General features: G+C 40.3%; 9 protein-coding genes across 11 annotated transcripts in view; all 9 read right to left on the bottom strand.

Annotated features, from left to right (window-relative positions):
* Positions 1–2,990: 2,990 nt before the first annotated feature.
* Positions 2,991–15,650, bottom strand: tm7sf2 (transmembrane 7 superfamily member 2). 2 transcript variants are annotated; one of them, XM_068729534.1, is made up of 11 exons: positions 15,570–15,650; positions 14,090–14,172; positions 12,925–13,121; positions 11,860–11,914; positions 11,128–11,322; positions 9,354–9,457; positions 7,253–7,372; positions 6,896–7,064; positions 6,734–6,814; positions 6,439–6,561; positions 2,991–3,596 (listed from the first exon to the last, which is right to left on the bottom strand). In XM_068729534.1, exons 2-11 carry the CDS (start codon positions 14,160–14,162, stop codon positions 3,436–3,438), a joined length of 1,278 nt encoding a protein of 425 aa, XP_068585635.1. In that variant the 5' UTR covers positions 14,163–14,172; positions 15,570–15,650; the 3' UTR covers positions 2,991–3,435. The 2 variants fall into 2 exon arrangements, with proteins under 2 accessions (XP_068585635.1, XP_068585636.1); XM_068729535.1 differs by lacking the exon at positions 15,570–15,650 and adding an exon at positions 15,439–15,534.
* A 2,047-nt stretch (positions 15,651–17,697) lies between these two features.
* vps51 (VPS51 subunit of GARP complex) lies at positions 17,698–23,678 on the bottom strand. The gene is made up of 11 exons (XM_068729530.1): positions 23,256–23,678; positions 22,351–22,480; positions 22,098–22,244; positions 21,785–22,004; positions 20,470–21,385; positions 20,157–20,372; positions 19,832–19,915; positions 19,559–19,693; positions 19,326–19,447; positions 18,744–18,831; positions 17,698–18,654 (listed from the first exon to the last, which is right to left on the bottom strand). The coding sequence occupies exons 1-11, from the start codon at positions 23,445–23,447 to the stop codon at positions 18,394–18,396; spliced, it is 2,511 nt and encodes an 836-aa protein (XP_068585631.1). The 5' UTR covers positions 23,448–23,678; the 3' UTR covers positions 17,698–18,393.
* Positions 23,679–25,137: 1,459 nt separating this feature from the next.
* On the bottom strand, positions 25,138–34,443 carry frmd8 (FERM domain containing 8). Its single transcript, XM_068729498.1, has 11 exons — positions 34,296–34,443; positions 33,178–33,275; positions 32,845–33,012; positions 32,485–32,586; positions 31,426–31,484; positions 31,038–31,204; positions 28,636–28,851; positions 28,414–28,537; positions 28,057–28,206; positions 27,581–27,809; positions 25,138–27,437 (listed from the first exon to the last, which is right to left on the bottom strand). The coding sequence occupies exons 2-11, from the start codon at positions 33,266–33,268 to the stop codon at positions 27,322–27,324; spliced, it is 1,422 nt and encodes a 473-aa protein (XP_068585599.1). The 5' UTR covers positions 33,269–33,275; positions 34,296–34,443; the 3' UTR covers positions 25,138–27,321.
* A 1,646-nt stretch (positions 34,444–36,089) lies between these two features.
* rom1a (retinal outer segment membrane protein 1a) lies at positions 36,090–40,002 on the bottom strand. Its single transcript, XM_068729511.1, has 4 exons — positions 39,853–40,002; positions 37,456–37,886; positions 37,089–37,335; positions 36,090–36,620 (listed from the first exon to the last, which is right to left on the bottom strand). The coding sequence occupies exons 1-4, from the start codon at positions 40,000–40,002 to the stop codon at positions 36,414–36,416; spliced, it is 1,035 nt and encodes a 344-aa protein (XP_068585612.1). The 3' UTR covers positions 36,090–36,413.
* Positions 40,003–41,708: 1,706 nt separating this feature from the next.
* si:dkey-273o13.3 (LIM domain-containing protein A) lies at positions 41,709–50,459 on the bottom strand. The gene is made up of 10 exons (XM_068729407.1): positions 50,438–50,459; positions 46,902–47,148; positions 46,653–46,655; positions 45,360–46,619; positions 44,219–45,254; positions 43,860–43,888; positions 43,406–43,567; positions 42,988–43,054; positions 42,673–42,777; positions 41,709–42,500 (listed from the first exon to the last, which is right to left on the bottom strand). The coding sequence occupies exons 1-10, from the start codon at positions 50,457–50,459 to the stop codon at positions 41,709–41,711; spliced, it is 3,723 nt and encodes a 1,240-aa protein (XP_068585508.1).
* A 2,365-nt stretch (positions 50,460–52,824) lies between these two features.
* On the bottom strand, positions 52,825–56,272 carry zfpl1 (zinc finger protein-like 1). The gene is made up of 8 exons (XM_068729544.1): positions 56,113–56,272; positions 55,298–55,410; positions 55,094–55,205; positions 54,663–54,856; positions 54,461–54,539; positions 54,156–54,347; positions 53,867–53,990; positions 52,825–53,762 (listed from the first exon to the last, which is right to left on the bottom strand). Exons 2-8 carry the CDS (start codon positions 55,397–55,399, stop codon positions 53,576–53,578), a joined length of 990 nt encoding a protein of 329 aa, XP_068585645.1. The 5' UTR covers positions 55,400–55,410; positions 56,113–56,272; the 3' UTR covers positions 52,825–53,575.
* An 11,705-nt stretch (positions 56,273–67,977) lies between these two features.
* On the bottom strand, positions 67,978–108,163 carry flrt1a (fibronectin leucine rich transmembrane protein 1a). Of its 2 annotated transcripts, none has more exons than XM_068729542.1 (3): positions 107,574–108,163; positions 81,887–82,115; positions 67,978–72,215 (listed from the first exon to the last, which is right to left on the bottom strand). In XM_068729542.1, the coding sequence occupies exon 3, from the start codon at positions 72,136–72,138 to the stop codon at positions 70,087–70,089; it is 2,052 nt and encodes a 683-aa protein (XP_068585643.1). In that variant the 5' UTR covers positions 72,139–72,215; positions 81,887–82,115; positions 107,574–108,163; the 3' UTR covers positions 67,978–70,086. The 2 variants fall into 2 exon arrangements, with proteins under 2 accessions (XP_068585643.1, XP_068585644.1); XM_068729543.1 differs by having other exon boundaries at positions 107,570–108,163.
* A 19,158-nt stretch (positions 108,164–127,321) lies between these two features.
* On the bottom strand, positions 127,322–140,020 carry rps6ka4 (ribosomal protein S6 kinase, polypeptide 4). Its single transcript, XM_068729444.1, has 18 exons — positions 139,034–140,020; positions 137,442–137,513; positions 136,937–137,004; positions 136,376–136,526; positions 136,066–136,181; positions 135,725–135,832; positions 135,530–135,610; positions 135,054–135,157; positions 134,614–134,764; positions 134,356–134,517; positions 134,040–134,165; positions 133,112–133,245; positions 132,277–132,370; positions 131,964–132,134; positions 130,591–130,782; positions 130,272–130,431; positions 129,851–130,014; positions 127,322–129,738 (listed from the first exon to the last, which is right to left on the bottom strand). The coding sequence occupies exons 1-18, from the start codon at positions 139,119–139,121 to the stop codon at positions 129,466–129,468; spliced, it is 2,415 nt and encodes an 804-aa protein (XP_068585545.1). The 5' UTR covers positions 139,122–140,020; the 3' UTR covers positions 127,322–129,465.
* Positions 140,021–140,506: 486 nt separating this feature from the next.
* The window catches only part of stip1 (stress-induced phosphoprotein 1), an 8,336-nt gene continuing 4,663 nt past the window's right edge, over positions 140,507–144,179 (bottom strand). The window contains exons 8-14 of the mRNA XM_068729500.1: positions 143,994–144,114; positions 143,752–143,848; positions 143,528–143,652; positions 143,394–143,430; positions 143,159–143,262; positions 142,441–142,616; positions 140,507–142,359 (exon numbers count right to left, since the gene is read on the bottom strand). Coding sequence (XP_068585601.1) covers positions 142,287–142,359; positions 142,441–142,616; positions 143,159–143,262; positions 143,394–143,430; positions 143,528–143,652; positions 143,752–143,848; positions 143,994–144,114 — 733 coding nt within the window. The 3' untranslated portion in view covers positions 140,507–142,286. The remainder of the gene's footprint in view (positions 142,360–142,440; positions 142,617–143,158; positions 143,263–143,393; positions 143,431–143,527; positions 143,653–143,751; positions 143,849–143,993; positions 144,115–144,179) is intronic.

Here is a 144,179-nt window from a genome sequence, read left to right on the forward strand (position 1 = left end):
CAAATCCCATGTATCTGTGGCTGTGCTAGTGTTGATCAATTATGACTTCAGGTAGGACCTGTTGTTGATATATCGTCAAATTCCTAATTCACTTTTAAGGCTAATTTAAGCACAGTTGTAATGGTCCTTTTAATCAGACTTTCAGATCAGATTTTAAGATATAATGGTATGATCAAATCACAGTATATTTTCTATGTTGCTGTTATATCTGTTGTTTCTGCAATGCTCCTTCTGCTCTGAGCAATGATCATGACCGTTTACCCCAATGACGGACTGTAACATTGATCGTAACAGTGATTTAACACTTGAAAGATCTTTACAACTTTCTATGAGTAAAAAAGGTATTATAAGCAAAAAAGTATCAAAGTTAAAGTGTGAAAAATGTCCATGGCCTTGACTAATATGTTATTATGTATTACTTGCTACATAGAGTTAGGTAGTACAGTTGAATGGTTCCTAATCCTTATCTTGAATTATGTTTTGAAACATTGGAGAAGTTTTTTTTTTGTTATTTAAATGAAACCAAGTTAAAGAGGCGAAATCAATCTGTAACCTTCATTGAATTAACCAGAAAAGAGTCAAAACTCAACAATTAAACATTGAATAAAAATGGCTGATAATGAATAACAAAGAGCTATGGACACCACGGTAGGTGCAGCAATCGTTATTAAGCTACATAAATTAAATAACATGACAACTCTTCGAGAATCAACGATAGAATACAATATCTCCAAGCCAAACAGCACATGCTATGTATAAACAACAAACTCCACAGCAACTGCAGCCACAAACACACATATTAAAGAAAACAGAAAAAGAACTGCATTTTTTACACAGCGCATAGTGCACACATGCTCACAATATTACATTGCATAACATTGTTGACTTTGTTGACTTGGAGAGAGTTTCAATCATCACGGTTTGCTGTATCGAAACATTATTTGTATAATGCTTTAAAAAAAAGTACTCACATCAAAGTCTTCCTCTGCCCAGGTTCAACTTTACAGCTGTTCATTCTCAAAGCGTGATAGATCTTTGACCAGTCCACTAAACCTCTCTGTCCCATTAAGACCAGTCCACTAAACCTCACTGTCCCACCATAAGCAGTCCCAGTCTCTCTGACAAATTTTGCTCACAGGTTTTCAAACCTTTTGAGCTGAAAGAGGCTCTGTGGTCACTGTGACAAAGTCTTAACAGTCACTGAATGTAAAAGTTCCTGAGTGAATGCAGTCACCACTGGTAGGTCCACCATGAGCAGTTTAGCATTAGGCAGGATAGTCAGACCCAGCATGCACCTGTTGGGTGTGTTTGATTTGCATCGGTCGGGTGGTGCATTAAACCAATCATTAATTAAGGTAGATACTAAAACTTTTTTTTTCATATTTTTTACCTATGCTGATGTACAATATCTCCAATGCTAAACTCAACACATGATGACATAAATATTTTTTATATTCTATTTTTGTGCTGTTCACAAACTGCTAGCCCAGGTACGACCGTACCCCTCACACCTCATGACACTTCAGTTGTGAGGTCAGAGTGTAACTGGAGTTCTGTTCACCTGCTGCCACAGACACACCAGCAGCTTCTTCTCTAATGCAGCTTATGATATATATCCTTTCTTCTGGTCCATTTCCAGTATTCTTACTAAGTAAAGTAAAATTACTAATATTTAAAAATACACAAAAAACTACTTTGTTTCAGCAACAAGTGTAAATGTAATTGCTTACTTCCACCCCTGAATACAAGTACCTCAAAACTGTACTTAAGTACAATACTTGAGTAAATGTATGTGATTACTCTCTATCACTGTTTTGGATGGTACTATAACAATGAAATACTGGAATGATTTATCATGATTATCTGCCAGGTACCACATACGGTCACATAACATAGAATTATATTCACACTAAAGTTTTGTATGAAACAATTCAACATTCAAATAACTAATCTCATATGAGACTATTAATAATATTACATTATAGCTTGCACTTAACAGAAACAACGTGTTACAAGAGCAAAAAAAAATTATTGAATTGGTGAAAAGAAAAAATACATATATACACATAACCGTAACAATATTATGTATTAATTCAGCATGAAACCAACCACCATGTAGACAAACGCAACATTATACAAACACATTCCTAATTAGCACTAAGTGTATGAAAAACAACAAAAAAATCGCTTGAGTGCTGTGTAGGCAAGGCCAGGGGCTGACTGTACTGTAAATGGGCTTAAAAGGTGAAAATGAAGGATTGCATCAGCAGGGAGCTCCGTCATCTGTATGCACACACCTCGCTGCAATGCTAGAGAAATATCATCTGCAGTGCAAATGTACAGTGATTTATAATCGAACAACCACTTTGATTTTTGATTGCCTGTTAATATAATAGGGTTCTAAATATGTTAAAAAGGGGAAACAGACAAACTCCACTTGTGAACCAAGATAATGGCCATAATAACAGACCATCAAGGAAGCATCTATTCAAAAAAACTTTCCTCAAGGTGACGCACCGCTCCGTTAACAATACGACCACCTGCCACCCACACAGTGAATCAACCTGCTCTGATTCAAAGCTTCAAGGAGCACTGCTTTAATGATGATTGAGGCCATTTACTTGTACTAATGCAGTTCATAACTATTTGTTCCTTCAGAGTAATTTGGAACAGAGCGAATACAAAGCTGAAGCCTGACAGAAAAAGCCCAGAAGCTCTTGGAACGTCTGCTGTTAAGACCTAAATCCTGAAAAGAGAATCCATTTAATGAAGAGGATGGTGACAGGTTGGAAGAGGTTGTTATAAACTTACACAGCAATTAGCTGCCATCTTCACAGACTTGAACAGGTTGATTGTACTCTTCATACAAGCTTTTGAGCTCACCCATCTTAACATATATAACATGTGTTTACCACAATGCACAGAGAGATTCACTGTCCGTCTAATAAGGGCAATTAAGATACATCATCAAGTGTTGTTTGGTGATGTATTTCACTGATACACAAAAAAGGATAATGTAAAAAAAAAACATGGAAATGCATTTTAATTTTCTGGGATTACATTTTCTCATTAAAATAAGATTTTCTTGTTTTTATAAGAAGTTATCAAATTTGTTATGAGAAAAGACTCACAAGGCCATGACTGTTTTCAGATGTACTACAGCTTTAGCCTTTTATGCTGCAATGCTTTAGCTGAACAAGAGAAAAGTGTATGCAGACTGATACCTATAACTGAGTTCTCTGAGGTTTTAAAGTAAAAACTAAATCAATGAATTAGAAATAGTGATCCACTGAACATCATTTTGTGATTGAACCACAGCCTTACCAAATAATGCTGATTGAAATGATGAGATCCCTGCAGATATCCAGTAGCAGCACTGGATCATGTTTTGTGTTTGAACAGTTTTGGTCCCGTTCCACCCATCTGCTTTCCTGTTCAGTAGATATAAGGGAAGATCCTGTAGGGGACACGTCGACAGTAGGTGTCCCAAGCTAGTCCGTATTTGGCCCTACACTGTCTCTCATCACGGGCCTCTCGGTGAATCAGCAAGACAGTGAAATATATGACGTAGAAGTAAGGCAGAAGATGTGAGAATCCTGCAGAAAAGACACAAATGCATAGACGATAAGCAGGAGGAACCACACCATAATGACAAAGAAAACTATAACACATGTATGAATCACACATGAAATTATCATCATAGCAGAGAAACTATTACTATTTACATCATTGTGAATGATGTAAATGACATCAAACAAGCTGTAATCAAGTGTACACCCTCCTCTGCATATAGCTGTACATTATCTTTTCAATCTGCACTATACAAGAGCCCTATAGTGAATACCAGTTTGAATAAACTTATAATGTTTCAGCTGATGTTGATTCGCTTCAATGTAATTTTTTGTATGCTTAGAATGTTTTTCAGGAAAAAAAATGTTTTTGTCTTTCAGTCAGGGTTTGGACGTTCCTCTTTGTCAGTGCAGCTTTCACACGTCTTGAATATACTGCTTTGATTTGTTTTATTTTTTTTTGTGCATAATTTAGCCGTTTGTGACTTTTGCAATGGAAATTAAGGCAGATTCTACAGTACATCTCAATTACAAAGGCAGCTCCACCAGTGAGTCACATAAAGTTTGAATAATGAGCAGAATGTGTCAGCTGGAACAAAAGTCTGACAGACACCATTTTAGGGAGTGAGTTTTCAAGGGAACATAAGGCAGTTTACAGAGGAACAAAGACAACACATTGTTGCTGCCTTTATGGCTTCTGCATCAGTCACAAACGTGGTATAATTATCTAATAAGGACAGGAAGGAAATACGATGCTTTTCTGGTAGCCACCAAAATGTCTTCATAGTACAGAGTATCTGAAACTGAAAGATTGGCAGATTTGTAACTTTGTTCGCCTTACTGTGGACACGTAGTTCCTGATTTAAAGTGGCAATAAAATCAATATTTTCATAGCAACAATGGATCACATTATTACTTGTATATGGAGGTGACAAACTCAAAGATCATTATGACGTGACAGTTCCCCTCAGCTCTACTGAGCTTTTAAGCGTCTTTCAGTTCATTGTTTCCATTTTCCAGCCTGCAGCTTCATTGTTTTGGTTCAATCTCACTGCTCTGATAATGTTGTTTTCAGCCGCATAATGCATCTGTTTTCAGTGAAAAGCTCTAGAAACCCACTGCACACTATTTGCTCAACACCAAACAACAGACAGAGACAGTAAGTGGCTAAGTGTGGAGCATTTAGTATCTGGTTGACGCACTGGATTTTTTAGACAAAGGGGTAACAAAGAAACAAACTATAGCGTTAAAATGCTATATGAACCAAATGGCTGGCCTGAATAACAGACCATTATTGAAGAAGCACCCATTCAAAGATAACTTCAAAGCAACATTATGCATATTAAAATAAGTTTTTCAGTCCCGATGCTATTACTGATACCTGGGCTTTGGCTATCAGACGATACAGAGTAACGATCCGACACCAATATTTTATCAATAAGCTGCATGCCTCACTGTGTGGAAGAGACTGGGATCACTCTTTAATGCTAAAAGCAACATTGTAAAACAAAATGTAACAAATAATTACATTGACATAAATTTATTGAATTTTTTTCTATTATTAAAATAATAAAACTTGGTAAAGAATCACCAAAATAACAGTAATTACAATTAAAGTGTAAACCATTTTAATGCAGCATCAAAATTCCACTATGTAATGTATAAAGTATATACATAGAATTGAATTGAATAAATCTGCCCCATTGTCACCAATATCCAATCCAGCTATTTAAGTCAGTATCGGCACGACATCCAATATTGGTATCTGTGCATATCTAACTGTGCAATAACGTTGTTGTAAAAATCCAAACCTCATACCCTGTTAGCAACGCATGAACTGTACTTTGTAACTGAGCGAACTAATGCAGGGTTGAAAACTGATACTGTCCTGACGTAAGCTGTAGTGATCTGTCTCATGGCTAACAGGAAGACAACGACAGTCTGACAGAAGATTGCAGATCCCGGACAATGTTATTTCTAAAACATTTTGACCATATCGGTGTCATCCCCGTCTGATGGAGCTTTGCAAACCATGTAAATGGGCTGAAAACACTAGCAGTATTTCTGCAAAACAAAAACTATCCATCAGTATTCTTTATTTAGTCTTGTTTGGTGTTCTTTTGGTTATACAAAATATTATCACTCAACTTGTCAGTCGACATGGTTCTTTGGCTTCTGAGGTCACATTTGCCAGTTCAAAACTGTAGGGGCTCCAAATGGCAAAGATACCAATTCTTGCATAATGTTGCTTTAAGATGACACCAGTTTACAAAGGAGAGTGAATATTTGACAGGTTACCACAAACATGGCTTCAAATGAAAGCTACTGTTGCTCCTTATCCACTAGCTGTGAAAAATTAGCAAATGTTTGCTCAAAACTTGAGCTCCTTTTGTTAAATAAGAAAGGTTTTTCAACACAAAGTATAGTATATTGTTTTGTGTATGTTGGATCAGCGCAAGTAGACATTCAGTCCTAAAATAAATAAATAACTTGTACCGAACAAAGATACACATTTAACATTTGAACTCAACATTTAGATTAATCAACACGTCTGACAGTCGCTTCACCAAGTTTTTCTGTATTGTATTGTAAGTTGTTTCTGTTATTTCGTCCACCTTCTGTACAGAACTTATGATCCACACAGAGGTGCGTGTACAATTTAAAAAAACTGTTTTTGGATTGTGTCATTAAAACACCAACTAATCGATTTTTGTTTCTAATGATAAATATTGCTGGATACGATAAACCCTCTCACATGAATCTATTTATGACCTCATCCACATTTTCCTATGATGACTTTCTGTGATTGTGTTACGTCAGAGTGCCTGCGTGCAATACGAGCCTTGCAGAGGCTTTTAAGCTGTCTTACCACATGGCAGGGACCACGCCAGGGCCATGAGGAGGTCACCGAGGTAATTGGGATGACGGACGAGCCCCCACCAGCCAGACACCAGCAGACGTTTCCCTGTTGCTGTGGCGATGGTCTCCAGTCCTGCAAGAGGAGAACGTAGATATTTCTGAGTGCAAAAAGTCACTGACGAGATCAACACCCACTTCACTCTGTTATACACAGCATGGGTTGGGAAACATAATTAGAAATCATATGTGAAAGAGTACAAGTGGGAGTATTTGTCTTGATTAACAGAACAAGAAAAATGACTGACTTGCAACACTTGGATGTGTAGGGTCTCGTCTGAACTGGTTCTTCTGTGAGTTGGATTTTCTGAAAACATAATATCCAATACCTGATGGCAAAGAGACAAACGTTAACGTGGCCATCTTTAACCATGACACACAACATATCACAGCCTGATAAACATTATTACCATTCAGTGCTATTATTGTCGCTGCTCCGAGTGAACTTAGGGCCTGTGGGTGCACAACCAGGAAAGAAGCCTGCAGGCCGTATGTGAAGGGAACCCAGGCCAGGTCCCCAAAGACCAACATGAAGCCAAAACCATCATGCACAATGTCCATGGTTGTCAGAACAGCCTCCTGTTTTAACACAAAAGTGCAGGGGATAAAGTGGAAAAAATCTAATAATAATAGTTACAAAGATCTCTCTGAAGTCATCTTTTGGTGTGCCACTTATTAAAGGTCTGCAAGGACTGAAATGATAATTCATGTATGACATTAGGATCTACAGTACCTAATCTCTATGGCTGACTTTGTTAACCCCTCACCTCATTCCACAGAGCATCTGCAACATACAGCAGCTGGAAACTGTTGACCAGTATCATGGCGAGTGAGGGGGAACCGCGAAGCTCCACCTCCTTCATCAACATGCCAAGGTTTATGACCACCTGAGAGAACAACAGGTGAAGTGAATACTGATTAACATAACTAGTTAGCCAACATTTTTCAGCTGCACTCGCCAAGTATTGGATGACAAATTTATTATGTGTTTAATTGGATCAGAACAACAAAAAGTCACTGTCAGGTGAAACATCTATCAGGTGAAACATCAAACACTCAATAAACAACGCAGCAGAGACTGATGCAATAGAATGACACAAAAACTGCAACCAACGCGGACATTACCGCGGTGGTCACATTCATTCCACAGACAATAGCCATTTACACTCAGTGGCCACTTTATTAGGTACACATTTTCAATGTAATGCAATCCAATACAACAGCACTACCATAAAGTGTCCATCTGTTATGATGTTTACATTGTTGGTTTTTGTGAACTCTGTCATAGAGGTGTTCATTCTATTTATATGTTTTTAACACATTATATTCAGAGCTGTTTCTAATATTCTGCCCCTATCATGTATGTAAATAAGGAGGACATGAACATGTCCAGTACAACAACACCTTTAACTATGACCTCAGTAATTAACATATAATTAAAGTTTTCCAAAAATGTCACCAAAAAACTGAATATTATAAGCTTTGTAAAGGCCGAATTTAAGGCACAGCTGTTGTATTGACTTGTGTTAAGATTGTACAGATAGCCCTACTAAAGTAGCCACTGAGCATATGTTAAAATTAAATTTAAAAAATCTATAAAAATGTGTTACCCTCACGAGGTCAGAGCTTCTTTATGTAAAGTTGACTCATTATTATTCTATAGTATCCAAGACTTGATGGTTGGACAGTTTGTAATGAGAACAAAGTGGTTTTGTGGTTTAGAAGTCAAAATATTGGAATTATCACTCAACTCACTGCTCATCATGATTAGCTCACAAATAATATCAGTTGAGTTGGATCCTTTTTACTTCACTGTATTGTGAAATATTGTTTCACATTTCCTTTGAATAAAGACAAGTTGTTTTCTCTCGCGGCATTTAATGACTTATCTTTATCGGTGCTACTGGAAGGGTCTAATATCACACAAGCCTGGATAATAAATGTAAATGTAATGTGACTTAACATTTAATACTCTATTTATAAAGAGGCATGTCACTCTTAATGGGCTCTACAAGACTATGAACTTGATTTATATAACAAAAAGAATCCCGTAGGTAGCCCTTAAAATGTCATTTTTTTTAGCAATTGTAAGATGTTCAAAGATAAAAGTACATAGTTTAAACATTCAACAGGAAACAAACATCTCCCACACACTGTCTGTAGCCAGTTGGTGGAAGCTTTTTCTGTCCTCTCCTACGCACCTGGCTTTAGAACATTCGCATGTGCAAAGGTTTTACTGTTTATACTGTGAATACAGAGAAAAAATACAAAAAAGAAGGACTCATTACCTCGTCAATTTCCAGTGTGACTCGCTCCTTTTACAGTCTCTACTACTGTCTCTATGTTGTATTATTGGGACTAGTGAAGATAAAGAGAACCTTGCTGTAATCTTAAGAATTGTTTTAGAAATTCTCACTGGAATTTCTATGTTTCGTCTCATGATTATGACACAAAATAATGAAGCCTGCCCTCCAACAAATCTCTCACTGTGTCAGGTCAACAGGGAGAAAGGTTTCTGATTCTGACTGCTAATTATTGTGGGTGGAAGATCAGGAGAGAGCAACATCGCCACCTGTTGGTCTTATTGGGCTCTCTAACAGAGATCCCTTCTCTTTGTATGAGAAGGGCTCAATATAATTTCTCAAAGTCAAAAATTATATGAAGCGAAACTTAATATTAAACAGTTCTTCAGACTTGGTTAGGGGCAGCTTCCCAATTTTCGACCTCAAAATAGGATAAGTATATATAACAATTTGTATACGACAACCTTTGTAACAGAAATGTTCATCAGTGTCTGGATTCAAAACTTTAAAAAAAATGGGTGGATTTGAGAGTGGATTTATTTTTCACCCCTGCAGGTTAACTTACCCAGCCAATCAGACCCGGTCTGAGCTCACAGAAATATTTAAGGTCAAAGTTTCCAATACGGGGGTTTAGCTCCCGTCCGATGAAGAAGTCATACAGGGGATTTCCTAGACAGGGCAGAGGGATGGATGCTACAATTAATCCACAGGAGAACTGGACACATAAAGTAATTAGTACTTTTAGTGTTTACAGGTGCAGTATATACAGTACATAAAAAAGTAAAATCAGACTGTCTTTTCATTAATCTATTAGAAGTCAATGCATTTGTTTGTGTGAGCTTAACTCCCCAAAATCACGTTGTGAAATTCTCAGATGACACCACCATTCTTGGATAATTACACAGAGATCAAGCCATCACTTTACCTTTCTAAAATTTAACAGTTTGTGGTCGACGTATTTATCATCTGGTGTGAATAAACCTGGTTTTATTGTTTGAAACTTTTGTCAGTTATTACCTTTTATTATTTTAAAGAACTGCTGCCTCTCACTCAACTTGTGACTTTAAGCATGTTTATGCATGAGTGTATGCATGTATGATTTATGGTATGTGCATCGTGAAGTTGTTGGCTGTGTGTTGTGTGACGCAGCGGCTCGGAGCACCAGGACAAATTACCATGCAGGACAATTAGAGCATATCTTCAGTCAAAAGCTCTTTAGCTCTATTAGCTTGATTAATCCACTGTCACATTAATGTGCATTTTTCATCACACTATCATATCACAGTAGGAAAAACACAGCTGTAATCAACAACGTAAATTGATGGCTGCATTCCATTTAGATGCGAGAGTTCAAAGGTCCAGATAAAATGTTTGCTGCGAAAAATGTTCAATCCATTGCATCAGTAACTATGGTGATATGAAGTGTCTACCTGCCCGTCTCTGCTTTTACCCAAAAAAAGGAGCATGAATTTCTTACTTTAGGCTGTTTGTAAGCTCACAGAGGAACAGTAATGGTGGACTGAGAGCATCTGTGGTTGAGAACAAAAATCATACAGGTCCACTGAAGCTACTGTGTTTTCCATTTTTCATCTTAAAAAAACAAGAAGAGTGCACAGCCATGCTAGCAGCTCAGTGAGTTTTGTACTTACGTACAGCGGTGTTCTGAGCTAACTGCTAACGTCGTCATTATATTAATGTGCTCACAATGACAATGCAAAAATGGTGATGTTTACCATCATTTGTTTAGGGCGTTATCATTCTGACTTATTTAGCTAATTATCACTAAATACTGTGTACACTGAAGAGAGTTAAGGATACCATTAGTTTTGCAGGGATTTTTACAGATACAAATCTACATATTGTAGCCATTCATCTCTTTAGCCAATGACTTATTTTATTAATTTTTCTCCCGCCTACATTCTGTTAAAATCATACATTCATGTGCCTATTTAACATGTAAACTTAATTAATTTCATGTGAACTGAATCACCATGAGGTTAAAGCGTGGCACTGGAACCAACATGTTGTTGTAGCCTTGCACTTTTTGTCTTTTCAAGCAGAAGCTGAATCGCAATACCGGATGGTCTCAGGTTTCTGCCTTCGGATGCAGCAGAGCACACAGCGTAGCTGGTGTAGCAGGGTCAGCTTACTCAAAAGTGTTCACTTGATGCCTGCAGGCTCCTGAAGAGCTTGGCCGTTAGATAATTACCCACAGGAATACCAACATTATCCACCAAACAATAAAAGAGCCCTGCAAATGCACACTATATCACCAGTAACTATTTTAAAATAGTGTTTTAAGGTGGACGCTTCCTTTAGCGATGAACCTCCACTCTCACCTGTGTTGCCCCCCAAAGCGAGAGCATGAGACAGAACCCAAAAGGAGCGGATGTAGAGGTAGACGGAGAACAGGAATGACATCGCTATTGCACACACTGCTAGAGGCAACAGCAACTCAAACAGATACCCCAGAGGAGCCCCGAGCCCCAGTAATAACATCAGCAACACGCTGCTGACGCATAGGCCATGAAAACCTGAGGGAGAGAAACAAACAAAGCTAAATGCTGTAGCCAGGGAGAAAGAAATAAACAGACTGACACAGGCTGGTCTAAAAAAAAAAAAGTTGGAAGATATGGAACTTTAGATTGTGTAACTTAAGTAAACTTTAGCTCAAGGTCACACCAGCTAGTGTTAAGAGGTTAAAATAATACATAAAGAAACATGACTTTTGGATCCCCCTTGAAATTAAATGCCACAGCAGGTGAATTGTACTACAGCAAAGCATAAAAAATGTAGAAAAAATAAATAAATTGCCCTCAAAACTCAACCATAACTGTGAAATATTAATAGCTATCTTAATATTACTTTATAGTACTACAGTATGATAGACAATAATGTTCAAGAGCATAATTATCCTTCACTACTCACGGTACAAACAAAGCTAGTTGTTGACAATATGACTAACAGATTAAAACTGTGCCTTTAACATATGCATATTACATCCTAAAAATAAATAATCAGAAAAACAAAACATATGATGTGTTTTTTTTAATGATCAGTAATATAAATACCATTTATGGGATACTTGAGGCGCGTTCCATCCCTCAGCACTAATCCTTCAGATACCTGCCGGTAAATACACTCAGTTTGAATATGAACACATACATATTCTGTGTATTCATTAATTATTGGAACAGCGTCACAGGCTCAGTCAAAGCATAAGAATGTTCTCTATGAGGATCAATTAAGTCTTAGAACACAACATTTGGCTTGAAAGTCAACTAATCACAATATTGCAATTCATGTAGCCTATATATTGTGCATATAATATCACAGTCATGCTAAGATTGGGTGATATGGCTGAAATTAATCACAATATTAGTTTGAATATTCATCCCCTATCAGTATATGGAATAGTATGGCATACAGTATATATATATATGCAAGTGTCCCACTTTTAAGCATTACACATAAAAAGCTCTTCAAGTGTGTAAAGACAAAAACTTTAAAGTGGGACTACGTCAACATATCCCTCCTCTAACAAATGAAAAGTTAAAATCATAAACAATTAAATGGACCCTTGCTAAATTATGTTTGCAGCTACCTATGGTGGCCAATGTTAGCTTAATTGAAATCGATGTTGTCTAACTAACATTAGTAAGCAGTTTGTTAACTTTATGCTGATCTCTATTTTTCCAGCTTGTGCTCCTTACTCTATATTTTAGCATGGCACAGATAACCATGAATATGTCTTTAAAAGAATAGTTTTACATTTTACCGCTTTGATGCTTACTCGCTTTCTTGCAGAGTCATGACAATCTATATCAGTCCCACATGTTCGTTAAATATGAGGCCCAGTGATTGCCCTATATGATCATATTCACAATTTCACTGAAAGTTGAGACAATAATTATTTCAATTATTATTATTAATTATCACCTAACCCAACATCATTCCTTTATAAATCAATGTTTATCATTGAGTATAAATAGATTTACTTTAACACAAAACAGGAGTTGTTTCATCAAAGTCATATGCTCTAAAACATTTTTTTGAGCATCTTATTGTGGTGTTCAGCCCTACAGCCGGTTTCAGTTTAAGTTTAACCTAGTGCCAGGCCGATGAACGAGTCATACCTTTCCTAATGGCATCACGTAGAGGAGGGCATGCAGAGCGATCCAGCCCAGCAGAAGCACGAGGGCCATAGGGTCCCATAGCTGGTCAGTGGAGGGAAGGGGAGGGGGCCACTGGAGCACACTGGCATCAGGGGATCGACTCACACCGACCAGGAAGAGCACCGTCAATGGGAGAAAGACGGGTATGCATAAAGCACCTGAGAGAGATTACAGATTAAAGTGAGTTGACAACCTGACTGACATCACTGAGCTGACCTAGACAGACGCAATGCAGCGACATCACTGGGCAAACTCAATAATGGAGCAGAGTGAGACTACGTACTGTACCACATTGATATAGCAAATGTGCGATTTCTTTAAATAATGAATCATGTTGAATAACTGCATAGTAGCAAAACAATTAGTTCAGCTGTCAGCTTGGGTCCAACACAACGCGTGGTTCACTTCCTTACTGTCACACTTGTAGTCTGCAGTGAGCTCAACTATCACGTTCAAAACGTGATTTTACTTTAAAAACAAGTGGAGAGCAAAGTGGATGTGATGCTCAATATAAGAAATGCAGCAGGAGAAGCACCAATAATGTGCTAACACACACACACACACACACACACACACACACACACAAAGAAGATGTGATGTATTTGTTCTCTCCTTTCACATCATGTCTACAATGACTAATCTTACTTGGGTGGTTGTGTTGATTCTTAATTAGAGCTGTATTCAACAGTCAGAGTTCATGTTGCAATCTTTACTGCAGTGAGTTTCGTAATATTTCTATTGTGGCAAAAGTTTTATGATTTTATAAAACAACAAATATCATGACAGCGTCTATATATCAAACACAGTAAATTACTATCAATGCTCTTTTGTATCCCAGCTGTTAACCTCACTGACGTTCAGTTCTTACTTTCTAAAATCTGCAGCGTAATGAAAAATTGTAATTCAGCATTCACAAGAATGAAGAGGAGTGTGAACAAGTGACACACAAGCAACCGAAGTACATGAATAAAATAAAATAATTATTATAGGCTTAGCAGTAACAGTAAGATTGTCTAGACAGTGTGGAGTTCATGGTTATCTAGGGGGCGAAATGTCTTGAAATAAAATGATGGTGGATGTGTTGTGATGGTGCCTGGATGAGGCGGTCAGGTCTGCTGTGACTCACCCAGGGTTCCTCCGAATTCCCTCTCTGTGTCATGTGAGGATCTGTGTTTGAGCGCTTGACTGTTTGGCCTCATTATTGATCTCCTGTGAAAATAATTAAGTAGTTCAGTCAAACTAAAGACATTTGGGGGACAAGCAAATGGTAATTAGATGGCAATGACAATTAGTGCAAATGACAGGAGTAACAGAGACTTCTGATGAAGGTGAACTTTGACTTGCAACAAAAGCTAAACATCCTTGTTCAGAGCAGTATTTACTGAAGTTCTGTACTTAGGAAGATTACTTGGGTATTTCCAATGTATGTAACTATGTACTACTTAACTTCACTACATGTATTAACAGATACAATTACCAGTAACTATGCTAGGATTTACATGAAGTCACCAAACTACCCAACAGGTTATAAATTAGTTCAAAGCAGCATCACTCAACCTGCTGAATTAAAATGCCGCCTACCTTATAACACATCAATAATAATAATAATAATAATAATAATAATAATAATAATATTACATTACATTACATTACAGTCATTTAGCAGACGCTTTTATCCAAAGCGACTTACAATAAGTGCATCAACATTGGTAATCAAAAGAACTACTAGTCACCAGAAGTCATAAGTACATTTCCTTTTCCAAACAAGCATCTAAGAGCATGAAGCAGAGCATAACTCAGAGCCAAAGTACAGTGCAGAAACAAGAAAAACAGTTAGTGCTATAAGTAATACGAATACAATAAGTGCAACAAGCTAGTGTGAATACAATAAGTGCTAAGTGGAAGGCTCAGGGTAGCACTTCCTGAAGAGGTGGGGTAATAATAATAGACTAATATATATTATATTTAACACTATGAAAGGGGCCATTCTGCCACTTGCAGGGGCTCGTACCTTTGATACTTTATTAAGTGCATTTGCTGGTTATACTTAAACACTTCAATTTGAATAGTATTTTTACAAGTGTATTTGTACTTAAAGTTGTATAACCACTGGTGTGAGACAATTATTCCCTCAGACTTTTCACACAGAGGACCTCTGTGAAGAGCCATAATAATGCTGCTTTCAAGGACATTCTATCACACATGGACGACCGGGGCAAAAAAACAAAACAAATAAATAAATAAGGAAATAAGACAATCAACGATGATGTCAGAAAAAAGTATATTAAAATACCCTTTAACTTAAGCAACTTTTCAAATTCTGTTACATAATTTAGATTAGCTGTTATTCTGTATTCTAGTGTTGTAATATTGCGCCTGGAGTCGTACACCACCGAGACAAAGTTCACGTCGGTTCTAGTGTGTCCAAGCAGCTACACTTCTATTATGAAACATGACACGAGAGGCCGTTTTTACCTCAGTTGCTGTCCCACTACCTGCGGATGCTAGAATGATCTGAGAGAAACAATGGCTTTGCAGGAAAATAGAGCGTAATACAAAGAACAAATAGCCGTGTGTCTTGTAACACATCGAATACAGTGTCTTACCGGTGTAATGCATGGAGGTGTAGATGGGACTGAGACGATATTCCAATCAATGCGCCCAATCCAGCAGCCTGCAGATGGAAACGCCCCCGAAACACGTTGAATATCACGAAACGGCCTCTAACCCAATCAGATTCTTCCGTGGTCATCAGAAGAGGGTGGGTAGAAGTGGGTTAGACCAATCAAATGAGCGCCTCAGGTGGCGACAGTGCATGCTAGAGGGAGGAATGGCTGCAGACGTTGTGAAATCTTTGTTTTTTTATATGATATATGAATAGTGACTTATTTGTCTGTCAGGAAAATATATTGGCCAATATCAGGCATTCAAATAATAAATCTTATGTGTGGAATGGTTAATTTTATTCTACAGACCTAACAGAGTGGACAACTTTGAACAAAGTCAGCCGCAGCTCTTCTAACCTATACATGAACAGAACTTTTATAACTAATAATTAAAAAATGTGATTACAATATGATTTCTACAATATAACAGCCATAGCACCGTGTGGCTGGTAGTAGGAATTATATTCTAATTCTGTTTCGTCACTGTATAGCAGGAACTACCACAGAAGCGGTTTTCAGTACTTAACCAGGTGTTGATACAGTTCCACTCAAAATTATTCAACCCCCATTGCAAATTAGGTTTATTGGCAACATTTACAGTCTTTCAGCTGTTTTCAATGAACAACTCAAACAAGGACAATTTAAATAGCTCAACACAACTAATGTTACAAGTGGTTTCTCCAAAATTCAACACAAAATGTCACTTTGTATGACTACTGCAGTATCAAAATTATTCAACCCCTTCATAACAAGCATCTTTAGTACTTAGTAGAGCACCCGTCTGCTGTTATGACCTGATGCAAACGTGATGCAACTAATCAAGGGCCTCATTAGTTGCATCAGGTGTGCTTGAGATAGAATACCTGGACTGGCAGTGACGTTTGATTGCATATTAGAAACATGGGTAAGTCAAGAGAATTGTCCAAAAAGTTAAGAGATCATTGCCTTGCACAAACAAGGACAAGGATACAAAAAGATAGCAAAGGCACTGAATGCTCCTAGAGATACCGTTGGAAACATAGTTCGCAAGTTCAAAGTTAAAGGAACACTGGCTACACTACCTGGACGTGGCAGAAAGAGGAAGCTATCGACAGCTGCCACCAGATTTCTGAGGAGGCAGGTGGCCAAAAACCCTCGAGTGGCTGCAAAAGACCTGCAGCAAGACTTGGTGGCAGCAGGCACTGAGGTTTCAGTTTCCACAGTAAAGCGCATCCTAAACTCTGAAGGTCTCCATGCCAGAACTCCAAGACCTACACCACTATTGACCCACAAGCACAAGAAAGGTCAGCTCTATTATGCTCAAAACCATATTAATAAGCCACAGAAGTTTTGGGATTCTGTTCTGTGGAGCGATGAAACAAAACTGGAACTTTTCAGTCCTATGGATCAGCAGTATGTCTGGAGGATGAATGAAGCATACGCTGAGAAGTAGCACGCAAACCCAAGAATATTAGAGAGCTGGAGGCCATTGCCCATGAGGAATGGGCTAAGATTCCCCAGGAACGCTGTCAGACCTGGTGTTTGGCTATGCATCATGTTTGCATCAGGTCATAACAGCAAGAGGGTGCTCTACTAAGTACTAAAGATGCTTGTCATGAAGGGGTTGAATCATTTTAAGACTGCAGTAGCCATTAAAAGTGGCATTTTGTGTTAAATTAGGAGAAACCACTTGTAGTATTAGTTGTGTTGAGCTATTTAAATTGTCATCGTTTGAGTTGTTCATTGAAAACAGCTAAAAGACTGTAAATGTTGCCAATAAACCTAAGATTTTTCAATGCAAAAGCATTCATCACTGTGCAAGATACACGAAAGTCACTAAACTCTATAGATGTGTAGTTGACATCAAAATGAAGGGTGTGTTCTGAGAAGGGGCACTGGGGGTATGGAGGTAGGAAGTAAGGAAGCACTGCCCCCCCCCCACACACACACACTTTGCGCCCCTGGTCCAATTTGACGCCACGGCTGGTGTGATCATCACAAGATAGTCTCTAGGTTTAAATTTGGAAGAACAGCTATTTTGAATCTCACATTCATACACTTTTATTGTAGACATACACATTTAAACCACTCCTGACGTACTGTTTATTTGTGAAAGACATGCACAGAAAAAAGAGAATCAACTAACCTCAAGGCAAGAGTTACAGTAAATCTGCTGTAGTTACTTTAATGCTAGACATGGATTACATAATCAGATGGCATTCAGATTGCAAATTATTCATCAAAAAACCCAAACAGAAATTAATAATACAGGATAACCCTTCTCTTTAGTCATTCATATTCTGTATTCACATTAAACACATTTCCTTCCAGGAGAACATGTGCTGCAAAGTTCTGCTTTTATCATGGATACTTCATTTCTTTCTATCTTTGTAGATACGGCAGATGAGAGGGGTTTCTTTTCTCATATTCTGTGGTTTGTAAATTACTATTGCAATATTAAACTACTAAAGTACTCATGTGCACTTTGTATGGCAAGTGTCTTGATCTATCTCAAATCCACTGAATCATTTTGAAAAACCAACAGCCCAATGTTTGATTTTCTTTAGTGTTGGAAAATTTCTTGTTATTCTTACAGTAGTTAAAGTGCTATCCCTACGCCATTTTTACAGTATAGTATGAATCAATAAATTGAACATTTAACATTAATTATGTAAGAGAGAGTCTTTAAATTTGGATGCACGATTCCAGTGTATATTGTAATTCTGTCTGTAGTTGTGATCTGGTGTTTGGAGAAGGCAAAGCTGGCTGTGGTGCACTTTGAGCTTTAACCCCGTTCACAGATGACTTCGATCACACTCTGCTCCATCGGGGCAGGATCCAGGCAGCGGTGGGCGGAGCTCCCCACTATCTCATCCAGCAGGAAGTGTACAAGGTTCTCGTCGGAGACGAACCGCCACAGGTACATCTGCAGGTAGTGGCAGTCGACCTGGATCTGCTGCAGCCCGAAACGGCCAAAGGTGCGCAGGCGAACACACTCCAGGAATGTCTTTAAACTGATTTTGATGATTCCCGTTATCACGGAGACCTGCGACAGGGAAGGGCCGTGTGAGTGTGTGGGTGAGAGATGCTTTGCTCCAAAGACTACACTACCGTGTAAAGAAAACCTGCACTCACCTTGTTGAACTCCACCGAGCTGAAGATGTCAATCCTCTCAGAAAACAGCTTGTGTATATTGCTCAGTAGATTAGTATCCATGGGAGCACTGCAGGCAGACAAAAGACAGATCACTCAAGTGAATCCACAATTAGAACAATGACCTCATTCTCGTGATTAAAAACAACTCGAACAATTGTCCCCCCTGCAGTAAAAGTGAAGGACGCAATACAGATTGGCTGTCTGTGTCTTCTTGTATGCCTTCACACACACTATCTTACCAAGCATATAGGGACAGAATAATGCACAATAATTAATGTACATATGTAACTGGTGACAGTGACAAGAGTGAGTAGTGATGTATCTTGGCTTTAGATTTAGGCAAGAACTCTTTTGACATGGCCTAGATTTACATGTTTTCTACCTTTCTGAAATAATTCTTACATACAGGAGAAATTAACAAAGACTCCCAAGTCCAAGACTTCATTCGTTCATGCTTACACAGACAGAGTCTGATAATGTTGTAAATGTATTAGAATGGCGTTATTAAACCAAACAAACCCAAAACCGCGAGAGGACTGCACTTATTTGCAGCCCGTTTACCTCGGAGTGTAGCTGGCAGCGTAGCGGGCTTGCTGCCTCGAGCTGCTGTAGACAGAGAAAGTCCTTTTGCTGGAGTCACTGCTGTGTGCTTTCCTCACACCTTCTTCATACAAAAGACCGACCTATGGTAGAGTAGAGACGGTTCATAAGACAGCCTACGCGAACATGGTGATCAAAGCATAATGAGTGGACTTTAAGCACATAATGCAGATGGCGATATTGTGAGCTGTGACCTGCACGTCAATCGAGGTGGTGTCCTCTACTACTCTCTTCATCACAGCACGGACATTTCGTGGCTCGATGGTGTTCACCCAGTCTCGTGTTTCAACGCTCTTTCGTAACATTTGGGAGATAATCAGGCCCTGAACCTGCAAAAACACACAACAAAATATGCAAATTTGTAAGGACATTTGTAGAATAATTTTCTTGCAAAGATGTCTCTCTTTTCTTTTCCCTCAGTAAAAAAGTTAACTCAGTGAATATTGTAGATGAAAACCTTTACCTACCTTTACATAATGGTTCAACAGTTTCTGTGCCGCCTCCCTGGCTTCTGCACATAAAGTTGTGACGGGTGTCACGGGACTGTGGTGCTGAGGAAGTACAATAAGAAGAAGACCTGGGTTTAGTAAAATAGGCTACCTTTTGGAAGTGAAATAGGTCAAGGAATTTCATATTTTATGGAAAAACTACAAAAAAAATTACATTATAGTCACATCCATCACTGCTGATGCACTAAAATACAACTTTCAAGAAAAGAATGCTGTTAAATAATGTATTTCTACAGTGTAATATGGTCTGAGAGAGCATTCATAAAGGTGACTGGCCATTTACCTGCACAAGGAACTGTTCATCTGTGAGAGTGAGTATGTAGGAGATAGTAGAGGTCTCGTAGTCCAAGCAAAGGCGAGACAGCAGCAACAGAAGGGCCGGAGGAGTTGAACCTCCCTTGTCTCCCGCACTGTCGCAAAATTGCCGAGAAGACTGGCACACAAACTTTATGAAGCTCACCACCAGGCTCTCACGTACACCCTGGCTGCAGAATTCACCCTAAGAGGAGAAGACAGACAGGAACAGCTGTCACTCTCCCTTCGCGGTAGAGTAGAAAACGATTTTCTGGGGCAAATAAACAAGAGAAACTATTCACCTTAAAGTACGGCTTGTTGGAGAATGCAATGTCCTTGGCTGTGAAGAGATGCACAGACGCCAACACTGATTTAATCTGATTGAGGATCGAGGCCGACAGGGAGGAGAGCAGCTCTGGCAGGCTGGTCGGAGCATCTCTGCCGGAGCCCGGTCCCCCTAGAAGAGCTCCGCCTCCGGCCACTGAAGCGCCGGCCATGGAGAGCCGAGGTGTCGCCAGGGCCTGCCGCACGTCCGTCAAGCTGTCCATGTAGAAGCTCTGCAGGGCGGACAGGTACTGTTTGACTCGCTCTGTTGCGGCCCGTATCACAATCTCAGTCCCCTGGTTAGGCACGGCAGAGCCCGGCAGCAGTTTGGTTACAGCCTGAAGTCTGCGGTGGAAGCGGTCGAGTGCGCGGACCAGGAGGGAGTTATCTCCGACCCCTTTCTCCTCTTGAATCCTCCGCTCCACGAGCGAGAAATACCGAGCAGCCAGATCATCCACAAAGGCATTCAACTTACCATTCGCCATCTGGGGAATGTTTTTGGATGCAAGCTCGCCTGTCTGAGCGTGGTTGATAAACAGTTCTTGATAGGATGTTATTACTAAACACAAGCTGCTGACAAATTCATTGCAGCCCCTGTCAATGAATTCCAGGATGTCAGTGTTTGAGGTGGGAGAAGGGAATGCGCTCGTTTTAGGGGTGTTATCAGTCGGAGATCCAGCGGCTGAGGGCGACGCCAACCTGCGTGCAGAAACATCTTTCACGGCTGAGGCGGACGGGTACGGTCTTATCTCTGCTTCCAGACCTTGGAGGTCCGACTCTAGTCGAGACCGCGCATGGCTCAGGAATTTATCACAGAGCTCCTCGGCTGGCTCATCCAACTGTAGCAGCAGCTCCACACACTCGGATAAATCTTTAGCGCTTGACCCACCATCCCTGTAAGACAACAACAAAACGGGTAGAAATGGTTGATCTCCAGGAAATAAATTTATCTTTAAACATTTTGAAATTCAATGTGGAAAAATTATTTTGCACAGGCAAGTACAACATGCAATAATGACAAAACATCTGAAATAGTTTTTTTAAATGTACTTTTTAGTTGTCAATTTGCCACATACAATCTAGCAAATTGCCAATATTAGTTTGAGTGAAATCAGGGCAAAATAATCAAACAGTATAAAAGAAGTTTGAACAAAAGAGGACTTGTCATTTTCTATATATTTATTTCTATGGTTCATCAAATCACATTTCTTGTGAGCAATAAGCGTGACTCTTTAGTGTTATGTTTCCTCAGAGTGGAGTCCATATTGTGAATGCAGGTTTAGAGATTCCCACCTGAACTTCTGTCGTAGCTCCTGTGCCAGTTTATCCATGATGGCGTGACAGTCGTCCTGAATCCCCTTGAAGGAGGGCAGGTGGATGTACTGCTGCAGCACACAGCGGGCACGGCGGTGGGATCTCACCGCCTGAGCGTAGGCCTGCAGCTCCAGACACTTATTTAATCTGGCAGGCAGTTCAAACAGAAACTGCAGCTTCCTTAACAGAGTGTGAACCCCTAGAGTGGAAAATGACAAGACAAAAATATGGAAATAAATCACCTTGAAGTCCCAAAGACAGACACAAAACAAACTCCCAGTTTAGGTCTCACCAGAGAGTTTTGTTATCTGCGCGTGCTGGTCTTGCAGAGTACCACTGATACAAGCACTGAACTCTGTGATTGCCGCCATGTTGGCAGACAAGCCATCCATTTCATCCTCCATCTTTTTGAAATCGTTCTTCATCTTTCTTATGGTGTCTGAAAAAAAACATGCAAAGATGGTTCTGCAATCCACACGTGGACAACGAAACTAAATCCAACAATATTTCACAGTAACTTAACAGTGAGCGAGACGTTGCCTCACCTGTAGCAGATATGAACTTGTTGTAGTTTTCATACACCAGCGTCTGCATGTCACTGTCCAAAGAGCGGATCTGCTTGACCATGCAGGTCTCCTGGTCCATCAACTCCGCAAGAGAGCACTCTCTCCTAAGCTGCAGTTGGAGACAAATCCCACAATGGTCACAATTACACTTAACAACAATATATATAAAATACCAAGAAAGCAGCTTTATTCATAACTGATTTAACCAAAGCAGAATTAAATGATCATCCACCGTCTGTAAATGTGTGTACATTCGATCACTACCATTCAACCACAAGAACACAATGCAGTGTGTGTATAGAACTTCAGTCACAGTGTGTTTACTGGTTATTAGGCGTATTATGTGACGAACACGTCCAGTCCACTTCTCTCTGTGCCGTTTCCATGAGCGGTAAAGTTGAATGAGCACTGCATGCATTGTTTGGTCATGAATTATATGCCCGCTTAGTTTTGTGGTTCTTAATAAAATCACAACTGTCTGCATTTCTACAGGTGTCCATATTCCCTGGCACACTGAAGGAGACTTTGTAGCATGGCATCTCTTTAAACTGACTGCTGGTGATAGTCATATGTATCCCAGACACTCAAATTTCCTTTCATTCAAATATGATCATAATATATGCAAGCAAATGGCATTATGGGTATTGTTTTTCTGAGCAACTATATGATACTAAATGGGGACTCCTCTAGAAAAAGTGGTTTAATTTATATGATAGTTTATTTCATTTAACAACAATATCTAGAAAAGTTACTAGGCCTATAGCATTACATAGAAGCTTCAGCTACCGCTAATATTGACAAAACGTTAATAGCATAAAGTGCTGCAGAGGCTGTTGTGTGAGTTGTGTCACACTGGAAACAGGTCACATGACAGCAGTGGTCACCTTGTTGAGGAAAACTTCGTGGTCAAAATGCGGCCCGTTGATGTCGCAGGGATCCAAGGACTTCGCCTGCTCCGCGGCCTTTCCTTCCTCGTCCATCCCGTAGTAGAGCTTCAGCATGCCATGCACCCTGCGCTTCCTGCCGGACTCCTCCGACTCCGACACCGCCACCGAGCCGTCCGCCTCACCGTCCATACTGTACAATGTACAAACGACTATAAACAAAGATGACGAGGGCGTCCAGCTGGAAGGAGAAAACGAACAACTACTGCCTTAAAACGCTAACTTCTTGCTCCTGAATGACTGATATTCGTGTAGCTTAGCTGTCTGCTCTTAATAAGAGGGCTTTTCCAAATAATTAATTGGAGAATGGCATATTTCTCCTGATACACAAGCAGCTAGCTTGAAAACGTCACTGTTTCCGGGTTTGTAGCCTATCCGGTGTTACGCCGTCAAAGAGTAAGTGTAGTCAAGAGAGTAGCCTATTGACTCACTTATCTTAGGAATGTATTTCTGGTTTGACAGTGCACTAGTGCGCATGTCAACTTTTACACAGCAATCAACTGAATCACGAGAATAAATATATAGGTTTTATTAAATAGATACGGATATTGATGATTTTTTTCTAGATTTTCAGATAATGATTCAATCAAATGTATCGACATAATTTATTGTGTGTGCATGATGTGACACAAAATATAAAATCTATATTTCATTTGCATGAAGATTAAAATATATATATAAACAATGAAACAAAATCCAGCCATATTGAGCCTAATTCTTTCCCCATGAATGAGGGGAATGGGCTGCGTTGTCAATGCTGCCATAAACAAAAGTACATTAATTTAGAAATGGAAGAAGAAAATAATCAACACTGAAAACTGTTGAAACAAGTTCAATTTAGAAGTCTGGTCTTCTCATCAATCATAAATTCCTAATGCTAAATCGTGGCTGTTATAAAACAAAGCCTTATCAGACAAAAAGGCTGAAATGCTTAAGAGGAATCAAGAAAAGAAGAAACAGAAACCATACAAAAATACATCTTTACAGGTTTCGTTTTAAGAGAAAACAATTTTATTTTATTATTAAATCTATTGGTCAAAGATTAAAAATCTAACAAAAGACTATATATTGCATCATGGACAATTAATTAACAGGGGGATAATATCCTCTGATTCACTTTAGGCATTTGTTATTCATTAATTATTTAAAGCCAGTTAAAATACTTTTAGGCGCATGTTAAACCATTTCAGAATTAACAGTGTTACATCACACATCTCTGCACAGTAAACAACCAACAACCAAATTTAACACTAGAATGCTTTACCAAGCCCACCTAGTTGAAATGTTACCGGAGCAAGTTGTTGCTTTCATTGTAAAATAAAGAGAGAAGAGAGGATCTGATCATAAGACATGGCAATGTAAAGGGTTACAGGAGAAAGTCATTGGCTAAAGGGGAAGAAAAGACTCGGTCTCCTTTCATTGACTGGCTCAATATTACCATCTTGATAGGTTGGTGAGTCATCACTATGGGGTTGGAGCAAAAGATCCAGATTGAAAACTCTGAAAATCACCTGGGCAGGTAAAGCACCAAGTTCCCCTTCATTTCAGACAAGGCTACACAACTGAACATTTTGGGTAAGCTTTCTTCAGTGCCTCAAACATAATCAGAGCACGACTTTCTCTCCCCATCAGGCTTACATACACACACAGCAGTTCACAGCACTTACTGCAGAACGGGTCAAAATGTATAGATGTACAAAACATATTGCCTCAATAAAATCACACAAAGTAACAGCTAGTGGTTAGTTAAAGAAGTATGGCTTCAGTACATTTAGGCTGCAAGTATTAAACACTTTTTAACATATTTTCAGAGAAATTAGGCCCACTTTGCATCTGTTTATTTAAAAAAAAATGACAGACATATTTGAATGAAGGCAGACTGACCACTACATTAAGAGAAACCACAATACACTGTTCAACAGCAGCCCAGTGTAGCTATCCAGTTTATCAGCTAGGAAGAATGAAATGAATGGTCTGAAAATGTGGGAAATATATTACAAAACACAAATACTTTTCTCAAACCACCGTAATAACAAAAAACGTCCCGTCATACAGATGCCCACTCAGTACAAACAAAAAGGCACTTGATGCTTCTGCAAAGTGATTGCATGGGAAGATAACGCTTTCAATGGCCCATTTCTTCATTTCATTGTTGTGTATACGGACACCAACGAGTATTTGAAAATGAAATAAAAAATATTCTCTCATAAAAGCAAACAAACAATACAAAAACAGGTTCATAAACAGTGTATTAGTATCAATAGTGCAGTATCACATGAAGTGTAGTCTGATGTGGAATGCCTATTCTACATTGTGACATGCATAGTGTTAAGTTAGCAACAATATATTGGACTGCTGCAGTTAGGTTACAGACGGTAGCTGACGTATAACGAGTCCAAGCGTAGAAAAGTAAAAATATTCGGTTGGTCTGTGTCATATGCACAGAGCACATAGTCTTGTCCAGTGAAGCTATAGCTCAGAAATTGTTGATTTTAAATGTTTCATATAAACTGAAGCAGTTATGTTCCTTAACGGTTGAGAAAAGGGTTCTATTATTAAACTAAATAACCCCCCCGAAAAATGCTGACAACAGTTGTCAACAACACGTTTATACAAAGATAGTGTTCCTCGTCCTTTTTTATATAATGTCAACCATGATTGTGCTTGCAAGGAAAAAATTCAGCAAACCAAAACTTGTAGGCTGCAGTTTGAATTTGTCAAAGTTGTTTACGAGTCAGTCGGTAAAAGTAGTGCTGATAACGGCTTAACTCTTCTTCTTCTCTTCTTCTATAGCTCGTGTTAGAAGTTGCACAAGTATTGTATTGCATCAGTTCTACTTTGCTGATCAAGTCTGACCAAACAAGTTAAAAGTCAAGTCAAGACCTGTGCATGGATGTTACTTTTTATAATTGGAAGTTAAACTTTGGATATGAAATGCTAACCTCTCAGTGGTAGAAATAAGAGCCTGGTATCCTCTATAAATTGCTAGACGAGAGCTTTCAAATCGATTAATCTCACTAATTGTACTGTATGGTTTGGGTGCTTCTTGACTCTAATTTGACTATTTCATTAGTGCAAATAAATTCATCCTCCCCAATGACGACTTGAACCCTCTTTAACAAATGTAAATCACAGCAGAATAATTTTTTTAAAAGTGCGATGTCCCAACTGCACTTTCTATCCACGATAACCAGCTGCAAATATCGTCAAACATTAATTATCTCTTAAAAAGCATGTACTTACAAGAAACTTCCACAACACAGATAACGTGCTCCCATACGGACACTTTCTGATCAGTAACGCCAATCCTTTATCCTATCTACCAGTGCTTTTCTTAAGTGTCTTCACCCTTTGATGAGAACAAGGCACCGGCAGTTTGAAAAAGCAGAATAGCGGGGACCCGCCCTTAAGATCGTCCCCTGAAAGTGTTTGTCATGCTGACGGTAAAGAGTCTGTGGTTACTCTTACAAAATGTTTGTTGTATGGGGATATATTGTTCTTGATATCCACCCCCCCAATAAGAGTACAAAGAGGTAATGAAGCAGTTATATTCTAATGAGGTTGAACATTTTTTTAACAGCTCCAGAGTGCTGCAGAAGGGTAAAACCTGTCATGAGATTATACACTTGGAGTCTATAGATTTTTGTAAGGCTCGTCTCAGACACATGAAGGACGTCCATCATATGGTGCTCAGAGAACGCTCTATTTTCTTTATGTAAGGCCATTTAATGAACAGCCACTTCAGTTGAACCTTGGAAGCATACGGGTTAATAGATCATTTTGTTTTTCACATTACTGTGCTCTCTTAATATACACACACACAGACACACACACACACACACACAACGTCAAAAGATAAATATCGTCACTCACACTTGGATCCCTCGCTTGGTCCTTTGCATGTTCATATATTATCAGTTATGTGTCGAGTCTTTTTCTTTAAATCTCAGTGTACAGTGTTCAGGTTTGGTCTTCGAGAGGCACGGGGCAGAGCTGAGGAGCGAGTTTAACCCTGCTCCAGACTCTCCGTCACCTGCACGGCTGAGTATGCGGGTGCAGAAGATGCCTGTCGGGTGAAGAAGGACGCGGCTCTTTTCGGCTTCAAGCGTTTGATTTCTTTTCCTGGAAGACAACAATGGAAAAATAGTGAAAAACGACTACAATTGAAATTACTACAGGGAGATTGTCTTGGTATAGAAGTAGCTCCCTCTCGAAAGATTATACCGCAAGTAGGTTTGGGCTACAAAAGGTAACCCTAGACTCACCATTGTCCACGTAGCTGATAGTGTTAAGTGAATGGACCCGACTGCACACGACGCTGCTTTGCCTGCGCAGCATCCCGCGTCGTCCTCCGCGTCCGTTCTTGTTGCTGCCGTCCTGTCCTGCAGGCTGCTGAGACAGACTCCCCTCACCGTCCATTTCTGCTGTAGCTCCTCCCTCAGTCGCAGACTTCAGCTCCACACAGAACTCAATGAATCCGCTCATCAGCTCTGCCTGGTTGACAAAAGAAAAAGAAAACGCTGATGAGCCTTTTGACGTATATACATAATTAACGGCTGTGATACTTTTCCATTGACAAAGGGTCAGATTACCAGCCTTGGATTAGGGCCTGGAGGCATTACTGCCTCTAGCATTATATAACATCTCTTCACCATCTGTTGTTGGTGAAAGAGATCTTATGATGTTCAATCTAATCTCATCAGATGATGTTGTGAATTCTAAATGTCAAACATGTTCCTACTTGTTTTGAGTAGATCTTAAGCAACTTGTTGACAGGAGTGCCGTCTTCATCTCCATCGAACTCCAGCCACAGAATGTGCGAGTCCCCCTGCTCCTCGGGGTAGCTGTGGTCCCAGGAAAGCTCGTTGAATTGCAGGCCGAGCAGCACATGCTGCGAGAAAATGTGTTCCAACCGGAGAAATCAGGTTATAGTTCATGAAGAGAAACAAACAACTGCTTTCAACATATCTGCGGTGTGCATGGGGATTATTCAAAAACACGCATGCGTGTGCGTCTGCACGCACACGCACACACACACACAAAGTGAGAAACACGGCATCGTGTTGTTGTTTCACAGCGCTGTCAACCAAAGACTCACCTTCTCTTTGACATCCATCACATAAACTCCCTCCAGGCAGATCCCAACGCTGACAGCTTTGCGTTTGGCCCTTTGGAGAATCCCTTGAACTGGTTTGTCGATCTCCCCAAAGAAGAAAGCGCACCTGTGTGCGTAGTTAAAGCCAATTAAAACCTAATAAATAGGAAGTGATTTGAGGGAAACCAAACAAGAGTATAAATGGCTCATTGCACAAATTGTTACCCGTAGTAAGGCAGCGTGTGACATGTGTTGAGGTACTGGTGTAGAAGCTGTGTGGGCTCAGGAGAGTTCCCAGCGGGTGTGCTGATCTTTCGGTACTCCTCCATTAGGTTCTGCTCCAGGCCCGTCTGACGGCTCGACTTCCCCCTCAGAGTGGAGAGCAAACCTCCACTCCCCATGGCAACATGAGCGGGCAGAAGAGAAGACAGCTTCTTCTTTCTGTGGAAAGCAGATGAAAGAGAGTTTGTATTATGTATTGAGTGCATCTTATCTGTGCAAATCTGGGCTCAAGATTATGGTAAATCCACAATTCATTTTTTTAAAATGCACTGTTTGATCCGTCTTTACGATTAACAGGATGCTGGAACAAACGATTGCGTCAGTGCAGTACTTTCTTTCTCTACCCTACTGTGCCGTTATACATTTCTCCTTCAATCATCGATTTCCTTCACTACCGCAGTTGCTGTGCAACTCAGATTCGGTCCCATTTTTTCCTATCCTGCATTCAAAGATCATTTGTCATAAGTTTCATGATGGCCAGAAAATCAAACGTGTTGGTCTCACAATAAAGTTCTTTACAGCACGAGTGTTGCTGGAATTTTGACCTCATCTTCTCAATTACTACCGCTCACATATCGACATGAAAAATCTCCTTAAGTGGGACAGCTTCTGTTCTTTGGCGTCATAAAAGACGTCAACTGCTGATTACCTAGAGATCGTCTTAAAAAACAAAACAACTCTTGGTCTAAAATATAATCTGTAAATAGTAAATATAATTCAAAGAATGAGCAGTATACGTCAAGATCATCAAGCTGGTAGTTGTGTTTTTCTTCTCAACAATAGTCCAATCACGTCATAATTTGAGGATTTGATTAGACTGTATTGTTAATCATCATGTAATTTATCTGTAGAAGATGAACTCAGTGTCTTCTGTCATTTAAGAGGCTTTACAAAAAAAAAGAAAAAAAAGAAGACACATTTCCATGTCCATCCCGCTCCAATCAAAAATGTCATTTTGTGCATTCTTGTGTTTGGTACTTAACCCAACAAGTAACTGAAAAACACAGCTGTGGCACAATACGAGTGTGAAATATGAAAAAGTCAAAGCCCCCTAAAATACAAAAGAAGCTCAGTTGACCTTTTGTCACAATGCCTGTGGATTTTCATAAAATAACATGTTGTCGCTGATTGTGTTGAAGTACTTAAAGCTGCTTAATCTACCAGCTGCTCTCTAGAATATGTGAGTTGATGGACATGAGTTGGGTTGTGCATTTTACGGCGTCATTTTTTCCACTACATTTTGGCTGAAGCGAAGGCATCCTCTCATGATTTGACAAAGTTGACCACAGGGGCCAGTACACACTTCTTCATTTTCTAAAATGGGCGAACTATTACCGAGTCAACTGTGAACTCCACGAAAAATGTCCATTTAAGCAGAACGTCTGGTAGGATCATGTGTTTAAAGGAATGCTGTGTGTGTCAATTATCTTACTAGAAAATGGCACACATCTGGCTCACGTTCAAGTGAACGTCAGTGCATGTGGTTACATTACAGTTAAACCACTCATGTCTGTCTGTGAAATAGGAAACAAGAGCCAGGATATGGTCACTTTAGCTTAGCATAAAGATTGGAAGCAGAGGGAAACAGCTAGATTTACCCAGCTGGTAACGGACAAGGAAAAAGACTTTAGCAAGATCTTGCTAAAGTCTCGCAAGTTTTACAAAAAAATATTACAGGTAAAAAATGTTTTAGATTGGTCTCAAATATAAAAAAAGAGAAAGGCATTTAAAGAGGAAAAGCTTTTTTATTTTGCTAAGCTGTTGTTATAATGTTTGACTGTGATTGGCACAGCTATTTCAGAGCTCTGAGACCAGTGATGTGACCATCAGAATATATAATAATCCCCACACCCGCTGATGTATATTCACCTTCACCCAGCATGTCACGCTGCTGCACATGGGCTACATGAAGCAAAGAAGGTGTGCATGGAGAGATTCCCACACAGTCCTACCAAACTTGCACTTGACATCATTATTCAAATTTCAACTAAGAAGGTGCAAAATATTAAACAGAGTGCATGGCATGCATTTGGCGAAAACATGACAGCTTCAGCAGCCAGGATCGTAAACATTTTACAAGATCTCGCAAAACTATTGAGAGATCTCACAAAAGGTCTTTTTTTCCCCCAACCGTCACATTGTTTTTCCCCCCTCCAAGTCCCTCCCCGGGCTCTGTATAGACTGGCTCTGACAAAAAACAAACAAACTGCCAAATTTTCCAAAATGTCCAACTACTCCTTTAAGAGAAACTGAAAGGTCAACAACACGCTCATCTATAAAACTCCAAAATACAAAAGCATTTCAAAACCCACATCTGGTCAAACGTTGTATTCTTTCTAACTTACCTTATAGTGGTACTAAACTGTTGCCTGTCAAGGCCAGTTCCCTCATCGAGAGCGAGAGACAAGGCTCCGAGACCCGTCCAGTGCTCGGGGTCGCAGGGGTATCGACCCGTGAGAATGTTGCCCCGGGCCTCCTCGTACAGAAGCCTCAGCACTCCCTCATCATCGATCTGCTCAGGAGTGTCAGGATGACAACAACCATCAGTCATCAGGAAAACTAACTAGAACTACAACTTTTAGACATTAACCAAAAATCTACATTAAAGCCCACTCAGCCTTTTGCTAGTCAACAGGTTTACTAAACTTACCAGTGATGGATTACAATGTCTTAATAATTCACTCATATGTAAGATTATTGAATGTTCTTGCACAGAATTAGGGTTAATAGTACCTGCAGCTCTTTAGATTTAGGATAAAAGACGTTCCGGCGGTACTGGAGACATGGTTCATCTGAGGAAAAAGCAGAGGACAATGATGGATTAGGGTTCAGGCGACCATCTGTATCTTATTTAAGTTTGTTCGTCACTGAGTGATATTGAGCCGCATGCCCAGAGTGGAGGAGTGAGGGTATAGTGTCAAACACTGTGTTAATAATGCTACATCGCCACTTATGTATGAGAGGATGGTAATTTATTTTTAAAAACATACAATTTAACCATTGTACATGAAAAAACATTTCACACTCAGATTTTCCCATTTGTCAGCATATCGTGGACACTGCTACGCTGGTCAGGTTCGCTGAACAACCCTCATCCTAAGCTTCAAAATAACATTTGTATGATGTGAAAGATTTAAGGCTTGAAATGTCAAAAATGTCTACTCTATACTGTATGAATAGATCATGGTGTCTAAACTAATGTGGTAACTGTTTAGTTATATTATTAAGAAATATTCACTAAAATGCAGCAAGTGTAATTTCATCTCTTACTCAGAGTGGTTTCTCTTCTTGTTTTTTGACTTCCTACATGTTCCAGGTTTTATTTTGCTTGTTCAGCCACAGCTGTTTTTTGCTGGCCAACTTCTTCTCTTTTCTTTTATTTATTTCAAGCAAACCTCACAGCAATTTTACCCTGGGCGAGCTACTAAGCACCAACAATTTAGAAGTAAGCTACAAATCCACAGGGAACAGCTGCAGAAAAAGAAAGTGACTGTGCTTGGCATGACTGTGTTTTGCCGAGGGCAGGGAGTGTACTGTACTGTACTGGCATTGGCGATAACTTTGTTACTTTTAAACTGACAATTCCAAGCAGTTAGTAAGAATTCACATTCCTCCCCGACACATTTTGTATGTGGTTTAGTGGTTACAGTTTTATTCTGGTGCAGACTTTAGAGGATGTGGCCTTTTTTGCCAGCTTCTTGTTCAGCTGACTGTCAGCTTACTGCAGAAAACTGACAATAATGCAGTTTCATGATGCATGTGAAGTCAGCAGCACACAGACCAAACTCTCACCTTGTGAGATGTCTTCCTCTGAGGCCTCAGTGAAGCGATACAGCAAGTCCTGCCACTGCCGACACAGTTTGTATGGTTGATGCCTTGCCTTTAACTGCAATTCTGGGGAGCAAGGAGGAGGCAAGTGTAACACAGTGAGATGTGTCCGATATCCTGCTCTGATTCTTGTGCCGCTTGCTATTGTGACTCTGGAGCTGCTAACATCGACGTATCATTTAAAGAGAAAATATGTATGTGTGTAATATGTAACATTTTGTATCCAGACTATGACATATTTTAATAAACACAGAAGCACACATAGCCAGATAGAAAAATTGCAGCACTTATGAGTGTAAAAAGAGTGGTATAAAAAATTGTTACCGAGCAGTGGAGAACAAAGCCAGAAGGCAAAAGCATCCTGTGCAGACTCAGGAATATGGAGAGCCTCGCGAACACTGCGGCCCAACTCCTGCACAGACACGCTGCCAAGCCCTTCTACTGTTAAGTGTACTGCGCTGTCGCCACAGATGTATACAAGCACATCTTGAGCTGTGTGAAAAAAACACAAATAAAACAAAAAAATGAAAATGACAAAGCCAAGTAAGCCAAAGAGAAAGACCACATCAAAATTCCGTTTTGAAAAAGTAATGCATGTTAGTAAACACTAAGGAGTGATTTTATTCTCCATGAGTTACAATATTTGCTGCACCGTACCACGGGAAAGTGTTGCGGAAGAGGCAACACTTCCTCTTTGCGAGTGATCATCCGATGAATCTGGAGGAAAATTGCAGTCGTCTCCATCCATCTCTACTCTGAAACACAATGACCAAACTCAAAAGCAGTCACAATATGTACACAGTAACATAACTGTCATAACAATGAAACTCCACATGTATGGTAGTTTTCAGGTGTGCAGATGTTACTTTAAAGTATGAGGTCCTACTCCTTTCATCCACACGTGTGATGGGACAAGTGTTGCATTTTCTCAACACACAACATCATGATTTCTTTTAAAATCAAAGGTGTGTATGTACAGCTGGCTAACCAGAGTGGCCAGTAAAGGTTGTATATGTGGCGCACATACTGACATTAGTCTCGTATACCTTCGAAGAAAGACCTAGTGAGAGGTGACTTCAGTAAACAGATATTAGCAGTATTAGTGGGTGGATCTTCCTCACTGACATATGCAACCCCATCCAGTCATGGTTTCAATAATCAAGTAATCACGCTAATTTAGACAAGGACTCACACCGCACTTGCGCCACCATGTGGTATTCGACTGGAAAAGACCCAGTACGACCAGAACAGCCTATTCTACTGTTGACCTCACCCTGGTGAACTAACGTTACACTCATCGTACGGCCCCAACCTGTCAATGTTACTAAGCACCGTTTATATGGTATTTAATAGGGCTTCGAGCATTGATATACAATGGCCTAAATACAGAGAGGATGTAAATACAGAGACGAAGCGGTACAATCCCAAGGCCCGTGGTGCAAAGGCTAGCTAGCTAACGTTACCCATGTCCTCTCGTTACATGTTCAAATACACCCAAACAATGTTTTGAACATCCCAGGGATTCAAGCCACTAAATGTATTTATTTGGCTAAAAGGCAACGGAGGCAACCGTGCTAGCAAATGTTACCGGCGTGTTGTCACTAAACATTATTGCGATACTTTTAGATACAGTACGTTTCAGTTATCAGTTGATAACGATATTGTCACTTTGGTAGTTAACGTTAGTTAACTTAGCTCCCTTTAGGTGTTTTGTCCAACAGTCTGACATACTGTATGGCAAGTGAAGGAAAAACATGTCTCTGTTGTCCACCTACCTGCAAGTTTTAATATATTCCCCTCTTCTTGCTGCTTATGCGCTGGCTAGGACAGCTAACTTTGAAAGTACCGTAGCTAAATACATAGGCAAGTCAACGGTTCGCTGTTTACCGCTGGCTACGGCTAGCCAGTTGTCTAAAACTAGCTTTCCGGGCAGCTGCAACAGTTGAAGTGTGTTACCGGAGAACGATTCGCTTCTTCTGAACCGCCCTTTTAATGGGCGTAACAGTCACTCTGCAGGATTGGAAACACCGCGTTTACTGCGATATTCATGAATGAAGTAAACATTAAAATAGCCAAGAGCAAATACTTCAAAGTATTGGTCGGGAGATCATTTAAATGAACACTGACCAAAAGACTGTGTACAGTTTGAACAATTTTACACGGGACAGGTTCAAAAAGGTACGATCCCGTAAATGAGTCGAATAAGGAGTTGACTTAGAGAGTGCGTCGTTGCCCGTCACGCGATCAATACGTCATTGCGTCTGTAACTACGCAGGCATCAGATTATTTTGATTTACCTGTTCTCGCGGTTCTGGGTTGTTACTGATATATTGATTCACAAACAACAGTTGGAAGCCAAAGTTAAATCATGTTTTTATTAGAAACATTTTCAATAAACAGACTCTGCGGAAGTGCTCTCCAGTATACCTTTACTAAACTGCACTGTAATAGGTTACTGTAATAATGTATGGTAGGTCTATTGTTCGAAGTCAATGGACTAGGTGTTGTTGTACCATATAACATGTTTGTTTCCTCAAAAATGACTGAATCACTGAATCAAACTGTTTACTGACCTTCACAAAAGTATTATTTATTTCATGGTTCTGACCTACAACAGGTCTGGCATTGCAACATTAGTGTTATTGTATTGTTATGTCAAGCTATTGGCAGGTTTCTAACTAATAATAATAATATTGGACATCTTGTGGTGAGCCTAATCAGTACGCCTTCAAAACAAGATGGTGCATGAATAACATCAATTGCAGCTACAAACCAGAGACTCAAGATACAATCAAAATTAACAGATTGGATCTTTTGAAATAACAATACATGGGAAGCCTCTGAGATATTGGTGATTCTAGACCTACATATGGTGTACTTGTTTTGAGTCATAGGAGCTCTGCTTATCCCCAGAAAGTCACTAAAGACATATGTTTTTAAAAGGACCTTTAATAAAGCTATAGGTTGATATTAGAAACTGATTTCAGAGATAACTAATATGTTGTCTCAAGGGACACTGTATAATATTTCTCTTTCCTATCAAATGAGCTGCCCAGGGACATGGGTAAAGAACACAAATTTGAAAATATATATTTTTTCAGTATAGTGTAAATGTTTTTTTATAAGCAAAAAAAGCCTTGGCATAGTTCTCTGCTTCTTAATTAAATCCACCTGACGCAGGTGTCTAATTGCAAGGGCAGCAGGTTGAGTATTAACAAATGAGATTAAAAGCTTTATTAAAGGTGTCAGAACAGAGGACACACTTGACGGCTTTCACTGCATTACTGACATTGATTATATCAATCTTCATAATCCTATTCCTTTCACTGGGAGAATTTAGCAATGTGGAGAACCTGTTACAGAGGGTAACATCTGACATTTTAAGTATTTCTATGTCTGCATGCTGTTAGAAAAAAAGAAGCAGTAAGTGAATCCACAACATAAGGCATTTAATAACATCAAACTTTAATAAGACATATTTTATATTATGTCCCATAGTCATGTTACGCAGCAGAGCATAGTGCCTCGTGTCTAGTGGCCTTATTATTAAAATCAAAAAATAAAACTGGGAAATAATTTCTTTTAAATGGAGGGGCATTGACAATTATCTAAAAAAACATGGGTTTACTATAACTTCTGTGGGAATCTTTTGTGATGTTGTACAGTATGTGGTTAGCAGAGGGGGTAGCAGTTCCGCATATGGAATGGGAATGGGAATGAACAGTAATATAGTAAACATTCACTTCACATGTGATGGTGATCAGACAATACAAAATACTATCAATAAGTCTTTGAAATTCATAAAAATTTGTGATCAATATTCTGCTTTCAAATTGAAATGATTAATTATCTCTGTGTAAAAATTATTTACATGTGTGTACATCATTTGTGCTTTAGGGGGCAGCAGGGTTTCTAGGAGTGCCCTCTTCCACCTGGTTTGTAAGCAGGAAGAACTTCATCACAGGTTCGATGTACTCCATGACGGTTTCTTTCACTGATTTCTCCAGCAAATACCCTTCTGTCTCAATCTCTGTGTTCTCATTCCCCGCCACTGCCTCCATGGAGGTCTGTAGGAACCGCAGGCTCACCAGCACAGAGCCCTGGCAGGGAGGAAGGTGGAGAGATGGGGGGGGCAGGTTAGACATAGAAGCAGATTCCATTAGAGAGCATCATCAAGGATCCACATACACTACCAAACGGAGGCGGTGATGGATGGATACTGCATTAATTGTGCACATCAGACCCAAAAAATAAACGAGGAATCAATTGGTGTTAATTATAAATCAAGTCAGGATTCTCGTAAATTAAATTGCATTTAACTTTGCATCTAGCCTGCGTATGCTTAGTGTGTATACAGAATGGTGGGTTGTTGCTGCACATTTTTCTTCATATACTTACGAAGACATGACATAATGTTAGTATGCGGTTTTATAACAAATTGGCAGCAGTACCAGTCCCCAAAACCCCAATGTTACCCCTCGACCCATTCCAAATTAAAAGCTCACTTTAGCTCAAACAACTCTGCCTGAAATTGCTGTAAAACCACCGTGATTCTTCTCAAAGTATACCTGTAAGAGGAAGACTGACAGTACTCCAGCCCCAATGGTGTTCATCAGGCCCATGTAGTAGTTGACCAGGGCCTCTCTGCAGCCTCGGAGGTAGATATTGAGCTCCTCGGTTTGGTATTCATAATTATAATGAGCCGAGTTGTTGGTAAGCTGAGACTGGATGCATGGCCGCGGGGAGGTGGGGTTGCAGCAACTGAACGGGACTCCATCTACCAAGTAACGGCCATCCACGTTGCTCTTGATGCGGCTAAGGAAACAAGTGATACAATATGTTTTTAGATTGCAGATACAGTACAATAATCAGATTGTTGTACATGTCCTCAGGATGGGAAAACCACTCCACTCTATAATATTGTGCACAACTTACTCTTTCACTTCCTTGGAGCTGAAATCAAGATAGCGGTTGCTGATCCACTGGACCTCAAACCAGTCCCTGAAATCATTGTTTCCACAGCACTGAAACTCCATCTGCAGGCGATCGATGTTCTGTTTCTGGAAGCAGCGGCCCGGGGTGTCTGTGTCCTTGTAGAAGCGGATGCCGTTCCTCAGGCCAACTTTCAGGGATGACTCCAGGCTGCCCTTCATCGCATAGCTCATGATGACAGCTAGAAGCATGAGGACAGTGAAGAAGCAGGAAATGGCAAAATAGGGCTTCAGCATGCTCTTCCAGCGAGGAAACCGCCCTGCATCCAGAGCATCCTGGCAGATCTTTGAAGCAAAGTAGTTGATACCCAAAGAGGCCAGACCAACAATCATGAGGGTGTTGGGCACAACATGCACGTCTGAGTTATCCATTACCTGTAAGTGAGTCACACAATAATGTAATCAGTAAAAACTATATTTGTTTGCTGTAAAGAAACATACATCAGGACATACCTTGTTAAAATGATGCATAATATTTCAAGAATCATGTGAACATACGCTGCCTGTAAAAAAAAGTACCTAATAGAAGTAATATGGCTATTTGCCTCAAATTACCAGAAAATTCACCTGGAACTACATGTTGCACATCAACTGCCAAACACCCACAGTTATTAAAAAGCTACTGAAGCTACCGTATATGTTGCTGCTGGTGGGTAAACATCCAGCCCTAGTTGCATTTATAGATGTGTAGGTGTGACTGTCTCTGACTTTACATACTTGAATTTAAATTTAAAGTTCTGTGAGTTTTGACAAAATGCTTGTTGAGACTTCAATCTTTATTTATGAAGAGGAGATCTCCTAAATGTATGTGTAATGATTTTTATCAGCAGCATTACAGTCGGTCACAGTTTAATCAGAGTTTAATGAGCACTGAGCAGCTCACTTCAAGCCGTTGAGGTTCAGCTGTGTTGCTCAAGGACAACTGCAGTAGTTGTCCGTCTCTCGCTTAGTCTAAATTTTGCTGGCAGGATTCACAAGTACATCGTTAAAAAAACATGCAAATAGTGCAAATACATAGCACAAAAGATATGAATTATTTTTCCCTTGTTAAATGTAGTATCATCTAGTACGGTTATACACCATGCCACTATGTATTGAGAGCAAACGTTTTTGCAAAATTAGCATATTTTACTGTTTTTTGCAGAGGATCTTTGCACAACCCACAAGTCTGGAAATTCTCATATAGGAAAATGAGAAGACAAGCGTTGAATAAACTTGCATAGTTAAGCATTTGTGACCGTTTAGGTGTATGGAAGACACTCAAAGTATTGAATAGAATCTGGTGGCTTTTTAACATCTTACACTTCACTGATTTTACTTCAGTGCAAAATGATGGGGTGAAAATCAGTGGGGTAAACCTCAATGCAATATACATTGGGACATGACATGAGAACATTTCTGTGAGCCTCATATATTCTGTAATTTATCGTATGTGTTTGTCATTTTCTTTTTTTTCCCGTTCATAATTCTCACACTTACAATTTTTACAGCCATGCCAACAGAATACTGGCATGACCTCGGCTGCACAAAATTCTCATAATTAAAATAAATAATTTTGGTACTTTATTTAAAAAACACCTGAGATGGCGTGAAGAACAGCTGTAAATGCATAGTTTTGCAAATATGATGATTTTGAGGGTGCAAATTATTGAATTATGCAAACTACTTAAACGTGGAAATAGAATACATTCAAATAAGCTAAAAACTATAGAGGTTTGTTGTCACTGCAAAGTTGTTATGACTGACTTCAGGAGTAGGGATTAGGGTGATTAAGACTGACAAAGCCTGGTTTATTAAAGGATGAGTCAGGATCCAGAGTGGGTCACAGGTGTATTTAGCTCTTCTTGGGCTCTAACAAGGACATTTCTTTGACAGTATCAGATTTGATTTATCCTTTTTCTCCCAAAAAGATTATACCAACAGTTTAAAAGTAAGACAGGCACAGTTGTCATCTGTCAGGTGTGCATGCTGTTATTCATGTAAATCAGTACATTGGTGTGTAACCAACTGTGTCAACTAACAACTTCCACAAACACAAACACTGTCCCTCAATATTTATTGGACAACTTAGTGTTTAGAGGTTTATGTATTATCTGTTGGCAACAAGGCATGTTGTTTTTTTTCTCCCAGTAGTCACACAGTTGGTCTACTCCCTTATAGTATATACTATATATCTATACACTGAGGAACATCATGTCACTCATTTCTGCAATTAAACTATAAGTTACTACACTATTGATTGTTGCAAAGTGTTGAAAACTTACATTATATGTTAAAACAAAATTCATAAACCAAAAAGCTTTGGAATGAAATGAACTAAGCTTCAATAAAACTTGAGTACCTCTGCCCTCCTGCGGAGCTCCGTCTTGAGGATGCAGCCCAGGCTGAAGGTGATAGCCCCGGCGACTGTGGCACACCAGGAGAGGAGCCACAGTCCCTGGGCTAGCTTCACCCTTTTCTGAAAGGGGAACTTCATCTTCATCACCACCATGGTTGCAGCGAGGGAATCCGAGTCTTACCGGGGGAATAGGGGAAGGAGAGCGACGAGGTCACGAGGGCCGATGCTGCGCTTTTTCTGCCAGGAAGAAAGAGAGGTCAGAGAGATGACGATGTCTCAGAGAGCAAACTTTGACTCAAACTTTGGAGCAAAATCCTTGGAAAATAAGGTTTTACAGCTTCACAAGTTGTTTGTTCCCAATGAAACAGATGTTGGTGCATCAAAATTCACCTTATTCGTCTCCCCGAAAAGCCCAGAAAAAGTCCAATTATCTCTACCGACCACTATGTACCATCCAGTGTGCCACACAGTGGATTTGGCACACTGGATTTGGCAAACCTGGATGCTGCGAGCGTCTTAACACTAATGCTTACCTATCCCATTAAATTGGTCTGTGAATCCAGGCCATTGTCTGCTCAGCATCCATCACTCATCACACATGGATGACAAAACAAATTGAACCTGACAGGGTGATGGATATTATGATAAGCCAGTAACTGTGAAACACTTGTCCTCAAATGTACGCATAAACTGGAGTCAATTTAAGATGACAAGAATGAGATATGTATTCAGATAAATAAATTCTGATTTATATTTCATCATAATATCTTATTATATTATTTATTTCCTGTTTGGGTTGTCTGCAGAATTCAAGGATCATTTCAAGCAAAATCTAGACAGCATGATGAGGCTCCTTTTGCCACCCTGACACTGGTTCAGGACTCACTATTTGTGCAGTCCTGAGGCTGAGGCTCACACTTTCTTGCTGAACAGGTAGTGTGTCTAGTCCGTCATCTATGTATATAAATATATATAAATAAATATTTATAAATAAAAAATAATAAATTAAAAAAATATATATATAACATCATTAAAAAAACTTTTTCAAATGACTATATATGTTTTAACAGCTATATAAATGTAGTTGATGTGACTAGACACACCACTCTTTCGAATAATGTCCCTGGTCATTCACCTCAGCTTCCCAGAACTTTTCCTATGTAACTCATTTTAGAAAAATCGCTCACTAGATCTATCTCCCTTTTCAAGGAAAGTTAATCAGAAGTAAAAGAAATGTAGGCAGTTCAATTTATGTTGTTTCTTCATTTGGTTTATTAAATGTTACATGGGCAGAGTTAAATATATTACATTTACACAAGCTTGTGAAATGTGTTCAATGGCAAGTGGCTTCATTAGAGTGAATACATGTTTTGCACAAACACAGAACAATAGTTTTAATATGCACATATTTAAAGCTATTTCATAACTGTATTTATAAGAATACAATAATATGGTAGATGCTAAGACTACATTTTACAACAGGAAAATAGATTAGTAGGAAAACACTGAAAAAAGCTTTTCTTCTCCAATATTTTGTGAAGTTTTTTAGATTGTGCTCAACACTTTTTGTATATAGCATTAAACAATGCACTCAACAATGCATGGCTACCTACACAATAAATACACTAAATATGAATACTTAATAAAGCAAACAGAATAAAATGTAAGAACGAGGCAGGAAATGCCTGTATCTGTATATATAAAACAAAAATAAACATTTACATTTTCCATTAAATTAACAAATCTAGGATGTAGAGGATGTTTCAATGGACATACAAATATAGTCTATGTTTAAATACATTATGCGATTAAAGTAAACTAGAATGTCAGACACAGTGAACAGCGCACTCATGTTTCTGTCACAGCTTTGTTCGCTCCCCTTTCAACACCTCATCTGGAATCCCTCCTGTCCTGCAGTGCACCTCGGCTCTCCCATGCCGCTGTCCTTCACTAGGCTGCGATCCACATATGAATTGACTGAGCATCCGCTCGGCTGACTCCAGGCCGGCCAGGCTGCTATCTGCCTCTGACGTCCTGCTTTCTATCGGCCGGTCGTTGCTTGATCTCCAGTGATGAATGATCTCATTATCTAAATCCTCGATAGCTTCGTGCCCTTGGTGGTGGAGGTCCATCATGGCCTCCGTGCCTCGTAGCTCCTTCTGCATGTGATGGCGAGCCAGGGGGATTTCCTCCAGGCTAGCTGACCGGATCAGGATGGCAGAGCCAAGGTTCGGACTTGTGGTGATCCTGTATGTGCCCTCACCTGTCATGCCGTCAGACAGGTTCTTGTTGTGAATTGTGAACTGGAGATGAGGTACTTGCAGAGGGCATGATGCGTGTCGTCTGACAATCTCCTCACCCCCTGACTCGCTGTCTTTGTCCACGTCCGCTTCCCGGTGTCTCCATACTGGACCTCTGTTTGATCCTGTCAGTATAAATCGTGGGGCCTCATCTCCCTTCTCTGACCAGTCAGATTCCTCCTCCTCTGGAACTGGCCCCAGAGATTGCTCCTGACCGCCGGCTTTGGCCGTTTCGTAATTATTATGGCCGTCCATGAACTGTGCCGGAGGGGGAGGGATGTGAGGAACCCTTTGATTAATGGCACCATCTGACTGAAAATGGAGGTCAGTGTTGTGTAGCACTGATGTAACCTACAGTAAGTAGAGGTTAGAAATTGATCAGTTTATCGATTGAATGACGCAAAGTCAAAGAATAAAGAAAAGGCTTTTGTATGAATAAACAAAAACATACCAAATGCCTTTGAATGCATTTGTGAAGCCACAAAAGTTTGCCTAGACTTTTAGAGGGAAGTAAAGATCTTACACTGAATGTTTCCACACTGTTGGCAAATTTTGCATCAGCGAGCTGCTCCGTCAGTGCTGAAATACGCTGGTTCAGCCTCCCACGTTCTCCTTCCATACTCTGAGCCTGACACAGAAAGTACAGGAAGCACAGTTGTCACAGGTAAACCTTCTGTAAGTGGGGGCATTTACATCAGAATATCCCCTCCCAAGAGTTAACTTTCACTGCTCAGTCAGTCTTAGTAACTCAGTAGGAAAAGGTGTTTCTACAATAATTTTTATGTTTCTGATAATTCAGGCTCACGCACAAGAAACACAGAGATGCTTCCAATCTCACCACTGAATGAAGCTTTTGCTCTAGAAGATTATTAGTCTGTTGTGTGGAGGAGCAGTTTTCGTGTAGTCTGAAATAAGACACAGGCAAAGAGAGAGAAGTTACAATATATTGCAGTATACATGCACATTGTATGAGGTTAAATAAGATCCCTATTAATTGCAGCTATCATCTTAGGTCTGAAACATGAGAAGGATAGTTAAAAACAGAGGTGACACCAGATCAGTGCCGAGCCTTGTTCATATTAGGATTAGACTGGTTACTCTTTCAGATCTCTATTCTTCAGATCTCTTTCTATTTGTGACAAATGACATCTTTCTCCTAAGGAAATATAAAGATGACTTAAATGATATGTGTATAATTATGTATAGTAACAGGACTCTACCAGAAGAACAAAAAGTGTTGTCTGTGCATTTGTTACCTCCTAAACCTCTCCGCGAGGTTGCCAAGCTCAATACGTGTCTTCTGAAGTTCTGCCTCCAAAAGCTTTTGGCTGCTCATGAACTCCTCTCCTAAACACTCCATCCTCACTGCTGTCTTCAGCAAACTGTGATGCAGACCTTCATTCTGCCCCTGTAGGTTCCTATCAGATATAGATACATAACAAAGGAATTCAATTGAGTGAGAAAATGTACAGTACATGAGCATTAGAGGAATTAATTTAATATTTTTTAATCAATTCTTTTGGTTGCTCTCATTACTCTCATTTTACACATTAGGTCTAACATTACACGGGTCAGTGTTTTCTAAGATATTCACATCCAGAATAATCTGTGCATTACCAATTAATCTATGTGCAATATCACAGTCATCGCTGTCACTTGGACTATGACCATTGCCAGTTAACAAACCCAAAATAATTAAATCACACTTACATGATTCTACCAAGTTCATGTGCCTTTTCCTGTATGAAAGAAAACAATATTACTTTGACAAGAAAAATCTGAATATTATCTATGATGCCCAAAGAATGAAGTGAAAAAAATGAATAAAGACCATTACTGGGGAATGTCAATTTGATTAGCAATAGATTGGGCATGATAGCCAATCTATTGTTCTGTAATAACTAATCTAGTGTCCACTGTGACATGCATACTGGTACCCAAATCAATAGGCAAGCAAATGAGTGGAACATTATTACATAACCAGTTAATCAAACGTGTATAACAAGGGCAACTATTGACCTGCCAATAATTACTTTATGAATGGCCTAACTGAAAGAGAAATGCCATACTTTATGTAACAATGAGCCAGTGAAGCTTGTCTGTTCCTCATCATGACTGGAGGGGCTGCTGGTGTTGCTAGGAGACTCCTTCTTCCTGGAGAGAGAGTCCAGCTGACTGACAGCAGAGCGCTCCTTCAGAGGAGCGCTGAGGTCCAGGTCATTGCTGGAGTGAGGCTGGTTGAGATGTGGTTCAGGTTGATCTCCATGGTGATGACTTTTGCTATAATGATCTCCATGGTGATGCTGATGGCCTTGACTGTGGTGGTCTCCATGGTGATGCTGATGGTCTGGACTGTGCTTGTCTCCATGGTGATGCAGGTGAGCTTCGCTGTGGTGGTCTCCATGGTGATGCCGATGAGCTTCGTTGTGCTTGTCTCCATGGTGATGCTGATGGTCTGGACTGTGCTTGTCTCCATGGTGATGCAGGTGAGCTTCGCTGTGGTGGTCTCCATGGTGATGCAGGTGAGCTTCGCTGTGCTTGTCTCCATGGTGATGCTTATGGTCTTGGCTGTGGTGGTCTCCATGGTGATGCTTATGGTCTTGGCTGTGGTGGTCTCCATGGTGATGCTTATGGTCTTGGCTGTGGTGGTCTCCATGGTGATGCTTATGGTCTTGGCTGTCGTGGTCTCCATGGTGATGCTGATAGTTTGGACTGTGGTAGTCTCCATGGTGATGCTTATGGTCTTGGCTGTGGTGGTCTCCATGGTGATGCTTATGGTCTGGACTGTGGTGGTCTCCATGGTGATGCTTATGGTCTTGGGGGTGGTGGTCTCCATGGTGATGTTGATGGTTTGGACTGTGGTGGTCTCCATGGGGACGTGGTGTAGTAGGACCTTCAATGTTTGGGTGGTTGCTGTGGCGGTGGTGACCTGAACTGTGATGGTCTCCATGGTGATGTGTTGGGATGTTGTGGTTGCCATGTTGGTGGTTTTGAGCCTGGCCTTGGTGGTCTCCATGGTGATGGTGAAAAGAAGGTCTATGATGGTTGCCATGGTGTTGATAAAGAGTTGCACTGTGATGATGCTCTTTGTGTTGGTGATTTGGGATGCAATGGTCTCCATGGTGATGGTCTCCATGACGATGGTCTCCATGGTGATGGTCTCCATGGGGATGGTCTCCATGATGATGGTCTCCATGGTGATGGTCTCCATGGGGATGGTCTCCATGATGATGGTCTCCAGAGTGATGGCGATGGTGTGTGTCATCATGGTTTTTGTGGTAAGTGGGGTTATGGTGATCCTTATGATGATGGACAGGACTGTGGGGTTGTCCGTGGTGATGGTGATGACTAGAAGTGTGATGGTCTCCCTGGTGATGGTGGTGGTTGTGCTCATGAGAAAGTGAATGGGAGCGATGCTGGGAAGACAACGAGTGATGTCTCTTCAAAAAGCCAACATCAGTGGAGCTTCTGGGCTTGTGATCCATGCGATGGGGTGAGTCTGTAGAACGGTGACGGTGGTGGAAAGATTGAGAGGGAGAAAGACAAGAAGAGTGTTTGCTGGTATGGGAGTTCTTGCTCGAGCTGGAGGAGTCTGCACTGGCATGACGACTCCTCTGCTGTCTGTGTTTCTCGGTGCTGCTTACTCCTTTACTGGATCTAATAGAGACCTGCCCTGTACTGCAGGATCTTTGAGCATTTGTAACGCCAAGAGTGGAGAGTCTCATTGGGCTGAGAACCTGCCGAGTGATCTCATTAAGGAAGGCAGAGAACTTCATTTTTTCCTTGGTTAAATTCTTCCTGGCTTCACCTTTTCTCCTCTCTAGTTCAATTTTATCTTCATTTCCATGCCTTTCTCTTTCTTTGGGTCTAGTGAGAGCCTCCATTGATTTGGCTTTGCGGACACTTCCATAATTTCCTGAGCCTCTTGTAGACCTCTGTGTGTTCTTCAGGGTGCCATGAGTGGGGCCATTGCGAGAAGACTTGCCCTTCTCCTGTTTGGCAGAGTGCCTGTTTTGATGACCTCTTTTATCTATCAAAGGGGCTGTGTCGTTGTCTCCATCTTCAAAGTACTTGTGTTTCCTGGAAATGTCTGTACAAGACTGTGAATGCCGGGGCTTCTTAAGTGGATGTTTATCCGACCACTTACTGCTGGTCTCAGAGGACAGGCTCGAGGAGGAGGAAGATGTTGAAGAGGAGGAAGAAGAAGAAGAAGAAGAAGAAGAAGAGGAGGAGGGTGTTGATGAAGAAGATGAAGAGGAGGAGGAAGGTGTTGATGGAGAAGAAGAAGAGGAGGAGGAGGATGAAAAGGAACCAGTTGATGAACTCAGGGGAGCTTCTGAACGAGAAACATGCCGATGGATTTGCTTCTGATGGCAATGGTGAGGATGATGGGTCTTGTCATTGTCCCACTGACTTTGATCATCGGGTGGATGATCACTGAAAATCCTGTCCTCCACTGTTGAATGGCTGCTATTTTAGAGAGAAAACATAATTGTTAAAGACACACTGGATGCCAATACAATAGCTAATGATAATGTTAATTATTTTTTTAATAGCAAGTCAAATATATAAATCAAAACTCCTATAATGGATTTAATAAGAAGGAAATACATCTCTGCCACTTTAATCCTTCTAATATGAAAACTAAGCCAAATGAAAAAAATCTGAAGGCTTAAATATCTTATTATACCTAAGCACAGAATCTGTACATGAAGACAGGCAATACACAGTGGAAAAAATGTCCAAACTTACTCATAGCTATCATTGTCATGTGACTTTTGACGATGACGATGGCCTTGGTGATGGTGCTTCATTTGCTGAGATTTTGAGGTAGCGGTCTTTCTCTGCTTGCGGTCTTTTTCTTGATGGTCGCTCATTTCAGTCTTATGACCTTTGACGCCTCTGGTGTCCGGATGAGGATGGAAAGGTGTGAAATAATTCTCCATCAACTGCCGCTGCAGCTGAGAGCCGTCCGCAGAAACTGGCACTATATTGATCCCTGGGCAAATGGTACATAATTCAGTGTGCCGTGACCACTATCTTTCTGTTCTAATACAGAAATAGAAACATGTCAATACTTACATTTTGATTCATACTATTATTGCTGTAAATTAGGTAAAACATGGTGATCACGTAATATATAATATGATCAAACTATCTAACTAATTTCTCACTTGTACCAAAGTATTAAAACCTCCATGGTAACACTTTCTATGAAGACCACATCTATAGTCCATTATGAGGACATTCATAATGAATTATAGTGCATTTATAAGGTTGCATGAGTACTCTCACAAACACACATAATGCTCTCTAATGCACTATATCATGTCATGAAACAGTATAGATGTGACTTATAATGAATTAGATGTGCAAGTGTCTTATGGATTCTTGACTGATGGGTTTACAATACATTATGACTACCTAAACTCACCTATACACACATCATAACTATCATACTACATAACTGTAGTAAGTGATTTATCATAACGTTTCATTGTTGGTGGTAAGAAAAGAGTAAGAGTAAAATAATCTACTGCATCATAAATGATGATTTCTATAATTACTTTGAATAAATCATATAGGTTTTACACCTTAAGGTTCCATTTCTAAAGCAGACCAGTTGTATGTGTAGTTCTATGCATTTCTGGCAACTTACATTATAATCACTTATGATTCAGCATTCTTATAAATGCATGAACCACCAACAATGAAAGGTTATGATAAAGCATGCGTTATTATAGATGCATCAATATTTACTTTACTTTACTCAACACATACAGTGATAACTACCCAAATTATTATAGCATACTATGACTTACTACAGTAAATTGTTGAGGTGTGTATAGGTGTGTATAGGTGGTCATAATGTATTATAAGCCCATCAGTCAACCTCTAGTTGCAGCATCCATAAGACAATTGCACTTATAATTTATTATAAGACACATTTATAACGTTTTATTAATGTTGATCAGATATAACATGGTATTAGAACTGTATTTCTGTGCAGAGTGCAGTCATGACACATTATAAATGCATTATAATTTACAATGAATTTACTATGAATGAACCCACTATAGATGTGGTCGTCATAGAAAGTGTTACCAAAATATTATTTCTTGTGAAAGCTAATTAAGGCAGTGCTACATGCAGTGATAAAGCAAATGTGAAAGGTAATCACATGCAGACTTTTGTGCAAAATGCAGCTCACAAGCAGTGCTATGAAAAATTTAATTCCAAAACAAGTTCTAAGTTTCTAATGCAAGACAAGTCAAGTTCAGTGAGCAGCTACAGAGAGGCTAATTCAGATATTTTACCATGCAGCCAACGTCTGTACTTACGTCCTCAATGAAGCCTCGGGAATGAGATAGGCAGTGGTGCTCATTGAAACACAATAACTCTCTCTCAGTGTAATGACCGTCTAATTGAGCTGGGAGGCACATGTGAAGACCACACACACGGACACATCAATATATAGTTCTGTGCCATCCAATGACAGAGGGGACAGTTGTTGCACGTATAAAGTGAACTGTATCAAACTGCGCCGTATACTGTTCTGTACATGACGGCTTATGCGAGTATTTCAAAGATACCCACATGAATGAGTAAAATGCAGTACTGTACATGTATAGTATAACTCCAAATACAACAATCAGATGATCAACACACACTGTACATTTGTATAAACTATACATGCAAACATTACTGTATTAGCATTCACACTCTTTGTAAAAAAACAAAAAATTCTGTCTCTATTTCATGGCTTTTTAGACAACGGTAACAAGATAAAAGATATCAAAGTGATCCCAAATATTTCATCAAATCCATTTTAGGTTTTTGTTTAATAAACGACTCAAACTGCCAAGCAGAATGTAATAAAACATGATGTTTACAGTTTGGCTTTCCAGAGAATCTGAGCATATCTCAATGAAATTTGAATCTTTTAAATGTCCAGAGCACATAATGATATATGGACATCTTAGACTGGCCTCAAGCATTCATTCCTCAGCTTGTACAGGGGTCCCTTTAGTGTAGTACATCCAAGGCAGCAAAACTCTTCTGTTGAAGTGAGCCCGTATAACCTGAGGCATGACAGTGGGTGGGTGTCAGACGTCACCTCCTCTTGTGTTACTTAAGTTTTAAATATTGACAGAATACTTGTCGGAATATGACAGTGCTTGCTTTGTTCATGTGAAAATATTCTTGGGAAAAAGGCTGAGCTAAGAGCCAAAAAACTTACAACAGTTCACCATAAATATATGTTTTTCCACTTATGATTGTCATCATGAGAACAGAGCAGAGGAACTGTGCTGCCTGCAGTATGCACGTAACTACAGAGTGTCAGGTTATCGATCAGGATGTCCCTATTATGTCAGTGCAATGGGCAGTCTAATAACTCAGAGTTCAGAAACACATTGAACTCCAATAGAGTGACAAAGGCAATTACACATTACAAGGTATGTGAGGTTATATTACACCACTCACGGTTTAAACCGCTTTCTTAATGTCAATAAATGTATCAGACAAGACTAACCACAGCTTTGTGGCGTGTACAAGTGCCAGATGTGTCATCCTCGTTGTAATTCTGCAGAACGTGTTGTCATTGCCACTGGCAGGTTTCCCTGCATCAATGTAACAAGGCTCAGACAGATGCACAGAGAATCAATGGCAAACCTACACTGCTGTGACTGTTTGGCAAACGCAATGGAAAGTTGGATGAGGCGACTAACATTCACACATAAACACGCGACGTATTGACGAGTATGTATAACACAGATGTATACACTTGAAGGGGGTTATGACGAGGATTCCCAAGGACAGCATGTGACAAAGTTACATCATACAGGATGTCCAATAATGATTGCAGCACTCTCCATGCTGAAACATGCACATTACTGACATACTTTCAGTTAAATAACTGAATAACTGTTTAAATAACAGCACACACCTATACCACTGAATAATAGTGAGGAACCTCCATAACGGAAAAACTCAACCTTTCAGAGTGAATTTGAGTTGTAAATTGACTGAAAGAGTGAAGGGTTTAAGGTAGGATACCACTATCATTTTGTTGACATGTGAGGTTCTAAATGCCAGTTGTCCATGTGTCACAAATAATGTTGTATTATATCAACAAGGAAGAAAGCATGAGGGAAAAAAGAGAAAACTTTGAAGATTGTGACAATATACGATGAACAAGTGAATGATTTGTAAAATGTCATAAATATAGTATACATTATTTTTTACTGTAGTGTAAAGAGCATCGGAGTAGCAGAGAGGCCACAGACCTGACCCTGGTCTCTGTCCCATCATTGAGCTCAGTGACTTCCACAGGTCATTACTGTTGAGGTCCTGACCTGGATGAATGGTTTTGACCAAATATTGGTTTCTCTTTGTGATCAAATGTATTGATTTTCAAGATATGCATTAAAAATCAACCATACATTACAATGAATATGTACATACATACACACACACACACACATACATACATATATATATATATATATATATATATATATATATATATATATGAGAGTAGGAGTGTTAGAATTAGTTGTTGTGACACAGAGACTGTTTCATTGACTTGAGATTGTAGTATGTGATTGTTATGTGAGAAACTTGAATAAAAACACAGCCTTACCATTTGTAAGTGTCTGAAGCCAAATAAAGTATTCTGGTTCTTTAAAACAATGTAACCCTCTTCCCCTTTCAATAAATGGTGTGATAAGATGTGACGACTGAAACATGCAGAGGAGCTTAAGGTAAATTCCCTGGGTGAAGACATGGCAGTGTTAGTCATAAAATGGTGAGAGTGTTCACAATAGGCAATAGTAAAGTACAGACGAAGTACATAACTATTACATACAGGGTGCTAGGGTTGCATCCCATTAAGAGCGCCTAGGGCTTTGCCGTAAAAGACTCTTAAGAAGACAATAATTCCGAAATCCTAACGATTAAGCCACGGAGTGAGATAAAAGACCTGAGAGAGGAACCTAATCTTTGCCGGTGGGACAGCCGACGGAGTGACCACCGTGTTAGGTGCGTAAGACTTCCCCGCTTAGACACGGGGCAGGAGCCGCTCGCGCTTCAATATATATATATATATATATATATATATATATATATATATATATATATATATATATATATATATATATATATACACACATATGTACACACACACATACATACACATACAAATAAAAAAATAATAAAGAAATTAGAAAAAAATCAAAGTAATACACACATACAAGCTCTTACTCTGTAACCCACCCCCCAAATTGGCAACACCCACCCCCATTATACATCTCCATACCATACACTAGGGGATATATTATAATGTACTTGATTACATAAATTCTTGAATTTTATTGAAAACTCTAGTCCAGGATGAGATAGTTTTTCCTTTAGCTCCATGAATTCTAGCTACTGAGAGTTCCATATTTACCACATCGTTTTAAATAGCTAACCACTGGGATTTTGTGAGAGTATGTGGAGGACTCCATCGCATTGCCAGCATTTTTTTTGTGGCTGTTAGGCCAGTTAATAAGGTGCGTTATTGTTGCTGTGATAATTTTAGCAGGGACATGTCATTTAGGAGCAGTACAGCCGGAATGCATGGAACTACATAGTTCAGAACATTTGTCAAAAAGGAGCATACCGTTTCCAAAAGAGTTACATCTTTGCAAAACCAAAAGATATGCATAAAAGAACCAGCAAGTCCTTCTGTACAAAGAGTACATATTGGTGATGGAATTATTTTCATTAAGAAACTTTTACACAACAAAAAATATTTACACAATGAGAATTTTGATAAATAATCATCAGTAAAGTGGATATAATGACTGAGAACAGCTAGAGTCTGGTAAATTAAGAAAATTCACTTAGGGGTTATTATGATATCCAAATTCTAAGAAGATATCTAGCCTCATATTAAATTATTTATATATCGCCTAACCATCGAACCATTTCTAATTTCCTGTTTTGATTTTATGTTTCTGTCTAATTCATGTGGGATACAACAATGACATGCACAAATCTTTCAATGAAGTTTGTTGTTTTCACAAAAAATACAATTTTCTTATCTTATTTTCCCCTTTGCGTTCTGAAGTTCACCACTGCCATCGTTTGACAACGTTGGCAATCCGAACTCTTTAAAATATTTCCCAAAACATACATTTTGATGGAGTTTGAACAGCAGGTTGGGCTCACAAAAACAAACATGAACTTGATAAAATGCATCATTATGAAGCTTATCCAACCAGGTGCTGATGCATGCGTGAGTGAGTGTCTACTTGCTGTCTTTCCTCCAGTTCTTTGTTTTTTTAGGTAATTATATATTAACGTTGTTGCTTTAGTGCAAATGTTGCTTTGCAAAGGAGTGCTGCAATTTGCAGTATAGTAAACAGAGAGCCTGGCACTGCATCTATGTGTGGGATCTTCATTATTCATATCAATGGTCTGTGAGCAGCAGATCGATGCTACCACACACCACTATTTTTGTTTGAGCTACTGCACATAATGCACTTATAATGGTTTATGACATAACATTATTCATTCTCATTGAAAATGCAAAACAACTGACGTTTCAGCAATTCTTCACTCTATTCTGCCTATGCACAGCAGTAGGTAAAGGTTTCACGGACTTGGAAAAAACGTTTTAACACTGACATTCTGTAGTATTCCCATTTAATAGACAGAACAAAAAACTTCAGGAAAATGTACATACAGTATGTATCGCAAATCTAAAAGCAATGCACTCAATTTCAGGAGTAATACCCATGACACCCATAAATAGTTACGTATTCATTTTCTGTGGGATATATTTGATTTCAGTTGTGAGGGCCACATCTTCTCTAAAGGAGAAAACATGAAACGGCCGCTCAAATCAAAAGAGCAAGTAGAGTCAGTCTATAAACATGTCAACGTTATCGAACGTTTTGGCTGTGGGTCACATACATTCTGACTTTTCTGTCCACATCAGAAGTGTTTGTTTAGTTTCTACTGAGCTTTAAAAAAAAAAAAAAAAATCAACTTACAAAGACCACTGACAACTTAAGAGTTGAATTTGTGAATATAAATACTACCCCTCTTCAGCAATAACTTTTCAGAGCAATAACAGGATCCTGCTTCTATATGCACCTGGTATTGGTCACTCTTGCCGTTTGCGGGTTGCTTGGATCACAGGAAACTTGTGAATGTTGTGAGATTTTTTTATGGTCTGTGAAGGGCCGTGGCATGTTTCTACTGCGTAGAGATTGCATCCATTCTTAAACAAAAGGTGTCTTGTTCTCTTTTCCACTCAAGTTTGGTAAACGGCTCCCTCTGCTGGGCTAACCACGTATTAGAAAGTCCCATTTCAGCACGTTCTACACAGGCTTATATTGTGTAACAGAAGGTAAAGAAGGAATCAATGCTTGTTATCAGTTTTTCCCCACACGAATGTGGGGGTTAAGAAGAGGATCTAAATTTGGGTCGGAGCCAGCGGAGGCACGTCCAAGTTTAGCCATGATGATTATCAACGTGAAGAACCCCAGAACTCCTACCACGAGGAGCATGAAGACCCGCTGTTTCCAGGACAGAGATGTCCGCTTTCCCCCTGTGCGATTTCTGAAAAGACGACAAAAATGAGGGATCACAGTGACATTTGTATAGTAATTTCTTCATCGTGTAAAGCAGTAACAGAGAGTTCCACAGCAGATCATGATACTAACTTGAGAATTTGAGCAAACCAACTTAACGCTGGCCGTCGTCGGTACTTGTCATCGTCAAAGTCAATCTGTGTGACAGAGCTGTGATCAATGTCCCGCGTGTCGTAGATCTTTCTTGGTGACGATGCTGGAGAGTAACAATGAATTATTAAGATGGAAGGCAACACAGAATGTTAAATGTGCGCAAAAGTGACCTAAAGATCCTTTTTTAACTTTTAGGGCCCTTAAGGAAAGACAAGCATTACTTTAAGAGCAGTAGGAGAGAGATTCAGAGGTCTTTTCATTGCTTTACCTGTGTGTAGTGTAATTGTGTCACGGGTAGCGTCATTAGGGAAGTTGACCGCAGAGTGCTCCTGCATATTTGGGTCCCCATTTTTACGAGGACCTCCGAGGTCTTCCTGTGCCGGAGGTGGGAGAGGATTTGGTGGTGGGTTGAGGCTGGTGTTGTAAGAGTGGCTGGGGTAAATGTTACTTTGTTCTTGTGCTGTGGAAAGTAAAAAAATAAAATAAAAAAAAGAGTTTGATTAAACCATTTAAATGACACTGTGAGCTACAAAACATGTTGCAATTTACTGAAAAGTAAACATTAAGGCTCACCATCAAATGTTGACCAGTCAGTATAATCAGTGACATCATTAGCTGTGGTCTCCTCAAGGACCCCAACGGGCTCTTCAATCTGTCAGTCGAACATGACATTTTATTAATATCTTACAAAAACACAAGGTTCTAAATGTGATTTGTTTTCTGGAAGACTATCTATTGGTTTAGAGATCATAATGTAACAATAACAGGCCCTTACCAGTGGCAGCCCTAAACCTGCTCTAGCCCAGTTAACAGAGGACAGCTGTTCTTTCAGCACATCAGCAATTGGGCTGGCAAGGTTGGAAGGGGGAAACACTGGACTCTGACAGGTGGGGCACTGGTATCCCGCTGGCGCCGTATGGAGGGGCAGCCGAGAGGCCAAGTTATTAAGACAGGACCAGTGAAACACATCTGTGGAAGGAAAAAAAACAGCTTCACGTCACAGCAACAATGGTGGAATGCCATTTTAAAATACAAAATTCCATTCATCTCCATTGTTTATCATTTCTAGACACAAATAACAATAAGTGGAAAAATATGTTTAATGTGATGCTGTTGAAGTTCCTTTAAAAAACAGTGGATTTGCTTAACACAGGCGAGCATGTATTCCCAATAAGTGTATTATAAACAGAAGGATGATAATCTTACCATAGCAGACCAGCCTAACAGTGTCTTGAGCGTTCAATGGACTATTACACAGAGTACAGTTGGGGTTGTAATCGCTGTCCTGGAGCCATTGCAAATATGACTGCACGATACACTGCAGGGCACCAAGTGGAAATACAGAACTGTAATGTGATGTTACAAGTTTTATACAAACATAAATGTCGTGATACTTATTCACTCACTGACCTTGTTGTGGTTGGAGACCAGGCAATGCTCGCACACATTTACACGATGTTCAAAGCAGAATAAATTGGTCACCTTTCTCTTCGGACACTTGCAGAGACCCATAGCCACATTCGCTGCGTTGTGTTAAAACAGAAAGAAATGCAGGTTTGTTATGAATGTAAACAACAAAAATACATCAGACTGAGGATCCTTATTGTCATAATTCTGTACATTACACTCCGTCCTCCTGTTTAGTAGCAAGGAGATTTTGTCTTCATTTACTAGCAAAAGCAAAGTATATTAAACAGTTTCAACTGAAATGATGTATCCTGTGGCTAATGTCTTTAATACAGACGAGAAGCAAAACAATAGAGGCAAACATTGACATGACTTTATCTCTTCCCTGAGTGACAGCCTGACATTTCCCCAGACACTATTGGCTCACATAGGGATATGATAAGATAGGCAATAAAAATCACAACGTAAACATTACACATACATATATACAGTACATACATGCACATACACACACATAACGTCTGTTGGTGTGAATGTGTGAATGTTGTGGTTTTAGCGAAGTTGACATTAGTTATCGTAGCGTAACGTTCCACATTTCAGGAGGTCCAGACTCGTTTTTCTTCTCTAACGTCATGTTTCAACACCGACTAACACGTCTGGTCAGTGCTAGGCAGCTCATTCAAAAAACATTTACCTAAGCTAACATTAGCTGCTACCCTAGCTGGAAGTTATCAGGCGAGGTAACGTTAGCGAGCTAATCTAGCTAGCTGTTCGAGTTGAGGAAGTTCCAACGCATATGATAAATAACAACATGTTACCTGTCACACAGACTTTAATCAAGCCCCGTTCGTTTCAGGTAAAGGTGTACGGCTGTCATTTAAGCTTCCTTGTCAAATTCACGCGGAAGGCGTCTCCAGAAGCTGTCATCAGTAAACTTAAGTGCAGCTAGCTGGTTCCTTCCTCTCTCTGTTTATGTGCCACGTCTCTTCCGCTTCTGTTTCTTCTTCGTGTATTTCTGTAACAAACCAACACCCGCAATCTGCCATCTGCTGACCCGGAGTGCATATTCCTTTTTAAAAATGTTTTTTTCAATTAGGTATTTCTCAGTATGATTGTTATACAACTATAAAATGTAACCCTGTTTGACACACGACACACGGTTTAGTTACATGTACAATGTAGGCACGTTTGTTTATTATCTTCACACACGCCATTTTGTTTTTTTCTTCTTCTCTTGTTGACTGCATGTACTCAATCAGTATGAAAATCACTTCACGTCATACTACACTGGAGGAGGCTCTGCTTTATTTTACATGCACAGCTGCTTTACAGCATCCAAACTGACATACACTGACACTGAATTATATGAATGAAGATAAATTATGTGACCTCGTATATTTTGTGCTCTAGTTTCTCACAGTCTTCTGTGAGATTTATGACTGACAGGTAGCCTGTTTGCGAGGAATTATTAATTATCAACACCATGTGTCCCTCTGCAGATTCTCACAATTATAGTGGACGCTATGATTTATACACATTTAAATGTGCACAAAAAAAGGGTTAAAGTCATTTAAATGTGGAGGAGAGCCATCGATGTGATGAAACTGTCTGTCATATTTTTCAGTTTTTCATTTAATGGAACATTAAAAGAAAAAAAATTTCTTGCTAGACAACCACAAAAAAAGGCTGCTTGTGTTGTTGTTCTCTTGCCTTTTTATACTTGGCAGGTTTGTGTCAGATTGCAGTTAGTGTGTTTAAACACCAGATGGTGTACAAACTGACAGCCAATAAAGTATTGGCTATTACCAAAAGTACACAGAATGTTGGGTTCAACTATTCACCAATCATCACTGTCTGTGTAGATCAAGATATTAACCTTTCATCAGCAGAACAGAGTACAACATGTAGTTATTACAGATACTGTATAAATGATTGGTCATCTCTGTGTATGTGTGGATCTTCTAAACAAATAATCAATGATTGCAGGGGCTTATGATCATAAGCCTGCGCCTTATGTTAATGACTTAATTAAAAGTAATGAAAGACAAGATAAGAACAGATGTTATTAAGATGTTATTAAGGAGCAGTGTAGTTTCTGTTTCTTGCTATTATAGGTAACAGATCAGTTAGACAATTTAATTGCAGCAAAATGTGTCTTCATTTGATCTGATGGTGTTGTCTTAATGAGCACATTTCGAGTTGGTTTGACGGAGAGTGTCTGCCAAATGTCATAAAAGTAAATCAAAATGGACGTAAAAAAATAATAAAGGATTGCAAATGTAGGCAATTACGTGTCATGAAAAAATTAGGCCATCATTGATACATCAACAGTGTTCAGAGTCGTGGCTTTAAAAAGTTGAGACCACGTAAATTCTCAATCCAGCTAAGACAAGCATTTAAAAAAAAAGGATATTAATGACATTTTTGTGTGCTTGACGCTGCCCTTTCATGCATGATGAAGACTTTTTGTCTTTACAGTATGCATGTTGTGTGTGTAAATGGCCATGCATGTATTTGAGAATGAGGGTACTTTTTTTTGTCCCTTCACAGTTCACTGCACATGCAAATTGCCTGTAGGAGGAAGCAATGGAAGTAAAATGGAAAAATGAAAAACCCAAAGAAAAACAGTCACAGTCCCAGAAGTGCAAAGGAAGGAGGCAGAGATGCTCTGTACTGTACATCTTATAAGGTCTAAGGCACTGAATCAAATTATGCTGCATTAAATAAAAAGGTTGTTTGATGAAACATTGAGTGCAAACTCCTTCGTTAAAATGTTTGCATGGCAGTGCGGGAGCAAATCAGTCTCATCCACCCCTTCAACAAGACATTTCTGTAATGGCAACTCTTGAACCAGCATACTTTAACAACTCTGGATTTGTGTGCAAATTATTTAACTTCTTTGAAGAAAAAAATGACTATGAGACTAAATGACTTTGTGCTAATGAGCATGAACTTGTAGTGTCCTCAGTGATGACCAGACACACATATAAATCACTGACAGGGGGTAAGGACACAAGGAAAGGGCATTTGAAAAGCACTGAAGCTATCAGATGGAAGGGAAATCTAAAGACAAATGACAGAGGCACCAGAGGACAAATCAGCCCTGGAGCTGAGGCAGCTGGGTCTGAAGAGACCGAAGAGGGTTGTCGGGTTGGGCGGCGGCGGGGGGGGGCATTGATTGATTGCGTCTGGCAACTATTGATCAGCTATCAGCTCTATCTGTGAAGGAAAGCGTAAAGATTCAGGCATGGCTTGTTGAATCCGTTCCCTGATGTTACTGTGAAAGGGATTGGCCATAACTCAGACGGGTGCTGAAAATCCAAATGGTCCCTGGTGGCTGTTGCCTTCTGGAATTATGACATTTGTATGTGTCATACCTTTTAAATATGTTGCATTTACAAAACTGAAAAAGAAGACCGTAAGAAACATTGTACTACAACCGGCAGTTTCATTCAGTTTAGTTTGTCAGAGTGTGCATTGAGGATTCAGGACTGTCTCAAAAGACAGTGAGAAAAACATTTCTTGTAAATTGTGTCATTTAATGTATACAAATATAAATTTAGATACAAGCTGGCATAGGATTTGCTCAATACTGAGGTTTAAGTTAGATTTGTTTAATCATAAAATAGCAATTGTTTCCAAACCTTTTATTACTGCTGTATATCATGCATAAACACGATGTTGAGGAATGATGATTTGATAAATGATAGCATTGAAAATAAAAGAAAATAAACTGGTCACCGGATATCAGACTTAGCTAGGGTGCTGGAAAAAATGCATCCGCACACTCAAATCTGTTCAAAAATCTTTTATATAAGCGGGCTATCGGTCAGAGACCTTCGTCAAGGCAAGGACATTCAAACATTAAAAGTGCACAGATCATGTTTTTCAATGAATTTTCAAATTCAAAACATAGCGGCACACCATCAGTTTATAGACGACCTTTATGAGACCAGATCAAATCATGGATGTACTAAAAATTATTATAATCCTTCCATTCTTTTTATAGATGGTCATCAAATTCAAGGTGGTCATTTCACAACTTTGTATCTGTGTAGATAGATCTCAAGGTGATGTTAATCACATGTTTTTGTGACAAATTAACACAGTAAACTGTGTACCAATTTCAAGGCTTGGATTTGAGCTTATGCTCATCTATTTCTTAAAACAGAGAATGCAAGAATATTGTGGAGTCACCACATTTGAATGAGCTGAAACCATTTAAATGTCAAAGTAATAAAAAAGTCATTCATTGTTTGGTCCGGGTAAAGTCCTGTTGTGTTAATGTAACATACAAGTGAAAACAATCAGCATTTAACTGAAAAAACCCCACAATCCATCTATTTGGTAGAAATGCGTTTTATTTGTGTCCCATAATCGTCTCGAGTACCTGAAACAATCTAGCGCCCCTCTGGGGTGCCTTGTCTCCAGGATGAAAATGACTGCGTTTACCCCATTTCACAGTGAGCTTGAGCCATGAAATGCTTCTCTCCCTGGTTGCTGTGTATTTGTTTGTGCGTGATTCGTTGTTCCTCTTGTGCGTATGTGCGTGAAAACCGAAAATGAAGCAAAATCAAATCCATGGTCATAACCACATCGTTTAATTTCTAATGTAATGACACTGTGGATACTGTTACTTTATGGGGACGGGGGTTCAGAGGCAAAGCCATCAGGCTTTGCTCTGAATGAAATTGGATTGAGTGATTGATTTATGTATGTCAAGTGAAGGGCAAAGAGACGGACAAAAAGAAACCGCAGAGTGTTTGAGCGGGTCAGGGGAGGCGAGTCGCAGATCTATGGATGAAGCATGGCCCCCTGATGGGGGAAGGACAGCATTGAATCAGACAGAGATAAATGGAGTGTGAGAGACAGAGAGAAAGAAATTCAGACATATGCCTGCTGACCTCAACCCTTTTTCCCCTCCAACTAATCAATACAGGGAAATGTGTGTGTGTGTGTGTGTGTGTGTGTGTGTGTGTGTGTGTGTGTGTGTGTGTAGGTGTAGGTGTGTGTGTGTTGGTGTACGTGCTTGTCTAGATGGAGGGAGGTTCTGTCTGTGTCACCCCCAATAAAGATCAGCAACACGGTGACATTACCTCGGCCCTGTCTGACTCCTCCCTGGCCCTCCAACCTTTGCACATGCCTCTATTTAATTTTGGACCCTGTAATCTTGTAATGGATTGAGAGGTCTGGAGCACTTAGACCGGGCTCGTCACTGAGCTCGCCGAGGGAAGTGGGAGATAAAACATAAAACATCACTGCTGCACAAATGACAAATGCGTCCTCAGGTCGTGCATATAATGCATATGTAAAGAGCGTTTGTGCGTCTGCTTCCCTTGTGTCTCATTTGGCTTAACAAATAGAAAGAGCTGCATTTTTCACACAAAATAATAAAAAGCAAAGAATAAAAAATGAATGATTGAATATTAGGTGCCTTTTGTGTGACTGCCAGACTTTCTCCCACTCACTCGCTTATAAACACACACAGACACATTGGCTGAAAGAGAAAAGACACAGGCGTTTTCAAAAGAATAATTTCTATGAAAGATGCCCAGTGCAAAACATTTGCTCTAAGCAGCACACTTTCCCAGGAGACAATTCTGCAAAGTTTTATATTAATCAGCTAAAATGTGCTATTTTCCACCTAGTATCCACCCCTATCAGCCTTTTTTTTTTTTACTGTAATTGGTTCCTCCTGCTGTTTAAGACTGAAAAAATGTCCATACACATCTTCAATCAATTACGAAGAAGCCCCAGCATGGCTTTATTCAAATCCAAAGTGCATAACTACCAGATCGACCCAATTTTAAATTATACCGTCTTCTTGAAATGACAGACAAAGAGTGAAGATGCCAGTTCTACAGAAAGGTAAACAAACAAAAAAAGAAAGGTCCCCCTGTTCTTTCTTTGAAATCAAGACCTGAGACACCCCAATAGCAGCCCGGATCAGATGAAGCAGTGGCAGCAGTGGAGTTCCATCCGAGAAGACCACATGCAGGCAAAGATAAAGTGCTCTGGCTGAGGGAGTGAAGGTGTTCAGAAGATGAAGGTACCCTCCCCATCCCAGCACTCAGCTGTTATTGGTTCTCTGGATGGCCTACAATCACCGTTTAAGTCTCAAACTTGCCCGCTTTATGAGACAGTAAACTAAATTGATACCCGCTAATGTGAGCTCCACAGTGGGGTTCACCCAACTGTGATTGACAGAAAAGACTGGTGTGACATTTGATCTAGTGAAGGGTATCATCAGCGAATGTCTCACCTCTGTCATCTCGACGGCTATTATGACAACACTAAGAGTTGACAGCCACGTTGGCAACTGAGGCTGTAGACACAGTGATGCTGTGTGCTTAATGCTAACAACAGCATGCCAACATGCTGTGATGTTTACCATCTTGGTTCAGCGTGTTGCCATGCCACAGTCATATTTAGCCAATTAGCACTATATAGCTGAGGCTAATAAGAATGTCATTATTGAAGGTAACCATTCATAATCAAACTGAAAATTTCAGTCAGGGGATCACCAAAGTCAGTGTGATTCATCCTCTGGGGACCATGAAGATCTGGTCTGATGTTTTTGTCCTTGAAAAATTGTTTCAAACAGCAGTTTGAGCCCAGTATAGCAGGTCCCTCATACAATTGTTTCTTATGAGTGAAGGTGAAGAACAGTGGTAGAACCTATTGATCCATGGTTATTACATTGTTTGCTTTGTTGTGTCCCTTCCTGTATGGGGCAGGGGGAGAATGCAGGGCTTTGCAGACTATGATTTGTGAACTCTCTGGTTTGATATAATGTCCAGCAGCTGTCTGAGAGTCAGTGAGCCATCTGTGACTTTCCTCACCCATTGGCTCTATTAGGCCCCGTTTAACCAAGCTTAAATTGCACTTGACCATTCAATGTCAAAGTACAAACATGACATCTGTGATGCTAAAACCCTGTTAATTTGTTTACATACTGTTTGTCTCGAGAAGTATAGCAAGAAAAGGATGGGCGCTGAAACCAAGAGGATACAGTTGTTTTTAGCGCAGTTGACGGCAATGATTTGAACAGTGTTAGAGATATGTTCAGTCTGAGCGGAAGTAGATGAACCACTGAAGTGATGTGTCAGTACCACCTACCTTTGGGTGTTTGATGACAATGGCTTTGTCGACAATATCAGAGCGCCGCTCAAGTCCCAAGTGATTAAATGTGAAAACTCCACGGGATCTGTCGCAGAGAGAAAATAACACTTGATACAAAGATGAGTAGTCACAGTGAATTTGTCATAACATTTTCTCTGACTCATGGCCTGGTAACAGTGAACACTGTGAATTTTCAAAGACAAAACTGTTGAAAAACAGACCTGAGGAAAAAAGTGGGCCAGAAGGGTCAGTGCAAGTTATGAGAGATGTTGCTCACTCCTGGTCCAAATGTGAAACGCTTAAAACAAGCACATTGCAGCTTGCTCTTCATCTTATCAGGCTATTATTCCTTTTGCTGCCTGACAAACACATATTGCCAACATTTTTCAGCAGCCACTTCGTTCATTGTTAAGTTTGAATTGGTCTGGTTGGATAGTTCTTTTGAATAAATGAGCAAATTTGTGTATGGAAATGTGTAAAGCACATTATATACAAAGGTGTATGAGAAGGGGGTATTTACATGTGAGTCTATAATGAGGTTATGGGGGTTAGAATGATGTCAACAGCTGGGATGCTGTGTAAACATCCATCAGAGGGAAGGCAGTTGGGAGACAATAGCAATGGAAATCAATGGTTACTCTACAGTAATCCATGATGCTGCCAGAATTTCCTTTTCAGGAATCCATCGATGTAAATACGAAAGGAACCGGAAACACACGGTACCACTGCATCCTGAGAGAACATAAGAAAATCCATCAATCCATCGATTATCTGTTACCGCTTTTGGTATCCAGAGTCACAAGAGGGCTGAAGCCAATCCTAGCTGATATAGGGTGAAGAAAAGTACACCCTGGACAGACTGCCAGACTATCAAAGGGCTGGCACATACACACAGTCAGCATTCACACCTCACATTAATAACAGTCATTGTTTAACGAGCAAACTCCTCATAGAGGGACCCAAGCCGGCCAGCATGTTCAAAGCCGGAGCTCTCATGCTGTAAGGAGACATTGCTAACCCTTCTTACATACAGTCTATGTGCTAACCACTGCACCAGCGTGCAGGCCCCAACATAAGATAATGATGATGATAAAGCAATACTTACAAAACAACAGGTTGCTGTGTTGAGCATATATTAATGTACAATGATAAACTGAATAAAATATTCATCTTTAAAGGAGCTATACATTGTGAAAATAGCAGCAAACAATTATTTGCTGTGTAAAGATATAGTGGAGTGATGTCTATCTGAGCAGAGCATGAAGTTGCTCTCCATTTTGTCCAAGCTTCTCTTTGCTTTGTTGACATGCATGCTTTTAGTGCATTTTAGTTTATATGAGCGTGCCGCACTGGTTAGCTCAGGGCCGCCACACTGTACTTTGCTCATATGGCGGTTACAGCTAATAATGCCATCCCAACCGACAGCGTCGTTGCGGAAGCATAGCACCCATAACTATTTAGCGCTGCAGCTGAGGCTGATGGGAATGTTAATAGTTTTGCAGGTATTTGGTCATAAAGTATAGAGACAGAGCGCAATTAAGTCCTGCAGCACACCGGAGGGGAAAACCAATTCCTCGCTCTCCATGGACTTTGTGTTGTGTGAAGGTGCCTCCTTGTCACTTTCAAATAAGAGATGAGGCATTAGCAGGAAGAATAGGGAAAACTGTGGGATCCTGTGGGAGAACGTTACCTGTGCAGCAAGCCTTCTCCAAATGTCAGTTTTTGGCAAGCGGTTAACTATACTGTATGTCTGTAAGTTCAGCATTTTGACTTGTTTTATAGTGGAGAATGTGGATCGTGGAGCGTTACATCGGACAGATATGCAGTATTATGTTTGCAAGTGCTTTCGCGGACAACTGTAACTTGCTAACACATAGCTAACATTAGCTATGTAACTTGTCTCATTGTATTATCATTTTAATTATCAACTGTACCCCTGATTGACATGGAGTGCTAAAATAATTCTATGACATGTTAAACTCTAACATTATAGCAAGCTACAGGCATTTCAAAAGCGTCTCAGTCGTTGCATATTGTGGCACCGCTTGTTCTATCCAACAGCTCATTTAACCATATAGCAACAAGACATCCTTTCTACAAAATATGTATTTTTCCCCTCACACACTGGCCACCACCACTTGTCCACATCAGCTGCTCCGGTCCCTGTGAATGTAACAGCAGGTGTTTTGTACAGAAAGACTAAGAGGTTCAAGTAGCCAAGTTGCATGAATTCTGCCAGCATGCACATCAGCTTTCCTTAACAGTATCAGTTTTATTAAGTGACTACTGCAGAGTCTATTCTGAGCCCATCCAGAACAACTGCGTCAGTATCCCCCTGATCTAATTGTAAAACAGCTAGGCTAAATTGGTTTACAAAATGTAATTTTATTCTAGTCTGGAGCACTAACTCAGTAATTTGAGCCACATCATAGTGATTACTACCACTTCAGAATAAATAGCACACTTCATAGAGATGCCGGTTTACCTACAGCAGATATGTGCCGCAACAAATTTGTATTTGATAATCCTCTGCTTCAATTCACTCTTAGAGATAATCTCGCACACCTACACAAACATTGTGTCTCCATTTCTCTTCTAAATTAACTGATTACAAAAAATGTTGCAAGCTAGTAACAAATCAAGAAAACAATACAACATGTCTGCAGGATAAACCCAGACGCTGAGACCTTGGATATAATAGGTGTGGACTGGTATAGTATTACTCAAGGATCATTGTGCAGTAATAAAATATCTAAAGGCAAGCAATCCAGACCGATTAACATAAAAATGAAAGATGTATAACAAAAGATTGGGAGCATTTCAACTGTCTCTTAACTGCTCTCAACATGGCGACGCCTGAGTCGCAGCAGCTCGTAGCAAACGGTGCTAACCCGGACAATAAGAGATAATAAAAAAAATGCCGTAATATGATTTTAAGAAAAGAGTTGCAGCTACTTCTTTGAGGTCCAGGAATGCTCTATGTCTTCTCAAAAGCAATGAGCAATTGTGTTGTGAATGTAGCCAATGCAGTCTCCTCAGGATCATAAAGGCTCAGACAAGGCATTCCTTCCTAAATCCATGTAGTATTATATTATTCTTATCCAAGACAATCAGACTGCCAGCTAATAAACCCTTAACTGTTGAAATCTGGGCGAAACATTCTGAAACCATCTGCGTTAGAAACCAAGCAAACCCATCTGCTGTAAGACTCAACAACTTCCATCGCCAACATCGTCATGATCTCTTTCTCTGCAATATCCCATCTTATGGCCTCATTGCCAATATTGTATTTTTCATTTTTCATTCCCCTCCGCTTCTTTTCATTGCTGCACTATGAGATTTACAGTTGACGGTCTTAAATTGTCCAGGAGTGAGGCAGGAAATAGGTTACTGCCCAACCTTCAGGTCACAGTTATTTGAGTTGTGATCCAGCTGACCATGACAATAGGATACTCTTTAATCTCTGTGAGCACAAAAGGTGTTTCAGAGGGGAAGTGTGCTGTCCAAAACCAGCAGAGACATATGTACTGCTGGCACTGAAGCCCTCTATGATGACCAGAGAGGGCTATCCTTTAGACAAAGGCTGAAATAGGAAAATAATGCTCTTTCTTAACCAACTTAGTTAATGCAATCCCAGTTTACATACTCCGCATTTCCATACTGATTGTTGGCTGTAATGAAACTGATTTCTGATGCAAGCGCCTTCATCTCCAAGGTGGCGTTGCTCTACATAAGGCTGTTCTCAATGTTTTGGACTCACAAGTTTATACTATGAATCAGTTTCTTTTAGTGAGACAAGGTTTCGATTTCTTAAAAGTCATAATACTAATTTAGCACTGAATTCCCATATGATTGTGGGACTTGCAATGGACAGTTAAAAAAACAGGATACAAGTTGATGGCAATAAACCAGAGATACTGTCTATTTTTGTTCTTATATTTTGACTAATCTTGGTGCCTACATTACCCACAATACAACGTGACCACCAAGTGTTTTGGTTGGAGATTTGGGTGTGTAACTTGTGGCAATTTATCAGACTTCACGCAAGGAGTGATACCTGCAGAAACCCACAGGAACTAAAATGCAGCCCATGAATTTGAGATGGTGAGGCCTTTAATGCAAGCACACAGAGGACGTGAGCCAAAACGTAACATAATTGTCATTTTTTTGTGGTATACAAAGAATCTGATGATGTTGAAGACCTTCAACACAATTCAAAAGTATGCAAAGTGTGTGCCACAGATACCTGCAAACTGTAAATGCATTCATATGCTTTTTCATTTCAGCAAATTTTACCTTTACCATACTTGCCCATTGACGTGCTGGAGACGTACAGATGTGATGAAGTCCTTTTCAGATGTTTTGCTTCCTCTTGGCTGTTCATTCAGAGTCTGAGAGATACAAACTTTATATATTTATATCAACCTTGAAATTAATTAAGTTGTGTTGGATTGACTCACAGCTCCTGCATGTTGAGGAAGGGATAATCCAATCTGTTGTCCACCAACAACTTGTATGGGGAATTCAACTGCCTTTACAAACTGTTCACAATGCTTTACAACAGCGGTTACATTGTTGATCCATGGTGATTCTCAATAAATCTCTAGGAATAAGCCCAACACAACATGGCTGTGGGTACACAGTGGCTGCCAATGGATTTCAAATTTCTACACCATTAATGATCACTGTTTACAAGTAAAGGAGTTAAATGTGAGGCGTTGTTTGCAATAATGTAATTGACAGATGCAGTTAATATATTGGGACAGTACCCTCTCACTCCACATTAGTGGGTGTATGCTTTTCTCATTTAAATTCATAACGAGAGATGTTACGAACTAAGAAATGTTAGGATTTGTTTACTGGTTTGCTTCAACACCCTATGAAAGTCTTGTTTTTGCTGACCAGTGGTTTAACTTCTCAAATGTACTCCAGGGTGTGCGGTACACAGTGTTGGGTGTGGTTAAATGTGCAACATAGCACACCTCTGACCAAATCAATGTACTCTTAAATGCCAGCATTGTTTAGCTTTTAATTAACTGATTTTTACTAACTTGTATAGCAAATTAAACAACTTTTTTCTTGACTAAAATAGCAAGTGGCTGTGTCATAGGCGGAAGGAATTCAGAGGTAACAGAAGGGTACCAAGCTGATACACAGGCACAGTCGGTAGAGGCTAATTACTCAATTTCATCTGTTTTGATGAAGTCGTTCATTTAGAGTTGGGCTCATTCAGCCTCGTGGAGCCCCAGGCTGAATGTAAACTTAAAGTCACTGAGGGGAGCAGCCTTTTGACTCTTCTAAGCTCCATCTTATAATCTCAGCTGGTTCCAAGAGTCTGGCCTCAGGCTGCAGTTGGCACTGTTTTATCCTAGAGCTATTCAGAGCCTTCATCAAATGAAAACAATATGTAGGTTTAATTTTTGCACAAAGCCAGCTTCTTGGGATAGAATTTCATCCCCTACCAAAATCTCATCATAAAAATATTCTGCTTCCTCAGGCATGAGGTGAAATGACAGGTTGCGGTAATAACAAGATTATAAAACTTTTTATTGATCCCCTCTGAAGATGAATTTATAAAGCAAAATCCACACATATCTCAGGTTCACATCATTTTTTTTACGCAAAGTTATGGCACCATTACTTTTTATAATTTCACCAGAAAAAATATTTATGTGGCCATGGTTTTATTTATACAAATGATGAGGAAGTACGTGTCTTGAATTGACCCACTGTAAAATAGCAATTACACTATATCAACATTCCCCAAAACAGAATTAGCCAGGTCAGTGAGATGTTTAAGCCAGTGATTTCAGGTGCAAGTTAAAATATACATTCCACTGACATATTGTCTGACACCAATGTAAACCTCCGGCGGACAGAACAGTCAAGGAAGCACAATTGGTTTCCCCTTTGGAAGCAACACAGTGGTAAACAACTGATGGACAATATTAAACCCAAGGGGAGAAGCTGAGTATGACAAACAGATTTATGCATGGGTGAACTCCACTGTGCCAGAGCCATCAATTCTCCATCTTTGTCAGTGCCTGGAGATGTTTCTTTCGCCTCCGTCTCACCGTGGCTGTCATTACATTTATCCCTGTTCCTCTGCTAAGTGCTAATACATTTACATTTTTAGTGCTGCTCAGTAATAAAAGAGGTGGAATGAGTGGAGGCCTTTTACCATTGCTAAAGCAAACATCAATGAACTCATCTCACTGAGAAGTCACCCCACCTTCAAACTACCCCGACAGTCCATCCACCCTCCCACAGCTTGGCCACTGCTCCACAGTGCAGGTCAACAGTGTTGCGGTTTGAATCTCCTCACTTTCACCCACAGTTCTTGCCCTCATTTCGAGGTTCACTCACAAGAGTCTGCCTCACACAGGAAGCTCCACATTAGTAATTTGTCCAGTCTGGATTCTCTGTGAACGCTTTGGACACATGTGGAGGAAGCATTTTGTAACCAAAATGTACCAACTGAAGTCACGGGCTACGCACACAGGCACAAAATAGGAAAAGAGGGGTTGAGGTTGGTCTCTACTGTCTCAGTGGACCGACATGCTAGTCTTTGGGAGGGGTCTAATTTTTCAAATTACATATTATAAACAGCCTCAATCAAGAATCCACTCTGCTTCATTTAAGAAAACATGAACCTGGAGGCAGCCTTCAGGATATTTTCTTCACTTTCCGTATTTTGTTGTTTAGATGAAACAATTCCACTGCCTTCATCAAAGCCGGGTTTCATCAGTATGGGTGAAAATTAAAAAAAGCAATTTTAACAGAGACAAAATCACAAACCATCACATAAGGAAAAAAATAAATAAATAAAAGGAGCTGTGCAGGATTTGATTACTTAACAAACCACGGATAAAAATAGCAAAGCATTTTTCAAACACAGCCCAGTCGGTATCGAAGTAAATTATCTACACGCTTGTGCTGCATCTCATCTGATGCAACACTACAATACTGACCTTAGGTGAATGATCTCGAGAGGTATAACCAAGGCCGACCAGCCATGATAAGATCTTCACCCTGCCAATTACTGAATAAGGTAATAACAAGCCTACTTTAAGACAAGTGGTTATTGGGTCATTTGAAATAGAACAATTCACAGCTTTACAAAGCCCTTTCCTTGGATAGCTGGTAGGGCACATCAATATAATTGAGGCATTCGGAACAATGATTTGATAAGACTACATACTGTGTATGATTGGTGAACAGGGAAAGAGTAACAAAAATGTCATCTCATTAGGTCTTAATCCATTTTGAATTGACTGTTGTGGCTCCTGTGTGTGAAAGAGGAACTCTCAACTTAGCACCTATGCTAAGTTTGACCTTTCTCCTGTGTATACATTCTTTGCTTACATGTCAGACTGAAAGAGCAGAAAAGAAAACATACACAGGCCATTACTAAGATGGGGAAGAAACAGTCAGCTGTGCATTTACACCTGGGGCACTGGTTGCTGCTTCCTGCAGTGAACTGTTCTCACATGGTTGCAGTTCCAGTTAATCACATACAGTACTTCCAGTGCAGTGAACAGCAGATATTTTGGAATGGGAGACCAGAAAAAGAAGGCACAGAGGGGTGCTTCAGAAGTGTCCATGCGAAGGGAAATTGTGCATCTATACAGCTTACCAATAACACTGTGAATAGGATCTGGTACAGTACATCATGTGTAACAGTAGTCTATATCTGGGATTCCTCCTTCTCTATAGCCGCGGTTGGTGCCATGTCCTGCATTGGAAACGTGGTTGTCACCTTTGTACAGGCCAGTGCCATTGGAGGGAAATATGGTATGAATAATGTAATCCTCTCGTAGGGGCTTAGGCTGCATTGGTGGGCAAGCCGCCATAGGCGTCATCTGGAACCCCGGACTACGGATCTCCAAGATGGTAGTGTCCTTCTTGGTGCCTGACTCAATGTAATCATCATAGGTCTTGTTTTTTCGGGAGTTGCTGCGAGTGTAGTGGTCACGAGAGCACAAATGCCCAGTCCTGTGTCCATACCAACAAAAGATGCCAAAAATAAGAGCCAATGATACAATGGCAGTAGCCCCACCAATAATCCCTGCCAGGGGCAGGACTGTCATCTGCTTTGAGTCTTCATCCTCTTCCTCCTCCACAGGGATGAGGTCAGATGTTTCAGCTTTTGCACACACAAGAGCTTCATCAGAGTCAGGATCTCCAGAAATAACCCCTTTGCTTTCAGAACTGGCCGCGAGGGGTACCATGCAGATGATGTAGCTGGAGCGTGGTTGAAGGGAGGTAAGAAGGTACTCTCGACGGTCGCCCCGGACCAAAGTCTCCGTGATTGATCCCATGCCATTCCCAGTGCCCAGTCGGAGCCAGCTTAGCCTGAAAGAGGAGCTTGGCTGGGCCACGCTCCAGGTAACACGGACGCTGTTGTGAGAGAGAGGCTTTACGTTGAGGGCCAGGCTCTTCCCCACACCGCTGCTGCTAAGAGTGTAGTCTAAGCCAGAGTCAGGAAGCCCCAGACCAGGTCGCTTCGAGCGGAGGGTGAAGAGAGAGCCCTGTGGAGGGGTGTGAGTGGTAGAGCTATCGACTCCACCACCGCCCACTCTGTCTCTGGTCCCTGCTGTTCTCACCACCTCACACTCCTCCATCTCGCTGGTCAGGTCTATCAAAGCCATGTCTCGCACCCTGTCAGGCCCATGGCAGGTGAGACCTCTGACAGTGATGGAGTTGCCGCGGGCATGCAGCCAGTCATACAGCCAACGCAGGTTGCAGCCACAGTGCCAAGGATTGCCTCGCACCAGCAGCTGGCCCAGGCTGTCCAGGTCTTTGAACAGTCCCCTCGGCAGAGTGGTCAAGTTGTTTCCTGAAACGTCTAGCCTCAGCAGCCTGCGCATGCCATCCAAGGAACCACGTGGCATATGAGTCAGGGCATTTTCCTGTAGAGCCAGGCGCTGCAGATGGGCGCTGGGCAGATTGACAGGTGGGGTCTGGAGGGAGTTACGGACTAGAGACAACTCGGTTAAGTTGGAAAGGCGGGAGAATGTGTCATCAGCAATGCGCTGGTTTGCCAAAAGGTTCCCATCCAGGACAAGACATCTAAGTGAGGCGAGACCTCGGAAGGCGTGGGTTGGGATAGTGGAGATTCGGTTGTCATCCAGACGGAGTTCTTCCAGTGAGGCAGGCAGTCCTGAGGGGATACTTGACAGGTGGTTGCGTGAAAGAAAAAGTAGGCGCAACCGTGGGTTGTCAGCAAAGGCCTGGTCCTCAATGCTGACAGTGGAAATTGAATTGTCGTCCAAGTGGAGCTTCTCTAGCAAGGGCATCCGAGCCAGCGCATTACGAGGAATAGTGCGTATGTTGTTGTCCTGCAAATGCAGTTCACGGATGGATGGTGGCAGGTGCACAGGAAATTCATCCAGTTCATTATCATACAGGTAGACCACACGGACGGTAAGCTGGCGCTCCAAGGAGGTGGGCAAACCCGGGTTGTTTATCTGGTTGTTTTGAAGGTAGAGAACAGACGCCGAAGGAGGCAGTGAAGGGATGGAGCTTAGACCACGATCATTACAGTAGATAAAGTCCTCATCGCACCTGCATACAGATGGGCATATCATGTCCCCAATGTACCCTTGTATCGTGGCTGTAGCAAACTGAAGCATGCCGGCACGTAGTGTCAAGCAAAGAAACAGCAGAAAAAGTCGGGCCCGCAGCTTAGCCACACCTACAGGTGCCATTATGGTGAACATAAGCACTGTCTTTCTTTTCAAGTTGTCTTGTTAATCCTTAAATCGTTGCAGTGAGCTGGAATCCTGTGACCTCCACCCTGAGAGAGAGAAAGAGAAATTACAGTCAGCACTAAAGCACAAAATAATTAATTATTGGTCAAAGACAACTAAGGTGATTTCAGAAATACTTTCTGTTCATCTTCATACTATACTTTTATTGTCTTATGTCTAAACGATATTAGAGCCTGTGTTCATGCTATAATGAGCAAATCTAAACAGAAGCTACAGAGATATCTTGCAATTTTTGAAAGATTGTTGGGCTGGATCTGTGAGGATTTCTCTTAGCCAAAAAAAACTTGAAAGATAACTGCACAGCAAACCATCGTTATGTTGAATTAGCAACAGTAATCCAACATTACTGACAGCTAGAAGACTAAACTTCAGTGTGTCCTGTACTGAATGTTTAAAGCACAGTGAATATTGAGTCTTCGGAAAAGCAACTCTGTAATTGACAAATCCAATCATACATTTAGAATTAAGCCTTGTGCATAAATGTGAAGTCTTGAGAACATTCTCTGCTTCTGAATTATTTAAGAGATCTTGAGAGGCTCTATAACTCCATTAGTAGTTGCCAGCAGATGGCTGCATTAGCCAGACAGAGCTGAAGATAGTTTTCACAATCAAGATGGAACAACATGTTTGAGCTCAGAGCAATCGTCTTCAAGAGCTAAATTCTCATTGTGCAGTAAAGATGGCACTAAAATTGATAAAAACATCTACGTAAATCACGTCTTCTTAATCTAGTTGTATCGAATAAATAAAGTACAATAAAATGGTAATGGAGATGTTAATGTGCAGCAGAATGCAAATTATTTGGCAACTAATTATCTATCACCACAGTTGAGCTGTACTCAGAACTTGATTGGCATCATGATTTTCATTTGTTATTGATTAAGCGAGATATGTCACAACAGTAAGTACATCATTGACTACAGATATTTGGAATTTGGAGTGACAACTTAAGCCCATCGCAGTCTTCAATAACCAGGGCCATTAGTCAAACCGTTAAGGCCCACACAGCTGCAAACATAGTCGGGCTGTAGTATTGATTTCCTCACAAATCCAAAGTGATCTGCCAGAGCCAGTTGGCTCTCGTGCATATTACAGGATTCCCAGGAAAGTCAGTCAACGTGATAATTAACCAAATGAATGACAACTCTGCTGGGAGTTGACTTTGCTGAATATACATTTGCAAACATTAATCTGTGCTTATTCATTACCAAAATATTGAAAATTATGAGAGCAAACTTTGTTGACACTAGGCTCTTTTTCAAGTATAGTGAATGACTGTTAGAAAAAATAAATAAACCTGACCAAACCCTTGAACAGTTGTTCAGTCGTGGCTGGTAGGGGATCATTTAAAAACAATTACTGTCCATCTATCCTTTGTCAGTTCCAATGTTTTGCAAATTCTTCTTACAAATAGAGGATTGTCTTTGTTCTCCACTGAGAGTTGATGTGAGCATGATTTTATGACCATCTCATTCACCATTAGAATATATTTGATTGGGTCTTAGTGGTCTAACAATCAAACCTATCCAGAAAACTTTAAGCTGCCAGTATGTTTCTTCAGTAGTGCTTGTAGGATGGGGGCTTGAAGGCAGAGTTTGAACTCCTCTCGTTGGTTCTCTCCTATTTCTTTCACTTTTGATTGTACTGTCATCCCCATATATATCATCGGTTCTCTCCACCCTCTCAATGACTGCAGTCTTACCTGCCTTTGGGAACAGCTATTAACAGTTTTGCCTCCAAACATGATCTGACAAACTAGTTATTTTTAGCATAACCCAACCCTTATGCATGTTGGTCATGACCATCGGATACTTCCACGAAAAAAGATGTTCGTAGACTACACCAATCTCTTAATAAAGCCTCTCAAAATATCCAAATTCTGATCACAATAAAACTGACTAGTATGGATGGTGAAAAATTCAGAAAACAATATGTGTTGTTGTTGTTGTTGAAAAAATGAATGTCTGAGGTCAAGGTTGGCTAAATGTAATTTATATTTCGGAGGCAGCAGATTGTGTCGCTTCATTTTACCTCACTGTTTATACACTTCTATACAGACTCCTTGACAACAACACAACGACATATCATATTTAATGTGAAGGTAAAATAAAGAATTTTATGACTAACTTTCTTTTAGTTCAGTTGTCTCCAGTGTAGTATGATAAAACATTCATGACTTAAAATTGTGGGTTCTTTGGGCATTTTGTGCGTCTTTCCCCTGTTCTATCCAGTTATCATCTAGTTGTTAAAATATTTTCATATTTATAACCCTGGCAGGGCAGATTATTACAGAAATCTACATGTAAAATCTGTTCTCCAAGATGTTGGACTATAAATATATTGTATTGTATTGGCTTGGGACTTGGGACTTCAGTATCATAGCTTAAATAGAAAATATATGTGTATATATATATATATATATATATATATATATATATATATATATATATATATAAATAAAGGGCCTTTATTAACAATATAATATCATCATTTGCCACTGCATTATTTCCAAGTTTTAGCTTTACATACTTCTTGTTTGATTTATGACCATCTCAATCAGATAAAACATCTCCCAACTCACTGATCATGAAACTTCATTTTTGTACCTATATCTACTTCAATCCTCTTGACAGTGAAGTGGTGTCAATGCACTCTAGGACCTGAGGACAAAATTATTTCTGAAATTGAAAAAGATGGTGTTGTTTGTACACGTTGTGCAGTTTCATATTGGTCGATTTTTATGACCTAGAAGGCTATACACTGTATTCTGCTGTGAATGTTTACAAGGTTCCGGTGTGTGTACATGTGTGTACAAATGTGTATAACGTGTGTGTGTGTGTGTGTGTGTGTGTGTGTGTGTGTGTGTGTGTGTGTGTGTGTGTGTGTGTGTGTGTGTGTGGGGGGGGGGGGGGGGGGGGCGGTAGTGCTAAAGAATGGATGACTTCTGAATCCCTGGAGCTTCGGCAGTGGGTCTCTTAAATACTGGAGTATTTGGGTCAGCCCTTTAAAAACAACATAGATGTGTGAGATTGTAGCAATGCCGAGTGCCAGAGGGATTAATAGAGCATATTGAGCTGTGATTCTCTGGATTAAGCAGGTACAAAGAATGGCAGACAGTCATTTCAGGATGTTCTACCCTATGGTTGCTCATTCCCCCCCCCCCATATCAGAGAATAATGTAAAAGCATAAAGCACACATCAGTGTTTGTGAATGTTTCTGCTTCGGACGTGCTGTGTATTTGTCTGTCCATGCACAATCAAATTGCAAACATTAACCCATATGGGGACAATCTATAAGGTGGCAGTTTATATTTCAGTCTGTTGAGGGGAGCAAAGAGGGGATGTGGGGTAATGTGTTAGCCAGACAGCCAGCCGCCTCAGGCAGAGTACAGCGCACACACACAAACAACCCCCAATCTAATACTGGACTGGATCGATTTACATACAAATACAGGGAGCCAGTCAGAGTGACAGAAAGCAGCTTTGAGCAAGACCTTTGAATCCCATCTCCCCATTAAGTCCCCCACAGAGGGATAGGACTGGGAAATCTGGAAAACCGGATTTTGGATGACCGAAGGGGCTACTGATGTATCAGAAAATCCACTTTACTGATGGCAGGGAAAAGATAATAGTGGCCAACAGCTTTTCTTACATGCCATGCCCATGGATCGTATTTTAGATTTGCAGATTGGACATGTGGAAAGGATGACGCTAAACACGATGGTTATGGTGATGACAGGAATAAGTCCAGGGATCTGAGACAGATAAAAAAAAAATATGAGAGGCCAGAAAAGCATGGCCTATTCATTTTGTTTAATCATAGAGGTTGTTGGGATTTCTATCTGCGCGTATGTCATATTTCTGGCAATACTCAAGCTAAGAGACCATGTCTTTGCAATAATGTACTATAATCTTCAAGATATTAAAACATGGAGATAAAAAACATGAACTTTAATCCCCAAAAAAGAAACAAACAAGGCACAAATATGCACTGCAGCGTACATAAAAAAAACATGAAATATTTTCCTCTCCACAGATTGCTTCTTTCACGTATGCAAAATCATGATCATCGTTGTCACTTTTATGTAAAAATAAACAGACACTGCAGTCATAACGGCAAATGATGTTCAAGTGTTTTGAATAAAGCCATCTGTATTCATCGCCTCGCGTATCCCATTCAAACCAAATGAGCCCCAGCGTTTGTTGCTCAAAATGAGTTATAGTCGTGAATTATTTGATGTGCCAGTGCATTACAATCCGTTAAAATCTCATATTATCTTCTCTCCTTTGAAAACATGCGAGTGTGCTATGGAGGCAGATTGAATAACATGTTAAAGGCTGAATAAGTAATGGATTCTTACCCCCACACTAACTCAGTTTTTTTCTTGGTTTATGCACCAATTTCCTGGCATGAAGGAGTGATTGGATTTGTACTCAGCAGTTTCTCATCTGAGCTGCTGACACAAAGACCCGGGGTATGTGACATATATAAAGATTTGTGTTTTTCCAGATGAACTAAGTTGTCTCATTTTTGTCACATAGTCTATAATAACACTCGAATGAAAAAGACCTGTATTTTCTGCTGTGTTAGGATTAGGAAAAGAAAAAAAACACTCCATCAAGATCTTAAATTCTTCAATTACATGTACAAACAAACCAAAGATTAAATTCCATTTCTAATAAATTACATATACACGTACAATTGTAGGCCAAATGTTCCAGTACACAAAGCACTTTCAGAGATGTTTGCATCCAATTGCTATATAAATATGAAGAAAAAAAATCACAATACAAATCAATATTGGCCATACAAATTGACAGTTCATATTGTGCCCTCAATACTATACACTCAATATTCATTTGAAAATATGCTGTAGCAAAGTAATAGCGATAGCACTGCAGCAATAGAGTGCTTCACCTAATTCACAGTTGGGGGTGTACGTTCATCTTGGGTGGGGGGGGTTGTTTGCTGGTGCAGCTCACAGGGCCCTGAAGTAAGTTGATATATAGCGCCACAGCACTACAACATGTTTTATCTTTACAGCGCTATAATATGTTCTGTTGTGGCACCAGTCTAATTCCCTGTCCTCTCCACTGCAGCTGCTGCTGCCTCTGAATCATTTCGACTCAGTGTTTCTTCCTCCAGACAGCCACATTACAGGTAAATCCTTTCAGCATTAATAATAATAATAAAAGGGCCGCAGCTCCTTGCAGCAATATGGTCCTGCATTGTGTGCAAAGGTAAGAACAAATCTTGGTGGGGGGGGGGGGGGGGGGGATTATGTTGAAAAGGTATTTACAGAAGTGAACTGGGTAGTTTTGGTTTTGTTGTTAAGTTTTGTTTTTTTTAAACTAAGTCATACAACAAACATTTAGGTTGGCACACCACTTCGGTCCAGACTGAAATATCTCACAATGCTAACCTCCGTTAGGTTGATTTTTTACCAAATTATCTGCAAAACCATCCGCCTCTGTTGTACTTTGTGTTTAGTGCTATTTAGCAAATGTTAGCATGCAAACACAATGCAATAAGATGGTGAACATGGTAAACAGGATACCTGCAAAGCATCAGCATGTTATTATGTAAAATGTATTAATATATAAAAAATATTATCGTTTTATTTCTCCCGTCAGTGCAACTTTCACATCGGCTACTTTCTTCCATTTAATTGCCAATCTTATTATTAGTCTGTTGTACTTTAAATATTTGAATATCTGTTTTTACAGTTTTTCTATGTGTATAGCCTGGAGGGGACTACATTTCATTGTGTAATCATGTATTGTATAATGACAATAAAGCTGAACCTTCAACCTTTAACCCTGAAAATTGCCTTACTAATATCCAATGACATTAATTTTGTCAATCAAGTTTTCCCTGCCTTTGCTAATTAAGGAAAAAAACAACAACTGACATGCCTCTGGACTTTATCTATGAAGCAATTTAAAATAATGGTCTTGATATTTAATGGGAGATTTGCTGTTCTGGCACATTGGTGGATGTTACAGTGAGATAGCACGAGCTTGGCAGAATAGCTGGCAAATAAACTTTAGATGTGTCAGTCTGTGTCAGGGGTCATAATAAAGTATTTGATCAATGCCTCACTGGCTTCGCAAATCAATTACACTGCCTTTAATGTTGCTGGTTTTTCTTGGTGCTGCATAAAATAAAAGGAACCAGTTTACTCTCAAGAAGAGTCTTCTCCGTTTTTGAGAAAACATACTTGATCATTTTAAATGGAACATATAAAAGCAGATTTATCTTCTGGTTTAAGTCAAGGAGTCAGCCTGTGGTTGTCATGCTTCAGCTAGGACTCTGATTGGATTTTTGTATTATTATAATTTGTAAGAAAAAAAAAAGAGGGAGGTTGGTTAGCTTAATTGGTAAAATTTGAATTCAACCCTGACAAGTTGTAACATAAATACAGTGGGAGGCCCAGGCAGTGGAGTTACATGACTAGGCTGTGCTTTCAGGGTGAAAATGAGCCCACATCCGAAAAAAAAAACAGGGGCAAGAAAAAGATAACGTCAATGAAAAAGCTCTCTGTATCCGACACCTTTACAGGGCTGTCAGGTTATGTCTGGCAGCCATACTGGAGGTCCAACAGCTATGAACGACTGAGAGCGCCTGTAAATCGTCTCACCACTGCTGAAATGATGTGAAAAATGTATGTGCCTTTGGGTGTAAACTGATCACTTCACTGCTGCTAACCATCCCTGTCATGTAGTAAACACACCTGACTCACACACATCGACATCAACAGCAGCTGCTAGCTGGGGAAACTTTTCAAGATAAAGAAGAGGACTGTGTCTTTTATCTTTTTATTTGTTTTTAATGTATTCTTCATCCATTTAATATCCTGAAATTATTTGTGGCTGTTAATTTTATTTATTCATTCAAAAATGAAAGTTAACATTCATTTTCCCTGAGAGGAACTCCAATTGGGCTTTTTAGTTCAGGTCAGGTCTGTGTTTTTGTTTCCTGTCTGAATGAAGTGAGGGTCATGTTCACGATTTAAGGAAAGTTAACATGCAAAGCATTTTTTCGATTTGAAGAACCAGACAGTGTTATTGGCTTTGCATTTATGTCCGACTTCAGTTTTTGGCAGGCAGCTGTCACAAAGTTTCCATTGTAATCACAGTGGAACCAATGAAGAAATCTGTTTTTTATTTCAACATTATAATGGTTATGTTTTCCAGGATAGTGAAAATGAAAAAATGACACAGACTTTCAAAGTAAAGCTTGTGATTTATGGTTGTGCTTTATAGAGCAGGAGCAATATATCAGGCGATATTAGTCTATCGCAAATACTGTATACAAGTTAGAGATGGGACGATTAGGATTATATAAGATAAGAATAATAAAAAAATGCATAATCGTGAATCTGCTGCTTTTCAGTGAAACATATAGCAACGCTGCTTCCACTGCCTTGTGTCAAGTATAAATTTGGCTTAACTTCGCAGGTCTCTCTTTCCTGCACTGTGCATATTCCTCCTATCTATTCGTGGATACAGTTGAATTAAATTTGTCCTTGGCCACAAGAACATTTCAAAATACAATTCACATCCTCTCTCAAATCCACCAAAATAGAAAGTACAAGCAGATCAAAGGCCAATTTCATAGGCCAGTTTCCATCGCATGCTGGTGCCATGATCTCAGCCTGCTGCTCCCAATCTACTGTATTACTCACATCCCTGTCGGCAACTTGGATCTTCACATCTCATCTACACCCTCCGCATCTCAATTTACACATCAAATCCCACACTGTACTTTTCAAAATCCAAACATGCTTGTGCATGCCTTCGAACACACAGCATGGACATCTGAGGACTCAATTTCAGGTTGCATGGATTGACCAGTTCTGTTTTCCAGTTAGAAGAAAAGATTTTTCTCAACTTGTGTATATACTGCATAAGGCGCTTTATCACACCTCCCTTAACTTCGTCTTCATTTCACTTTTGTCTGGCCTCTCACCTGTTTGTGTTACATTTACAAAGTCAAAGATCTTCCGTCAACTGAATTTAATCATCTTTTCATCTTTCTTTCTCTGCATATTCTATTCAGTAGCATTCAATACGTTGCAGCTTCTCTACGTATAGTAACTCCCTCCTTATGCAACGTTTGCTGAATCACATTTTAAATCGTCCTAACATAAATCTAAAGGCAAACAAATACTTTCTTTTCTTTTGACTGATTGAAACAACAAATGTTGGCTCATACCGTCCTTTTAAAATCGGCTTTTATCAAATAAAATCGGATCCATCCGCAGCAATGCAACTTTGCAAAAATGAATTACAAGGCCAATAAATAAATGTAATCGAAGTCAATGTAAGGGAACGTTTCCTTGTATGATGGCACTTGTTTGTTTGTTTAGAGGTGTATACGTTTGTCTTTTACCATGTGAGAAATCACAGTAGATAAATAGATACAGGCTGCCTCCGGGGCTCAGAAAAAATCCTCGACTTTGACTTCTCGGTGTGTGTGTGGGTTTCTCCTACATGAAACTTCAGCTGTGGGAGTGTTCAGATCTCAAACAAAAGTTTCTTTGAGTCGTCTCACTCTTCACTCTCTTACGACTCCACATGATCTCACTTTCACCACTGAAATCTGGTCGGACTGGGTTCAAAACACAGAACATATTGTATTTTTGTCAAATAAATATTTGAAAATGATATAAAAATATAATTTCTTCAGCATCATGGACGATATTTTAATGTGTATATTTAAAAGCCATGCGGGAGGAAAAAGAAAACCTGCCCCTGTGAACCAATATGTGTTGGCTTTGGAGCTGAAAAGCAAATTGAGGCAGTCATGGAGTTAGTATATTTCATTATTGGGTGCTGGCTTTTAGTACAACCTTTACTGATTGCTTTGTTTGGCCTCTTGCCCAAAAGGAGAAAATGAGGGGGATAATCGAGCTCTATTGCCAACTGTTTAACCGTTGATAAGTGTTAGTTTGTTTAATAGCTTCATTTATCTCGTATTTAATTACTGACAATATTTGAGAAGATACAGTCAAGGTGCTTCTCTGGCTTTGGTTCTATTTGCTCTTTTAACTTTTTGAGGTAAACTGTCAATTTCTTTTTCCATAAAAATGCTGGATGAAAGAAAACTGCAGGTACAGAGACAGTTTTCTTACTTCCGAGCAGTAATTACGTCGCATTTTGTGCATTTCATAGAAGCAAGTCAGTTAATGCTCTGCTCATGCTTTAGGAATTTTGATCCCGGTACAAAAGTTCATCGAGTTAAATTCATAATAAAAGGGGTTAAAATTGCCCAAGTTCATTCATTTGAGTCACAGCACTAAGCACCGTTTCCACAACCCCAGAATCCTAAAAAGACTCCTCTAATCATCTGGATGAAAACATAAATTCTGTTCTCTGGACAAATATTTATTTTTAATTTACTTCAATTTTTAACCCGTTTCCCCAGTTTTATTTCCTTTCCTTATGTTCTTGGTCCTATTGTAAAACAATGCAAAATATTAACTTATTATTTTTGTATGAAAATATAAAATATTGGAAATAAATATCAATATAGCAGCATAACTGGTAATACAATTTTAAAATCTGGTCCAAATTGAGCAGCTGCTGCAATCTTTGTTTGGATTGAGAAAAAGAGACATCATTTGGGATTGGGTGGAAAACAATTTTGATCTAATGCATTGTCTAAATCAAGAATAACTGAATACATGCTTACTTTTTGAAGTGGAGTTGCCAGGAAAGGAGGTGCTGCAGCACCATTTGCACTATTCTTCCCAACACGATTCCCTCAAAGTCTGCAAACTGTGTCTTCTCCGGCTTTTATCGAGATGTAGCCCATGAACTCGGGTGTGTTCTCGCTTGTTTCAGGAACAGCTCTTTCTCCTGTGCTTTTATGTTCAGCTCTGATGTCGATCAGTTCTCACCACTGGCTTCAGATCTGTTCACTGTGGAGAAAGAGAGCGACAGAAAAATCATCAAGGGAGCACAGTTGACCATCATTGCCAATCAGAGATGTCAAGATGTTACATTTTTCTGATGAAACTGTAATGGTATTAAAGGTCTTTGTGCATGAATGTCATGTGTGTTGTTACCGTATGTCATTCTGTATACAGTATTCCGGTTTATCACTTTTCATGATCTACTCTTGGTTAGAGGATTTAGTGATTTAGTCTTCATTTTCCAAACTTTCATTACATTTTTTTTTTATAAATCAGATGTCCATTTGGGACTCAATTTAATCAAAAACCCTTTAAAAAGTAAAAAAAAAAAAAAAATGACTGAACTTGCTGTTTACGTGGTTTTAATGCCAATTATAGATGTATAAAGTCAGCAAACTTTAAAAAGTCATTACTTTTCCCTTGATTTTCCATCAAATGTAATGCTGTGCTCGATGATTGCACCACCATGTTAGTCCTAAGGTTGTTTAATAAACTAAGTTCAAAGAAAGTGTTAAAAGAATGATATAAATCTCAGCTAAAAATAGGTAGACATGAAAGATTTCCATCAAAGCCACCTTATCCCAGACGAGGCCTTGAAACTCTGCCAACAGCCCCCTCCACCCTGATCTCGCCACCTTCTTCCCTCACATCGACGCTGATCGGGTCTCTTTCTCACAGCTATCATTGACTGCTTTGTGACACGAGACAGCACGCCATCTTCCTTCCAGTCAGTTCAACTTACTCCTCTTGTCATGAAAACAAACCTCATCTGATCACAGATCTGAAACTACTGAGCAGTATTGCTCCTTTATTAATATTTATTCTTCTAAAATTCTTGAATGTGCTGCCTCCAATGAGCTCTTTAACAATATTTTCCAACAAAAAAACTTTCGAGGGCACCTGTCGGATAATAGGTATCTGCAAAAGCTATTCATGAAGGTCAGGTTTCAAAAAACTGTCGGGGGCCCCCGCTGTGCCCCTGACCAATGTGGCACCAGTAAAAGTATGCCAAATTAGCTATTACCTGTTCCTGACAGCTATCACTGGATTACTTTGATATGTAAGAAAACTTAAAGTAATAAGGGGCATCTTTTTTTTTTTACTAATTTCTGATTTCTAAGCAGATTTATGGACAATCTTTTGCGATGGACATGCGAGATAATGAACTCTCAAAGTGTAATACACACGCAATCTAGAAATGGGTGTAGCATGTGTGTGTGTGTGTGTGTGTGTGTGTGTGTGTGTGTGTGTGTGTGTGTGTGTGTTCAAATATAATGAGCGCAATTTTTGACACTAATTGAGATTGGGTGCTTCAACTGATGATTGTGTTGGTGATTGGGCCAAATCGGCAGGCCAAACTACAATAACTAACTTCCCATTTTTTATAGAACACCTGTACCTACACCTGTCACTTTCACCTCAAGCAGCCTCTTCTCCTCATGTCACCACTAAACTGGAAGTGAAACAACTGCAACAGCTGCCATATTTTGGGCAGACAGTGCAACTCGTCTATGATTTAATTCCAGTATACCATCAGTGATACGGTTGGATTATGATTAAACAATCCTCCATGCGTGGTGTCATACTGAGTTTAATCAAACTGACACACTGGGGCAATAGAGCCTGGTAAGCATGGTACTTATGTTAAACTTATATATCAGAGAAGAGAGCAACTTTGTACACCTGTGACAGATAGAAACAAACACATGTGAGAACAGCAACAGTTTTATTATCAGAATAACTGTTGTGTGGCCATAAGAGGAGCACCTTCATTGCCGCTAAAGAAACACAGAGGCATATTGTGGGAAGAGACAGCAGAAGCACAGATTGCGCAGTGGGTATCACAAAAAGGCTCAGCATCTTCCTCTCCAGGGAGGTCCACCAGGGCCAAACTGTCTTCTTTTCTTCACCAAACCCCTTGGCACTGTCACCACGTCCCATAATTCCTCCCGTCATTGCCGTGACACTTAACTGACCTTTTGATTCCCAGCTCTGACACACAGGTTGGATTGCATATCTCCAATTTCTAGCTGATATCTCCAATTGGATTCCTGCCAAACACCTCCCGATTGACCTTGACAAGACTGAGCCGCTGTTCCCCTCTCAGAAATCCTGCCCTTAACAAGAGCTGTCAATCACAGTGACACCCGTACAGTCGCTCCTTCCCAGACTGACGTTCAGTTTGATCTTAGACAACCAACTGCTCTTGCAGATACGCTGCGCGCAAAATCTGCTGACTCAGACGCAGTCGTTCGTACAAACGCTCTTTGTCTCCCATCTGGACTGCTGCAGCTCCGATCTGCCTGAGCAACCTTTCAAATAACTGCAACGAGACAGTTGTCGCACTAAACTTCTTAATGGACTTGGGCTTGTTTTCTACTGCTGTAACCAAAAAGTGATGATATAGTGCATGCAGGTCTGATTTGAGATACTTACACTACATTACCCATCTCAAACTTTGAAGCTTTGGATTTATATATCTAAAATAACGAATCAAAAGCTAATTTCTTAAGTGAAATTTAAGGGCATCTGTGTACAATTACAAGAATTTCCATGCCAGTTTATCCTCCCTTTTGTACTTTAACTCTATATTTAATTTGATAGTTGAGAGAAAAATACAATGGAAGAGTTCAACAATTTGGGAAATATGTTTATTTGTTTTCTTTCCAAGAATTAGGGAGTGGGATAAGAGAGTGAGATAATATCAATTATCATGTCTCTGTGTTAAGTTAAGTACAGAGCTGGAATAAGATTTGTATAGTTTAGCTTAGCATGAAGCATTAAGACTTGAAGCATGAGGAAACTAGACTGGCTCTGCTGAGTTAAATACACATGTACAAATACTTCTATAATCGTCATATGTACCTTGTATCTTGTTTGTTTAACCCGTGCCTTAACAGAAATGTAAACGGACAATTTATGATTTTAAGGAGTAGGCTTTGCAGCCATTTGTTGCAGCTTGACAAAACATGTCCAGACTTATTGTACTGGAATTTGTGCAACCCGCAGAAACACAATCATTCTACACGTTGTAAAACGGTGAAATGCAAAATAAAACTATTGAAAATAAGACACTATACTGTACTACTATTCACTATACGGCACATTTTGCCGTATAGTGAATAGTAATACAGTATAGTGTACAGTATAGTGTCCTTTACGTGTTGTCATCTGACACAATGTTATAACAAAGAGGCTTTTTTTAAGGCAACGGCTCAAACGTGCCTTCTTATTCCTCTAAATTTCTGCCCTTACATCTTGTCAAACAGATACATCCATATTCAAATAATTATTTCCCTGCAATGTAAAGCATAGATTCAACCTGCTATTTGCTCTTTCACACACATCGAATTGATATTAATCTCTTCTCAGCTTACTCCCAGGAAGCAAGCATCTCAGCATATTTCCCATACATTAACTATTCATTAAAATTCATAATCTGCACGTCATGCCTTAAAAACAGCTGATGACTAATCATGTGTAGTGATAATTTTTGCCTCCATATCAGGAGTCCATGTTGAGGATCAGGCTGCCCTGCATATCTCGGTTGCTATAGTGAACCCTTTGGTTACTGTTTCTATGTGGGCATAAATAAGGAATCAAATGTGTATGTGTGTGTGTGTGTGTGTGTGTGTGTGTGTGTGTGTGTGTGTGTGTGTGTGTGTGTGTGTGTGTGTGTGTGTTAAATTGTTTATACCTCGCTGTGATTTAATAGTGATAGACAGCAAAGGTGCAGAACCTGCAACTGAAATGATTTGGCACACTCTCTCACACACACACACACACACACACACACACACACACACACACACACACACACACACACACACACACACACACACACACACACACACACACACACACACACACACACACACACACACACACACACACAGTACTGTGACACACAGATACCCTGCGATGTGATCAGACTTTCAATGCAGCAGCACATAATGTCTATTCACTGACAGGGAGGTGGCAGAGGGCAGCGTAGACTGGGATGACAAAGATGACGGATAATTGAGACAGAGCCTACTAAGTGAGATGATTTCACATGAGCGGTTAGCTCGGACCTTTCGTTATCATTGTCCCGAACATGTACTCGCTCTTTCCCATTCAGTGCTTTGCTGTTTCACTTGTCCCTCTCGAGGCCCATCTCAATGACAACCGAAAGAGCGTTCTTTCTTCCCTCGTTAACTGAAGAGTGCATCAGTCCTAATAAGAAAGCTTTTACACGGTTAATTAAGAGACACTGTAATGCAGTATGTAATGCTCAATTTACTCATCTCATTCTCCCTCTCGTCTTCTTTAATTTCATTCAGCATTAATCCGTCGGACTCTCTTTTTCCCCCTATTATGTGGACTCTTCTACATCTACGCTGTGCTTATGTCCAATTTGCTCGTGCCGGCTCCATTTTGAGCCTTTCCAATACCCTCCTCTTCCACCGCGCGGGCTGATCGTCCATTTCTTTTAATTCTCAGCCTTAATGTTGTTAACTCGGGGCAGAGGGAGACAAGGGATAGGAAGAAAAAAAGACAGACAAAAGAGAAGAAATGAGCTGGTTGGGAAATATATTAAGATGATAAAATGCTGGAAATAAGGGGCAGCATTCGCCACAACAGAAATATTGGCAGGGGCTGAGCTGCAAGGACCTGCCAGTGAAACTAATGTAAACATGGAGGGAATATAGAGTGGAGAGGAAAAGAGGGGCTGTGAAAATAGAGAGATGGTGTTGAAGTGAAAGCAGATGAGTAAATAGACCAACCCCACTTTAAGGACGAAGAGGGAAAAGAAGAAGAGGCGGTGAGGATGTTGGGTGATGGAAACAAACAGAGCGAACACCAGTGAGGTGGAGCGAGCTGAGGCTGCCGTTTTAAAAAGGTCCACACGTTTGAACATTAATTAAAAGTTATCCACTGATGAATTGCCCTGTGATGAATTGTTTCCCTTACCATAAAAACTATGCACCCCAGAGGGGTAGCGGCAGGCCACTAAATCTGTCATCCATGTTTTTCATGCTCTCTGCTTTTGACAGTAATGAGCCAGGCCAGTATGATTGGCTGCTCAGTGGCTGATTAAAAGTAGTTTCCTCTGATACATGGATTTACTTTGACATTTCTTACGCAGGAAACATAATGGCTTTATAACAGTGGTGAAAGCAATAATTATTTTTCATTTGCAATTCGTCTCAGTTGTTGTTTTGATTAATAAAGGAATCGTTTTTCAAATGTTAACGAATTGTGAAAAATGCCCTTCACAGGTTCTAGAGTCAATATTTTATATTAAGGATGACAATATGAGAGCAATGTGACAATGTTGTTGTGATAAACCTACAGAAAATTACGCTCTCAGCTCAAGTGAGAGCTCGAGTGTACAGAATGTGAGAGAGACTTCATGTGGTGGGTGGGATGAGAGGTCGAACAAATTGGATTTGGAAACAGGAGGCTGGTGTTTGAGACCAGTGTCCCGAAGTCTTGTTTTTATAATTTTTGAAGCGACACTAATGACGTGTTTTCCTGTTACCTTGTTTCCTTACGTATTTTTCTTACTTAAAGTACCTATTTGAAGCCCAACCGTGATGTTTTTTTCTAGACTTAGATAAGTGGTTTTGTTGACTAAACCTAACTGCAGCAGTCAACATAGTTTTGTTGCCAAACATAACCGTGACCATTTCACAGTGACGGTGTGGTGTTAAATGACATACTGGCATAAAATGCCAGGCGAAAAGCCTAAAATGCGTAATAATGACGCACAGAAATGCTGTGCTATTTGTACACCTTCCGGTGAGATCAGGTTGATCATTGCCTGCAGCTGCTCGGCGTAACAGAACTTTAAAATAAGTTTCAGCTCATTGTTCAGCTGTCCGGCCCACATCATCACCGTTTTGGTTCACTCTCAATGCTCTGTAGTGTTGTTTTTGGCAGCAGCAGGCTGCTGTTTTCAGAGAAAGTGCTCTAATAAACCCACTGTGCACTACCTGCCCAGCACCAAACAGCAGACAGACTAAGTTAGCTAGCTGTTGAACACAGTGGAGCATTTAGCAGCTAAAGAGACTTCCCTCAGGAGTTGGTAGAGACCAAATCCAGAGCTAAAAGAGGGAGAATATTGGACTAACATTTGCCAGTTGGACTGAAACACAACTTCAAATCAATAATACTGATCCGACTAACATAATTATAGATACAGTATAATATTTTTCATTTTTGAGAACTGGAGCCAGTGAAACTTTGGCTTTATTACTTAGTTAATTACTTTCAATAATTAATTGGCAATCCTAATTGTTTCAGATGAATCTTCTGTCAACTGACTCATTTGCAACAATTGACAAATTGATCAATTAATCGATTTAAAAAAACGACAGAGCAACTATTTTCATAATTGAAGAATCATTTTAAGATTCTTTACTGTGTGAAAAAAAATTCAGCTTCTCATCTGTAAAGATTTGATAATGTTATATGTTTATGTGTCCGTATCTTAGAAAACAGTAAGCTAAATATCTTAGGATTTTGGACTATTGGTTGGACAATACAAGACATAGGAAGATGACTCATGTTAGAAATTCTAACAGACATTTTTTCTGACGTTAGAGACAAAACGATTAGCCGAGAAAATATTTCTATTGATTAATCAATACATTTCATTTGACCATTTGGAGCCTAACAGTGTGCCAGCCTCCTTTGTGCCCTTCAGTTGACCTGAGTATTTTTGTCTGGATGTGTGCACATTTGGTCCCTCTTTTTAGGATAAACAACCTACAAATAGACTAATCAATTAATCAAGGATTTGTTTCAGCACTTCTTCATAATGGCTTCTCTGGAGACACAGATCTCCTGAGAATGCGAATTCACAGAATAAATCAAATTGCATTGAAAGTCATACTATAAAACACCTTGTCATGCAAACGGGGGATTTGCAATTTTATGAATTCAAATATACCTCGCCATAGCAGGACTCTCAGAAATGCACAAGGCAGAACAATCGTGCATGTTGTGAACGTGCACAAGAGAGCCGCATTGAGGCTGTTATATGACGCGAAGTGGGAGACAAATTGCAGAGTTGCAGACCGAAATGGTTCATGGCCTCGGCTGAGTCTGATAAATTCTGCCCGCTGAGCTCCACTAATCACTGCAGCCTGTCACAGACACGCCCCTCTTCCCCGGAGAGCCGGCGATCACGCTCCTGATCTCAGGGCAGCCACTGGCCAACCCCATATAACACACACTTACGGACACACCCGTGCAGCCCCCTCCACACACTCAGACGTGCGCTGTTTATGCATGGATAACACTGTTTGTAAAACGGATCACAATCAAAATACAGTGCTAGTTTCCTCCGGTTCTCTCCCTGGTAACACAAAAAAAAAAAAAAAAAGCACCCCTGTGTGGTTTTTTGTGACTCGCATGAAGCCAGAAACTGCATACGACAGCACAAACATTTCCATACCTATCATTCTTAATTGTTTCTTTGTTCCACCCCCATCTCTCTCACACACACACACACACACACACACACACACACACACACACACACACACACACACACACACACACACACACACACTCTGTATGCTCGTTTGTGAGCTGTATCAGTGTAATTGATGCAATGACTGGAAATAAACAGGCAATTTAAGTGCTGGACACCTCACTGCTCTCTCTCACCTCTAGATCCTCTTTGTCCCCTCACCCACACACACACACTATCAATGTGGACCGTCCCACAATCAAACAAGCTGGAATAAGGGACAAGGTCAACATGCTGGAGGGAAATAAAACGTGGGAGACGGAGAGGAAATTAGGCAGGATAAGAATAGAGAGGGACAGAGGGCATGCAGAAAAACAAAGAGCAATCCCACAGATGACTCATGTCTGGATGGCCTGTTTATTAATGACAAATTTAAAGCCCCGAGAGAGAGAGAGAGAGAGAGAGAGAGAGAGAGAGAGAGAGAGAGAGAGAGAGAGAGAGAGAGAGAGAGAGAGAGAGAGAGAGAGAGAGAGAGAGAGAGAGAGACGACTAAACTGCAATTTATTTTCTCCATTTTTGCTGCTTTGACCACTACGGCCTGCAGCTCACAGGAGGTGCAGCCCAGTGAGCGCATTCGCTTCCTTAAACGTTTCCTCTAAAAAGTCTTCCCTGTTTGCGTGATGGGTCGCCCTCACCCGACCACTCGAGCGGACAGTATTCCAAACCTCTCCTGCCTGCAGCGAGCTCGGACCAAAAAAAGAAATAGAAATAGCCCGAGCTGATCCAACCGGCCACGTCAATGTGACCAGGCTGCAGCACAGAACCTCCCTTTATCTTTTGACCGTTCCAAAGGTCCCCCGTGCTGTGTATTGTGTGCATCTACATCCTGACCCATGATAGCACTAATTGCTAAAAAGCTACACGTCAAAAATGTGTCCTTGGTTGTCTTGTTCTGCATATGTATGTGACTGCATTAATTTGAACCCACTTGGTGCTGTGAGCATCAGTTGGGAACAGTCATGCTGCATGAATATTAAGAGGTTGCAGCCAATCGTGTATGCTACACAGTTCATAATAAACAAGGTCTAATAATTTAATGCGTTTGCATGTTGACATATCCCTCGGGCTGCCATACTGCCTGTACATGAGGTTTTAGGGAATAAGAGTCAGGCATAAAATGATTTGAGTACTTGACAAATGGAGCACGGTAGAGACACAAGCAAAAGAACTTGAGTAGGGTTTCCATCATTTTCTTGAGGCTTCCTCCACTTTTATAGAGCATCCTCAGATCTCCCTGGGGTCCCAGGTCATCAACAGTTTTATGTGCCTATGCAGGCAGCAATATCAATTAAATAAAAAATAAAAAAACACAACATTTTGAAAATGAAACGTATTAGTTTGTTCCATTTGAATGGTAGGTTTTGCACTATACAGAGTGAGCTCTTGAAGGGGTCTGTGCAGTTTTTAATCGCCATTATTACCCCTGTTGACCTCCTGATGACCATCATTAGGTTTCTGGAGAAAAAAAAAAAAAGCTCTGTGTGTGTTTGAATGCCGTCTCTCGTGACCTTTTACCTCGACACTGCTGCTCAGCCATATTTTTTAGGACTGATGACATTTGCTCTTCCGCTGAAGAAAATACAGTTGTCATCTTTCAAACGGCATGCCCTTGACTCCTACAGAGCACCTCAACCTTGACTTGTGTCCGAACATCACATTGACAGCATTTTGCAGAACTAAATAACTGTTCAATTCTCTCACAAGAATGATGGCTTCAGCACTATGTTCTTGTTTTTAAAGTGACAGTACTGCTCTCTAAACTCGGATATAGGTCAAATAGACTGTGCTGTAACAGTATTACCTGTAGGGATATTTCAACTGCAGATTCCTTTTGTGCATGCCAACCTCAGTCTCTGTTGGACATGAGTTAGTCTTGTATTTACTGCAATACAGCTAACACATCTCACATGAGCAATCAGCATTGAACATTTTAACTACTTGATTGAAATTGAAGCTGTGAATCTGAAAAATAGTTTGCTTTGTCCCTTAAAAAAATTTACCTGCAATAACTGATTATTTTAGCCTCATGGGGGCACAAAAATAAGCTGTGAACAGCTGTGAGATATTATCACCTTTTAAGCAGTTACGAAGCAACATTAGCTTTCATTGTTGTCATGTTTCTGTCCACCTGATGAAGTTCTTTTAGCTTTGTTTTAATGTCCACCAACTCTTTAGGGAATTATTCTAAATGTTGCTTAATGCTACGCTATATTCAGTTCAGTGATATAGTTTTATTGGCAAGTTCAGGTAGAAGTACAGGTCCAGGTAAATGGGCAAAGTAACGGAATCAAGCTAACAGAAGGCTAAAAACAAAAGGCTAAAAACACATGGCAAAAAAGAGGCATCGCGACTAGGAAGTCTGGCAGGGATTGAACGGAATATGGCCGGTATATGTACTGAGAGGCCGATGAAGGAATGAGATGCAGGTGAGTAGGTGGGCAGGGAAAAGGTTAGGTAACTGCAGGGCTGATGAGGGAAGTGGGAACAGGTGTGTAGATGGGCAGGGCAGTCAGGTGATGTGGACAGGAGGGAAAGTCTGAAGGCACCAGGTGGATGGATGTAAAACGGCAACAACAGGGCGTGGGGAATTAGATACAGTGGCTGGAGAGGAGGGACAGGGAGACAGACAGGGACACAGTGCAGACTTTTTAAAACAATTAGTACTTAAAAAAAAACAGGAACCCATAAAAAAAGGAAACTGATGCATTTAGAAACTCTACAGTCCGCTCGCTGTCTGTCTGTCCCTTTGATCCAGACTGAAATATCTCTCAACTATTGTTACATGACATTTGGTTTAGACATTCATCTCCCCCTCAGGATAAACTGTAATAACTTTTGTGACCCTCCCCCTCCCCTAACTTTTCATACAGCCATCATCAGACCAGAATTCTGATTTGTCCACACATTTTGCTTTTGGTTTTTGCCCTCAGCTTTTTTGTGCCAATAACAAAATGTTAGCATGCTATTACAGTAAACTAAGATGGTGAATGATATCTGCCCAACATGAGCATGTTACTTGTGTTATACTGTGTGGAAACTCATGTGAAAAAATAAATCAATGCCTGCCTGAGAAGCAGGGAAAACATACACAAATGTTAAATACTACTGCAAACATTACGCCACTTGTAGTTTAATGTCTGAAATGAGCAAAAACCCTAATATGATAGTATAGAAATTATTTTCATGATATACTGTATTGCTTTTTCTCCCTACCCTTCCGTTTTCTTTTATTATGGTCTTATTTTCCCTTCACTATGTCCTTCCTCTTCCACTAAAATCAACCTCTCTCTTCTTCTCTTCGTGTACATGCTCATTCTCCCTTGAAAGACTTAAATTCTTGATGGCAGCATTATCCCCGCAGCCCCCTGATAAAAAAAACCCCCACTCATACAACAAAGCACACTGACGCACACACGTACTGTACAAACACACACACACACACACACACACACACACACACACACACACACACACACACACACACTGCGTAGGCTCTCTGCAGTGCCTCTACCTCATTGACCACAGCATAATACTTCATTAGCTATATAGCAGATTTTACCGTTCTAAGTGAGATTAGCTTCCTTTGTCTCCTTTTGGCCCCGGAAAAGCTCCCTGCCCATAAACCTTCTCTCCAGTCACAGAGCCAATAACCTCAAAGTCAAGAAATTTTATGTTTTCCTGGCATTTTTGTTTTATTATTATTCGCTATTCATTCCTTTCTTCCCAGAGAGAGAGAGAGTGCGCTGGAAGAGATCCATGGCCATATGACTGATTGGGACTCTGACACTGAAAACTGTGACACAGTAAAAAATACAGGCAAAGGACTCCCAGAGGGGTCAAACGCTCCCGTTGTATTAGTGGAAAAGCAGAGAAACCAGATACTTGCATAGAAAGGGTATGATGTAATTTTCTAAAAAGCTCATAAATTATAAAAAACGTTCTGTAATGTGTTTATATATTTAACAACTCTCCGCTGAAATATTAAACACCTACAGTATTAACAATCAAACTGCTTACGGCTGTTCCATAAAGGGGTGGCCATTTTTCTTTCTGCACAGAGGAGAGTTAAAAGAAATTCAGGCTGCAGAGTGGGGCCACAGAACTCCATTTTGAACCTTCTGAGACATTTTCAGCGCAATTGATCATTGCACTTCATTTCACAAGGCACAAATCCTGAAGCGAGGACGGCTCAGTGGCAGGAGGAGGAAAGGAAATCAGAAACAGTAAACCTGTCCATCTGGGCCCCGTCTGTGTAGGCGGCTGGTTGCTGCACCCTGACGGGGCTTCCACGCTGCGAGCGGCTGATGTGTCGCTGTAATCTGACCCAGTGTGGGCGGCGCAACGAGCTCTGATTGCTTCTGTGTTTCTGGTCTCGAGAAGTTTAGAACGGGCCAAGTTATTCATGTCTTCACTTTGCCGCGGCCGACAGCACGCAAGCACTAAATGGGGAGCATCAATCTGAAACAACAAACCCAAAATGTCACAACAAAAAATAAAGCTGTGGGCAGAAATGTTCACTTTTAAAAGGAAACAGGAAATGATTATATGTGAAGCACATCGGGTCCTAAAGGCAAAGTTGTGAGCCATGTAGCAATATATATGATACAAGATAATTATATATGTATTATACTGTGTGGCAAGTTCACAAGTCAAGCAACATGGTAATTATTAAGTTATTAAGGTACATTATATGTTATTATACAGTTTTGTAACCTTTTTTTTATCTAAATAATGTTGTAATTTCTGTTACTCTCCTGTTGTAACTTTGCGTGTTCTCTAAAACATTTAATAATAAATGACTATATAAGAAACAATATTTTTTTATTGTTAAAAAAAACAAATAACTTATCTGCTGCTTCTGGACTGTGTGTTTTGTGTTTGTGGGTGTCAGATTTCATTGACAGTAACCACATTCTCGTTCAAATCTTGCGAAATCCTGATCGGTACACGGAAGTATGTGACATTACCCTTTTGTCCCACCCAATTCAAATCAGTAAAAAGTGCACAGAGAACAAAAAGATAAATCTCAAATATGAACTGACTTCATTTTTATAGAAAATGTGTTCATGTAGGATCCATGAACACATTTCATTGTCAGCCAGCTCGTAAAGCTGGCTGACAAATCAGGTCTTCAAGACCTTTAATGTTTCTGTTCTATGGATGGCAACTTGTTCTCCGAGCATATGACAGTTAAGCTTTGAAACAGTACTTTGCCTGTATTTTTGATAAGGGACAGAGCAGATTACTGATAACTCGTTGATCACGTAGCTCACAGAGCGTCTGAACACGCCACCGGTTAACACAACCTATTTCTTTTACACATTATTTTATCCACTGTTATTGCAGTATATAGGACATGTTTAGTGCCCTGCTTGTGAGCCACTTCACTGAGCTTTCTGTCATGGTTTTTTAATTATTTATTTAAACATGATTGACCGGGGGATTGAATTACGGGATTGATTGATCAGTGGGCTCGTAAAAAAGGAATTCCAATGACCACTGAAACCCAAGTGTGACTTAAATGGCTAAAGGGCGGAGCAGCCTCAGCAGGCCGACATGCTCAACCAGTGCAGGCTGACAATGCATCACAACATCCCTCATTCTTGCTCCTCTATCTCATCTCATCTCATCTTCAACCGCTTATCCGGGATCGGGTCGCGGGGGCAACAGCTCCAGCAGGGGACCCCAAACTTTCCTTTCCCGGGCCACATCAGCCAGCTCTGACTGGGGGATCCCGAGGCGCTCCCAGGCCAGTTTGGAGATATAGTCCCTCCACCTGGTCCTGGGCCTCCCTCGGGGTCTCCTCCCAGCTGGTCGTGCCTGGAACACCTCCCTAGGGAGGCGCCCAGGTGGCATCCTTACCAGATGCCCGAACCACCTCAAATATCTCCTTTCCTCTATCTGTATAAAAATAAAAGTGGTGGATGTTAGCTGGCTGATTAAAAAGATCGGAAATAAGAATGGATGAGGAAAAACTATGATTAAAAAGTGACATCTGTATACTGTGAATGCAGCGTGTTTCCAGGAAATGCTACAGAAAAACGGTTGTTTGTCACTTTAATGAGGAGGCTAAAGATTAGGGCTGCAATTAGGAACTAGAAAATGCATTTCCTGCTGAAAATGCGTTGGAATGCTGAAATCTGAAAGCTGAAATTAATTGCAAAAACATTGCTGAAAATACAGAAATGAGAGACTACCTGTCTGAAAAATGTTGAAGCCCGAAAGCATTTAAACTGCACTGCTGAAAACCCTTCTATTGAAACGTCTAACTATGGTGTCTGTAGCTGAAAGTATGAGAAAGAAGAAGGCTTTGAAAATTGAAGAAGTTTAACAGGATTTGAAGATTTTCTCCATAGATATCCCATTGAAAAAAAAATTCAAAAAGCTTAAAGATTAAGGGGGGTCCTCTAAAAGTCTCTAATACCTGAATGACTGTATGAGAGAGAGACACACACAGAGAGAGAGAGACACACAGAGAGATAGAGTGAGGCTTGTGTCTGTGAGTCTGTGTGTTTATAAACATCAGTAATTAGCTCAAGCACGAACACCTGTGAGCTTCGCAGCTTTTTCATAAGAAAAGACTGGAAAACACCTGTCAAACAAAACCCCAAAACCCCCATAACCATAGCCCCTATTGCTCCAATATTAATATTGGAGTGCAGAGTGCAAGGATGACTTGAAGAACAGATCATGCAAAAATTGTGTCTGTAGTGTAAAAAAAAGTGCCTTCAATGGTGATTTAGAAATGGGGTACGGTTGTCTGTGCAAGACTTTTTTGAAGTACGTTTTAACATTGGGGTCTATGGAGCAGAAAGTTGGTTTTCCTCTCAAGTAAAGGCTTTTGAGCCAAATGTGTAAATCTGTGGGATTCCACAGTCATATGTTTACGACAAGGACAAGATTAGCTACGTTTCCATCCAAAAATTATGCATGAAGAGTGAAAATTGAGGAGTCAGTCGCAAAAGACAAATATTTTTTTCACAGGAATCTCAGGCTTCTCTTCACTCTAGCGATGACATCACGCACTCTAAGCTGCGCAATACACACCCATTATAAAAGCAGAAAAGGACTGAAAAACACATAAAAGCAAAATTGCTACAGTTCAAAAAGTGTAAAAGATATCAAAATGATTATAACATGCAATCATTGATCAGGGTTTTCTCAACATTTGAAAGTTCAAATGGTGTCTGTAGCTGAAAGTATGAGGAAATAGAAGGATCTGAAAGTTGAACAAGTTTAATAGGATTTCAAAAGTTTCTCCATAGACATCCCATTCAAAAAAAATTGCAAAAAGCTTAATAATTCAAAAAGTTGAAAGATTAGAAATATGAAGAGATATAGCACTCATGAGCTGAAAGAGCTGAACATTTAAATATTTGAACGGTTTCTGTAGCTTAAGAAATGTGGAAGGTATTAAGTGCCAAAATACGTACGGAAGAAATAGTCGGAATAAAGAATAGGATAACAATACTTGGAATGCTGAATCAGCATTCCAACAATTATTTTCTTTACTAATGATCTATTTTTGTGATACAAGATTAATGGATTGCTCTATAAATTATCAGTAAATCATGATAACTGCACTTTCCAAAACTCAAAAGGTATTCACTTTACTATCAAAGAAATCCAGAAAATGTGTCATAAAACAATTTATCCAATTTCTAGTGAGACGCAGAGACACATGATGTTTGTTTGTTTTTGGTTATTAAACAAAGTCAGCTGTTATTGTAGTAATGGTAGTAATTAGTGTCAGGATGCTGGATGTTAACACCTTTAGCTGGTGCTACGAGCAACATTCACGCAGATATCAGGTTGGATAAAAAAGTGACTGTGAACAGTTTCCAGGAGATTATTGTTGCTGGTGTTTCTGTCTCTGTCTCAGACTCCCTCTGTCTGTTTCCTCCATCAAAGCAAAAAAACAAATCCCAGTATCCCTGATCTTTCATTACCGGCTGTCTTGCTTTATCCCTTAAGGTTCAAGTCTGAGCCTTGTGTTTTGTATCTTCTTGTATTTATTTTTTCTATTTTGTGCATCTCTGCATTGCATGAAGTGCTGGACATGCCCTCCTACAATAATCCCAGATTACACATAGACATTGGGGTGTATGTATGTGTGTATGATCATATCATTATACTGGCACACATCTTGTTTTCTTTTACTCTCTATGTATGCTTAATGTATTGTGTCAAGCAATTTCCTCTTTTCAACCGCTGACCTCTGCACCTCCACAAATTGTTGTAAAATTCGACAATCCAGCCTCCACAAAACACTAATCAGATCTTGGATTTCCAGAGCTGCTGTTCGGTCTACATTTAACCAGAGAACCTGACCCAGATGTCACTTCCCATTTAGAAGGAAAGAATGAAAAAAGAATTGCCATTAGGGAATTCTTGAAAAACAAGAAAACTGTGAAAAAAATGACTGCTGCTCCTTTTTCATGCCAGCTCTTCCTGTTTTCAACACCACTTATTAGTCAGAATGTCTCATATGCAAGACTCAGCTCAGTACCAGCTGTGCTGTCTGTAGTGTGAAGCTGAATTTTATATATATATATATATATATATATATATATATATATTGAGATGTATACACACACGCAGAGGGGAGAGCGGGATGACACACGCTGTTTGTATAATAAAAAGGTGCTGTTTGCATATTGCAGAGTCATTACTGGAGGTGTCTTCTTTTTGCTGTGTGCTATGAAGCTCCTAAATTTAAAAGCAAAGCACCTCTTTTCTTCTTCCTTTTTTGTTCAGGGAAAGAAAAAGGGAGGGGAAAAAAACCACACGAGCAACAAAGCGGAGCTTAATTATCGCTCCAGTAAAAACAAAAAAAGAAACTAATCACACTAGCCTTCCAGAGGCACACAAACATCTTCATCACAATATGTTAACATATAGGGAATGGATTTCAGGATGTCGACCTGTCTACATCTTGATAACAATTAAAACAAATCTATCTAAATTTAAAATCAGCCCACATAATAACGTAAGTGTTTTATTTTAATCAATTCCTCTCCAAGCGCCGCTGCTTTCAATTGTTGATTTTATGGCAAGCTGCCTGCGTGGCCTCTGCCTCCAGTCCGTCCCTCTGGATTCATTTGCAGGCCTTTTGTCAACGTACTGTTGCATGTTTTTAATGGCCACAAAGCTCCGCGAGCAGCTGGGAGTGCAGTGAGTTTGCTGCGTGCATTCGAGCCATCCCAAGGAGAGCAACAATAGGAGATCCAGAGCTGCGGCACGCGTGAGTCAGTCACGTTTCAAATGTGTATTTTCTCAAGTCAGTTGGCAAATATCTGCACTTGACTTGGCATGCCCACTGTACCCTACTGGCTGCCAGCTGTCACTCAGGACGAAAGAAAGATGGAGGAATGAGAACGAGGGGGGGGTAAAGGGAGTGGTGACGATGTGAGGACACGTGCCCCGAGGCTTTCTTGCTCTCTTGTTTCTCATTTGTCTCTCTGATGATAACAAAAAAACATGGCAGCCCCGAAACAAGAGAGGTCGACATCAGAGAGAGAAAGGAGGAAAGAATGCTAAAGGGAAGGAGGGAGCGAGAGCCTTATATGGAGAGGAAACATGACAGAGCATTTTTCATGTTAATGGCAAAATTACCACAACATGGTGATTCTTAATGCATTAGTCCGCATGAGTGCACCCTTGGGTTTAACGCGACACCAACCACACACAACAATGTGGTATTTCATGCATACTCTGCATGGGAATAGAAATCCATCAATATGAGCAAGAAGAGATTGATGCCACATTTGGCGTCGCACTTAGGCGAAGAACACAGGCTGCGTTTAAGTGGAGTCAATCACGATGTAAGAGGTGTGCTGTCCTCATTACAATCCAAACACAAGTACGCTATTGTACAAATGCTAGTAAAAAGGCAGAAAAATTAGCAGGCAATTTAAGAAATGCTTGTTTTCTTGCATGATGCATGAAGACTTTTACCCCTTTACTGATCCTGCTGTACTGAACAACCAACCAATGCGCTGTACAAAATCTGATGTCATGGCGGCTCTCTGACTTTGGGAACATCAATCAACCAACAGTCACAGCGCTGTGAAGAGAGAACTTCAGCTTAGTTACTCTGAAAAAGTGTCAGCAGCATGTGTGGGTTGAAAATCCTCTGTATCAGCACATGCATTGGATTTGACATGAAGTCACTTGATATTCTTTGCTCTGCTGCAGCAGATTTACAGATTAATAGATTTCTCAAAGCCTTTCATGGTACACGACCAGGCATGACACATGCAGATACAACTAGTTCGTATTCCTCCTCATGGGAAACATTAATATTTAATACATTTGGCATATATAAAAAGGCTTACAACTGAGCGACACTCTGCAGCTATAGAGTGATTCTGATAATTTTTGAATCCGCGTGTGTGTATTTGGTCAACACATGTCAGATACAGCTCTATCACTGACAAACGGAACTGAGCATGCATGCTTTGGCTTTTCATAAGACACTGATTTCTGTGATTTACAGTGTACAAGGGGGCTTAACAGATCACTAAATCACTGGAAGACACATTCTGTGACTTGTGCTGGATTCAAATGCTTTAGTGTCTACAAATGTCAATACTACTGGGCCTCAGAAAGCCTCCTCCATGTCTCATTTACAGCCAACTGAGAAGCAAAACCACCATTAGCTGCTGTTGTTTTGCCTTTTAGATTTCAAATGTGTCAGCTTTCCGAATGTCTGTTTTGTTTTCACTAACACTATTGTCAAATCGTTCATGCAAAATACATGTAATAATTGTCACCTTACTTTAGGCCTCAAACGCAGGCAGTAGCTCCTGTGTTACATGATAATAGTTTTTAGATTAACACACCATGAACAATATTTCACTCAACTAAAAGGTCCAAAGTGTAAGATCTGACAGGAATTTTTGTTCAAAACATTTAAATGAACTAATATTAACAACAGAAGGTGAGGAGGTTACCATGTTGACATTATTTCACAGATGTCTACGTATTGTGTTTCAGACGAAAACATACAGCTCCAGTGAGCGGCACAGTAAACACAAAGACTGCTAACATAAACTATAGGCCAACGCCACATGTGAAGATTACTAGATAGTGGTGTCATTTTGAACAGCTCTTACAAGTTTTATATATATTACATATTCTTGCCCTGCTGTTAGTTAGTAGTTGTCTTTTTTTAATAACTGATGACTGTAAATTTAGACTGCATGGACCCGGCAGTAGAGGTGAAATGTTGCCCCCTTTAAGACCAGGTATTACACATCGCACCTTTAAATGAAACCTTGTTTTCAAAGCTGCATGAGAGTGCATTGTTAAAGAGATATTGCTATTATACTCAGATAAACCCTATTTGTACATACAGTAGTGTTTCATGTTGTATTGAAACGGTTATGATCATATTGTTGTCGCTGTCGGTTCATCTAGTGTTTTTTAGATTAAAAAACCTCCCAACAATGCGTAGGATAGAGGAAATTAAGTTCACACGCCAGAAGAACATATTTCCAATGGGAGAGGCAGAAGGCTTGATTTACCGCGTTGAATATGATCAATGTTATATCTCCTGCATCAATGTACCCAGAGCCTGTTCCTAAAATTAAGCACAAATGAAAATTGAGCGAGCATGATGTTTGCTTTAGCAGTCTCTCGACGTGGCTGTATATGAAGCAGGAAGTAATATTGCCAACACAGGCTCTTTTGAGACAGAAGAATTGTGATTTTATTCCAGCTCAGTACGCCCTCACAAGCAGCTTCAAGCAACTGAAGTCTGTTCCCGCAACTCGTGTTATTCCACATTCAACTCAGGGACTCTAGGATACCACTTTTTAAAAAGTAAAGCCACATACTGAACAACGTCAATGCAATGAGGACGACCCCGCACCCTCTCACGGCTTTCATCGGCGCAGGGCTTTCATCTGCGGATGAACTGGTCACTCTACATGCACAGCCGAAGTATAGCTACTCAGCCACTCGCAGCGTTAAAACGCCTGCTTTGAAAAGACTGACACGTCAAGAGTTTTAATTTTTTTTCTTCTGTAAAAATGGCAGACATTCAAAATACTCAAAAAGACTAAATGAATGCAGGAAGCCGCGTTTCTTTAGCCTCGAACCACAGTAAATGGTTATATCAGCACCACAGCTGATGTAATCAGGGGAAGATATGCACTGCACACACAGCAAGACTGAAGCACAGTGGGGGGGGGGGGGGGGGGCAGAGCAGTTCCTGTCGGCTCTTTTTAGTGATATCATGTCAATCTCTCGTCTTTGCACCTGCACTGGCTTAGATTCAATATTAGAATGTGAGCGTGAACCTCACAGACCTTACGTATTTACCAAAAGCCTGTGATCTGATAGGTGGGATCATAGGAGTGTCTGTGTGCTGTGGGACTGGCTGTTAGAGCAACACTGGTTAGCATCCGACCAGTTGAACTCAAGTACCCCTTCACCATCCTTTATGTTCCAAATGTGTTTTCTATTAATTATACAGAAGAGGGAATTATTACAATAATTTTAACTGTTAATTCATTAATTTGAGCTATCTATATCAACCGGTTTATCCATTAATTTTATCTATTCATTACCTTTAACCGTTTTAACTCCTCTGTTCTTCTCTGTAGCTAAAAGATTTCAAAATTGAGCCACTCTGCAATCTTTCCACGTAACCCCTAGCAACGTAACCCCTGGTGTACGAGTACCCCTGGTTGGGAATCACTGAACCAGGACACTGCCATCGCACACGTTTTGTCGAGCTACAACACTTCCATGGAAGCCTAATGTTAGCCAGGCTGCTCCAACGTCTCTATCAATATCTACAAGAAGTTGAGGGAACAGCAGACCCATCTGGCTTCAAACAAGCCAATCTCAGAACCCATCGGCTGTTGTTCTGAATACGGATGAATGCAGGATCTGTTCACAGAAATAACAAACAATCTGACCAGCTCAAAAAAACAACATACCAAACCAGTTACAAAGCGGGCACAGAGGAGGGTGTTGTTCATATTCAGAGGTATGACACAGATGTTTTTAACAGCGTAACAAGCTTTGGTATTTACTGCTCTTCACGATGACACCTTAATGAACTGATATGTCGTTTACGAACATCCGATTCAAATGAAGATGGACTATGTTTTTCTCTCAGTTGTGCATGTCAGAGACGTGACAATTGATGGCCAAGCTAAGATACAAATTGCCTCTCTTCATGTCAAAACAGAGTGAGTGTGACTGAAAAGAGCATCAGCACTAATGAACACCATGCATTGTGTAATAGGTGCTATACTTGTGGTCATTATGGTCTATTTGCATGCTTTCAGTGCTTGACTTCACTGCATTTTGATTCTTGAAATCAACATTAAAAATGACATGTTTGAATGTCCATCTCATGCATCGCAGCAACAGAAAAGACATATTTTGTCTAAGGTGTCTGTTAAAATACATGCTAGGCTGCAGAAATAAAGTCAGTATAGAGTTTTAGAGGTTTTGTTTTTGATTTGTTGTACAAAACTCTTTATTTTCTTATTTCTACATAACCTTCTAATAACCTTGCATAAAAATTCAGCGAAGGCCACATACTGTTGAAAGTATTAAGATCTTGCTGCTGGTTAATATTGATTCATTAGTATCTCATATTTCATACTAATTTTCAATCAGTATTACAACAACCAACAGCAATTAGGGAACAATTGGAAATGTTTTCATGTCCATTTGTATTTTATTTGCCTTGGAAGGATTTCGGTTTGGAGTGCATGTGCTGATACCGCCGTTCCCGCTCTGCCAAAGAAATAGCACTCATAAAACTCCGGCGTCTGCTGCACAGGATGGCAGGAAGTTTACAATAAATGTCTGGATAAATCCACGAAAGACCGTGTTGCCAACTCTCCACCAATGAAATACACTAATGGCTGCTCAAAAAGTCACACAAAGGAGATGATGTAATACCACCATTCACACGTAAATGACATTAATAGGTGCTTGTCATCAGAATGGAAGAATTTGCAGCATGAAAACAAGAAAGATGTATGTTGTGGAGTGGAAGGTTGAGCTAAGACTGGGCTATGGAGATGCTTCATTAGCTGGTGGTAGAGAGACACGTCCTGTCACAAACTGCCCCTTTCTTGTCTCCCAGCCAGCTGACTAACACTGCTCCAACGAACCTCAGTTTTGTCAGCAGTGGTTCAACGTGCTGTTTGCACTGCAAATGTACAACTAATTATTTTGTGGTCTTGGCCGAAGATAGAGTCTGTCCAGCTCAGCGCAGGCCTGTGGCAAGGGTACCAACACCACCCCACTGGTTCCAGAAAAGCCAAGCCAAGCCTTCCCTTCCATTTCCTTTCCTTTTCCTTTCCATCCCTTCCTTTCCTTCCTCCCCTCTAATGTTTGCACTGGAGAAAAGAGGAGAGAGACTGTGTTTCTGTTCCTGCTGCTGCAAAAGGCAAGTGGCTCGAGAACAGCTTTCATTAAAACAACAAAAACGGTTGGATGCAAAATGCAGTTAAAATATGACAAATTCCATTTAAAAAAAAAAGTGTATGCCCACAGAGATTTTGCAGAAATTAGATCTCCAAAAGAGACTGAGAAACTACCACTTTCTTTTTATGGCATAAAGGATCATTTATTTCTCACACACAATTTTAGATCTCTCCCATTTCCCCCTGCTACGCAAGTGTAAGAGCACTTCTAATGCGTTCCACCAGATAAATGTAGGTGTGCTCCACTTCATGACATGTCATTTTTATACCTATCATTTGAACACACGCTCATACATTTCTCATTTTGTTCCTGAGTGGTACTAATTAGTACACATGCATCTCCTTAATCAGTTTTACCAATACGGCACAACACTGTGGAGGTTTTTTGTGGATTGACTTACCTTGCAATTAGCAATATGAGTGAAGAGTGAGTAAGTATAGGTGCTTTTTGTCTAAATCAATCTGAATTTATTTCCGTGAGCTGCTTTAATCCCGCTTGTCAGTCCACCTCCAGTCTGCTCTGACAGGTTTCCACCTACTGACCACCACAAACACTGCAAACCATCAATTTCTCAGCGGTAATGGCAACAATGGGCAGCGGGAAGGCTGTCATTCGCATAATGACTGAGCTGTCATGAGCGGCTATATAATAGCTATGCTGTTATGTTTTATAGACAGGACGTTCGCATATTCAAAGTGTGAGCAAAAAGTACTGTAGCTGAGGGCAGCTAGCTCGGCTGAGCTGAGAGTGCATCATCTACCTGTGATCCAAGTGATCTTTTGATCTGTACACTGTTTTATGATAATTACTTCATGCAGCCGGTTCTTGCCCGTTTTTAATGATTTCTACATGGAAAAAGCCATGTTGATGTTTTTATTTGCCAGAGGTTTGGACAAAGTGATCTGGATATCAGTCAAACGTCAATAACGTGAATAAGTCAAATCTCTGTAAGTAATGTTAACTTGCATTCGCAGCCAATTGAAACAAGCACTAATGGTTTGAGACTGGCTTATCACTGGCAGCAGCAGCACCAGGCTCCGATCCGCTACAGGTTGCCAAGTAAGGCGCGCTCGCAGCGAGGTGGTCATTATCGAAAGTAAGCCTTGAGACCGATCGCAATAATGAATGGTTCCCTCTACATTATCCCGCTTATTACATAGCTGCTTACCGAAGGCATTAATCACCTGACACAATATACTGATTTGAAATGTTTTGCTGAAATGCAATGAAGCAATCAACGAGGCAGCTCAGCAGTGCAGCCATAGAGTCACTGGTAAATAGCATGCATGGCTACGCCATGAAAGAGCTGAAACAACGGCGACATAAACACATCCAAGATCTGCTGCACAGACTGTGTCAATAAAAAGCAGCTCAACAAATAACACACTCACACTACAGATACCTTGCACTGTATTGAGTCCGCTACATCTATGAACAAACGACTAGAAAGCCACACTAGTCATTGAATAGTGCTGGAAGAGGCTGCATTGTGCCTGGTCATCTGAGAGCAAAATCTCAATTTCTTGCATATTCATTGATGTATGTTGAAGCCACACTTTGATTCAGCATCACGCTGCAGCATCACCATTAGAGAGGTTGCAATACCATGTTTACCGTCCCAATTTTGATACCTGAACTCGCGTATCAGCCGATACCGAGTAACAATCCCATAGCAATGCTTTAAAACATAACGAGTCATTGTTTTGCTGGTGGGATTTTCCAGTGTGAAATATTGCCAGCAGAGATGAGAAAGAAGCAGGATGGCTACTTCCGTTAACCATTTCAGAGGCAGGGATCCATTTTTTGGAGATGGACGTAGCTAACGAGAGAGCCGTCTCGTTTCTTTCTCATCTCTGTCGATGGCTGCACATGCACAGTACCGATCCGGCATGATGTGTGTATCGGCTAGCGAGCGACACGTGTTGTTCCTCTGTAGCACAAATGAGCCCAAAAAAATGGATGATAACACGATAATGAATCGTTCCAGCATTTTAAGCTGTATCGGAGGCCTTTAAGATACCGGTATCGGTATCAGAGCAACTCTAATCAGCATCACAGCTGCAGTGAAACTACAGGGATTTTCTTCGTCCTTTTAAAAAGGTATGGGTAAGTCATAAAAGTGAGCGATGTAATCAGCGAGGCCATTCACTGCGGCTGCCATCATTACTGCCAGACGCAGGCCTCGGTGCCAGGCGAGTCAGAGGGTAGTCCATCCAAGAATATCGCTTCCAACTTCCACAAGATGAATTCCTCTGGAGATGCCATCTGTTTGTCTATCGCCCGCGTGCCATGTGCACAGGTTGGAGCAAGTTATTGCAGCAGGCATGTCTCAAGCCTCTGCAGCTCCTTATTTATACGAGTCCTCGTCAACCTGCTTTGATTCGCCTCTGGGAAGTGCCCCTCTGTGGGCTTTGGTCAGAGGTTTCCCGCTCCAAATCTACTTTCATCCTGATATTCTGCACACCGCATTAACTAATGTGTTGCATTGGAAATGCGGTTGTGTCGGCATCTTCTCCCCAAATGCTGTCACAATCAGACATTAAAGCTTGAAATCTGGTTTCCTCAGAGGTGTTGAAAGAGCTATTGTTGCTTGATTTTTGTACTGAAAATTAGACTTGTTGTCTGTTTTTTTACTTGGGATCACAAGGTTTCTAATTCACATCTTTAGATTAACTGCACGTTGTGTTGATTTCAGCGTGCGGCGCTATTACATCCAACTGTTTTACCAACTTAATGACAATTTAATGGGCATTCATGGTGTGAGGCACTGCTGCAGGAGTAATATATGCAGTCATTCCGTCCACAAGTCAGATAAGTCAATGGGAACCCGGCAGTGGGGGTGGGGTGGGGTGCGTGTGCGTTCAGGTTATTCAGAACTCACCAACTTTACAGTCTGCATTCAGAATAGCAGGCTACGTGATATTTGAGTAAATTCAGACTGATTCTTTATGCATTAGTTTTGATTGTTCTCTACCTCATTGGAACTAAAGTGCAACTGTATTACATTTTGTTGCTTATATATATATATATATATATATATATATATATATATATATATATATATATATATATATATATATATATATATATATTATTTTTATTTTTTTCTTTCATGCCCATCACTGCCTAGCTTTTATGTTGTGTCTACTCTCCTTTGTTTGGATTTCTATCCAGACTGGGCCTCCGAACCAGAATCCACTGCTCATATTATGTGACATGCTCCTCACTCAAATGCGAATCCTCAATCAAGTGGTTTGGCATTTGCAAAGAGGCGATCGTATCGTTTCACATAGAGACCTTGTTATTTCTTGAAGCGAGCCTCAAATGTCGGACTAATATGTGTCAAATACCTGTTGGGGCTATAACGCGCAATGAAACACTAATAGAGTGATTGTACCCCCCCCCCCTCCCCCCCTTCATGACCAGATCCCATGATGAACAGCATATTGGCAGTCCGTGCACATCAATCAAGGCTTACCTACCGGATGGTGCTTCGGATGCCACGCTTTCTCTCGGTTGTTTGATGCAAAGACCCTCGCATTTGGCCGCCCCTTTTTCCTTTTCTTTTTTTGTTGCGCCCGCACGGGTCCTCCGGTGTCCTCCACGAGCAGGTGTGACCACAATCTCGCTTTGTTGTATTCCCATATGTTGTCGCCAGTGCAATTATGAATGCTCTAGTTGATCAGTGACTGGATAGCCTGTGCGATCATGTGCTGCGAGCTCCCCTCTCTCCCTCTTTCTCCCCCTCTCTCTCTCGTCTCTGTCTCCTCTCTCTGTAACTGCTCCCTCCGCCCGATTATCTCCCCGCTGCGGCACTGGCTACATGGTAATACGGAGAAATAAAAAAATAAATAAAAAACGTGCCCGAGTCGCTGGCGAACTTGTGCGCCTTATTATGGCAATTAGTCACCGGACCGGTACGTGCTTGCTCATCCGTCCACCGTTTGCTACAGAAATGTGCAGGCTCTCAGCTATATCCGCGGTATGCTCTGGATAAAGCGCCCCTCAGACGCTGAAACGTGTTTTATTCTGTGAAAGAGAGAGAGAACTATATCTCCAATGTGCCGGCTGAGGCTCCAGAAGAGGAGCAGAGGAGAGAAAGACTGAGGCGTAAAAAAAAAAAGGATGGAGAGGATTAAAAGAGAGGGAGGAGGAGGCTGGAACACATTTGAGAAAGCCTTTCCTCTATGTGTCCTTTGCATAATAGTGAGACGTGTGCATATTTCAAGTGTCTCTCTCTCTCTCTGTCTTTCTGTCAGCTGTTCCCTGTGTTGTAACTGTAGTGTGAACTTGTGGAAAGTATTATACAGATTATTCTTAATCTATCCGTCCATCCACCCATCTATCTATCCATATATCTGTCCATCCATATATCCATATCCAGCCATCCATCAATCTATCAATCTATCTACTATCCATTACATTACATTACAGTCATTTAGCAGACGCTTTTATCCAAAGCGACTTACAATTCAGTATCTATCTACCTACCATGGACGCAGCTACGGGAGCAATTTTGGGGGTTAAGTGTCTTGCTCAAGGACACATTGACATGAGACTAGTGGAGTAGGAGCCAGGGATCGAACCGCCGACCCTGAAAGGCGGCCATGCTCTCCACTTAGCCACGGTCACCCCATCAATCTATCCATATATCGATCAATCCATCCATCCATCATTCTATCCATATATCCATCTATCAATCCATCTATCCATATATCTATCTACCTATCCATCTATCCATCTATCTATCTATCTATCTATCTATCTATCTATCTATCTATCTATCTATCTATCTATCCATCCATCTACCATCCATCCATCCATCTATCCATCCATATATCTATCTAGCATCTATCCATCTATCCATCCATCCATCCATCCATCCATCCATATATCTATCTATATATCTATCTATCCATATATCCATTATCCATCAATCTATCCATATATCTATCCATCCATCTATCCATCTATCCATCTATCCATTATCCATCAATCTATCCATATATCTATCCATCCATCCATCCAGCCATCCATATATCTATCCATCCATCTATCCATCCATCTATCCATCTATCCATCTATCCATCTATCCATCCATCTATCAATCCATCTATCCGTCTGTCTGGATCTAGAAATCAACCTTGAATGAATAACATCCCCAGGGGAGTCTGTGCAGTTGCATTTTTCAGTTCCCCTATTTTGCTCCGTCTGGTCTCAGTCTCTTCACCTTGTTGTAATACTGATGCATTTTATTTATTTATACATATTTTTTTTGTAATTAGAGCTCCACTCTGACCTAAGCAGCATGTTGGGCAAGTTATGAGTCTGTCCAATCGTGGTACTCTTTAGTCTGTGCCTTGATGGGGGAGAGTGTTTTCGAAGTGGTCCTCAAATTGGTTGGACATCTGCTCCGGTCCCCAGAGCAATGTGGACCTTGTCTCGCCGCGGGAGGAACCGAGTGTTGTGAATCCCACCGGCGTGGCTGAGCTCAGACCTGCTGCTTACATTTGTGCATCAAAAACCAATACTTGTCGGCTTGAAAGCTTCCCATGAAACGGCCGGTGTGATTAGGTGTGGCACAGCTTGAGCTGCTCTTTCCCAATACCTATGTGTGCATACACAAACTGCTCCACGTCCCTCAATCAAGCCAGGCTTGTGATCTGTGCAGAAAAGCTGAATTTAATGCATGACAGGCAAAACTGTAAGCAAAGGTCAGTGGCGCTTATAATTACAACGCAGAGAATCAGCGTATAGCGTTAATGATTCAGTAGGACCTTGAAAAATTAAAAAATGCAGCTACTCAATTTTTTCTGTCAGTAAGCTGCCAATATTTCATAAAACATGTGATTTAAGTAGGCGAAGAGTAAGTAGGCTTGTTTGTAGTTGTCACAGGTGCTTATCAAAAGTGCTCGCTCAAACTGTGTGACACCAGAGTTGAGCAGAAAGTGTGCACTCGTTAGACATGTCTACGCCGGCAGGGGAGCCATCTTGTTATCATGTGCACTGTGTCATTGTTTTGCAAGTCACAAGAAAGCTTCAAGTCTTTGCACTCAAGTCCTGAGTCAAAGGTTACGTCCCAAGTCCTAAACTCGAGTACTATACAAGTCAAAATGCGCTCCCTCAAGAAATTGTAATGCCATTTGCGTCTCCGTCTGTAATTTTCCTTTTCACAAATTTTGCACGCTGCAATTCAAAGTCATCCTTGGTGTAATTGTTTTCTAACTGTGCTGCTAAGCAACATAATGTCAGTTCTACACTACATCTCTCCTGCAACTTGACTGGATGCTGTCGAATTGGTTCAAACAAAGTTGACCGGGGGAATCATGTGTCGTTAGCGTTGATTAGGAAAAAAAGGGAAGCTCATTGATTCGTGGCACACATTTGAAATGAATAAGATTCCAGTATATTCAGTATATCCAGTATTTTATTATAAAGTCACCAGTTGTTGGTGTTAAAGTCCAAGTACAGTCTTTTTTGATATTGTCAGTTTGATGTCATACAATTTGTGACTCAAATCCAAATTGAGTCCAAGTCAAGTGACTTGAGTCCACACCTGTGCATGCAAGTCATCGACAGGTCCAATCACTGTCAAGCTGGCAGCTCCAGACATTTCAGTGGCTCTGCTGGCTGACTGGTGATTTTCACAGCTGCAGTTCAAACATACAGTCAGGTGAGCTTCTACTTCATTTATTCGGCTGCATGTTGAGGCACTGGCTAATGTCAACAACCTGGTTTGAGTGCACAGCTCGTCAAGCGGTTGATATCATGTTTTCAAAATGTGTTAATTCAATTTACCTGGTCCTCATAATGCAGGCCATACGCTCAGGCTGATGACGCTGCTGTCCTTGAAGGCCATGTGTTTCCGGCTTTTGTTTATAGCCAGCTGTTAAGATCCTTTTGCGATAAAGTGGCTTTAAGTCCATCCAATGAACTGTTGTGCTGCTAAATGAGATTTGCCATTAAAGCAACCATATTGTGATTAGACGGCAGATTGAGCGAGCGCTTCAGTGTTGCGTGATGTTCCAACACATTTTTCCTACAGAAGAAAAACTGCAGTTTGCAGTAGTTTAGTGGTAGTATTTTTTCTTTAAGACGTAATAACCAGTATGGTGATTGCGATCATGATGTTCAAAGTCACCTTTACCCCCCCTAATCTGTAGGAGTGCCCATCATCCAGCGACCAGGACTCAGCGAATGCGTGAATGTCATGTCTGACCGATCTCCCCTTGTGACGTTTTGTTCATCTTCTCTCTCACCCACTGCCACAGCTCTCCATCTATACTGCATTTCCTTCCTTATCCTCTCTCTCCATGGCGTCTCAGTGGGAGTGGAAGTGTAATTACGCAGTCAGACGGTGTTTACAGACGCAAAAGTGCCTTAATTTATTCCAACAGTTAGCAGTAATTCCCCACTTTAATTTATAGCTCCTCCACCCAGTGGGAAAACGAGAGTAGCAGATAGTGAGAACGGGGGGAGCATATGGATGTTAAATTACAGAATACAGTTGACTACGTTTAGAAGCTCACGTTAAAGCCATCACCATTGGTTTTACTGCACAGTAAAGTTTTTTTTTCATATCTATAGTGGGTTTTTAACTTCCTCTGTGCTGGAAGAAAAGCAAACAAAAAATATGTCCATGGCTATTTTATTTGGAGTTGAAACAGGTTTGCAGTGTTACTGTTCAGTAATCATTATCATCCTGCTCTTTTATAAGAAGCAGCAGCAGACGGCCACCAGTGCTATTTATGTCAGGTCAGGCTGTAAACCATGCAAAGCAGTGGAGTGAAGGGTGGTTTAGTTTGTCTTTACTGCCATTTAATCAACACTGTGACCGGGTAATAATTCACCCATACCTATGTGTTACACTTCTCTTCTTGTAAACAGGTTTTCGAGCCTGTTTAATGTGTGATTCACCACAAGCGGGGAGTCTTTTCACGCCGAGAGGGCATTCACTCCTGTGTTTTTTTAACAAAGTCCCTCTAAAGCTGCGAACGCTGGTGAGAAAACTGGCATTGATTACATTCATACCGCCGCCTCAGAACAGCTACAACGGCTCCTATTGACTTTTTGGAAACCGTGTGAGGCAAGGTACAAAACCTTAATGACCGCACCGAAAGACTTATGTCAAGATACCCGAGAAAAACTGCCTGCTGAACTGTAGCAGCTGGCGCAGGAAACACGCCTCTCCATCCCCAGCATGAAAGTGCAGTATTGATGCAGCTGTTGATGGCAATTTGAAACAGGAACAAATCAGAACGGAAAACAAAGCATGAACCAGATCTTTGTTTGCCAATGAATGAAACAAACATTAACTACTTCTCAATTTAAGCTCTCATTCACAAGTCAAATTGTATTAAGCGTAACGCTAGAATAAGCTTAAATTTCTTGGATAGCCAACGTTACAACGAAGCATTTATAAGATCATCAGTAGGAGGAAAACAGTCAAAGCCACAGTGGGCTAATGTAACAGAGGCTAGAATAACAATTTAAAAGACAAACACTAATTAGGAAACAAGAAGCTCTACTAATGATGAACCATGAATGAGACGCGTCGTTGGGTGTAGCCGCAGTTCTGTCGCTGTAGGGAAAAGAGAGCCAACCGTAGAGCAGGCGCACAAACAAGCACATCAAAATGACCAAGTGCACTTCAGTAAATAAGCTGCATCTGTCACTGGTCACACATGTCAGCGGCAAAACCACACAGAATTGGCTGAGAGTCGACTCATCTGGCAATCCTCCTCAGTAATTAGACTAAATGATATCACCGGGTTGTCCTGATAAGCCAGTGGCCAACACACAAACTGGGACCGTCTGGCCGGAAGAATGCCACCCGCCTTTAAAGAGACTAGGCAATGAAGGACACGCTGGATGGCAGTATAATATTTCAGATCTATACAATACTTAGAAATTGTACAGAAATTACTGCTGTGGTCACAAACTGCAACACCCTCTCCCAAACATCTCAGAATAACATACTGTTGTACTTATTTCAATGGAATACTTCACCCACAAAATGACCATTTGTATATCAAATACTCACCCCACGTTACCTTTACTTCAATTCATCAAGACTTTTCTCCGTATGTTGATTCTCTGTTCACCATGGAGGCCAAGAGAAAGTTTTCTTAAATATTTTGAGGTAACATGGGGTGAGTCATTTTGTGCGTGAAGTATTCCTTTAACAATGAATTACTACAAGAGGCAAAGCATGAAGAATACAAGATCTTACTCTCCACGTTTAACCTCACTGTCTTAAAGGAGCACTCCACCGATTTAGCATTGCAGCCCTACAGTATATCCTTGTCACACTAACAATTAAGTTAAACTTTGGAAAGAAAAACGCTTAGCTATTATCTATTAAGGATCTAATACAAAAAATCTTTTTTTTTTTCATCAGCTATGATACAGACAAACAACACAAACAAATCACAATTGCCTGTTTTCTAATATTGCTCAAATCTGGTACACGGAAATACGTGGCATCCCTTTTCAATCTGAGTCCCCGCCCATGAGGAACCAGTGAGAAGAGCACGTAAAAAACACCACTGACATAAATCTCTTAGAAATAACCAACACTGTACGAACTTAGTGTGCAAGTAAAAAGCCATTTTAGAAAATAGGATTTCACGGCCGTTAAAGTCTCCTTCTAAAACTTTCAGAGAAAATATATACACATCTCAAACAGTCCAGATTCAAAGACAAAAGTCCTGCATAAGCTCCACAATTGTGAACAACACAACGTTCGTCACCAAAATATTTCCACCCTTTTGAATGAATCATTACATATATGATCACTTAAGATGCTATTCGTCACAAGATTTAGAAAGGCAGCCATCGCTTTCTCCTTCCAGTGCAGAGTCGTTACCTTGCGGATGTGTCAGTTCAAAAACTTGGATCATCTGACGAAGAGTAACATGACTGAAGTCAGTCAGGATACCATCAGATACCACAGACGCCCATAAACACTGTAGAAGGGGAGAGAGATTGATCTTTGTGTTAAGTTTTTGGATGGTAAAGTTCTTTAGGTTTTTTTTTTTTTACATCCTTTTAGGTAAACCAGAAATCGGGGGGGGGGGGGGGGTTATAAATCATTGCGGTAAATTTTCACAAAGACCCCCAAGACCCAATGAAAGTACCTCATAAAACACAATCACAGAATAATTTGTGGATAATAAATTTAGTGTAGTGTGTGAAGCCTCCAACAGTGCGCTGTTCCACAGCCACTTTTATAAAAAAATGGCTCAAAGCTTTCTTCATCTTAAACACATTTACATATTCAGAATTGCTCCAGTATAAAGATTAAAGAACTGAAGTTGAAATTCCCCTACCTGTCACATCATCCAATTTTAAACAGCCAGATAAAACTGAGAAAAGCATGTAATGTTCAAAGGACTGCTTATAAAAGTGGGAAATTTCACAGTCAAGTGAAAGTAAATGGGTTTTGTGAGAACCATAACAATGTCAGCTTTCAAGCCATATCACCTTTCTATGGGGCCTCAAACTACAAACACAAGCACGTTCCCTCTCTGTCATTAGACATATCGGTGCTCATTCTCTCTTCAAACCAATCATCCAGCTGCATTGTCTAAACATTAGAGACACATAAAATATGCAGTAGATGGGTAAACCGTGTCAATCAGCACTTAAACAGGAAAGGAGGAAAAATAAATAAATCTTGAAAATGTGATAAACATGCATGGAAGGAAGGAAAAGCATTAAAATGTTCATTTTAGATTCCTTTTCTCCTATTCATGCGACCAACAACCCATCTAACCGTATTGCAAAGGGTAGTGATCCATTACAGCGTGCTAACAGTCATTTTGACGAGATGAAATGACTCAGACCACTCAATTAAACCACCAAGAAGCTGACAAATTCAACTTAAACGACACGGCCTGCTAACTAATAAATCCTAACTGCTCTGTATAGTCTGTTTTTGTCCTTGTGAGTAATAAAATTATATTTATAAAAGCGATGACTGTCCTCGTTTCTCTTACTTCTCTTCCTGCTGGTGTTGCTGGGGACGAGGACTCAGTGGGACACTCTTGTTGTTTTTGCCATACGGAGTGGCATTTCCCCCCACGGGACTCACCAAGGCACAACCAAATATTTACAGAGGCGCACATTCTTAAACCCACATCGCAGCCATGATTTGTACCCTGCAGCGGCAGATGTGAAGCGTTCTTGGCACAGAGCAGGCCGGCACAGCAGGACGAGTGGGGAAAAGAGGAAGTGAAAGAGGTGTTTGGGCTCAGCATCGCCACATGTTGGAGGGTCAGCAGTGGTAAAAAGGCTGTCATTAAGAATTTTTCTTATTTTTAACAATGAATAGACAATGCTCACAAATACTGTTTATGTAGTTAAAGCCTGATATATGTCATTCCTCTGTGCTATAGAGCTCCATTGTTATTAAAAGTCACACTGGATGACTTGTTCCTTCATAATATGGGCACTGTAGTTTTCTGACTCAATCCCACATACAGTGTTCTGCAGCTGGAAATACTCACCAGTGCATCAAATGTGTATTAATCCACTGCTGAAAATAGTCCCCAACAAATGCAATATTTATTCCCGTTTGACAATCGCTAAGAAATTAAAGTACGGAATTATATCTTTAGGCTGAGAGCCAAGGACAGGGTTGGGAAATCGAAAAACATTGAGAGACAGATAAGGCGTTATTTATTTTTTTTGTAAATGAGATATTTTGACAATAACAAAATCATAGAATATTGCCAGCCTCATCCTTTAATAGACTATAGGGAGGGAGTTGTTCTCATCATAGAGCTCATCCCCCACAGCCGCTGAAGACTCGCTAAATTACTTATCAAAGATTCTATGTTGATGATTCCCAATTAATGATGTAATTTTCCACACCACTGAGCTGACTTGTTCCGTCCAACAACATACGGGACAGAAATACTGGAGGCAGGGAAGGGAGACAAAAACACCACAATTGCATATTGTTGGTGTTGGTATTGTTGGTGGACTGAGTGTTAGGAGAGAATACTCTCTACTCATACACCAATTGGCTACTGTACTGTACCATCCTCACATGAACAACATTTAGGCCGCATCACATACTGTAGGCCTAGCAAAGAGAGGACTTTTTCTGACTGATTAGAACACATTTTTCCTTCAGCTTAACCTGTGCGAGAGCATTGGGACACGTTTTGTGGATAACCTTTGTTTGTTAGCTGTCTGATGATCAGAAGACCATTCAGTTATGTTCATTTTTGAAGAAGATATCTGCGTCTTTAGGCCGGGTGGGAGAATATGGGTTAACTTAAAATCTCCTGAACGGTTGGTCATTCTGGTTAATCAAACCACACACTAAACACTCTTATACAGGTTAACATGAATGGAAAATATCGAAAGGGCTGAGGTCAGAAAGTGATTGAATTCATGCCCCAGAGTGCAGTGTGTACAATCACACACAAAGTATCTTCACAAACAGCTATGACTATAAAACTGTGTTATTAGTTTTTTTTTTAAAAAGGACAAGGCTGTTTATTTGGTTGTTTGCTCCCTTACAGGCGTGTTGGTTTGTTAACTCACAATTACAGTTAGAGCTCCATCCATTTCAAAACTAAAGCCAGTGCTTCCAGTTTCCATTAAGTCTTAACATCAGCGGCTCCCACAGCGGGTGCACCCTTGGGGTGCCTTACGGACTGGCTAAAGGTGCAGCAAGATTTACCATATCATGGTTCATTTATTGTGCGTTTTTTGATAACATTTCAGCACATTAAGAAATCGGTTATACGTTTTCAAACACATCAAAAAAGAAAGAAAAAAAGCAATAAATGTCAAAGTGTTAAGTGTTAAGAACTGTTTAATATGCAGTAATGCAAACCACGGTTGCCAGTTGTCATAGTAACAGAACATGCTTTCTGGCTCGAGAGTTTCTCGGGAGCTCAGCAGTCAGAAAAATAGTGAGACCGTCGGAGTAAGGCGAAGGAAAAAGATGACACTGTGAACAGAGCTCAAAAAGACACTCTGCTACAAATCAGCCCTCAGCACTGTCTGACAGGACTGCATCGGAGCCTAAAACAAGAATCAGACAATCAGATACTCAACATTGTCCATATTCACTGTGGTGCTGCGTGTTCCCAGTATCATGGGTGTGTGATGTGGCTCTGTCGTATCTGGTATGCATGAGAACAAGACAAGAAGCCGGCTGCCGGTGCAGTCAGACCTGCGGGTTGTTCTCTCTCCAGACATCAGCAGCAGCCTCACATCTCCCATTATAATGCATGCAATCTTTTGTTGTTGGGTTTTTTTTCAGTCTGCACCTCAAATATACATTCATTTTCATTTTGAAGAAAATAAAAGAAATAGGATCAACAAATAAGGGTATTAAATTGTATTCATTGTTTATTTCTAGTTCAATATTTATCTGTAGATCTGCAGAGCACCTGAGAATGGGCTTATATTATCGAACTTCATATTGATTTAAAATAGGATGTAGATGATATTGAATCTAAAAGTGTTAAAAAAAAAGTAATTACATGACACTTTGCACATTGAATGCTATGAAGTGATGTCTGAGAAATCCCGAAAGCGCCTCCAGCGAAGTGGTTGGCAATAACTGAGCAGCATGTAATAAATGTGTATTTAATGCGTTAACGTGACAGAAACGAGAGCGTAAATGCAGAGCAAGACTCTTATCTGTAATCTAACAGTGAAAATGGGCCTTGGGTTGCAGGAGACAGAAATGTTAGGCACCTTTCAAACAGTGTTATTCAAGGTAACTTTTTCAGTGTCAGCGACAGCGCTATCTCTCCCAGCGGGAGCCACCGGGCAGAGAGACTGAGGGCGGCTATCGATCCTGTGATCTGCTCTGCATGTTGGCAGTGAGTCACGAGTGCAATGCAATCCTTTATTCCCCACTAACCTACTGGAGAATGATTTTATGGCAGATGGAGGCGGGGGAAAAAAAGAGCTCCAGAGATTGCGAAGAGAGCTCCCTGGTGCAGTAAATGGCTTCTCGCCAAGCTGAGAGAACAGCTCTGGATGTCGTTGATTTTTTTTTTTCTGTCACACCTTTCGCATCTGTCCCGCCCAGGGCAACATCTGCCAGAACCTCAATGGGATCAAAAAGGTCACGAGTGACAGATGGTCCCCCTTTTATACCTGAACGTTACAGTAAATGACCTTTTGCTGAAATTGAGCTAACTAGATTTTTCAAATGAAGCTAAACATGAATTACAGTATTGTGTATTACAGTAACGTGCGGCTTGATTTCAAGTCTATCATTTCGTAAAACAGCTGGGCACTGTAGTTTTCAGCAGACATCATTTAACAGGAATAAATAGTGCATTTGTTGAGGGCCATTTTCAGGCACGGATGAATAAGCATTTTTAGTGCCCTAAAAGTATTTCAGTATTTCCAGTAGCAGGACGATGAATGGGGGATTTCCTTTAGAATAAGCATCAGTGCTTGTGTTGATTGCAATGAATAAATTCCATCCAGATGTCCTTTTCACCAGCAAGACGTTTCTAAGCAGGATGAGATATACTCTCTCCAGCGGGTTCTGGATCCATCCCAGGGTTTCTTTATGAATAAAGTGAATTTCTAAAACTAAGTGCTGGAATGTGAGGGTAGATCGTTTGTTTGTCATCAAGTAAAGAGGCTGTTGAACACACTGAATACTCAACATATATATCTATATATATATATCTTCATCCTCAACTTGGGAAAGTTTGCCACACATGAGCGGTGTGTATCCGTTTCCACCATCTATGCAAGTAAGGAACAATACATGAAAATAACTGTGAGGCACCGCATGAGGAGGAACTAAATTAATAATGAAGATACCACAACACAGATTTCATCGTGCATTATCACCACTTTGTTCCCTCACTACACACACAAACACACACACACACACACACACACACACACACACACACACACACACACACACACACACAGCCACCACAGTCTTCCTGCACCCAGTGTATGAAGCTTCTCATTGGTGATTCCTATGCTATGCTGTTTGTGCACAGGAGCAGGAATGCATTTCATGTGTCCTTCGGCGATCTTGTGCCAGCTTCAGCACAAACGTGGCCCCTGCGTGCCTTGTTGCTGCGAGGCTCGAGTTATAGCCGCAGGCACTCCGATCGCCGCTGTACACATGCACATCAGCTAAGAGCAATTTCGTGACTGTTAATAAGAGCAGCGCCGCGAGAGTCCACAATAGAGTTGATTGTATTTCCTCTGAAACGGCGGTCCAGTATGCCCCCAATGACGGTCTAGTGCGTGCCTGTAAATGCACTCATGCATTACAAGGGCTTGACCCAGATCACAGATAGACATAATAACGCATGACAGGTTGTCCTTTTGAAAGCCCTGTGTCCTAAAAGGCGAACTGGCCATTCACTGCCTCCATGTCTGATACCCTCGTGAATAAAGGAACAGTCTGCTACAAACGTCTGAAAATCCTTTTGAGTTTGAGCATATGATGTTATCACACATTTGTTCAGTAACTGCTTACTGAAATGCTTTTTTTTAACTGCATTTCCTTTACAGCTATATGATGCTTGCTTTGAGTGGAACACAAGACACCATGTTTTTATGGCTGCATCATTCGAGACATCTCGTCCTCCAATTCAAAATCTATTTGGTATCCTTGGAAACTTAAAAAAAAAAAAATCCTACTGTAATTCAGTAGAGTTCAAAAGGACGTATGTGAATATGTCCTCAGATCGAGTGCACACATTAATTAGTGGGATTTGAGGATGTCAACTTTAGCAGTTTCCATGGCATCTGTGAGTGTATCCAGATTACATTTATTCATTATACATGGGGACGCGTGTGCACAACATTAAATATGCATACGAACAGCTTATCCCAAAGACTTTCAAGGCGCTCCTCACCAAACAAAGACGCTGTATTATTCAAACAATCTCATGTTGTAAAACTGTACCACACAATCCTCTGCTTTGACTTATTTGGGGTTAATGAGGCTGAATTTATCCGCTCAGTGGTGCGATTGGAAGGGCATATAGGAGGGGAAGTGACAGTTCATCCTGTTGAAACATTTACATTTTATAGTTCATGTAACTAACTCTACCTTGTTAATGGTAATCTAACAATCTTGCTGCCATGATGATCTTTAGGCAACAGGATTGTCTGCAGTTATTAAAGGCACAGTGTGGAGGATCTGTTGGTTGCCGTTTGTAAACACAGCATTCAAAGTTGGCCCCTCCTCCCCGGTTCAACGGGGGTCAGGGTACATTAGAGTTGTTTCCGCGCTGTGTCGGCCATTTTTGTAGCTTCCTTCTGGAGGATTGCTTCGGATCCGGCACCAGGCCGCTACGTTTTTAATCGAGGTTGACACCCAGAAACGTCGCAAACACGGCAAAAATAGGAAAATACAGGTAGAGGGCAGGGTCTCTGCAGATACAGACACCACCCCTCACTTATAGTGCATCATAAGCAGAGACTGTATATGAGAAGAGGACATAGTCACCGTGACGCCAAACATTGATTTGGGAAGTATGGTTTTGAAGCCTTGAGTTCAGCGCTTTTGCAACAAAGTGACAAGAGAGAGTGGAGAGAAGTAGAACCGAACGCTGAATATGACATTTTTAGCAGACCAAAATGTTACAATTAACTTTCATGAACTGAAAACACACTGTGAGAGGATTAAAGCTGTCAGAAAAAAACGCAAGCAACTCCCAGACCGGACAACGACGCGGCAGCAAAACTGTCAATCGCGCTCCAACTTAAGAAAACACGTGCAAATGGAGAAAAGATCTTCACCAACTTGACAACGCAGGCTCCTTTAGGAAGACACTCTGCAAAGTTAGAAAACTGTTGCAGTTCTTTCAGCTTTCAGGTCTGTAGGAGAAGTTTCAATAAGGACTTGTGCCCGACAATTCGGTGCAATAGATAAAAACGTTATGAAGAATCGATAACATAGTCTACAGTACGCAGTCGGCATATATTCTTTAGCTGTTCCTATCTGGAACACCTGGTACATGTAAACATACTCATGAAATGACAGCATTTAAATATTCCAGCTGAATCTATGTGCTGGTTAGTATTCATCTCTCACCATAATCTGGTCTGTTAGTGCTTCTCGCTGTCTCCTGAAGCGTTTAACCTTGTCAGAGATAGGCTGGGATCCATTAAGATTTCCTGAAAGGGTTGAGCATTACGGGCTCATTTAGAATGACTTCCATTTTTAATAAACTGCTCACAGCCCTGCAGATCAGATAGCGAGGAGGTGCACTTAACAATGCCGGAGAGATAGTTATGCCTCATAATTTATATTACACAAAAGCTTAGGGAATCATACCAGTGCACCCTCCATGATTTTTCCCCTCCTTTCATTTTGCTCGACTCCTTCCTCCTCTTTGTGAAAGCTCTTTTCACGCCACATGACCTTAGTTCAACATGTGTAAAAGCTGCCTCGTCATCTTTTCAGGTTTGCCCTGGCAGAACACTCTTCTTTTTATATGCTGCAATAATGTTTACCTTTTCTTTTTTTAACAGACTTGGATTATTTGTTTGTACACGGCATCACCGCTGCCAACTGAAGCTATAACAGTCCGACCAGGCTTGTTAAAGTGGTTACTGTGCTGTGGATATTACCATGCACCACCAGTGATTTTACATTTTTACAACACACATTACACTGGTCTTCGCCTCACCGCACAATCATGCCTAAAGAGGGACGTGTGCGGAAAGGTAATGGTCCCATATCAGGTATGATGGGATAAGAATAAAGCGGACAGGGTTAACGGACAGTGATGGGGGGTGATGGGTGCCAGAGTGTGGGGTGAGGTTAATGGAACTGGTGGAGTAAAAAAAATGCAGTCACGGCTGTTTAAATGGTACGTGAATTGAAAATGCCTTTTAGCCACTGAATCAATACACAGTTTCTCTGTTCTGAGAACCTGTCGGTTGGTGAAAACTCCAAGTAGAGACCTTTATATCTACTACGTGCCTCTTATACTCATAACAGAAATCTCATTGTGTCGATATATTTATAAGGCGTCTCAGGTTCACCCTCCTTTCTTTCTTTCTTCTTCCTTTCTCAGCTCCATTGTTATCCTCCCAGTCAATACAGCAAAGAAATATGCTGCCAGAGAAATATATATGTCTTTATCCTCTCAGCATCTCTTGGGTCGACCTGCATGATGAAGTGATGCGCGCACCGCATGAGCCAGTTCTCTGACATCTATTCACAGATGTTAGCTACTGCAAAATTAAAGTTGCTTGTGTAAATGTCAACGAGTCAGAGGAGGACAACGTTAAGAGGAAGTAGACGTACAAGACAAAAGAGCCAGTTTTACTCCCCCAACACAGGCTTGTTGGCCAACGATTCACTCTGCAACTCATGGAGTGATTTCATAAAGTGTAAGTATCCCAACTCTTTCACCCACGACACAGAGAGAAAGATGATTTGCTCATTAGCTGCAAAGTATTAATTACAAACTGTCACTGCCGGGTGAAAACCTCATATGGTTGTTTTTTTAATTTCCAAGTTCAATTACAGAAATATGCAAGTAATGAAAATGTGTTGACCCTCGGGTTAATGAAACCTCTTCGACGCAATGACTCAGACTGAAAATGCACGGTCACTGACATTTTGGGGATCAACTGACAACAGTCATTTTGAACAACGCCTGTATCGTGACAGGTTTAGCATTGCTTCTTGTTCGGGCATTCATTTACCTTGCTATAGCAAGAACATGACTGAAAAGGTTTAAATAGAGCATTGGGATGACTTTGGATTTAAAAGGATATTCCAGTGATTTTATGTTGCACATCCATAAAGTTTGGGGTACTGCAATGAGAAAGAATGAATTTAAGAATTGTTAAATTTGATGCTGCAAAAGCTGACAAATCCTAACTCTGAGTCACTGGTATACAAGCTTTAAAAAGGGCTGGATCCTACAATTCCCAGAATGCAGCTCAAGGGTATCTTTCAACAGACGTTCCCCTGCCTGTTCAATTTGTTCATTTTTCAAACTCAATGTCCTCCATTTGTAACACAGGTTTTCTTTCAAATATTTAAAGTCTCAAACCCAACTCAGGATAATCGTGATTACATCATTATGACATCATCTGGGCTTTTTACTTGAGGCTCTAGAAAGCTCCTCTGGAGGCACAGAAGACATTAGAACTGTGCTCCGTTCTTGGGTCACTTCCAAGCTGTACGGACCGTAATTGACGATTTTGAGTGAGCGCTCCATCCAGATCCATCTTTGTCATGCCCAATATATTACATTTACTCTCTGCAAATCATCCACCTGGGTATTGATTTGATTAATGACCCAATGACACATTATATTCATGTTATCCATCGCTTCTCCATTGCTCATCGTGCCGTCAGTGCCAAGCGCCCTACTGACCCCCGGTGGCGTGGAATTTATGGTGCAGCGCTCAGGACCACGGACAGCGTCAGAGTTCATGAAACTTACCGGTGAACTAGTGAACTAATAGAGCATTGTGGGTCCTTGTTGGGCAGCATTATGTGACATGTACATATTATCACAAACCACATATTTTAATAGACTGTTAAATATTTCATTAAGCACTCTCATCAGTTAAAACCCTTAGTGTTCAGTTTTTTAACATGAAGGTTACACCGGACAGATGTACAAGAGCTAGTCTCCCAAAGACAGATTAGACCTGTTTTTAGTTCAACATTATATTTCATTGCTTCATTAAAGCTGCACGGTCTCACACTATGTAGACATGTAATGCAAAAGATTGTTTTTCCTGTTAACTATAAATGGATCGCATCTCCAAATTACTTTTTGGTACACTGTAAATTGTTGCCAAAGCTAATAACAGCTTTTATGGCACCTCCATGGGTGTCTGCGGAACTGTTAGTATGCTTAAGAGGACACTTTAATCCTACCTTCTGATTAATATTTAATTCCTCGCAAAATCTAAACACAGTTTCAGTTTACCATGCCAACAGAGCTGCTTTCCCCCAACAGTTTGTTGGCTTCCATTCGTGTTGTGTTTCAAAGTGTGAGTTTTATGAGCAAACATGTGCTTCCTCCTGCAGAGACAAAAGTCTTGCCCTTCAGAAAGTGCAGCTGTTTGTTAGCGATGCACTGCCAATAACAGCGGCCTTTGCTGTGGCACACAGTCTGTGGAATATGTGGAGCGTTGCGTTTGATTAGCCCAGAGGCTCAGCTGGGAATTCATCTGCTGCCAGCGATCAATGAACGGACTGCAAAGCATGCCAATCAGTTTTATCGGTTTCTCCTTGCTTTTGGGTTATCACATGCATCATCACCGTCAATATAATATCACCTTTTTTGGCTACGTTGTGGCTCCACCACTTTGGTCCGGACTGAAATATCTCTACAACTATTCCATGGACTGCGTTGAAATCGGGTACAGATATTCATGGTGTTCAGAGGATGAACCCCAGTGACTGAATATCCCCTGACTTTTATCTATCTATCTATCTAACACACATTTATGACCAAATACCTGCAAAACCATTGACACTTGCTAGAAATCAGCATGTTCATTGTGTTGTTATTATTATGATAGCATGCTAATGTTAGCATTTAGCTCAAATCATCGATGTGCCCGAAGAAAAAAGGACTATATTCAACACAGAGGCCACAAACCCTTCACACTGTCCTTTACAGGCTCCTGGCTTGGTGGTACATGAGAAAGGTTGTAATTAACTGAGACTGTGTAATTTAGTGTCTTGTTCTGTGTTATGAAGGTCTTCTATCGTTGGGTGGTCACTGTGTTCTTTTCTATCGTGCCCTGTGTCGGCTGTGTCCTGTTCCTCGTGTCCTGTGCTTTTAATTAAACGTCTTGTCCCAAGCAATGTTTCAAACATTCATGTGCTCTCACGGGGAAATGTAGCCCGTCTGCTCCGGTGCCACTGACCGTCATGCATCACATCGTTCAGTGAGACGAGTAATAGAACAATCAAGCAATCCAATATTAGGGATTTTAAAAGTATCTTATAATAGATATAATAGATTTTTTATTTAATGCAAGAGTGAACACCTGACACGGGATGTGATGAGGGGACAGTTAAAACAGGACACAAAAGGACACAGGACACAGCCAGGTTTTTTTTTTTTGCAGTTATAGATTTCAACAATTACGAGGCTCAGGAATTTTAAGAACATCAAGGTCAAGTTGTAGAACAGAAATAAATACGCAAGAAAAAAAGACCAGAGCTGGAAAGAGTATTAGTATATTGTACTCAAGTAAAAGTACTTGTGGTTAAAAAGTAAACAGAAAAAAAGAAAGGGGGCAGGGTTTTGATTATTTGCATTAAATTACCACATATAGGCTTCATAGTCAGACAACATCAGCAACATGAGCTCTAATGTCCAAACCAACAATACATATTTTTTTTCCATAAACTGCACTTTTCAGCCTGTGTACAACTTACTATCAACTATAAATATACATTCTCCCTATTCTGTGTAGCCTCACATGAAATAACCAGAAAACAACGACAAATTAAATAAATGGCCAGCAGACACTGCGGCCAAACGACAAGACATGTATGTAATGCATACAAACAATGCTACGTTATTAGGCAACGCAATGCTGTTGCCGCTCTCATCCGTGGGTAGAGTTCTGGGAGTGTGTCGTTGTTTTACTCACTTTTCTGAACGGCATTCTGGGAGTTACCTGCACCTCGAAGTCCCACTCAGTCTCCCACTCCCTTCAGGTTCAGCTTCTCAGCATCGGCGTGTCTGGAGGGGTGGAAATGCTGCAATAATATCCACTGCACAAGAGCCTGAAAGTCGTGCCCAATCTTTTCTCAGCCAATTTTCAACACTGTATTTATTTCTGCTAGAATTTTCTAGAATTCTGGTTCTCAGGTCCTTCCTTCTCAAAGCAAGATATAACCAGTCCACTCAGCCTCACTCTGTATGCCTCCTCACATTCAAAATAAGTTTCAACTACAAGAGGCTCTGCAGTCACATCCGATGATTATTGTCAAAACGCAGCAGAAAATCCTCACACACCTTGAAGCTTACATTTCCTGAGTTGACACTGAATGGTCTCCACCGTAAGCATTTTTAGCGTGTTAGCATTTTTGCTAGAGCCAGGTCACACGCGCTCGCCATTAACTCAGGTAACGTTAGACGCAACTGTGCAGAGGTACAATTAATGCTAACCTCAACCATAGAAGTTTGACTGCATTGTTGTGCTTTAGTTTTGGGCCCTGACACTCGGCCAGTGAACGCAAACAATTGACTTCAATATATATATATATATATATATATATATATATATATATATATATATATATATATATATATATATATATATATATATATTCCTGGAGTGTCGGCTGAGTGCGGTGTCTCACCTGTCCGCAGCGCTCGTGTAGCTGTAAACACACCTGCAGCTTCCTCTGCCGCCGCAGCTGCAGAGTTACAGTTTGTCAACGAAAGAAAAAGCAGCAGAATCTCTCTCGTGTTGCTTCCTCACACGATTTGTCGCCATTTCTAAGTTCTAGAGAAAAGTATTGCACACTCTGGTGTTAGGTTTCAGTCCACAAATGTCCCCCCATTTTCAACCACAACCCGTCTTTGGTTAGTAAAGTAATGTTAGTTGTTTGCTGTTTAAAGCAGCAGTGTTTGCAGAGGACAGACGGCCATATCCAGAGAGGATCAGATAGAATAAAGATGCTTAGAAATCCACCCAACCCTTTCCATCTCCTGTCCTTTGTGTGCAATGTGAAATAAGCGGTGCTAGTAGCTCAGACTAGAGAGAGAGAATTTAATAAGCTTTAAAGCCTCTGAACATTACCGACTGTAGTGACTCTTTTGTAGACAGATGGTAAAATCAAGAGATTGAATAGCGGATTTAAGATACATTTGAAGAACATGGATTTTGAGTTCAGAGATGGCAATGCCTCCAAAAAGAGATACGATTGTAATATTCTGTGGTAAAACATCTCACCTTGCAGCTGAATGAAAACTATTCATGTTGGTTTGAAATTGATTAAATCACAGATTGTTTTTAACAAGAGGTTTTACCTCTCCGTTATGAAATAGGTACATTTTCAGAATGGCTTCTGTCAAATGGAAAGGTTATGAAACTTCCTGTGAAATTGATTTCCTTTGCACTTGGTACCAATAATTAAAAGTCTCACCACCAGTGTTTATGGAGTGTAGTTGGTGCTCATAATGCTCAAGCCAATGTTCCCTCCGATCAGAAGCATTCACAGAACAATGACACTCAAAAGACTCCACGCACAACCATCTATTTAAAAGTAATGTTTATTTTGCACCAACCAAAAAAAAAACTTGGTGCAAAAGATAAATTCCCAGTTACGACATCAGTGACAGTGCATCTCAGTAAAATAGTAATGCTCAAAAAAAGGAAACATTCACTACAGCAAAAGAATACCAATAAAAGCACAGATTCTTAAGTAAAAATGTAAATGTTCAAACAAACAACCTGTTACCTTATAAACAGACAAAGGCGGCAAACAACAAGGAAATAATACAGTAACTTGCAATAATGCTTCATATGGTACAGAAATATCGGTACAACCAACTTCCCAGCGCCATTCATGGTCTCACACAACCACTCTCACTCTCTCTCTCTCTCTCTCTCTCACACACACACACACACACACACGGTACACAACAAGAGCCAATTCAATCATTAATCCCATTACCACAGCATTAATATCAATTACATGTAATAAATATCAGGGAAAGCACCTTTAAAGCTGAAATGTGTTTAATTGATCAACTGTCTGTGCAACATGTTAAAAAAAGAAAAGAAAGAAAGTCCAACAAAAATACATCAGAAGACTAATATATCATTAAAATCTTAAAATCATTACATATATCTTTTTTTTTTGCTCTAAATCAAGAATGAATATATACATAACTTGCAGGATGGGCTCATCAGAACCATAATAAATTCCCGATTAAGTGTCTCATTCTGTAACATTACTTGAATTCCAAAGCCATACAATGTTTTAAAAGCACATCTGTAAAAATACATATTTGGGTGGCCCCTTACATCCCAAGTGACAAGAAGCTGAGCGTTAATAAGGGGGGAAAAATATTTCACTGTATCAAATCAGATTGTATTCGTGGGAGCCGCAGATGGCGCTGGTCTGACAGGGCAACAAAAAAAAACCTGTAATACCCTTTGAAAATTCACAAGCCAAAGGCGATGGACACATTAAACCACCAAAAATGGATTTTGCTCCAATCTACGTGCAAACACTCTTGTGCACTTGGTAGCATAAAAACATTTCAATAGTACGCTTTAGATACCGAAATATAGAAAAAACAGTTCATCTTCACAACGGATCAGCATGCTAGAAATGGTCGGAGCGGCACAATATTGCGAGCAATTTACAGCAAGTGTGACGAGAAAAACCGCACTCTGTTTCACGCGTCCTTCTGTGTCTTCAACTGCGTTTACAAGTGCTACTGTCGGGAACTGTGTTAGCACTGCGACCACTTCAAGTGTAACTCTGCAGTTGTTTGCCAAAAAAAGAAACTTTATCAGAGCCATCGACTGAGACATGCGTTATGTTTTAACAGGATCTGTAGAGTTGGTAGTGTATTGGAAGTACAACTGCTTTGCAAAGTCAGTGCCCAAAGGACTGACGCAGTTAAATCTGCATCCAATAGAGACCATTTTGACTACAGTATCCTCTGCCATCTCAAAGGTCATACATATCAAAAGCATTTCCCTCTGAGCCCATTCCTTCCAGCAGTCTGCCTTTTTTTTTTTTTTTTTTTTTACCAGTTACGCTCTCTGCAAATAGTGCAACAGCTAAAAAAAAGATGAGTGCTTTCGTGTGGCACAGCACTCGTGGCCAAACCTTTGCCGAATCATTACGCGTGTGGCAAAGTTCATTTGCCATGTGCAAATCTGTGTGTGTCCACAACGTTTATTTCGTTGCGTCGCTATAAATATGGCTTCTGCTCATTTATGGCTCCTTTTTCCCTTTGTCCCTATATAGCCAGGCACTGTTTCTTACACACAGTGAAAACAGGTAAATGTCTCATTTTTAACTTTTAGTGTATAATATCACCATACTATGGTCAATACTGGATAATAATGTTTTTCTCAAGGCCACAGATTTCTGTGTATCTTAATGATGCCAAACTAGACTTCTAGCATCTTCTCCTCCACCCATTCAAGGGAAATACAGTTTGGTTTGGGGAGAATATTGGCAAAGTTGCTTTGTTGTTAAAAGATGGAATACAATTTGTATTGAAAACTTAACACTAACCTAAACCAGTCTTTTGGTTTGTCAGTATGGTATTTTTTTTTTGGAAACTGGGTGACCCCATCCCCACTGGAGGACACTGTGTTGCCCGTATAAGCACATACCTCTTCATTTCCCTTCTGTTCTCTCGGCTGCCATTGAGGCTAGCTCTGCTTTGGGGGCACAGTTTGCTTTGGGGACACAGTTTGCTTTGGGGACACAGTTTGCTTTGGGGACACAGTTTGCTTTGGCTGCATTTTGGATGATGTTGCAGAGGCTGAGGCAGAGGAGGAAGTGGAGGAGGAGGAGGAGGAAGAGGATGAACTCCATCGGGTCTCGACACCTGTGCTCGTCATCTTCAGCTTTCTGCGTTTTGCAAGGGGAGCGTTGTCGACGCTTTTCAGAAAGAAACCCTCTCTCTTACCAAGGTTGAAAGCCTGGTGAGGGGGGGGGGGGATGACCAAAGAAAAGAAACACAATGAAACACAATGAGTTCATGTAATTATCTATTATAAGAACTTTGCCTAATTTTGTACACAATGCTGCTACCTTGTAGGTGGCATTGACATAGGTGCGGACAGTAGGCCCACTAGACTCAAGCACATCTGGAGTGCACAGAGGAGTGGTGGACATGGATGCTCCGCCCTGCAGCCAGCTGTTCTCTTTCAGATCAGAGAGTTTGAGACGCGTCTCTGGGTCCACGGTCAGTAAGCCTTAAATCAGGATTAAAGAGTCAAAGAAACACAACGACAATAGGAGAAGACATAAGGGAAGCAGACAAAACAAGCTAAAAAAAATGTCTCTGACTTCTGACGAGTGCTCCGCTCAGTGGGAACTCTCTAAACCATCCCCCATCACACAGGGCAGGCAGAAACTCCACCAAAGCGCATACTTAGTTAGTTATGTAATGTGGCCCTAATAACTAAGGCAAACCCCAAGTGTGTCCCTCAAAACATACTATATTGCATACCTTTAACAAGCTCTTTGGCGTCCTCCGATACGCCCTTCCATGCCTCCCCATCCAATGAGAAATCGCCCTCTTTAATCTTTTGCATGATGTCAGCAGCGTATGATGAGGTCATCCCCCGTTGCTCACTCTGAAATGGCACCTGGCCTGACAGCATGGTGTACTGATGACACACACACACACACACACACACACACACACACACACACACACACACACACACACACACACACACACACACACACACAGAGAGAGTCGTTAGTACTTCAGTTAGCCTTACTGATGTGACCGAATCAGCAGTTTATTTTATTTTATAAATTACCAGGATGACTCCGAGACTCCAGAGGTCGCAGGCTTTGTCGTATCCTGCACTCTCAAAAAGTTCCGGTGCGGCGTACTGCAGTGTGAAGCAGGGAGTCTGCAGGGGGGCGCTGCCTGCCGGGCACAGGCGGGCAAATCCAAAATCTATTACTTTCAGAATGGAGTCCTCCACCTCATCTGCAAACAGCACATTCTGCAAGGGAAAAGAAAAGTCATGATCACCCGCTCTTATTTTTCTTTACTCTTCACACTTGTTTTTTACTGACAGAGCAAAGACGTCTAAATACCACGAGTAAAAACTAGTACAACTAGTAAAACTACTAAATACTGCAAGTTGGTATGTTCTTGACCTAAATTTAGGCTTTACCTGTGTGAATCGCATTTCCGTGTGCAGTGCAGTACATGTGGTGCAAAGGTAGGAGTAGAGGGGAACAGATGGGAGTTTCATTAATAAAAAAAAAACGGCTTCCCAAAATTAGTTGATATCTTGGTGAAAACTAGATTAGATGCCGGAGGACAGCCACTATTTCCACAACGCTCATCTGACCAGGATTCATCATTTGGTGATTGTGTCAACAAGCGCAAGCTCAATACTTAAGAAATTTGCAGGAATTATGGAAAAATGTAGATAAACCATTTTAATTAAAACACTCTCTAACCAGTTAATGCCTTCAGATTGGCATCAAATATAAAAGTTTATGCGATTACGACGGGCGTCTCAGTAAAACACTCAAGCGTTACTAAAAGTTAATGGCTGATTCCTACCACTATCTGTCATTCACAGCTGCTCTATACTCCTTCCGTTAATTAAATCCCACAGCCATCTGAAGACGGCAGGATGTGCGTGTGATAAATCTGCAGCCTTCATTTTGAAAAGTGCCGCACGGCAGCAGAGACATTATGCACCGTTGTCCACAGTGATTACCTCAATTAAATCATGTGCAAAATGATGCTGCATAAAAAAAAAGAAAGAAAAATAACAACCCCACGCATCAAACAGGTTGGCTATAACTCTGTATTAAGCCAGTTTGTGCGAGACGTCACATGCGGTTCACAGTGAAAAATACTGAGACAATTAAAACTTCATTCTGTTCTCACTAATTCTCTCTGAGCCAATAATTCCACACGCCATGGCTTCCCTGTTAACATCTAACTTCTCTGGAAAAAATGTAATTACTTAAATGTATTTTTAATTTCAATATGATGGAATTATGAATGCAATGACTTTGGACTGACGTTTTCATACATACATGCGTGTGCACAGAACACAGCTCGGTGCCATTGTGTCATTAGAGTCGTCACTTTATTTTTTTTGTAATGAGAGACTGTATATTTGATGAATTTTATGAATCAAGTCATCGAAGCCCAGCTCACCTCCGGTTTGAGGTCTCTGTGCACGACTCCAGCCTCGTGCATGAAGCTGACTGCTGAGACCAGGCTCTGTAACAGCTGACTGGCCTCCGCCTCTCCAAAGAGTTTCTTCCTCTTTATCCTCTCCAGCAACTCCCCACCTCGCAGGAGCTCCATCACTAAATATGTGTGGTACTAACGGAGGAGAGAAAAGAAGCCTTTGAACAGCGGTTTTATTGTTACACATCGCTCAAGTTCCCATCCTTCAAAGTACACACAGTAAATGTGTTTGTTATTGCACATGTCATCCTGTGTGCGTGCGTGTCCTCCACTGTACCTGATCCGTGTACACTTCATGCAGCTTGACGATGTTTGGGTGAGTCTCGCATTGCCTCAAAGCAGCAACCTCCCTCTGGGTGTTGGCCTCCATTCTAACAAAGAGAACACAGTGTACACATGTTAACGAGGACATTCTGTGACTTCAGTCAGACGGTACAGTGATACTGTAAAGCACACAGGCTCAGAGCTATCACTAAGATGGTGGAGAAGAATCTGTTCGTTCTCTTCATATTCAATCGGGAACACAAAATCAGAAAATTTTAAAACAATTCATTACTTTGTTATTCTTTGTTTATTATATGTATGAACGCAACACAATAAAAAACAAAACACAGCTTGTTTTTGTACATTCATTTTATGTAAAAAGAAAAAGGGGCCACTGATTTGATTTAATTTGGATATTTAAAGTGGCTTTGTAAGAGTTTGGGAGCATATCCATTCAGCAGCTCACAACATGGCGACGGCTGAGCCGGCAGCTACAGTGTAACTCACTGGATGCGTGTACTGGGACAGGAATGGGAAATCTTCAGAAGCCTTGTCTGAGAATCCCGTTTCTTCAGATTTCTTCAGTATCAAAGCAAGTCATTAAGTTAGCGTGCAGCACGCAAAGAAGTCAGTAACTTCCTGTCACACAGATCTGACATATTAAGAATAAAAGAAATCAGACTCAGTCCGTGGCTCGTTAATTCAAAACCTATTTCTGACTTGAACATAAAAATCGAAGTACGATTGTTGTATTCATAATGACATGAATCTTTTCCCGATTTTGGATCCCCCAATAAAAATATGAAAGGAACAAATGGCACACGGGATATTGCAGCATCACATCTCACCTGCGGCTGACAATCTTGACGGCATACTCGTGGCCACTTTGCTTGTGTCGGCATTTCCTGCACACAGAGAAGCTACCCTCGCCCAGGGGTGGCCCATGAAGACACAGCTCATAGTGCTGAAAAAACTGGGATTCCTGAACAAAGAAGGGCTGGTATGAGTCACATTGAGCTGTTAAAAGAGATGTGCTGTGTCGCTTCTTTTCCCCTGTGTGATGGGACGTGGCTTCCAGCAGAGTTAAAAGGACCTGACTATGGTTTGCATTGACCAATATGTGACGCAAACTAAAGTCTAGTACCTGAGAAGGGTTTGCTGTAGAGGAAAATGTTTGGATTTATATGGAAATATAATTTGCATTCACACTGAAATTATATAGTGCTAGTCAGCATATCAACATCTACCCTTTATCATCTATCACTGCAATCATACTTTCTTTTATATAACGACCTATGATTCACATTTTTGTTGTTAAATAACAAAAACAAAGATTCCTATGATTTCTGGCTGAAAACAATGCAGTAGTTTTACATTGTGCAGTCTAGTTTGATGAATATCAACAAGACAAGCTGACCTTAGATTTACCATTCCTTAACAGATAGTATATTAATGTAAAAGGTTGTCAGAACACAGTCTCCTGAAAATTGTTGAATTTTTTCAATATTGCCTAGCTTAAGATTAAATATGCCAAAACATGCTGTGAAAGAAGGTAAGTTAATAGGCTAAAACAACTAGTTTCACTTCCTCTCTTCCTTCCTGTCTGTCCTAATTAAGAAACACTGCTGAGCCTTTTTTTAGATGCTATTTTACATCAGTCTATGTTACAGAAGGGCTTCCACTAAAAACCCCAAAAAATAAAAAACACTAATGCCCAAATCACCTGAACCCCAAAATGTCTTTATAAGACAAGAACCATGTGCGCCAGCGCTGTACCTCTAATATTGCACTGCGTTGGACAGAGGCTGAAGCCGGACGATCAGCACCGATATGGGATTTAACAAAGTCTCCCATGACCACGTTCTTGTTGAACAGGATGGAGGGAGCAACAAAGGAGTAACCCTAAAATGACAGAGGAGTAATATTAGGTGTATGACAAGGTAGTACACTTGAGAGAGAGGGAGAGCAGGCTACATAAAATTACACGACTTTTAAAAAAGCATGAACCTACCCCAAACACACAACTGTATTATTAGAAAAGACATCTTGTACCACTATCTGATTTATTATTAGGCGAGACAGCAAGACTAACCTGGAACAGGCGGTCAGTGCTCGGCGGTGTGCTCGCAGGAGAGTAGACGGGATCCATCCCGGTGAATTCCTCAGCAAAGTTCCCCACGTCAAGTTCACTCTTCAGCTCCGGCTTGAACGGACTCTGCACCTTCTTCTGTGCTAGGTCAGCCCAGTTCAGTCCCTGTTAGGAAACAACAAGCAGACGGAGAGAGTTATGGACGAACAGAGAAGAGGTGACAGGGGAAGACAGATATGAGAATGACAGGCAGTGGAGGACCTTGAAGAAGGTGTGTGTTTTGATGTCTCCAGACCCTCGTGGTCCAGAGCCCAGCCTCCGGTGGGGATCTTTCACCAACAACTTCCTCAGCAGGTCCTGAGCAGTGGGTCCGATCATGGAGGGGAACGGGGGATCACAGCGCAGGATACGTCTGGCGGAAGAGGGGTTGGAAAAAAAATGGTCACGGAAATAAAATAATACCCATTTCGTTGACATAGCACCCTTTACAAGATACTGTGTGACACAATCCTAGAGCAGATCTTCACTATGATAACCACATGTTTGATAATGCAATTCCAATTTGTGCTAGATAGATTAATGAGAGACCAACACTCATTTATCTCCAACACAATGTCGAGAGATAAATGATATGACCTGAGATTAAGGCAGGTTGATCATTTGAATACATGTTTTATGGAATTGGAGTCGGCAGCACTCACTTTGACACCTCACTCTGGGAGTTCCTCTCCCCCTCCAAGGTAAAAGGAGAAGCACCCGTCAGAAGCTCAAACATCAGGATCCCAAGGCTCCACCAATCTACCGACTGAAGGAGAAAGACATTAAATAAACAGATAGACAGAGAACACAATATGAGCAGATAGGGCACCCACTAGTTATTCGCCTGGGCTGTCTGTTATGATACGGATTGCCTTCCAAAACCACAAAAGTCTTGTGTCTTATCTTATCTTTGATCTAATGTATGGTACTTAGGACACCACAGTTATCCAAAGTCATCGCAGCATTTAGTCTTTAACTGCAGTTTTAATATCTACAGCGAAATGTTCAAATCACACTGGATATCAAAGGAGCAATTACTTTACAGGTCCTCACACATCAGCACTTAAAATCCTTAACGTGATCAAAACGATATGGACACTGAACACCGGTGCTTGCTGTCTTACTGTCATACATTTACCTTGCCGTGCCCAGATTTCCCCCTGATGATTTCAGGTGCCATGTACTCAATGGTGCCACAGAAAGAGTAGGTCCTTTCCTTCTGTAATGAGGACAAAGGGGAGATAAAGCGTAACCATAAAAACAAATCTTATATGAACATAATATTGAGACAGCAATAACAGATCTCACATTCCAAATGTATCTGTCCACATACCTCTTCTTCCAGAAACTCCTTGCTTAGCCCAAAATCTGTCAATACCACATGGCCTTCACTGTCTAGGAGAATGTTTTCCAATTTGATGTCTCTGTACACGATCCCAAGCTGAACGAAATACACAGGGAAAACTTAGCAGCGATATTCAAGGTAAGTGCAGTTAATGTGTGAGTATACACAGAAGATCATAGGAAACATTTTTACAAGTAAAGAAGACAAAGATTACATATCTACTGATTATTTTCAGTAATCATAGCATTACCTAACCCCGGTCAGTAGTTATAATCCCTAAACTTGTAAACGCAGCTTTACGTTATTGAGCTGGAAGGAGCAACACGCACCTTGTGCAGGTGCTCCAGAGCCAGGATTATTTCCCCAATATAAATCCGCACCGCCTCCTCAGGGAAGTGATCCCGCTGGTACAAATGAGTGAACATCTCCCCACCGCTCACGTAGTCTGTACTCACACACAGGCAAATACACAGGGAGCTTGAATAGACATAATACAACAATTATACTAAACACACAGTATGCACAAAATTGCAACAAAGTAAACAGACAAACAGTAATAGACAGAAACATAAAGAGAACATGTATTCAGCGCTTCAACACTGAGTTCTCCATATTTGTTTGCAGCATGCCGTCACTCACCCAGGATGAGATGCAGCTTGCTCTGCGTCTGGAAGGCGTAGTGGAGCGTGACCAGGAAGGGAGACTGGCGGATGTGCTCCAGCACCTGCCTCTCAGTGCGAGTGTGTTCTGTTGTCTTTGCCTTTTGAACAATAGCTGCTTTCTTTAACACCTACGGAAGTAATCAAAAATAAACTTGACATGACATCCCACCATGTGCTGGGCAGGTATTCTACCTACATTTTTGAGTAAAATCAGTGAATCATTTACGTGAAATCTAAAAGGTTTCCTGTCTTGAATTTTAAACATAGCCCAGGGATTTCAATTTGTATCCAAGGAACTGTTTTGTACGACAAAATGTATTTAAAAAAAATTGTTACGGAGCCAGGTGAGGAGGTAATATTCAGAGAAAAAAAACCTCCAATATTAAGATTACAGTGGCAAATTTATGAGAAAAACTCACATTTGCGAGATTATAAAGTCATAAATGTACGAGAAAAAAAATAGTGGAGTGAAAAACCCTGGTAATGAAAAATAGTTAATTTTGTGATATATATTAGCATAGTATAAATAGTCGCTCACCTTCATAGCGTATAGCTGGCCCACATCGTGACCGGTATTCTTCCTGACCAAAAACACTTTACCATAAGCTAGAAAGACACAAACAAATATTTCATGCAGTCGTTCGAATGTCTTCTAGTACGAAAGTGAAACTGAACTGGAATAAATGCAAAAATATTGCTGCACACCAAAATTAATCAGGTGTTGTTTTGTTGACAGAAACAGCCTCTCAGATCCCTAAGAGGTATTCATTATGGATGAGCTCTAATAACATCTAATATCATCATCTAATAAAAGACATCTACAGCATATGCTCTACCTTCAGGAAACACAGACACTATTTGCAACTCCCAAATCAGGATATGAAGGTAGAAAATGTTTTAGTTCTCAGGTATATTTTCCCTTTACAGTCTATGAAAATATATTATAAACACTTTGTCCTTAAGATATTTAACCATGTGAGGAAAATAGATCCTGCTGTTGGGGTTACCTCATACTGACATTTTACAACTGTCACAACACTCACCTCCAGTGCCCAAAACTTTGAGTAGCTCAAAGTTCTCCATACCGACCCTCTCAGTGTGACCTGTGAGGTTAGCTAGTAGCAGAAAGAAAATAACATAAGTAAAACATACAGTATACAGTATATGCACAGTTTATGTACCCTGCAAACACGGGCATTTTTTGTTTCAAAAGTATAGAAAGAAAAAAACTCTTAAAATATGCTGAATCAGCCGTCTAACTTCGAAGAGATGGCATATTTGAATTGTGAGCAAATCAGTTTAGAAAACCGCATGATCTGTGTTCGACTATCAGCATTCAACAAAAACAATATGATGGCAAAATAATAATAATAATTAGAGCTTCTTACATGTATAGTAACAGTGAAATACATGCATCGAATATGAATGTGTATTCAAGTCAATGTTTTGAATATTCACTATATATATTTCATATATATACATATATACATGTATAGATGTATACATACATACGTTTATATATATATATATATATATATATATATATATATATATACACACATATACAGACAAACTGTATATATATACACAAATACATATACAGTATACATATATACATACATATACATACACATATATACATACATATATCCATATACATATATAGTATATACATATACACATCTTTTTTCCCCCCAAATGATTCAAGAGTTCAACACAATGAGTGGAAACACAAACAAACAAAGATTCCTCTCTGAGGGCTGTGTGTCAGACCCGAGGAGCTCTGACACACAGATGCTCTGAAAGCTTGGCACATGAGTGGGTAAGATCTTAACAAAGTACATACTTTAATACATATTCACTATTTCTATTGAGAATACAATTGTGCATGTTGATGGAATTAGATGGTACAATTTGGGTTTGTGTACATTGCACTGCATCATACTGAGATGTGTTTCTAATGTTTTGTATTTATACGTAGAGAAGCAGGCATCGAGGAAACATGTTAGAAACACCTTCAAATGTAATGCAATACAATATATACAATATAACATTATCATCAGCTCCAGCCTCGGGTATTTCTTTAACCCTACAGAGTTGAATCATATATATATATATATATATATATATATATATATATATATATATATACACATATATACATATATATATACGTATATATATATATATATATGTATATATATATATACGTATATACATATATATATACGTATATATATATATATATATATATATATATATATATATATATATGTATACATATATACATATATATATACGTATATATATATATATATATATACATATATATATATATATATACGTATATACATATATATATATATATATATATATATGTATATGTATATATATATGTATATATATATATATACATACATACATACATACATATATATATATATATATATATATATATATATATATATATATATATATATATATATACACACACACACACACACACACACACACACACACACACACGTATCACAAACGCTTCCTGAATTAAATGATGGAATTAACTAGTGTACAGGGGTTTCTGGTTGCACGGTGTAAATAACGTGCTTGGGCACAAACAGTATACTCGACTTACCATTGGTGATTTGATGCTTGACGGTACAGGCCGTTTCATTTGTTTTTGCATCGGAGTCATCACTACTATCAGACGCGTCCCCGGGCATACTTTCAAGAAGAGCAATACTATAGCCTATGCAGACTGTTTAAAGTGAACTTAGTGGTCAGACGTCTTGGTATACAAGATGTTAACCTCACACTACACGGTTACAAACATCTACTGTGTCATTATGAGGAAAACAAGGATTACCGAAACGAGCGGACAGCTGTGTTTCCCAGACAATACTGCTGCCCTGACGTTAATCCCCACGCGTTTGACATCCCTGTGTTTCGCATTATTTATCTCATGTTATTGGTCGATATCGATCAGAAAACACAGGCGTGTAGCTAGTCAGATTACAGCTGTTTGCCAGCTGCTGTTCGCTTTATTTTACTATCAACGTTAGCTATGAGAAAGATAATCAGTAACGCTGATGATGTTGAGCAATTGTGTACATCTTAGTTGCAGTGACGTTTAAGTGGCTAACGTTAGCATACAACAGTTGTCAGTATTCAGAGGTTAGCTATCGTTACATAACGTTAGTAATAGCGTTAACGCTGATTTTACGCGTCATTAGACGGTGCGTAAATACCCACGACGCTAGCTTGTTAGCATGCCTGTTACAATAACAAGGTACATGTCTTGGCTAGCTGGAATGGTAGTAGCAATTTGGCAAAACTAGCAGCTAGCTAACGAATTGCTGCTGGTGCCCGTCAAAGTTTGGACGTGAGCTAACGCTAATGTTTAGTTAGCAGTGTTGACTGGCCTCTTCCGATATCAGCTGTCCAACCATGTTGGGAAGAAAAGCCCGTTTGGGTAGTTCCTTGTCTTCTTTGTCCTCACTTAGAGCCACGTTAATATTCGCCCAATTTATAAAAACATTCACATCTCACTTTATAATTGTTTTATGTCAGCGGTAAGCTAACTGCTAACACCAGGATGCTTTCGACACAACCTGGGCGACGGTCAGTCACGTGAACCCTCAGTGTGGGCGGAGCCACGATAAGAGAACTGGTTAACGTTAGATCCATTAGGTCTTCTTTCTATATTGGTTGTTGGCGATTTATTTCCCCCCCATTATAATACATTGAAGTCAAACGGTGAGCATATCTTCACCATATAAAACCAAATAATTAAAATAACGTCCAAATGGGTGAAAAACTGTGTAGGACAACACATACCAATATGCCATTCTGCAGCACCCTTTATTGTTGTAGAATTTCAGTTAACATGCATACTGTTCGAGTATGTACCTGCGTATGGACACTATCAGTTTGTCTTGCACTAGCAAAACGTTTAATTTTTGATACACAAGGCATTTATTCACCTTTGATGCCTGCAGGCTCTCTGGAAAGGGATATTTGCCAATATATAGAACACACATCTATCAACGGTACTGTGTGTCGAAGTTGACAAGCGTAATGATTTACACAATACTTTGTATGAAGAATCTCTCATTTGACTTTTTATTGGCGTGTAATGTAAGGTATTAAATTACACTGACTAAGACCGTACTATCAAATGTAGGTCTACTACTGCATTGAGTCACTGTCAACATCGTTTGTCTTACAGGAGGTATAAGTCAAAACTGACCTTTAAAATACATTCAGATACTGTATATTTCACTGTACAATTGATTTCAAATAGTACATTACACTTCTTGGGACAGTTTCTTTCACATCATGTGAGTTCCACATCATCAAGACTTTTATGTTAAAACACCCCAATTTCGGCTGCGTTTGTCATAAGTTATAGAGAAGTCCAGATACAGCAATTCTGCTGAGGTAATGTGAAAAGCTGTCACAGTTCACATTTAACATATCTGGGTCCCTCTTGGAAACCATAGCACAGAGATACTATGACAATGTGTTGACTTTGAGGTATCTGAAGCCATGTCTAATGTTAACACTTATGTCTATTTCCCGTCTGAAAATGGACGCTGAGCAGTCTGCCCACTGAGGGAGGAACAGGTAGTGACAGGTAGCAGCCGGGCTTCAGTACTCTAAGACAAGTCACCACACATTAAAGATGCATCATGAAGTGAGCCAATCACTTCATGATGCATCTTATCTCAGTTATGTGGACCCTATAACTCAACCAATAGCTGCTAATTTAGAAAGGAAAAATCCACCCTTCAAATGTCATATTATTCCCATGACGTGGAAATATTCAAGCCAGGCAAGTTGTCACATTTAAACAGCAGCGCTCTACTTTCAGGCTTGGGAAACTAATATTTGAGGCCAGTCAAAAGCATCTACTTGGACTCGAGTTAAATAAAAAAAATAAAAAAAGTTTAAACTTGATTGCCAGATCATTGTGTGAGGACTGTTGAGTTAAGTCAACTCATCAAGCTCTTTCTGACAGAGAAGTGACTTCTCCGCAGTATTCTTGTCTTACCGATACGTCAACTGGAAAAGGAGCTTCGCCCTAGAAGTTTTTAAATTTTTTGTATATTAGTTATTCAGTATAAGATAGGTGCCTTAATTGCTGTATTGAATAGTTTAATGCAACGCTAATGATCAATTTTAAATCAGTTAAGGCAAAATATCCCTTAACTCTTAATGACATTGAGTAGTGTTCTTCCAGTCCCAATTGGTTTAATTCCTGATATTAGCTGTACACAAATACTATCATCCCTTAGGCCAAAGACAGCAAAACTCAAAAAATAAGTTCAAATATTTTGGTTAAGTACAAAAACGATGGCCAACATGCTTACAAGAGTCAGGACCTGCAGCTGAGTGTCCGGCAGAAAGATTCAGCACAAAGCACCATGTTTAGTCTAAAAGAGGACCAAGAGAGTTAGAACAATGACCAATGGTGACAATTTCAATTTGTGATCTACATTACAATCTTTATTTTGAGAGTAGAAATTCTTCTTCCATTTCTTTTTGTTATATTTCCTTAAACCAATAGGAATATGTGAACTGCTTCAAGGTGGATTTCCCCTTTAAACACTGCACTGAGCCATTCAAGTTTCAGCATCTGTACTCAGGAATTAAGTTGTTTTCAGATGTTGTCCTGAAGTTTTTCCAGATGACATACAAGACGCTTTTTTAAATACATTGAAAAAGTTGTGAAACTGATTTTAAAAAAAAGAACCATAACATACACACAAAGTCTCAGGGAGACTAACGACAATATCATTTTGAATTTGAAGGCAAGAAAGGAGGATGCAATAGTCGGAGGGAGTTGCACGTTGTTCCACTGTTGTCTTGAAGTCTCTTGGTTGTCATCAACGAATGGCTATCAGTCCGATATCAATGAGTTTCTGAATCTTCTGGGCAATGACTGGATTCTTTAAGTGGCTGAGGATCAAACAGAAAAAAACCCATTAGATTCTTCATGCAGAGAGACAAAGTGACCCTAACAAGTTTTTAAAAACTTACTCGCTAAGCGCCTGAGGGTCCTTCTGCATTTGCTCAAGGATCATGCGCATGGCTGGGTCACTCATTATCTGCTGCACCTCGGGATCAGACATGGCCCTTTGCTTCACTTCCTCAGGAGTGTCGGTCCTCGTGGTAGTCTGACTGACCATACAGCGCTGAATGCCTTCTGTGGCTTCCTGAATGTGGAAAAGGGCAAGTGATGAAAAAAGTAAATTCATCATTAACCAACAATTATGTAAAACACCTAATATTCCATCATCACAGACTATTTCAAAATGTCTCATCATGTATTCAGATGTTATTTTGACAGAGAGCAGACGATCCACAGCAGGATGAAGGGTGCCTGGAGCTGCATTCACTCAAACGCCAGCACCTTCCCACAGGTTTGTCAGGAGGTGTGGATGTGTTTATTTGGGCTTTAGAACATAACCGCATTGGAAACAATTAGAACATAAAGTTTTGTTCCTCTGATTCATGGCTTTGTTGTTACTAACATTCCTTCTTTATAACAGCAATCAACAATGTGACTACATATTATATGTTTAAGAAAAGAATCAATCCACATTACTTTTTACACTACTTGAATCCCCACACACACACACACACACACACACACACACACACACACACACACACACACACACACACACACACACACACACACACACACACACACACACACACACACACACACACTGTGTAAGAACCTGTAAAATACCTTTGAGGAAGAGTCCAGCTCCAGAGCCTTCTGGTACACGTCCATAGCTTTTGTATAGTCTTTCATGGCCTCCAAGGCGGCTGCTTTACGTGTGTAGCCTTTTACTGTGGACAGATGGGTTTAAATTAGGTGTAAAATCAGAGTGACTTGTACTGAATCTAAATTATAAGAGTATTAAAGCATTACTTTATTACATGTGTAATAAATGGTAGTAACTACAAAGTTTGATACTTACTGAAGGAGGGCTCAAGTCGGATGCACTCTTCACAATCCTGACAAATGAAAAAAGATTATCAAAAGGTCTTGTTTTTGTCAGGTTAGAATCTCATTAAGGGACTAACGGAGATGCTTAGTAAGGACGCGCTGTACCTTCAGGGCAAGTTGAAACTCCAACAGCTTTGTGTAGCAGGCAGCTCTGTTACTGAAGAGTTTGGCATCCTTGGGGTTTCTCTTGATGGCCTCCGAGTAATGTTTCATGGCTACAGGGTAGTCTCCTGTAGGATGAAAAAGAGGAGTTCAGCTTTATTCAAGGTCTTGAAAGAAGAATCAAATGACAATGATCAACAAACATGCGCTACAGCTATTACGCGCACCTTTCTGGAAGGAGTCGTTGCCCTTGCTCTTCTCTTCCAGGGCTAAGTCGGGGTTGATGTACGCTAGTTTCTCCTCCTCCTTCAATATCTTCTCTGCCTGTGGAGCCAATTAAAGTTTCAAGGTATAAAATCTGGCGTACACATGCAGGTTAGAAAATATAGTTTGGCTACATTAATACTGTCTAATAATCTGAGATAGAATCCAAAAGCTTGATTCAGTGGGAGATCAGCTTGCACTGCACCTGTTGACACCTCTTCAAGACGTCGGGAGTACGATGCTCCGACAAACTCTTGTTCAGATACTGAATCGCTTCTTTGTATTTCTCCTGCTTGTAGTACGAGTTTCCAATCCTAGCCAAGGCCCTGTACAAAGAGGAGGAGAAAGGAGAAGACAGACATGTTATTACATCAGAATGACAGATCTGATT

This window comes from Cebidichthys violaceus, unplaced genomic scaffold (genome assembly GCF_023349555.1).
Source record: "Cebidichthys violaceus isolate CVI_PGR_0920_01 unplaced genomic scaffold, fCebVio1.0.p SCAF_46, whole genome shotgun sequence".
NCBI classification, from domain to species: Eukaryota; Metazoa; Chordata; class Actinopteri; order Perciformes; family Stichaeidae; genus Cebidichthys; species Cebidichthys violaceus.

What these genes read in the sequence shown, in the direction of transcription:
- tm7sf2 (XM_068729534.1), bottom strand. Translation starts at nt 14,162, where the DNA reads ATGAGGCCAAACAGTCAAGCGCTCAAACACAGATCCTCACATGACACA. An exon ending in ACGTGATGCCATTAGGAAAG is followed by an intron (nt 11,915 to 12,924) that starts GTATGACTCGTT and finishes ATTTACCGGCAG; the next exon opens with GTATCTGAAGGATTAGTGCT. An exon ending in CAGATGCTCTGTGGAATGAG is followed by an intron (nt 7,065 to 7,252) that starts GTGAGGGGTTAA and finishes GTGTTAAAACAG; the next exon opens with GAGGCTGTTCTGACAACCAT.
- vps51 (XM_068729530.1), bottom strand. Translation starts at nt 23,447, where the DNA reads ATGGACGGTGAGGCGGACGGCTCGGTGGCGGTGTCGGAGTCGGAGGAG. An exon ending in TGTTGAACCATTATGTAAAG is followed by an intron (nt 19,694 to 19,831) that starts GTAGGTAAAGGT and finishes GTGTTTTTGCAG; the next exon opens with GTTCAGGGCCTGATTATCTC. An exon ending in GCTCGGTGGAGTTCAACAAG is followed by an intron (nt 18,655 to 18,743) that starts GTGAGTGCAGGT and finishes TCCCTGTCGCAG; the next exon opens with GTCTCCGTGATAACGGGAAT.
- frmd8 (XM_068729498.1), bottom strand. Translation starts at nt 33,268, where the DNA reads ATGGATGGAGACGACTGCAATTTTCCTCCAGATTCATCGGATGATCAC. An exon ending in CACACGCTGCCTTACTACGG is followed by an intron (nt 28,538 to 28,635) that starts GTAACAATTTGT and finishes CTACGCACACAG; the next exon opens with GTGCGCTTTCTTCTTTGGGG. An exon ending in TTAAGATCTACTCAAAACAA is followed by an intron (nt 27,810 to 28,056) that starts GTAGGAACATGT and finishes TTTGTCAACCAG; the next exon opens with GCAGAGCTGATGAGCGGATT.
- rom1a (XM_068729511.1), bottom strand. Translation starts at nt 40,002, where the DNA reads ATGGTGGTGATGAAGATGAAGTTCCCCTTTCAGAAAAGGGTGAAGCTA. An exon ending in AGCTCCAAGGAAGTGAAAGA is followed by an intron (nt 37,336 to 37,455) that starts GTAAGTTGTGCA and finishes TTGTTTCCTTAG; the next exon opens with CCGCATCAAGAGCAACGTGG. An exon ending in TGTCAGTCTTCCTCTTACAG is followed by an intron (nt 36,621 to 37,088) that starts GTATACTTTGAG and finishes CCTCCCTGCCAG; the next exon opens with GGCTCTGTGCTGGTGAGCCT.
- si:dkey-273o13.3 (XM_068729407.1), bottom strand. Translation starts at nt 50,459, where the DNA reads ATGGGACAGAGACCAGGGTCAG. An exon ending in AGCAAAAGCTTCATTCAGTG is followed by an intron (nt 42,778 to 42,987) that starts GTGAGATTGGAA and finishes TTTCTGTGTCAG; the next exon opens with GCTCAGAGTATGGAAGGAGA. An exon ending in ACAGTGTGGAAACATTCAGT is followed by an intron (nt 42,501 to 42,672) that starts GTAAGATCTTTA and finishes TACTTACTGTAG; the next exon opens with GTTACATCAGTGCTACACAA.
- zfpl1 (XM_068729544.1), bottom strand. Translation starts at nt 55,399, where the DNA reads ATGGGTCTCTGCAAGTGTCCGAAGAGAAAGGTGACCAATTTATTCTGC. An exon ending in CACAATTACACTACACACAG is followed by an intron (nt 53,991 to 54,155) that starts GTAAAGCAATGA and finishes GTTACTCTCCAG; the next exon opens with CATCGTCACCAAGAAAGATC. An exon ending in TGGTTTGCTCAAATTCTCAA is followed by an intron (nt 53,763 to 53,866) that starts GTTAGTATCATG and finishes TCGTCTTTTCAG; the next exon opens with AAATCGCACAGGGGGAAAGC.
- flrt1a (XM_068729542.1), bottom strand. Translation starts at nt 72,138, where the DNA reads ATGTTCACCATAATGGCACCTGTAGGTGTGGCTAAGCTGCGGGCCCGA.
- rps6ka4 (XM_068729444.1), bottom strand. Translation starts at nt 139,121, where the DNA reads ATGCCCGGGGACGCGTCTGATAGTAGTGATGACTCCGATGCAAAAACA. An exon ending in GCACTGACCGCCTGTTCCAG is followed by an intron (nt 134,166 to 134,355) that starts GTTAGTCTTGCT and finishes CTGTCATTTTAG; the next exon opens with GGTTACTCCTTTGTTGCTCC. An exon ending in ATGTCAATGCCACCTACAAG is followed by an intron (nt 129,739 to 129,850) that starts GTAGCAGCATTG and finishes CCCCCTCACCAG; the next exon opens with GCTTTCAACCTTGGTAAGAG.